General features: G+C 34.0%; 1 non-coding gene and 1 pseudogene across 1 annotated transcript; both read left to right on the top strand.

The window, feature by feature from the left end:
* The first annotated feature begins 64,294 nt into the window (after positions 1 to 64,294).
* Positions 64,295 to 124,968, top strand: LOC149539384 (serine carboxypeptidase-like; annotated as a pseudogene).
* On the top strand, positions 122,660 to 122,747 carry LOC149539385 (small nucleolar RNA Z103). Its single transcript, XR_016356583.1, has one exon. It is a non-coding gene; the product is annotated as a small nucleolar RNA Z103 (small nucleolar RNA).
* Positions 124,969 to 144,179: the final 19,211 nt, after the last annotated feature.

Below are 144,179 nucleotides of genomic sequence, written 5' to 3'. Positions count from 1 at the left end.
TTGTATCTATATATCGACAAACAATATTTAAAATGGATTGCACTAACCTTTTCTATTAAAAGAATATTAAAAAATTCTTCAAACCACGTATCCAATGATTGAATTCGGTGTTTGCTAGCTTCCAAAAGTGTTGAAATAGTGTCTGCTAGATGTTAAAACCCATGTTTTCTGTCGAAATAAAAAAGAGCATAACAGACCAAAAGTTAAAAATGGATGTTCAAATGGGCCCAAAGGTTAGTTTTTGACCCTTTTTTGGTGATTTGAGATAGTGCGTACGCACTATCTCAAAACACATCACTCCCCATCCTCCCTACTCTTTATCCTCCCTACTCTCTCTCCCATCCCCTCCCTCTCTCTCTTCATACTCTCTCTCATCCTTTACTCTCTCTCACCCTCCCTCTCCCACCACCTACTCTCTCTACCTCTCTCACCCCCTCTCCTCTCCCATCCCTGACTCTTTAGATCTCTCACACACACTCTTATCCCCCCTATCTCTCTCCCTCTCCCTCTCCTACCACCTAATTTCTCTCCCCCATCCCCTACTCTCTCTCTTCTCTCCCATCCCCTACTTTGTCTCTCTTACACACATTCCCATTCCCCCTCTCTCTCCCTCTCCTGCCACCTAATTTCTCTCCCCCATCATCGTACTCTCTCTACCACCCCCTACTCTCTCTCACACTCACACTACTACTACCTACTATCCCTCTCTCAAGTTCTCTCTCTCCCTCTCTACTCTCTCTCCCCCATCTTGTACAAGCTCTCTCTGCTTCTCCCACTCTCTCTCCCATCACCTACTTTGTCTCCCCCATCCCTTGCTCTCTCTCTCTTGTCTCTCATCCCCTACTCTCTCACACTCTCACACTCTCCCCCATCCCCTACTCTCTCACACTCTCACTCTCTCCCATCCCCTACTCTATCTCCTCTTACACATACACCCCCATCCCCCCCTCTCTCTATCCCTCTCCCACCACCTACTTTCTCTCCCCCATTTTTGTACTCTCTCTCTCTGCCACCCCCTACTCTCACACTCTCACACTCTATCCCATCCCTTTTTTTGTCTCTCTTACATACACATGCCCATCCCCCCTCTCTCTTTTTCTCTCCTACCATGTACTTTCTCTCCCTCGTCATTGTACTCTCTCTCTGCCACCCCCTAATTTCTTAAAACACATCACTCCCCATCCTCCCTACTCTCTCTCCCATCCCCTCCCTCTCTCTCTTCCTACTCTCTCCCATCCTTTACTCTGTCTCACCCTCCCTCTCCCACCACCTACTCTCTCTACCTCTCTCACCTCCTCTCCTCTCCCATCCTCGGCTCTTTAGATCTATCACACACACTCCTATCCCCCCTATCTCTCTCCCTCTCCCTCTCCTACACCCTAATTTCTCTCCCCCATCCCCTTCTCTCTCTCTTCTCTCCCATCCCCTACTTTTTCTCTCTTACACACATTCCCATTCCCCCTCTCTCTCCCTCTCCCATCACCTACTTTCTCTACCCCATCGTCGTACTCTCTCTACCACCCCCTACTCTCTCTCACACTCACACTACTACAACCTACTATCTCTCTCTCTCTCTCTCAAGTTCTCTCTCTCCTTCTCTACTCTCTCTCTCTCCCATCTTCTACAAGCTCTCTTTGCCTCTCCCACTCTCTCTCTACCATCGCCTACTTTCTCTCCCCCATCCCCTGCTCTCTCTCTCATCTCCCATCCCCTACTCTCTTAGACTCTCACACTCTCCCCCATCCCTTACTCTCTCTCTCTCTTCTCCCATCCCCTACTCTCTCACACTCTCACACTCTCCCCCATCCCTTACTCTCTCTCTCTTCTCCCATCCCCTACTCTCTCACACTCTCACTCTCTCCCATCCCCTACTCTATCTCTCTTACACATACACTCCCATCCCCCCATCTCTCTTTCCCTCACCCACCACCTACTTTCTCTCCCCCATCATCATACTCTCTCTCTCTCTCTGCCACCCCCTACTCTCACACTCTCACACTCTGTCCCATCCCTTGCTCTATCTCTCTTACACACACAATCCCATCCCCCCTCTCTCTTTTCCTCTCCCACTGCCTACTTTCTCTCCCCCATTGTTGTACTCTCTCTCTGCCATCCCCTACTTTCTCAAAACACATCACTCCCCATCCTCCCTACTCTTTATCCTCCCCACTCTCTCTCCCATCCCCTAGCTCTCTCTCTTCCTACTCTTTCCCATCCTTTACTCTCTCTCACTCTCCCTCCCACCACCTACTCTCTCTACCTCTCTCATCCCCTCTCCTCTCCCATCCCCGGCCCTTTATATCTCTCACACACACTCTTATCCCCCCTATCTCTCTCCCTCTCATACCACCTAATTTCTCTCCCCATCCCCTACTCTCTCTCTTCTCTTCCATCCCCTAATTTGTCACTCTTACACACATTCCCATTCCCCCTCTCTCTCCCTCTCCCACTACCTACTTTCTCTCCCCCATCGTTGTACTCTCTCTACCATCCCCTAATCTCTCTCACAATCACACTACTACTACCTACTATCCCTCTCTCTCAAGTTCTCTCTCTCCCTCTCTACTCTCTCTCTCTCTCCCATCTTGTACAAGCTCTCTCTACCTCTCCCACTCTCTCTCCCACTGCCTACTTTCTTTCCCCCATCCGTAGCTCTCTCTCTTGTCTCCCATCCCCTACTCTCTTACACTCTCACACTCTCCCCCATCCCCTACTCTCTCTCTCCTCTCCCATCCCCTACTCTCTCACACTATCACTCTCCCCCATCCCCTACTCTCTCTCTCCTCTCGTGCAATTCTTGGAAAATAGGAAAGACCTGAAAATAGAAACTACTTTACTATGTACACGTTATCACAATGAAAAAATTTAAACAAAGCCAATGAACCACTGGTTGAAGTAGCTATTGTTCTATTGGTGTGATTTTCCACAGTATAGAATTTTTCTGATGTCTGGGGTAAAAATAAATCAATTAGGTCTTTTAGTCTAGCAGATTAGGGATTTATTTTGTGAAATCCTGAAAAATGGTTAGATTACCCTAATTATGCCCTGTTATGTAAGTTGTATCTTCCTTTCAATTTCTCAGGGTTTGGCTCTAAAATTATACACAAAAAAGGCCCTAAGTGCGTGAAAAACCCTTATACCTTCGTTTTGTGATGCCTTAGTTTTCAAAATTTTCAAAAGGTTATTGTTTCAAAACAATTTTGGCGCGGTATTTTATCTTAAAGATTTGTTTGCATCAGAATACCTTTATTCCTTATTATAAACCTTTTATGCACTCTAATTGGATATTTTATTACAAAAAGGACACCAAGTTGAGATGTTTTGCAATACCATTGATTTTAAAGCAAGATCAACGGTTTCTGCATTCTCGAATTATCAAAGTGCTAGGTTTTTAAATAATGCAGGGAAGCAGATTAGTGACATGTAGCCCAGATGGTTTTTGAGATATAGTACGCCGCAAAAGGTCTGGTATATCAGCATGGGTCAGGACAATTCTGCAGTTTTGTCAGATTTTCCAGGACACGTTTTATTTTCTAGTATCGTCATTGATTGTCTAAGTTAATAAAGCTTCACCTTATAATTAATGTGCATCAACCATGGATCTAGTTCAGATCTACGATTCCCATATTCCTGCATTATTAAAATGTGTGATTTTAAATAATGTGGGAAAGTGGGCTTATGACATGTGGCAATGGTGACATCATGGGCCTACCTTTTGCAGAAAGGTAATTATAGTGTGTCCTCCATGGCATGTGTTAGATGACATGGAATGAAGACAAAACATTTCATTGATCCATTCAGTTTGAATGAATGCACAGTCATCACATGTTTCTGATCACCGTTGATTAAAGCAAGATCAACGGTTCCTGTATTCCCGCATTATCGAGATGTGTGATCTTTAAATAATGTGGGAAAGCAAGCATGGTGGGACCTGGACAAAGCTTTCAGAGTTATGCCAAGTCATGCCACATTAGAAAAGACTAAAAGAAATGGAACATGCCATTGGTGGCAAGAGATAGGTATGCCAAGTCGGAAATGGCAATGTCATGGGTGTGCAAACTTTAATTGTTGTCAGAAGCACATGGACAAAAGAGTAAGTTCTCATTGGTCAAGTTGATCTAGTGGGCCACCAAATAAAGAGATCTTAATTTGCCGATTGATCAGAGTAAAATTGACGATGCCCGCATTCTCGCATTATCAAGTTGCGAGGGTTTTAAATAATGTGGGCAAGCGAGTTTCCAACACGTGTCCGAGGATCCTAAATTTTTAAAAGGCTTCTTCTTTTCGAAATGAAGCCATTCGATGCATGGGAAATCAATAGGTAGAATTCAAATTCAATATACAACTTGAAAATAGTAGTTGCAGAAATAAATATGATACAGAGCTTCCTCCGTGTGACCTAAATACTTTGATATAGTAAACAAATTTTCTTTTGTTGAAGCACAGTTACAAATTTTTGTAGTACGAGAGGATTTCTAGAGCTAGGGCATAGAATGTTTCAAGGGTTTCAGCGTAATTCGCAAAAGACATTGTAGAAAAAGAAGGGAAAATCTGGCAGGTAAGTCATCTGTAACTAGTAGAAATAATAATTTGCTGTTATAAATTCTCTGAACTTTTAAAAATGCCTCCACGAAAGGATTTTTTTGGGCAAACTAAATATTCAAAAAGGGGTGTGCATGATGATTTTCTAGAACAATTTCCTTTGTCAGTACATGAGATAACTATAGGGAGTGAGTTAATTCCTAAAAACCCTAAAGTAGCCATAGCAGAGGGTTTTTATGACAAGGCCAATTGGGTATGAGATGCTTAGGTATCCATGGGAGGTTTAGAATTATTCAAAAAGTGGTTTTCAGAGCGAAAATTGGATAATCCTCTGAGCAATGTTTGGGAGTTTTATATTGGAAAGTTGACAGTCCCTACAATTTTCTTCGACTATGATTTATTAATGGATTTGGCCAAGAAGTATGACCCAATTATAGGGTGGACAAAGAATCATGCTGGAGTAAACCTCTTTAGGGTCTGCCTTGAACTGATTAGAAAAGTTTTCAATCTTAACCCTAACCATACTGTGCATGAAACCATTGACGTGGATAACCTACAAGCAAGGTATGATGCACAAAAAATCTACTTGAAAAGAGGGCCCTTGCAGGAGCATGCTGCTAAGGCTGGTAATTTGTCTGTAATTACTATTAGCACCCTAGAGCCACTATTAAAAAGACATTTTAACATTAGGCCTAAGGCATTATATGTTTCCCTATGTAAGATTTTTGGAATAGATGAGGTAGAAAAAATTCCAAGCTCAATTGTCCTCATCATGGCTCAAACTCTTCAATTTGGAATGAGCTCCATCCTAGATTTTGCTACATTTCTCGCAAAAGAAATTCACACTGGTCTAGTTGGGATAGCAAAAGGAAAAGTAAATAAACCATTCTGTTGGTATTCATTGTTTATGTATATGTGCTTGTACAAGGGATTTTCTTTTTTCTCCATAGGTATGGAATTGGAAACAAACAGGGAAGGGGAGAAGAATCTAGTACAGTTATGGAGTGAAGATATGACCTCCAAAGCCATAGGTGCCAATTATGTGAGGTTTGATAGGTATTTTGCATCAAAGCTTAGACTGCTTTTAAGAGGAGATAGCCCTAGAATCCCACAAGCATTGTTAGAATTGGTCATACCCAAGGACTATGCTAAAGGGCTACTTGTCAGTCATACCTAGGGGGATATAATTCCCTACAATGTTTCAACAGTAATAAGAGTGTATGGTTTTTTGGGAAAACCTCATGTGTTACCGTTTCATGTGCCATTGAAGATAGGAGTTGCTGAGTTGTTATGGCAAATAGGTACCATAAATGAGAGGGAGTTGACCAGGAAGGGCACATTTTTTCCAATTGTCACTGTGGCCCATGATTTTGTTTTTGTGAGGAAAGGTCGGAAACAGCTGAACTTGTTTTTAGACAAATATAACATGGCAGAATCTCATGACAGATTTATCAATCCTGAAGGTTTCTATGATATCTTCAGGGAGAGAATAAAAGCTTCTCGCATGGTCCAACAAATTTATTATCCTGAAGATGTGATTAGAAACATTTTCACCTTAAAAGAACAAGAATTGAGAAAAGAAAGGTGGATGGTGTTTAGCAAAACTCTTGAATCCATTAATGCTTTTGACCCTCACTATGAATGAAAAAAGGGCTACATATATTAAGGCATACCCAGATAAGGCTGCAGAAGTGCAGAAAAGGATTAATAATAAAAACATAGTAGCTCCTAGCCAATATACCTTGCAGAAAAGGGCAGACTATGTAATGATTCAGAGTGTGCAACAGGGTCCTTCTCATCAAGGAAAAAGACCAGGAATTCCATCTACAACCAGTGCTCCAAAAAGGTAGAAATTAGAACAGGGATCTTCTTCTTCCTTGCAAGAAAATTATTCCCCAAGACAATCCCCAATCAAGATAGATGATTAAGCATCTTTAGGGGAACAATTAAGACAAATTGGAGGAGAAGGGGACATAATTCTTACTTCCATAGCTCTGGAGATTGGGGAACCACAAGAACCCCCTGCACCTTCCTTGGACCTTATTGTTGCTGACTATAAAGGTAAGGAAATTGATCCTATAGTTGCCCAAGCCTCTGAGAGGTTCGTAAATGATGAAAATTTTGTGAAATCTAGAGCATTTGCACAATTTTTGTGGAGGCTAAATATAGGAAATTTTGAAAATACATGTAACAAAATAAAAGCAAAGCAACCAGATAAACTAGACCCTATTATCAAAGAAGAGGTAAAATCTAAATTTTTGAATGATTTTGCCCAATTTACACCTGAGACCGGGAGGCAATTAGTTAAATAGTCAGGAGTTCTTATCTTACTTGAATAGGATATTGTGAATGCTATGGTTTTTAGTTCAATAAGAAAACAAAGGGATGTCCAATTACAAGCTGAAGAAGAAATTTTATAGGTTCATAGAGGAGTTAAATTAGTCATAATCACCAAGAACTTGTAATTTGGTCAATTGAGGAAAGGGATAAAACTAAGATGTAGGAAATCTCTACTGCAGAACATACTGGTACATTGATAGTATACAGGGCTAGTGAAGTAAGCAGCAATCAAATAATGGGGATGGCCTCAGAAGTGCTGAAATTTGGTGGTGTTGTATCTGGAAAGGAACAAGATAGATTTACCCAACTCAATGCTAGATTTGAAGAAGTTTTAAAAGCATATGAGGAAAGGGGAATACATATACAGTCACTAGAAAACAAAATGTCTCAAATGGAGAAGATACTTGGGAAGAGAAAAGTAGGAGAATCCAATGCACCTAGGATGACCTACCATTTACAATCACTTGTTGGAGCAACCCCTATTGTTGAAATACCAGACACCCCTCAAAGGCATCAATTCTATACTACAGAGGACTTTGAAGAAGAAAAAACCAAACTACATGAGTTTTAGGTAGAATTAAAGAATCAATATGAAGGAAAATTGAAGCAGGGTGTGATGTATTTAAGGGATAAAATACAATGGTCAACTATCTTTGATCAGTTGACAAGAGTTACAGCTCTCATGGACGAGTTGAGCAGAGATGAGGTTAAATTAACTCGTCTGGAACAGAAGTGGAGGGAGAGAAACAATGATATTACATTCATGTGTATATCTGTTGTCCAAATGCCTTGTCATCAAGTAGAGAAAATTTAGATTTATTAAAAAAGCTAGGAGATTTTGGTGATAAGAGGGATTCTTTGCAAAAAAGAGTAACACATTTTTTTTCCAAATATATTGATGAAAAATTCATTTTATTTCCTTGTGCTTTAGAATCTGTTAACACAATAAAGGAAAAAGAAAAGTGGAAAAAGGAGTTAGACAAAATATTTCATGAAAGGATCAAGAATATCATGAATGAAACTGGTCACTAGTTTTGGGCAAGAAGAAACAAAGAGTTGGAAAAGATACAGTTATTCTATAATGTCATCAGAAAAGAGCTTGATGATTTAGAGGAATTGGCAAATTCTTTAGCGATTATACAAAGAGAGGCTCTAAATTTTAATTGGCCAGATGATGCTATTTAGAATGAGTGGAAAAATACTTTTTTAGTAAAAATTTCAGAAGATGATCAGGAAGAAGATGCAAAAGTAAAAGTTACCCTCATAATTTGTAATGAAGACATGGAAAATCCCCAGATCAAAGTAAGTTTGCAGTTAGTGGAAGATAATACATCACTTTTTAACCTTATGGCCACTTACTCTGAGGATGAAGAATAAATGAAGACATAGATCATATTCTTTTGTTTCAATAACTGAGAAGCATAACAGAAAGGGACCCACCAAGAAATGCTCGATGTATTAGCTTTTCTATTATTTGTTTTTGTCTTTTGTGGCAGACATTTGTCAGTATCTTTTAGAATACACATGTCACTTTCTCTTAGTCTGAAGCTTGTTGCATCTCACATTATTTAAGTGAGATTCCAAAGCTAAAGGATGGTCCAAATTCTATTTTTCTAAGTAGTATGCTTAGTTTGTCTTTGGTCCAAAATTTTGAAAGCAAATCCATGATGTATTTTCTCTGTCAATTCTTTGAGAATACATGAATATAGAATGAACACTGTCTCTTTCTGAAGGTCATTCTGAGTTTATTATAAATGATGTACCATTTTCAAAGAAAATGAATACAAATTGTGAACTGTCCCCATATCAATTCTTTCTGAATCTTGTCTCCTTCCAATTACATGGTTATCTTGATATTGTATAAGTAAAGGCTTGTGCAATTGAATGCAATCTAGTTAGGTTGTATATATATTTATCGCTGTTGTTAATTTAATGGATTAAATAAAAACTTTTATGAATGTGATGAGGTTTCTTTAGTAATGGAAAGGATTTTGAATGATGAATTCTGATAAGAATTGCTGATAGAATTTTTTGTAAGGCAACGAATTAGATCTAAGAATTTGCTATAGACTCTGAACCCCAATGGATTAGGCACTGATCAAATTGATTCACCTGAAGGAGAAGTATATCATAAATGGCTCTCAAAATGCAGCATCAAATCAAGTTTTACTTTTATTTTCTTGTAGATCTTCAAAGGCTGGCCAGTACTTGTTTGCATGGGATGTTCTAGCTTTAGTTAGCCAATATTGTTAAGAACACCTACAAATCTATAGAAGAAATTTTAGCCATATCTATTATATGGGATGTATTTAGCAAATTGTTACGAATTATGTATGTATTTGGGGATTTGAATGAGAATCAGAATGAAACTAAAATAATCCTCATATGGTCTTTCTTAGTTGTGAATCATCCCTGGGTATAGCCACCCTAGTTTTGCAGAGCCAAAAGAGTAGAAAACCATTTGTGGTTTTATTGAAGTTGGGTCCAAGTACTTTGCATATGCAATTTTTAATAAGAATTGGCTAGTCTTTAGATTGTGTATGTACTGTCATCCTAGTATTAAGCATTTTTTTGCTTATTAATCTTTGTGCATTCTAAAACACCAACAAAATGGTGACTCTGTTGGGGATTTGTCCAACACATTTGTGAGAAAGTACTGCAATTTCTTTGGTTCTATTGTGTACGTGTGTGTCATTTTATTTAAGTTTTGCCCATGGTTATAAGGCCAACGTATCTACAGGCCAACGTATCTAGCTTATCCAAGTGTCTTATCTAACAAGAAAGAGTTGTAGTCTTACGACATCAGTAATTGGTCTGTCTGTGCCAGATATTTTTTGTTTCTACTTGTGTGTTGTTTTCCTTGAGTCAGCAAAAAGTGTCATTACATATTTTTCCCGAAATAGGGTGGCAACTCAGTCAAGGTTTTGAAGCTAGTGCTTATTGTAATAGAAGGTGAACATGGCTGACAAGAGAAAGAACACAAGAGCTTACATGAGAGCCAATCCTGATGTATCAATGTATACTAATCTACCCCAAGGTCATAGAAAGAACCAAAATAAGAAAAAGACAGATCCAAATCCCACCTGGAAACCTAGGGGCAATGCATCCATTAATTCCCAGTATCAACCAGTATTAGGAAGAGACTCTTCTTCACTTAGTTTTGAATCCGAAACTACAAGACTCTTAGGAGGCATTTTTAGTACCCCATTACCTGATGAGAGAGTTTTTCAGGATAAGGATGTGTCTACTATAGGAATTGCTTCATCAAGGCCAAATCCTGTAGCAAATATGAATTACAAGCTAGGATTTAGGAGTTCACTTGATAATCCTCTTAATCCCAGAATAGCCCCATACATGGAACCAAACCTTATAGATCTGGACGATCTTGTTGATTCATAAGCTACTTCTACTGATCCTAAAGAAGTGCACTCTAAGGTAGGATTTTTGAAGAAATGGATTGTTGAGGAAGAAGCTAAACACGTTTGTCTTGAAAAGGAGAAGGAGCAAGCCACCTTGGATGCCATAATAGAAAGGGATGCTTTGCTAAGAAGGATGACTACTTTGAAGGAGCAAAATAAAAAGTTAGAAGAAAATACCACAACTCTCCATATGGATGTATTTGGAGATGTAGACAATCTGAGAGCTAAATTTCAAGAACAAGAAAAATGCCTGAATCAAAGGCAAGAACCAGTCATTGCTCAAGTCCAAGCCTATAAACCTGTTCAATTGGACCCTATAGAGCCCACTGCAAAAGCTCCAGATAAAGGGAAAGGCAAGGCTGTAGGAATCCAAATAAATGAGCCTCAAGCTATACCAAGAAAACCCGTACAACCGTCCATGTCAGAATTAGACTTAGATCTGGAGAAGGCTAGAAAAGAGAAGGAAGATCTTGCAAAAAAGCTTGAGAAGGTTGAGAATGAAGCTCAAGCTGCAAAAATTAGGAGAAAGATCCAATTCATAAAATCTAATTCTACATTGGCTTCGTGGCCTATTTTATCTACCCCACCTGCAATTCCTACACCAGCTAGTGGTCCAATAATCTCAACTCAGGCAGTACCCCAATCTGCTCCTAGCTCATCTTCCACTATTGGCACCCAAGTCCCATTTGTCCCACCTCAACAATCCCAAGCTGCTCCTCTGAGCCAAGCTAATATAGCTAGTACCTCAAATGTTCCTGGTTTCCAAAAGAAACCTGTATACCTATAAAATTATAAACAAATGTCATTTGCTGGTATTCCTGGTGCCCCACATCCCATATTGTTTGATTTAAGAGATAAAGTGGTTAAGTTCTCTGGGAATAATGTTGTTACTGGTGAAGAACATCTAAGAATTTTCATTGATATGTTGAATGATTATGAAGTTGAACATGAAGATATGGTAATGAAATTGTTTGTGCATTCACTAATAGAGGATGCAAGGGACTAGTTTAGGAGCTTGCCTAACGATAGTATTACTTCTTGGAATGATTTGGAGAATTTATTCAAGGAGCAATATGGAGACAACACTAATGTAGGATTCATGTTGAATGAGTTCAACAACATCAAGAAGAATCCAAATGAGTCCACATTTGATTTCAATGTAAGATTTCAGAAAGGTATGTACAGACTATTTCAAGTTATGAGGTCGAATGAAGATGTCTGTCTCACAACATATTTCAATGCTTTTGATAGCAAAATGGCTTATCAATTGAGGGATAAGGATCTTAAGACTTTAAGGGATGCCTATAAAATTGTAGTAAATATAGAGAATAATAGGAAGGCATGTGGCAAACTAGGTAGAAGGGATGATCCGAAGCTTTTCAATCCAAAGAACAATAACAAAAGAGAGGGTGATAAAACTCCTATAGGAAAGAAACCCAAAGAACCTACTATAGGCCAAGTTTTAGAAATTCTCAAAAATATGAATCCCACTAATTTTAATAAGCCAAATGTTGCTGAGAGAACCCCTATGAATAACAACTATTTCAATAGGCAGCCTAGAATGCAAAATTACCCCTACACCACTCAGTGGAAAGATGGTAAGCCAATTCCCAACCAGACCCAAAATGTGAAGGATAAGGTTACTCCAGATCCCTTGCAAAGGACTACTATGAATATGAATGATGATGTGCCATGGTGCATTATATGTCAATCACCTCATTCTGCTAATTACTATGTTGTTTCTCAATCATTTGCCTAGGCTCAAGGTGTGCAACTTGAAGAAGAAAGTGAAGAGAAAATCCATGATGATATAAGTTGCAATATGGTAAGCATGTGTGATGATTTGATAGATTCTGATATAAAAGAGCCTGAGAATGATATTACTATTCAGAGAATTGCTTATCATTTACATCATCAGCAAGTGCTTTCAGATGATGAAGGGTATGATACAGATAAGGTATGCAATACATTTTTTGATGTAGGTCTTACAAGCTTAAGAATGCCCTCCAAAGAGGAGATTGACAGAATTACATCATAAATGATTTCACAAGTCCATAGTAACTACAATTTGAGAAATAGAGTAGTAAATAATGATGTAAGAAAGCCATCCAGTGTATTCATCAAAGATATCACTTATAAGATGAATGATCAAGACAAGAAAGTCAATATAGATGTACCTAAGACCAAGGAAAACAAGGGTAAGAAGTGGGAACCAAAGAAGAAGGTTCAATTTCAAATAAGTGAAGCAACAAAACTAGTTGTGAAACCAAAGAAATTAGAACCTAATACTATCAAGCAAATAGTGGTGCCTGCTGCTCAAAAGATTCCAACTCCAGGTACTCTTGTAAAACCCACTACTTTTGAACCTATTGATATGATATCTATGTTATCTCAAATTACTGTAAAAGTTCCCTTGTCTGAACTTCTTAGAATTGAAGAGCATAAGAACAAGGTTTTGTCATGGTTGGATAGAATAGGAAATCATAATATTGTTATAGATCAAACCGCTACCCAACAAACCCCATTAGTAATGGAAGAAAGTGGTATCATATCCCAGATTCCCCAGATGTTTTTAGATGATTCCTCAGTGGCATTTATAGAAGATATTGACCCCTTTTTCCTTAGTCTGATAATAAACGGGAAGACCTTAAAAAATTGCATGATAGACTCAGGAGCTTCCAACACTCTAATGCCTTTCAAAGTAATGGAAGCGTTAGGTTTGAAGACCGATACCAAGTAGGGCAGATGCAAAGGAATGGATGCTAGGGAGGTCCCAGTCATAGGTACCATAAATGCCTTACCATTCAAATTGGGTGCATATCCTAAAGTAGAGTTAACCATGTCTGTCCTTGTGGTAGATATACTTCCACACTATGGAATGTTACTCTCCAAGAAATGGAGTGTTGCCATTGGGGGAAGTCTGCAATGTGATCTGACTTTTGCCACTTTCCACATAGGGGACAAAGCTATCAGGGTAAATTGAGAACCAAGGGTAAATCACATTTTAGGAGAAGAAATTGACAAAGATGCCACTTGTTTCTTAAATATTGGGATCAATTCTTTCAGGGCTGAATTAATTATTCAGGAAGTTGAAAATTTACCTGCTATCATTGAACATGAAGTTGAATGTTGCATGAACTCACCAAAATTATGGACAATGTTCTTTGATGGGGCTAGTTCTAAAGAGGGTGTAGGGGCAGGTGTAGTTTTTGTGTCCCCTAAAAATAACACTTTTAGGTATTCATTCACTTTGAAGTTTTCCTGCACTAATAATACTATAGAATATGAAGCATTTTTGCTATAAAAGTTGCCACACATCATAGAATTAAGAAATTATGTGTCATATGGGATTCTGAACTAATTATCTCTCAGATCAAAGGAACCTACTCATCCAAGAATAAGAGATTGAAACAGTAGAGAAATGCAGTTTGGGATCAGATAGAATTCTTTGATGCATTTGGGATCTCATGGAGAGATAGGACTCAAAATAAGATGGCTAATCTGTTAGTGAATGTAGCAATCAAACCAAAAGAAATATCATTTGTAGGAATCTCTCAGATTGAGGTGCAAAATAGACCTTCCATACCTGATAACATTGAAAATTGGCAAGTCTTTGAAGATGACAAAAATATTACAAATTTTTTGTTAAATGAAGACAAGTACCACAGTCAGGAAATGGATTGCAGTGGACTTATTGAAACCATAAATGGGAAGGAAACCATTTTTGGTCAAGAGATTATGCAATTGAAAACAAGTAAGGTGTCGAAGGGGTTAGTGGCCTTGGAAAATATTTTTGATAACCAAGACAGAGTAAAATTAGGAGTTAACAACCCCAAACCTCAGGAGTTAGAAGAGATAAAATTGGGCACTGAAGAAGTTCCCAAAAGGGTTTATATCGGCCAAAATCTGCCTGTTAAAATTAGGAAAACATTGATTGACCCACTTAGAAAATATAGACATGTTTTTGCTTGGTGATATGATGACCTTAAGGCTTATAGGGAGGATCTGTTCCAACATGTCATACCATTAAAAGACAATGTAAAACCTTTCAGGAAAAAATAGAGACTAGTGAATCCTACCCTTGCCCCAAAAATGCAAGAAGAGCTGACAAAACTAAGAGATGGTAGGATAATCAAACCAATTAGGCATTCCACTTGGGTTTCAAACTTGGTTCTTGTCAGGAAGAAGAATGGAGATATTAAGCTATGCGTGGATTTTAGAAACTTAAACATTGCATCTCTGAAAGATAATTATGGCTTACCTAATATGGAATCCATGTTGCAGCAAGTGAATGGCTCTGAATTAATGTCAATGATAGATGGTTTCTCTAGATATAATCAAGTTCTAGTAAAGAAAAGTGAATAGTTCAAGACAACCTTCACAACACCATGAGGAACATATGTATATGTGAGGATGCCTTTTGGCCTGATTAATGCAAGAGCTACCTTCCAAAGAGGCATGGATGTAGCATTTCATGATTATATTGATAAATTTATGGTTGTGTACCAGGACAATCTTACAACGTATTCTAATAAGGCTGAAGATCATTGCAAACATTTGAAAAAAATCTTTATCAAAGCTCTGGAGTATGGAGTATCTTTAAACCCAAAGAAATGCACATTCGGGGTCACAGAAGGCAAATTATTAGGACATATAGTGTCTAAGGATGGGGTGAAAATAGATCCTAAAAGAGTAGAAGCTATTGATAAAGTCCCCAAGCCAAAAAATGTGAAAGGAATTCAATCCTTCTTTGGCCAAGTCAATTTTCTTAGGAGATTTGTCACTAATTTTGCTGAAATCAGTATACCTATCTCAAAGATGCTCAAGAAGGGAGCTATTATAGATTGGAATTGTGAGCCTTCACAAGCATTCCAGGATATTAAAATTGCAATAAAAAATGTTCCAGTACTGAGAACCCCAGATTATACAAAACCCATGCATATTTTTTCTTTTGCATCTTTCCATACCGTAGCTGCAGTCTTATTGCAGAAAAATCAAGAAGGATATGAGCAGCCTATTGCCTTTTTCAGTAAGTCACTACAACCTGGTAAACTGAAGTATGAAATAAATGAAAAGCCAGCATGTGCTTTAGTAAAGGCTGTAAAAGCTTTCAGATGTTACCTGGTAGGTGCTACTGTTATCGCTTTTGTACCTAGTGCTGTAGTCAAGGATATATTTTCTCAATAGGAAGTATCAGGTAGGAGGTGTAGATGGATCAATAGAATCCAGGAATTCAACATTGATATACAGATAAAAAAGTTAGTAAGGGATCAAGGTTTGGCCAAGCTCATGGCTCAAACTAATCTAGAGGCTAATCAGATAAATCTGGTAAATGATGATCTTAGAGCTGACATATGTGACATGGACCAATGTGATTGGTACAACAATGTCATATATTACTTAAAACATTTGGAAGCTCCTCCCCATTTGCCTAAAAATGAAAAGAGGAATACTAAATTGCAAGCCATCAGGTATGTAATTATCCAAAGCAACCTATGGTGGAGAAATTTTGAGGGAGTATTGTTGAAGTGTGTTGATAAAGAAAAGGAAAAAGAGGTTTTGAAAGAAATGCATGTTGGGGTGTCTGGGGGACACTATATGGCCAAAACTACTATACATAAGATAATGAGGGCTGGATTTTGGTGGCCTTCCATTTTCAAGGATGCTTAAGTTATGGTTAGGAAGTGTGACCCTTGTCAGAGGTTTGCTGGAAAACTAAAATTCTTAGGAAATACCCCATTGAAGCTAGTGGAGATTCAAGCACCTTTTCAACAATGGGGTCTGGATTTCATGGGAGAGATTTTTTCGAAGTCTAACACTGGCTATTCTTGGATTCTAGTGGCTACTGACTACTTTACAAAGTGGGTAGAGGCTATCCCCACAAGAAATGCAACAAGAAAAGTTGTCAATAATTTCCTACTAAATAATATTATTTCTAGATTTGGCTATCCATAGAAAATTGTAACAGATAATGCTATGTGTTTTAGGTCTGAAGAATTCATTAAATTCTATGATAAATATGGAATAACAAGGTCGTCATCTACTCCATATCATCGACAAGGGAATGGACAAGCTAAGTCCACAAATAAGAGCATATTGAAAGTCATTAAGAGAACCTTGGATGATAATAAAAAGGCAAGGGATTCCAAGTTACAGTTGGCTATATGGGCTGACAGAGTAACTATAAAGAAAACCATTGTTATAACTCCATTTGATTTAGTGTATGGAATTCAAGCTAGAATGCCTTAGAACAACTTGATGGGACTCTACAATTACATCCAGTTGTATGATGAAGATACTACAGATGAAATGCAAGAAAGAATGGATGAATTGGTAGGATTGACAGAAAATAGAAGAGAAGCATCTCTAAAGAACCAAAAGTTGCAACTGCAAGTTAAGACACTCTATGATAAAAGAACCATAAGCAGAAAGTTTGAAGATGGAGATTTAGTCTTAATGTGGAATGCTAGAATTGAGGATAAAGGAAAACATGGAAAATTTGATCCTATTTGGATAGGCCCATATTTGATTGAAACTACTTGGGGTGAGGATTCCTATATACTCAAAGATTTATTGGACAATATTCTTGAACTGCCAGTTCATGGACAGTTCTTGAAGAGGTATTTTTCTTGAAAGATACTTATTTTTCTCCATGAATAGTAGTGTTAGGGTGTCCTAGTGTTTTGTACTTTCTATTTTTCTGTAAATCCTTGTAAATATCCTTGTGTAGTTTGTTTCCTTGTTTTTGTGTGTTGCTCAGTGCTCTCTGAAGAAGTTTTCATCTTTACCAATTATGTGGTCTGCTCTCTCAGAGATTCTAAGTTCTTGCATAAACTCAGGTTGTCTGTCATCCCCAGACAGACCCACTGTTGGTGTGATTTTCCACAGTATAGAATTTTTTTGATGTCTGCGGTAAAAAAAATTAGTTAGGTCTTTTAGTCTTGTAGATTAGGGTTTAATTTTGTGAAATCTTGAAAAATGGTTAGATTACCCTAATTATGCCTTGTTATGTAAGTTGTATCTAACTTTCAATTTTTGAGGGTTTGGCTCTAAAATTATCCACAAAAAAGGCCCTAAGTGCATGAAAAACCCTTATACTTTCGTTTTGTGATGCCCTAGTTTTCAAAGTTTTCAAAATTTTCAAAAGGTTATTGTTTCAAAACAATTTTGGCGCGGTATTTTATCTTAAAGATTTGTTTGCATTAGAATACCTTTATTCCTTATGATAGACCTTTTATGTGCTTTAATTGGATATTTTATTATAAAAAGGATGCCAAGTTGAAATGTTTTGCAATACCGTTGATTTTAAAGGAAGATTAACGATTTCCACATTCTCGCATTATCAAAGTGCTAGGTTTTTAAATAATGCAGGGAAGCAAATTAGTGACATGTAGCCCCAGATGGTTTTTGAGATATAGTGCACCGCAAAAGGTATAGTATGTTAGCATGGGTCAAGAAAATTTTGCAATTTTGTCAGATTTGCCAGGACACGTTTTATTTTCCTGTATCGTCATTGATTGTCTAAGTCAATAAAGCTTCACCTTATAACCAATGCGCATCAACCGTGGATCTAGTTCAGATCTACGATTCTTATATTCCTACATTATTAAAATGCGCGATCTTTAAATAATGCGGGGAAGCTGGGTCACAACGTGTGGCAATGGTGACATCATGGGCCCACATTTTGCAGAAAGGTAATTATGGTGTGTCCTCCATGGCATGTGTCAGATGACATGGAATGAAGAGAAAACATTTCATTGATCTATTTGAATTGAATGAATGCATAGTCATCACATGTTTCTAATCACCATTGATTAAAGCAAGATCAACGATTCTTGCATTATCAAGATGTGCGATCTTTAAATAATGTGGGCAAGCTGGCATGGTGGGACCTGGACAAAGCTTTAAGCATTACGTTGAGTCATGCCACGTTAGAAAAGACTAAAAGAAATGGAACATGCCATTGGTGGCGGGAGACAGGTATGCCAAGTCAGAAATGGCAATGTCATGGGCGTAGAAACTTTAATTTCTATCAAAAGAACATGGACAAAAGAGTAAGTTCTCATTGGTCAAGTTGATCTAGTGGGCCGAAAAATAAAGAAATCTTAATTCATCGATTAATCAGAGTAAAATTGATGGTGCTTGCATTCTCTCATTATCAAGTTGCAGGGGTTTTAAATAATGTGGGCAAGCGGGTCTCCAACACGTGTCCGAGGATCCTAAAGTTTTAAAAGGCTTCTTGTTTTTGAAATGAAGCCATCTCATGCATGGGAAATCAACAGGTAGAATTCAAATTCAAGATACAACTTGAAAATAGCAGTTGCAAAAATAAATATGATACAGAGCTTCCTTCGTGCGACCTAAATACTTTGATATAGTACATGAATTTGCTTTTGTTGAAGCACAGTTACAAATTTTTGTAGTACGAGAGGATTTTCAGAGCCAGGGCATAGAATTTTTAAAAGGTTTCAGCACAATTCGCAAAAGACATTGCAGAAAAAGAAGGGCAAATCTATCGAGTAAGTGATTTGGAACTAGTAGAAATAATAATTTGTTGTTATAAATTCTCTGAACTTTTAAAAATGCCTCCATGAAAGGATTTTTCAGGGCAAACTGAATATTCAAAAAGGGGTGTGCATGATGATTTTCTCGAATAATTTCCTTTGTCAGTACATGAGATAACTAAAGGGAGGGAGTTAATTCCTAAAAACCCTAGAGTAGCCATAGAAGAGGGTTCTTATGGCAGGGCCAATTGGGTACGAGATTCTCAAATATCCATGGGAGGTTTGGAATTATTAAAAAAGTGATTTTCAGAGTGAAAATTGGATAATCCTCTAAGAAATGTTTGGGAGTTTGATATTGGAAAGTTGACAATCCCTACAGCTTTCTTCGACAGTTATTTATTAATGGATTTGGCCAAGAAGTATGACCCAATTTCAAGGTGGATAAAGAATGATGCTGGAGTAAAACTCTTTAGGGTCTGCCCTAAACTAATTAGAGAAGTTTTCAATGTTAACCCTAACCATACTGTGCATGAAACCATTGACATGGATAACCTACAAGCAAGGTATGATGCACAAAAAATCTACTTGAAAAGAGGGCCGCTGCAGGAGCATGCTGCTAAGGTTGGTAATTTGTTTGTAATTACTATCAGCACCCCAGAGCCACTATTAAAAATATATTTTAACATTAGGGCTAAGGCATTATATGTTTTCTTGTGTAAGATTTTTGGAATAGATGAGGTAGAACAAATTTCAGGCTTAATTATTCTCATCATGGCTCAAACTCTTCAATTTCGATTGAGCTCCATCCTAGATTTTGCTTCATTTCTCACAAAAGAAATTCACACTGGTCTAGTTGGGATAGCAAAAGGAAAACTAAATAAACCATTCTATTGGTATTCATTTCTTATGTATATGTGCTTGTACAAGGGATTTGCTTTTCTCTCCACAGGTATGGAATTGGAAACAAACATGGAAGGGGAGAAGAATCCAGTACAGTTATGGAGTGTAGATATGACCTTTGAAGCCACAGGGCTAATTATGTGAGGTTTGATAGGTATTTTGCATCAAAGCATAGACTGCTTTTAAGAGGAGATAGCCCTAGAATCCACCCAAGGACTATGCTAAAGGGCTACTTGTTAGTCATAACTGGGGTGATATAATTCCCTACAATGTTTCAACAGTAATAAGAGTGTATGGTTTTTTGGGAAAACCTCATGTGCTACCATTTTATGTGCCGTTGAAAATAGGAGTTGCTAAGTTGTTATGGTAGATAGGTACCATAGATGAGAGGGAGTTGACCAGGAAGGGCACTTTTTTCCAATTGTCACTATGGCCCATGATTTTTTTTTTGTGAGGAAAGGTTGGAAACAACTGAACTCGTTTTTAGACAAATATAACATGGCAGAATCTCATGCCAGATTTATCGATCCTGAAGGTTTCTATGATATCTTCAGGGAGAGAATAAAAGCTTCTCGCATGGTCCAACAAGTTTATAATCCTGAAGATGAGATTAGAAACATTTTCACCTTACAAGAACAAGAATTGAGAAAAGAAAAGTCAATGGTGTTTAGTAAAACTCTTGAATTCATTAATGCTTTTGACCCTCACTATGACCCATTGAAAGAAAAGAAGTATTGGGGAGCCAAGATGCAGGCCCTGATGAATAATTTTGTTGAGATAACATAGGCTATGAATGAAAAAAGGGCTACATATATTAAGACATACCAAGATAAGGTTGCAGAAGTGCAGAAAAGGATTAATAATAAAAACATAGTAGCTCCTGGCCAATATACCTTGTAGAAAAGGGCAGGTTATGTAATGATTCAGAATATGCAAAAGGGTCCTTCTCATGAAGGAAAAGGAACAAGAAGTACATCTACAACTAGTGCTCCAAAAATGCAAAAATTAGAATAGTGATCTTCTTCTTCCTTGCCAGAACAGTATTCCCTGAGCCAATCCCTAATGAATATAGATGATGAAGCATCTTTAGGGGAAAAATTAAGACAAATTGGAGGAGAAGGGGATATAATTGTTACTTCCACAGATCTGGAGATTGGGGAACCACAAGAACCCCCTACACCTTCCTTGGAGCTTACTATTGCTGACTATAAAGGTAACAAAATTGATCCTATAGTTGCCCAAGCCTCTGAGAGGTTTGTAAATGATGAAAATTTTGTGAAGTCTAGAGCATTTGCACAATTTATGTGGAGGCTGAATATAGGAAATTTTGAAAATACTTGTAACAAAATAAAAGTAGAGCAACCAAATAAACCAGACTTTGTTATCAAAGAAGAGGTAAAATCTAAATTTTTGATTGATTTTTTCCAATTTAAACCTAAGGTCAAGATGCAATTAGTTAAATAGTTAGGAGTTCTTATCTTACCTGAATGGGATATTGTGAATGCTATGGTTTTTGATTCAATAGGAAAACAAAAGGATGCCCAGTTACAAACTGAAGAAGAAATTTTATAGGCTCATATAGGAGTTAAATCTAGTGGTGATCACCAAACACTTGTAATTTGGTCAATTCAGGAAATGGATAAAACTAGAATGCAGGAAATCTCTATTGCAGAACATATTGGTACATTGATAGTATACAGGGCTAGTGAAGTAAGCAGCAATCAAATAATGGGGATGGCCTCAGAAGCGCTGAAATTTGGTGGTGTTGTATCTAGCAAGGAACAGGATAGATTTACCCAACTCAATGCTAGATTTGAAGAAATTTTAAAAGCATATGAGGAAAGGGGAATATAGATACAATCACTAGAAAACAAAATGTCTCAAATGGAGAATATACTTCGGAAAGAGAAAAGTAGGAGAATCCAATGCACCTAAGATGACCTACCCTTCACAATCACTTGTTGGAGCAACCCCTATTGTTGAAATATTGGACACCCCTTAAAGGACTCAATTCTATACTACAGAGGACTTTGAAGAAGAAAAAACCATACTACATGAGTTGCAGGTAGAATTAAAGAATCAATATGAAGGAAAAGTGAAGCAGGGTGTGATGTATTTAAAAGATAAAATACAATGGTCAACTTTCTTTGATCAGTTAACAAGAGTTACAGCTCTCATGGATGAGTTGAGCAGAGATGAGGTTAAATTAACTCCTCTAGCATAGAAGTGGAGGGAGAGAAACAATGATATCCCATTCATGTGTATATCTTCTATCCAAATGCCTTGTCATCAAGTAGAGAAATTTTTTGATTTGTTAAACAAGCTAGGATATTTTGATGATTAGAGGGATTCTTTGCAAAAAAGAGTAACACATTGTTTTTCCAAGTATATTGCTGAAAATTTCATTTAATTTCATTGTCCTTTAGAATTTGTTGACACAATAAAGGAAAAAGAAAAGTGGAAAAAGGAGTTAGATGAAATATTTCATGAAAGGATCAAGAATATCATGAATGAAACTGGGCACTAGTTTTGGGCAAGAACAAACCAAGAGTTAGTAAAGATACAATTATTCTATAATGCCATTAGAAAAGAGCTTGATGATTTAGAGGAATTGGCAAATTGTTTAGCGATTATACAAAGAGAGGTTCTAAATTTTAATTGGCCAGATGATGCTATTTATAATGAGTGGAAAAATAAGTTTTTAGTACAAATGTCAAAAGATGATGAGGAAGAAGATGCAAAAGTAAAAGTTACCCTCATAATTAGTAATGAAGACATGGAAAATCCCCATATCAAAGTAATTTTGTAGGTAGTGAAAGATGATACATAATTTTTTAACCTTATGGCGACTTACTTTGAGGATGAAGAATAAATGAAGAATCAGATCATATTCTTTTGTTTTAACAACTGAGAAGCATAACAGAAAGGGACCCACCAAGGAATGTTCGATGTATTAGCTTTTCTATTGTTTGTTTTTGTCTTTTGTGGCAGACATTTGTCTGTATCTTTTAAAAGACACATGTCATTTTCTTTTAGTCTAAAGCTTGTCGCATCTGACATTATTTAAGCGAGATTCCAAGGCTAAAGGATGGTCTAAATTCTATTTTTCTAAGTAGTATTCTTAGTTTGTCTTTGGTCCAAAATTTTGAAAGCAAATCCATGATGTATTTTCTCTATCCATTCTGTAAGAATACATGAATATAGAATGAACTGTGTCTCTTTCTGAAGGTCATTTTGAATTTATTGTAAATGATGTACCACTTTCAAAGAAAATGAATACAAATTGTGAACTATCCCCATATCAGTTCTGTCTAAATCTTGTCTCCTTCCAATTGCATGGTTATCTTGATATTTTATAAGTAAAGGCTTGTGCAATTGAATGCAACCTAGTTAGGTTGTATATCTATTTATTACTGTTGTTAATTCAATGGATTAAATAAAAGCTTTCATGGATGTGATGAGGTTTATTTAGTAATGGAAAGGATTTTGAATGATGAATTCTTATAAGAATTGTTGATAGAATTTGTTGTAAGGCAATGAATTAGATCTAAGAATTTGCTATAGACTCTGAACCCCAATGGATTAGGCACTGATCAAATTGATTCAACAGAAGGAGAAGTATATCATAAATGGTTCTTAAAATGTAGCATCAAATAAAATTTTACTTTTATTTTCTTGTAGATCTTCAAAGGCTGGCTTGTCCTTATCTGCATGGGATGTTCTAGCTTCAGTTAGCCAATATTGTTAAGAACACCTGGAGATCTATAGAAGAAATTTTGGCCATATCTGTTATATGGGATGTATTTAGCAAATTGTTATGAATTATGTATGTATTTGGGGATTTGAGATGAGAATCAAAATGAAACTAAAATAATCCTCACATGGTCTTTCTTAGTTGTGAATCATCCCTATGTATACACACCCTGGTTTTGCAAAGCCAAAAGAGTAGAAAACCATCTATGGTTTTGTTGAAGTTGGGTCCAAGTAGTTTGCATATGCAATTTTTAATAAGAATTGGCTAGTCTTTAGATTGTGTATGTACTGTCATCCTGGTATTAAGCATTTTGTTGCTTAGTAGTTTTTGTGCATTCTAAAACACCAACATGTTCCTCACGAGCTGATTTCTTGTTCCATGCCTAAGGGTAGTTGAAAAGACTAGCAAGCATGATAAACACACTACTGCATGGAACATCTTCCTCCCAATGCTGAAAAAAATGAAGCTTTCTAGTACTGGGGTATTACCTTGTGGAGCAAAACATACTTTCTCCACTTTTTGATCTTCTTCCTCATGCCCTAGAATGAGCATGACCAAGGGAAATTTGATGATTTTTTTGCAGAGCTAGATGTCTAATAGGGCATCCTCTTTATGGTTTTAGGTCTAAGTAATCAGCCTTGACCTTGTCACTATGCTCTGCAATGATAGTATTCTCTTGAACATCAGGGATTGGCTCTGATGATATGGTTGGTAGTGTGTTTTCTTCTTATTATAGTTGTAAGATGAATTCCTCCTCAAGCCAATACGAATCCTTGAAAAAAAGGGGTTGCACTTCCTACACTTATATAGGATCTTGTGATGTGGGAGAGAAGTATGGTTGTATCTCTTCTACCTCTGATTTAACACTCATCATGCTTATCAGCCTCTCTTGTAGCTCCTTCTCACATTGTTCCTTTTTTGTAGCCAACTCCCTTGCAAGAGTTGCTTCATGCTCTTATTGTTGGGCTTCTAGCCTCTTTGTAACTTCTACCTCAAGCTATACTCATTGTGCTTGTAGCTTTTGCAACAAGGTTTCTCCCTCTAGAGTGTGTGGTGGTTCATGAGAAGAAATTGATACCTCTTAAACTTGGGGTAGTAAAGGCAAGACTTCCTCCTTATGATGGGAGACCTCCTACTACAACACATTGTCTATCTTTTCTTATTTTTTCAATAGGCCCTCACATTCCATCCTAGGCTCAAAAACCAAATTTTGTTCCTCAAGAATAGAAATAACCTCATTGTCTTCTTCTTCCTCAACAAAGGAGGGAAGCTCATCAAGTAAGAGGATTGGATCCTCTTCCTACTTCTTAACAACAACCTCTTTTCCCTCCTCAACAGGTTGTAACTCCTCCCTTTGTATCTTGGTGGGCTTTGTTCCACTCTCCCAAAACTCCATCTTTGGACCATCAGGAGTTGATACCATTGGTTGATCCAAAAATAGTGAAATAGTGATAGGGCTGAGTGGTTCATGACTAGTCCAACCCTCTTTTATAGGGGGTTGAGGGGATACAACAATAGGATCTTGTGATGGAGGTGACTTCTTAAAGCTTGGGATGGCATATTTGGGAGAAGGGGGGGTATATGCTTCCTTGGCATGAAAATGAGCTACATAGGGCCTCATTTCCTCCTCTCTTTCTGTAGCAACTTGTCTTGCAAGATTCTCCTCAAAATCTCTCTCTCTCTCTCTCTCTCTCTCTCTCTCTCTCTCTCTCTCTCTCTCTCTCTCTCTCTCTCTCTCTCTGCTTCATTCTACTACATTCTAATTGGAACATGATGAGCCAACCTGAAACTATCAGGAACTTTAGATACCATGCTAAAAACAAGAGGGTCATCTTCCCATGTTTCCTTGTCATCTTGCAACTTATCATTTCAAACACTCATGATGAGCTTAATGTGAGAAAAATCCCTATAACTTGTATTTGGGTATGGATTTTCAATATAGCTAAAAATTCTTCCACGTTTAGCAAACTTGAAAACCAAACTATGTAAGTGGTCATAGAGTAATCTTGCCTTTGATATGTGAACACCATGAGGTTCCAAGGGAGACTAGGTAGGTTGATGTAGGGAGTGAGAGGGATAGGGCATAGCCTCTTCATGATATGGCGCAAAGTGGGAAGGATCTCTATGAAAATAATCCATGATAAAGCATTCAATTAACTAATCTCATAGAAAATCTTAAAAACATAAAAGATCAGAGATGATCTTTACACATACTAGCACTTGGTTTAAATGAAGCCAAAAAATGCATAGAGTGGCCATGGTGTTGAATGAATGCCTCCAAAGGCTAATTACATTGAGAATAACACACAAATTCTTAATGGCTAAAGATTGCAATTGGTTAACTAGTGGACTTATGAAGCTGAATCTGTGTCCCACTAGGTAGGCCAAAAACTATTGTCACAAAATTTTTCACCCTTGTCCAAAAATTTTACCTAAGGACAACCTTGTGAAACATGGAAATGATCTCCAAGTTTGGGACTTGCACTTTGAGGTCAAATCTCTAGAGAAGGCCAGCTTCCTTTGATGTTAGGATGCACCTAACTGTGCTTGAGAGGAAGAGGGAGAAGGAGATGCAAGAAAAAAAATCTACCCAATCTATTCTAAGGAGGTGATGAACCAAAATAGAGTGTTCAAACCAATCTCTACCCATACATGCACTATTAAGCCATCATGAAACCAAAAGACATACAAATCTAGAATTGTTTTATTCTAACAACCACATGGAGATCAGAAAACCCAGATAAATGATGCAAGGAAAATGAGATTCACTTATCTATCATCATGCAAGATTGAAAATATCCACAATACACCAACGAGAGGCAAATATTTCTTGCACTACACATCAATGGCTGAAGGAGATAAGGCAAAATGTCATATAGTTCAAAGGAAAAGGAGATTTGCAGTGGCAAGCTAGAGTAATGCCAAAGAAATGGAGAGGGTTCGACCTTTAACAAAATTTACAAAATTTTCCTTTATAGATCAAGCATAACTATGATATTTTCTGCCGTAAACCTAAACACAACCACCACCATTTGAGATTGTAGAGGACAATACTGCACATTTGAAAGAAAATCTGATCATGGAACATCTCTGGATGTAAAAGTAAGAATAAGAAGCCAAAATCAATGGATCTAGTTGTAAGAAAATCAAATCCAAAAGATCTATTCATTGCAGTAATTAATGAGGCATGGGGATGCATTAACATTGTGGAACAAGCCCCAAAATGTTAGTTGAACATTAAAGATCAATCCTAGTGATGTACCATGGCTGCAACAAACAAATCTACACTGTTTTCAAAGAAAATGCAAGATGGGATAACACACACATTAACTCACCATGAAAATAAAGTGTTGACTCGCATGGAATCAATTTGATCCACCCAAAAAAGATGTGATCCATTGATATATATTTTTATTTGATTATAGACAGATCATATGCTACAACAAATATCTCAAACACTGAATAAAACCCAACCATAGATGCATATCTTATTCATTTTCCAATTGACGGTTGAGATACACTCATAATATCCAAAGAAGCCCCAAGATCTAACAACCATCATATCTTCACAAGATCAAAAGGAAACAATGTAAAAATATGACCGCTATCCAATTAAAAGCAACCCAACATCAAAAGGATCCACCACATGGCATGCAACATTTGGTTGGCACATTTCTTAAATTTTTAGTTGAAGAGATAGAAATGATTTCATGATTTTGGAAAGAGTATATAAGTTACTCTTTGAATTGAAGAAAATGGTTAACATGAAATGTCAACCCCAAAAAAAAATGTGTGTTGACCTGTAACTTGGCACATGAAGAGGAAATGAGGCTACTCGACACCTGAAGATATTGAACTAGCTTGGCACATGAAGGAACCAAGCCAACTCAACACATGAAGTAACTATGTTAACACAAGATTTTAATCGACAACTCAGTAGATGAAGGAATTGTGCTAGCTCAACATATGAAGAACCTGAGTTAACATAATATGTTAACCTGATTAAGAAGTGTGTTAAAACACATCAAAGAATCCAACCCATTGAAGATCTCTCAGATCAATTAATAATGATGGGATGAATGGGGGGAAAAATTGACTGATAGTTACCAACTATAGAAGCTAAATGCATTGACAAAGAAGACTTCAAGAAATGAGGCATTAGTCCAACATTGTTGTTGACTAAGCTAGATTAATCCCTTTTCAAAGAGGGCGAGAATGGTGCAGAGAACCCTAGGGTTTTAATCCAAGCCCTAGTTCATTTCATACATTTGATCAAGGAGCAAATCTCATTAAATAAAGGGCCATCAAATAAGCCACTAGAGACTTCAACATTTCATTCATTTGACATTCGCAAGGTCACAACTAGTTAGACAAAATAATCCCATAACCATGTGAATTAGCAAGATAGTCAAAATGTAATCTTATTGCATGATCACAACTTGAAATAACTAACATCAAATGAAACCAGCAAAGTTGTGAAGGAAGGAAAGATAGTGGATTGCATCATTGTAACTGCTAGTGGTTAAGGCAACATAACCATAGAAAAGTAGCAATGAACAACAAAGCAGACCATTTCACATTGTCACAACCAGAAGATGTTTTAGAAAAGAAACAAAAAAACTACAATCAAAGGAAATGAAGGTTGGTGGATGGTCACAATTATCAATGACTAATGATGGAGTAAGCCAGTGAAGGTGTGACTAAAGGAAAAATAGAAAGTTTCTCTTCATCCTGAACAGAAGATGTTAAGTCAGAAAACCAACAGCAAAGTGGTGTCCAATGGAAATGAAACAATTTTGCAAGGTCACAACCTAAGAAAACCATCATTTGCAAGGTCATAGGAGTCAAGAAAAAGTTAAGGAGAATAACTATTAATTCACACAAGTATATTTTTGCATGTTCATAAGGTAGAGTAAGCAATTAGGAAAAGAGGTGTGAAGCTATGACTAGTGTTCATAGTGTCACAACGATGAAGCAAACAATTAGAGGATAAGTCATGAAGCTATAACTAGTGTTAGTAGCATTGTAGAAATGAAGAAGATAGTTAGAAGATAAGCTACGAATTTTTTAAAGTGTTAAGAAGATGGCTAGGTGCAACGTTGTAACTTGGAACATAGTTAAGAAAGAAATAAGTGTGAAGAGGGGAGAAAGACTTGTTCGCAATGTCACAATTGGAAAAGTCAATAAGAGAAATAATACATTTAGAAAGGAAAATTACACATCAACCAATAAATAGTTGCAAATGAAGAAAGAAGTTGCAAAGTTGAAGAAGGTGGTTGAAAGCCAAATCTTGATGATTTGTTGAACAATTTGGTAGGGGGATAAAAGTTGAAGGTTTTTGGATGACACAAAAAAAGGGAGAGAAAGTTAGAGAGTTATGGAATTAGTATTGGAGAAGTTAGCAGAGAGTTATTTTCTAGTAGATATAGTTTTCTTGAATGTAATGTGATTTTATAAATTCAATAAAGATAGTTCAAGTGTGTTAATTAGCTTCAGTCTATAATTTATCTTCTGTGGGTAGAGTTTAGTAGAGTAGAATTGTATTGCATAGGAGTAGCTTAATAAATAGATTCTTCTTGATCTCTATGTTCAATCAAATGGAATTCTAGAGTCAAGAATAATCCTCTATAAATATGTTCTTTTCTTTTTTGTATGTGTGTGAGGTAGAGCTAGCTCAAAATTCAAACAAGATATAGGCAAGAAAGGCATGTCTTGGTTAGGGAACTTGCAGGGAGAGAGAAGAAGTGAGAGTAGAGTGCATGATTGATTTTTATCATTCATGAGAAGTGGTGGTTTGATAGTCTTTTTGATGGGTAGGAGTCCTTGAGAAGGGAAAGAGATTAGTTCCTCTAGCACTAGGGTAATTTAATAATCCTAGGGGCTCAATAGTGAGCCTAAGAAGTTTTAGAAGAGAGTAAAAATTAGGGTAGAAGGTGAACATCCCATCAATCTCCATCTTAATCATCTGTTCAATCTTCTTGCTGGTCCTTGTCATCTTCAGATCATCATTCCTTGTTTCTCCAAGGGCATGTTCCTATAACACATGGAAAATTCCCATCCATATCTCCTGATCAATTTTCTATCCATCTACATTATGAAAAGTTGGAACTCCATGATCTGTTAGTAGATTCTCAATAACTTAAATTTATCTTTAAATTCCTAGGTGTATACATTTTGAATTTGGATCAATTTTTTTTACTATCAAATATATTCATCCTCTGCAATTTCATTCTTCTCTTTAACAAAATTTCTATATATTTCATTATGCTAGATAGCCAAGGGCTTGTATCCATTACGTAAGTCCAAACTTACCCTAACTTTCTCAACAACATTTTGAAATGAGTTTTCAATATAGAGAAAGATATTTCCCTCCTTACCAAAGATATATCCTTGAGCATTTTATTCTCCTCCTATAGTCTCTTCAAATCAATCTTTGAGGCATCATCAAGAAGACTTAATCATAGGCTGCATCTATGGCCTTCCTATTTTCAATTGGCCCTCATACTTCTTTCCAATTATCTAATTCAAATTTCACCTATTTTGTTGGTACTTGATTAAATAGGGGAATAACCACATGCATGGTAGATATTTCATTAGGATTTGTTGCCTCCACTTTCAATGTCATCAAGTTCCCAAAGGCTCAATAAATATCAATAATTTAAGTCCTCTTATGTGGAGGATAGAGGGCCCATAATAGAGTAGACTTCTTATCTTCTAAAAATATGGAACCAATAATCACATCTTCTACACCTTGCATATCCAATTTCATGTATTTCTTTCCACATTTTATTATGCTATCAAATTTATAGGGTAGACTCAGACCCCATCTAGGTAAATACATGATTCCTACTTCATTAAGATATTGTCTCCCTCTTGCTAGAGTCATATTCTCAACTTATTTCTTGATATCCTCTTTCAAGTTAGCCATCAACTCCTTTCCATTTTTTGGAGTGATATGGTGAACATTATGTCTTAATATCTTGCCTCTATAATTGTATAGAAAATGCAATAAATTCTTTTGATTTAACAAAATCATCATCACTAACAAATTTGTTAGACTCAAGGATCCTTTCGTCCTTCTCAACATCTACTTTGTCAACCACCTAGATATTATATTCCAATTCTTTAATTTCTAGCTTTCCTAGAGTTCTAGTCACTAGAACAAGGGAGTCTGGAGGATTCCCTAAATCATTTATAAATTTTTCCAACTCTTTCTACCTCTTCTCCTCTAGCTCTCTATTCTACTCATGCAACACTTGTTAAATCTCTAGCCATTCCATGTTCTTGAATTTTTCTTCATTCTCAACATTGTGATGGACTTAGTCACCCAATTTCTGTGACTTTCTACAAGCATGGATGTACCCTTTAAGATCACAATGAGTCCATGTATCTATATTATACATATGATATTCAATGTACAAATTTTCTCCAATTTTATTATTTGATTTAGTTGCACAAATTGTAAAATCACCAAAAGATAAAATGGTGGGGAAGAAAAATTTCTTCCTTTTTTCCCCTCTAAAAGGTTGCTTGCTAGATTCTGACATTTTCCTAACAATATCCAAGTAAGCAATACTATCAGGTAATGAAATTGGAAATCTACATGGCATGCCTTCAAATATAAATACTCTAAAACATATAAAATAATCATATGAATTCTAGTCACCCCAATTGTGATTGATCTTTCCCCCGATCCATTATCCTTTGGTCTTAAAAATATCTTTATGTCATGACTAATGGAGGAGAAGGCTTAATACCCAAACAAAGTATATATGAGTTGGACAAAATAATTCTCAAAAGTAAGGTAATAAGATACACTATATTTGTACTCACATATGGAAGTCCACATTTAAACTAGCTTTTTCTTCACCATTTCTTTCCCACACATTTAGTTTCAAATTTTTATGCCATAGATTTCTCAATTGACCATAATATAAAATCACATCCATGAGTAGAGAATAATTTTTAGAAGTAGGACAATTAGCATCATTGAAATTAACAAAACAAGAATGAATATTAATAATAACAAACTCAACAGTGTCATAGGGCCTAGACTCCAACATTTGAACATCATATGCCAATAACATGCATCAAATTTCCACTAGATTTAGAACTTCTACTCCTCCAAATTTCCCATAAGACTGATATGTCACATCAAGATATGTGTTGAACATCTTAAATTAAAATGATGATTCATATGCCTCAGTCAATAGTTCCATGATAGGCTTATGGAGTATTAGCTTCCATTGCATATAATATTTATTTGACATCTTGTACTCATTCTCCAACTTAGTAAATGACAACCTCTTTGTGAGGTCGTCTGTCAATTTGAATCAATTGAAATTTTCATAAATTTCTCCCTTGCACTAACATAGATACACCTATCATCAACATTATACTCTCTGATGATAACCTTCAACAACTCTACATTCACAAATATGTTAAAGACACGGTTAGTATTTCCAAATTCATCTCCCATGGATGAAAAATATGCACTTTGTATTTTCTTCTAACAAAATGGTGTAGGAAAATTTCATAACCCCTCATCCTTGTCCAAATGCCTCTTACTTCACTATATTTATCTTTTAGCCTATCACCCAAAAAAAATTTATTCCTTTTGGATTTAGGCCTAGTAAAATCCATTTATTTAGTCAAGTCCTCTTTCAAATTTCTAGGACAAACTTCATTTTCTATTCTCTACTACTTCTTAGTTTTTCCCTTATTTTCTTTCTCATTCTTATACTTTTGTGTTGAGCAAGAACTTTCCATGCTTCTTCAAAAGTCCTTTCTAAATCAAATTGTTATAAGCTCTATACACTAATAGGAAACTTTACAACTTTTATGAAATTCTCCAAGTTTGAAATTTCAAAATGATCACCCTTTTAGCATAGTGCACCTTATCTTCTCATGCATTTATTTTCTTGCATGAATCTATGTCATAAATATTTTGATCATTATAATACAACATAGATTGTCAACAGTCATTTTCGATCATTACTTCCCTGATCCATAAAATATCTTCAAATATTTGATCTCTACAACTCCTGGAAAAAAATACTTACACATGTTTGATCACTATGCCTCATTCTGTAAATGGAGATCTATTTTACTTTTCACACTTACCTCTATAAAAATAATGATAACCCTATCACTCATCACTATATAGGAATTCTTCTTTCTACAAAATTTAATAGGTTTTTTCACTATAGAGTATAGCAATCAAAATTTTCAATTTTTGTTTATAGTTCTCATCACTATAATACAAGATCTTATCACTATAATACATAGTGATATGCAAATTCCCATCACTCATTACTATTTCCATTATTCTCCAAATATGATATGTGATCAACTTTGATCCATTGCTATAGGCAATAGTGACCCCTTTTTAAAACCAAAATGCTTTATTACTATAACACATGGTGATCATTTGATCTTATTGCTAATCATTGCAACACAAACTTCCTTTCTTTGATCACTAAAAACACTTATCACCATATCATATAGTGATACACTCCACTTCATCTCCAATCGCCAAAACAAAATAGCTCAATTACAACTAATGATAGTGTCATCACCCATTGTTGTAACCAAAATCTCATCTCCTTGCTCCCAATGATCGTTGAAGGTTATAGTGATACACCTTTCTTTATCACTCATCACAATATTGACAATATGTCTTCTGTGCATAGAGATAAACTTGATCTCTATATTTTTCACATGACTTTAATGATGATCCTACTGCTATCACCATAGCATACATTGATACTTGATGGTTCATCATTGTAGCTATAGAGATATATGATTTAATCATATATCATAGAGTTTCAAGAAAACCATTATGAGGATCCATATAGAGGGAATGCCATGTAATGAGTAATCCCTAGGAACGTATTTTGAGTTAGGAGCATTTGGTTTGGATGGAAAAACATTATTTTTTTATAAACAAAAGGATATATAGTAAGTAATTCTTTTATTTCATCACAACCATATAATCAACTTATGCTATGAAGAATATACTTGAAATGATAAATAATGTATGTGCAGCATGAAAATTTGTCTAGATGTTTATCTTTAGGTGTATTTTTTTAAACCTTCTATATTCATTAGACTTTCTATTGATCTAGATCAAAACCTAACAAAGTTTAGACAAAATTTTCACCAAACATGGTCAAACTTTTGATCAATGCACTAACAAGGTCAACATCATGGGTTTGGCATCCTGGTCAGATGGGCCACACTTTTCGACCAACATTGGTGGAAGGTTCAAAATCACATATAGAAAAACATTGGTGCTAATTTCTCAAACTTAACCAAGGCTTGTAAAAATATCGACCAACCTTTATTGTAATCTCAACAAAATGACTAATAAGGATACTATTGTCAGTTTGTCATAGTGGTTAGATGATCCACTCATTTCAACCAATAGCCAAATGTTGGTGCTCATTTCAATAAGGACTTGCATCAAAATTTTGACTTAAAAAAGGATTAATTGAAATTGTGATGAGAAAACTACCAATAAGGCCATTTGTGGATCATTTGACCAACTTGGGTAAAAAATTTGACCTATTTTCATAAAAGATAGAGGCCAAATCTACTAGTGAGGTAATATAGGTAAGTCTATGGTTTCTAGATATTTTGGTTGATATGTGAACCTAACAATGAAAATTTACAATATTTTTTTATACTTATAGGATTAAGTGACATGCATTCATTTTGAAGGTCAAATGAAGTGTCAATAGCTATTCACACTAGAAATCTTGCATGTTTTTTCTCTTCTTGTATGCATCATTTATGGGAAGAATGTTAATCAAAAAAATCAGTTAACTAGTGGTCTTGTAGATCTTTTCATCCAATTGATTCATAAAAACTTTCTACAACACTACAACTCAACTGGATTGAAGCATCAATAGATTTTGAAAATGTATATGACCTAGTTGAACTAGGTACTAAGTTATCAATTTAATACTTGGTCAAAATAGATTACTTTCAATTTTGGTATTAACATATCCTTCTATATAATGTAGGCCATGTGTATGTATTTATTACATATAACAATAATGATGAAGAAATAGACTACTTTATATGTCAGTGTATTAAGCCCAAAAAGAAACTGATAGCTATGAACATTGATGTTGAGGATATTGAGTACCAAATAGGATTCATTTTTGTGACAAGAACATGGTTTAGAAGGTACCCTATCAAGAATTCTACCATGTGGTTATTTGAGAATTTTGAGGCACAAACAAATTCTTCATTACTCTAACCTTATTGTTACAAACAAAATTCAATTGATATTGTATCGTAGTACACCTCTTAACAAGAAGATATGGAAAGTATGTGAATTTGTTCATGAGGAAATACTTGATACAATAAGGGTTAGAGCTGATCTAGAAGGTTCCCTTGATTGGTTGTGCTATATAGCTGAATCATTCTACATATAGTAGAAAAAAATTGAAAACTATGTATATATGTTATGCAAAATTTTGCAACTTTGCAGTAATCTGCATATGTAGATGCCAAAATTTGTATATAAAAAAGAGAAGACATGTAACATGTGCATATCTATATGCCATATTTTGTATAAAAATCTGATAAGAGATGTCACATATGCATATTTAAATGCCAACTTTTGTATATAAAACTGATAAGAGATGTAAATAATGTACATTATTCTTATAAATTTTCCTCTTGAAGTCTTTTTTGTGGGTTTTTTGATATGCTTAAAAAAATATTCAATTATCTTCATCATATATAGATTTAAATGGCTATCCTCTTTCATTTTATCCTAAATCTCCCAAAACATCAGGAAAATAAATTATAGATTTCGATACCCATTTGGCTTCAATTCAACATATACAAATCTTGGATATGATAGTTTTGGACTATGTCCTTTCTGTCACACTATGGCACCCATTTTTAGGCTTAGAATAATCCTCTCATTGGCACAAGGTATGATAATGACATCATCATGAGGTCAATAGGGTGTAGGAAGAGTTAGGGTGAGTTTTCTACCATGGATAAGGTTTTTGGTTAAGTTTGAGAAGATAAGAAGGTTATTTGACCAAATTGGTGAAAAGTTGCAAACTTTTGTAAATGTTGCATTGTGCAACTTTCAAAAGTTTCCTGAGTAACTTTTGGCAAGAAATTTGCAAAGCATTGAAGAGGAGACCTAATGGGTGAATAACCACCCAACCACCTTACATAAAGAATGAGAAGACCTATGAGAAAGGATGGAAGTCATATGGATTATGTGTTTTTGTAATCAACATCTTGAAACATTTTATGAGTAATATCACTATTTTGAATGATAGTAGCTAGTTAGGAGTTAAAGATCCATAGTGTCACTTGTGCACCATTTTTTTCTCATGTTTTATTTTGAATCTATATGTTGGTTCATAGAAATCACAGAACAAGCCCAAAACAAGATTGTTTGCTGAAGCAACCAGTTGGTGCAGGAGCATAAGGTACTCAAGGGGTTTAGTTAGTGGAATCATAAATTTTTTTGTGTAATAAACTCTAAGGGAATGAAACCTTGGTAGGTTGATCCTAGAGACCTTTTTGGTAAATTTTGATAGGTTGGTGAACGCATTTGGAGACCAAAAGATCACCTAGTGTATGTTTGTCTAGGTTGTTCTAGGTTGGTAAAACATAGTCAACATTTGGACAAAGGTAGCATCAAGGTTGGATTTGATCACTTTTGGTCATATTTAGTCTTTAGACATTAATTTTTATTGTTTTATACCTAGTTGGAGTCAAATTTCATAATAGTGCAAAAAATAATTAAAAAGTTGCAAAGTACAAATTTCCCAAGAGTGCAAATTTTGCTAAAGTGTAATTTTCGCAATTTTTTGCAAAAGCTGGTTGGGAAATAATCAAATGAACTCGAGGACTATATAAATGTTGGAGATCACCAAATTTTTGGGTTGGAATTAAGAAGACAAGTTTTGGAGCAATTTTGTGTGCCTTCTAGAGTGTTGATCCATACTCTTCCAAGATTTTTTTTGGTTTTGTGTGATGAGCTAATTGAATCCAGTCCTTGGATTTATTTTACATGTTCAAGGCATTCATTTCAATCAGTATAGTAGATTAGAACAATCGATTGCATTAATTTTTCTTCATTTTTTTCTTCCCTAGTAACCAATATTTTGAAGCTTCTAATGCATTCCTAGGCTAGGACTAACCTAGTTTCAGCTACAACATCCCTCTAATGGTATCGACCATAATGAGTAGAAGTTTCCCTAAAGTTCTATAACCACCATTTGGTTGTGATCTTTGATCGTACATTTCTCTGACATCATGTAAGCTATTGAAAAACTAGCATGTGCTACAAGATCACATTGTCTAGGCCTACAACAACTTATCTTAGTTTTTAGAGTTTCAAATTTGTTTGGATTTGGCATTTGTATCTCACCTATTTTCAAAAGTTGCAATGTTGCTTACTTAAAATGAGAAACTACTCTTGAATCATCTAATTTTTTAGCTTTAGCTGGTTAGGTATAAGCTAGGACCAATCTTGTTTCAGCCACAATGTTCCATCAACGGTATCAACCACGCTAAACAAAAGAGTTTGTAAGGGTCTCTAAGTACCATTGGGGTGTTATCTTTGATCAAGAATTTCTTCAAGCTCTTGTAGCTTATTGATTAAATGCTAGGTGCTACAAGATCTCATTGTCTAGGCCTACAAAAACCTGTCTCAATTTTTTGAGATTTAACTTTATTTGGATTTGGCATCTATATCTTACCTATTGCCAAAAGTTGCAATGTTGCTCAACTCAAATGAGAAAGGTTATGTATATTTAAAACCATTCTTCCTAGGATTGGTTCATCTACTCTGTTAGCTTTGGTTGGTCAGGTTTAGTCTAGGACCAACCTCATTTCAGCCATGTCCCTTTGACAATAATAACCACAGTGAATGAAAGTGTTCCTAAGAGTCTCTAAGCACTATCAGGCTGGGATCTTTGACACAAATACATAATTTGTGGCATATTTTTACTTTTCATTTCATATTACATCAAAATAAGTGACATATGAGTATGATTACATGTTATAATGAATTTGATAAAAATGTTCCATTTTCTATATAAAATAATGAACATTCATGTGTTTGATCAATTGCAAGAAAGTGAGATGAAATACAAGTTTGTATACATATACTATACAAGTTGGACGTAAATATGAATTTAATGTATATCAAAATGAACAATATATTATGTCATATGAATCATATAGTTACAAAAGGATGTTATATGTCTCATCAATATAATACAAAAGTTGAATACCTGACAAATGTTGAATGTGTACAATAGAAGTATTAAATGTATAGAATAAAAATCTTGAATATATACAATATGAAAGTTGAATATATTTTAATGTCATGTGATGACCACAACTACATATGTATATCACTATCAATATCTATGATTGTGGAGGATTATCAAAATTGATCCTCTTTGATGCATTATGTTTCTCACTATGTGTTTGTAGAAGAAAAATTAAAATTCACTATCAAATATCTTATCTATATCTAATATGAAAATAGCTATAAATGGGGTTCTAAATTATAGATAGTTGAATTATTCATTACCTCATCCCTTTCTCCCATAGTTGGACTGAATGATAATGGTAATGAGATCCTTCATCAATGGGGGACTCCTAAAAAAATGATGAGATAGAGTGACGATGGGAGACACAACTACTGATGAATCAATGCTCATGGGAGGCACAACCACTGATGAATTAGTGCTAGTATGAAGCACATTTTGTATGGTAAGTGATAGAATGTTAGAACTATAGAGTGGCATTAGGGATTCAAAATCGAATAAATAAATAAATAATGTACAATAGCCTGAGTTAGATCTCCACAAATTTCATGTGATGATCACAACTACATATTTATATCACTATCAATATCTATGATTGTGTAGGATTATCAAAATTAATCCTCTTTGATGCATTATGTGGCTTACTATGTGTTTGCAGAAGAATAATTAAAATACACTATCAAATATCTTATTTATAAGTAATATGAAAATAGCTAGAAATTGGGTTCTAAATTGTAGATAGTTGAATTATTCATTACCTCGTCCCTTTGTCCCATAGTTGGATTGAATGATAATGGTAATGGATTCCTTCGTCAAAGTGGGGACTCCTAAAATAATGATGAGGTAGAGTGATGATGGGAGACACAACTACTAATGAATTAGTGCTTATAGTCCACCACTGATGAATCAGTGCTAGTGGGATGTACAACCACTAATGAATCAGTGCTGGTATGAGGCACAACATTTATGGTAAGCGATAAAATGTTTGCATTATAGAGTGGCATTATGGATTCAAAATAGAATAAAAAATTAAAAAGTATTATAGCTTGAGCTAGATCTTCCATGTTACTAAGAAGTACCACTAATGAATCAGTGCTAATATTAGGAATAACCTCTATGGTAAGTGATGAAATGTTAGCATTATAGAGTAGAATTAAAGATTCCAAATAAAGTAAAAATACAAAAAATATATTATTGCCTGACCTAGATCTCTTGTGATATTAGTAGGTGCAACCATTGATGAATTAGTTCTAGTATGAGGTACAATATGTAAGCACTATAAAGTGGCATTAGGTATCTCTATCACACACACAAGAAATCCAAATTGAGATCACAAGAGGGCTTCAACTAAGAATATACCTACATAACTCTGGCCTCTATTGTGTTTGACCCTGTCTTTGGCACTCAAGACTCATAACAAAATGGAATGGGAAAGAATTTTCAAAAGTCTCAAAGAGTGTTTTAATAGGTAAAAGATAAATAACACGTGTTATTAAGAAAAATTGTTCATAATTACTATAAAACTTATAAAAACATTTACTCATTTGTAAATGCAATTTTTTAATATGTATATAGAAAAAATGTATACTATAACCTTAAATTTATGAAAAGAAAAATGTAAAAATTTACCTCTTCCATGGCCTCAACATCAACAGTCTTAGGTGCATTCATAAACTCTACAAAAATCAATTTCTTCAACACATATTCAACAAACAAGTCATCACATATTCTATCAGGAATATAAGAGGAGTGATTGAGAGGGGAGGGGTGAATAAATTACCACAAAAATAAATCCCAGTCCCTTATGATGTCACTACGGAAAAAAAGAAAAAAACTGCTAAAACTAAAATATTGTTGTAACTTGGTTAGCATTGAAACACTTAGTTCACACAATAACTCAATTTAAACTAAGAATGATTATCACTGGGTAAACACGTGGTTGATATTGAATATAAGAACTATTACTTTTTTAACACCAAACATTCATATCTTATGATATTAAGTGTAATTAACCTTAATTAACATAGTTGTAGAATCATAAAGAAAATAAAATGAACATAAGAGATACCAAGATTTAACGTGGAAATCCAATTTGGGAAAAAACACCAATTGCAACTAGTTACTATTTGTGACTCTTTTGAAGTGAGAGCTATTAGGATCCATCCCTAATAAAGGTTACAAAACAAAATGTTAGGGGCTACCATGTTAGAGGATTTAGAACACATTGTTAGGAGTGACCTTTCTAGAGGTCTTTAGACACTTCAATCTAGAAATGTCATCTTGTTGGAGGATTTGACAAATAGCTATTAAAATAATTCCATTAGGAAATTTGATTCATTTCTACAATTAATAGAGAGTAAAAATGATATGACTCGGTTCTTGACGAAATTGTTAGATCTTTGTTCTAGCTTGAATACTTGATCCTTCTTGATCAAAATATTCTTTGCAGCTCAGTCAACTCCTAATTTTCTTCCTTGATTGATATTTTCAATATAATTCTTCTTCTTCAATTCAATCTTGAACTTGACCTTATACTTATATTTTTTACCTTGTCAAGTCATCTTGAATACAATTTCAAATAAATGAAATTCATCCAATGAGTCAACTAGAACTAACCAATAAAAATGATATAGGAGAATCCTTCATTAGCTAACCCAACCTAGTCAACACTAACTTAGAAATAAATTTCCTCCAAACTTCCTTTGGTAACCGAGTGATCTCAATTAACACTCATTCCATGCCAACTTTTCTTTAGTAACCAAGTGAGCTTGGTAGACACTATCTTCCTACAAATGCCCTTTGGTAACCAAGTGAGCTCAGTTAACACTGGCACTGAACTTGGTTAACATTGAAACATTCATCATATACTACAACTTCCTTTGACTCTTGAGTAAGCTCTGTATATACTAATTTCCCAATATATACATGACATTTGATTAACAGATCAAAGACAACATACAGTTGAATGATTATATCCAACAATATCCCTCTTTGGCATTGATGGAAATACAACATGTCATTATACATAGAAAATTTAGAGAAAAATAGAAGTAAGGATAATATCCTTATTTTTATTCTAATTCTCAACCATGAGAGCTCCTATCAATGTGAATTCCCTTTGTAATAAATATCTTATTGTAATGACTGAAATAGAAAAATCTCCCTCTTTGATATGACAAATTCTCCATTTTTGCAATCACAAATAAATAAATTAATCTTTGATATATTATAGAAAAATCTCCCTCTTTGACATCTTATGCCAAAGACCAATCAATGTAGTTTCCATGAACCTTATGTACAGATTCATATGCAATTTTCTCTGACAATGTTGTATCAACTTGTCTGATCTTCAACATGCTTGGTTGATCCATCACTAAAATATGATCAATAACCTTCAAATATGGGTACATATGAACCCTAGCTACCTCTTATATACAAAATTGTATCCTTAGGCAATGAATTAGTGAATATTTCTAATTTCACAAACATTGTCTTGCACCAATTCTCTAAAGAAATGATATTTTATTGCAATGTGTTTGGTCTTGGTATACATCACTAGATTCTTGGATATGTTTATTGTATTGGTGTTATCGAAGAAGATAATAACTTGGTCCTTGATCTCCTCCTTCATACTTGACAAAAGTTTCTTGAACAACATAATGTTGGAATAATTGGTTGTTGCAACAACATATTCTACATCTTTTGTAAACTAAGATATACAATTCTACTTCTTGCTTGTCCAAGGTACTAGCCACTGTCCCAGAAAAAGTGTTGCACCACTAGTGCTCTTTCTATCATCAACGCTTCCCACCCAATTTGCATCAGTGAATGACTTCAATTCAAGGTTTCCTCCTTTCTTATACCACAAACCATAATCTTTAGTATCTTTCTAATACGTCATGCTTCTTTTGATTTCCTTCATATGATTTTCTTTAGGATTATCATAGAATCTAGCCACCATACCAACTGCTAATGTTATATCAAGTCTTGTGTGCACCACATACCAATATTTTCCAATCATTTATCTACATGTAGTATAATATACCTCCTTGGAATCATCATTTTTGAAAGCTTATGTCCAACTGACATAAGTGTTCGAACTAGTCTAGAATCATCCATTCCAAATTTCTTTAGTATGTCCTTGATGTATTTTGATTGAGTAATGTAGATACCATCCTTCATCTATATAATTTTTAAGAAAACAAATAATTTGATCCCTCCAAACATTAACATTTCAAATTCCTTACTCATTTCCATAGAAAAGGATTTTCACAAATCATCATTTCCAGTAAATAGTCTATCATCCACAAAAAAATTTGCCAACACTTCTTTCTGGTCCTTCATTGATGTGTAGGTTGTTCTTATCATTATTTCTTTGAAAACCAATCTTTATGAGATAATTATGTAACCTTTCATACCAAGCTCTAGGGGCTTGTTTGAGACCATACACAGCTTTGTGTTGTTCGTAAACCAGGTCCCTTTTGTTAGGATAAATGAAACCTTCTGGTTACTCAATGTTGAATTCCTCTTCTAAGATTCCATTCAAGAATGTTAATTTCACATCCATCTAATATGCTTTGAATCCTTCATGTGTTATATATGCAAGGAGTGTCATAACAACTTCTAGTCTAGCAATAGGAGAAAATTTTTCTCCATAGACAATACCTTCCCCTTCAGCATAACCCTTGCAAACTAACCTTTCCTTGTTTCTTAAAAATTCTCCATTATCATTCATCTTATTTCTAAATACCTATTTTGTGCCAATTTAATTATTGTCCTTAGGTCTAAGAACAAGAGTTCAAGTTTTACTCCTTTCAATCTGATTAATCTCTTTATTCATTGTCTCTATCCAGCTTTCATTTTCTAATGCATATTTGACAGGTCTAGGTTCAAACTCAATAAGAAAACATGTACCTTTTAATTTTTTCCTTGTCATTTTACCATCTGACTGATCTCTAATGATTTTCTCGGGTGCATGATGTATTTTGACATTTCCAACAAGTAGAGGATCCTTCTTTTAGAATTTACTAGGTTCACCATGATCTTCTAAATCATGCTTGGGTCCTACTATCTATGACTTAGATCCATTAGATGAGTCAATTTTCTCTTGCTAAAACATGGGTCCTTCTGAGTGTGACTCTTGTCCTTCAGCTTGTGACTCGAGTTGCACTAGCTACAACTCAGGTTGAACTGCGGATTTTGGGGACTTGGATAGTGAAGACTACTAACTTCCATTTGCTTAAACTTCAAGTAAAGTGTCAATCTCATAGTAAAAAAAGTTTATATACTCTTTAGGTTCTTTATTACTTTGTTCTTCACACTCTTTTGTAAACCCATCAATCTTTGCATGTGCACTTTCTATAACTTTATGAGTAGATAGATTCATACATTTGTATGCTTCGCTCTCAGGGAGCATCCCAGGAATATGCCTTCATCACTTTTCACATCTGATTTTCCTTTTTTTGACTCCTTCAAAATATAACATTTTCTTCCAAATAATTTGAAATAACACACATTAGGTTTATAGCCATACCATAATTCAAAATATGTTCGATTTGAGTCCTTCTTCAACTGAAATCAGTTCAAGGTATGAACTAGACTACTGATTGCTTTCTTCTAGTATTTGATAGAAACATTCTTCTCTATCATTAGTGTCCTTATACAATCCATCATCTATCTATTCCTTCTTTCAAAACTACCATTATGCTTAGGTGTATCAGGTGCAGATACTTGTTTTTTTATTCCTCTTTCATTGCAAAATTCATTGAATTCATTTGAGATGAATTCACCTCCTCTATTTGATCATAAACATTTCAATTTCTTTCTTGTTTCATTCTCAACTCTAGCTTGATACCATTTGAATTTTTTAAAAGCTTCTAATTTATCCTTTAATTACATTACTATCATCATCCTAGAATAATCATCAACCAAAAAAATAAAGTACTTATCTCTATTGTAGCTTTGTATGCCAATGGGTCTATAAAGGTCTGTATGGACAAGCTCCAAGACTTCTTCAAAATGATTGTTCTTGCTTTAAAAAAATTTCTTTCGTATCTTTCCAATTCTTGTACATTCCCATATAAGGTTTCTTTAGGCTTGGAATGGCTCTAACCCTTTTTTTCTTGCTTATGTTGATCAAATTATCAAAGTTCACTTGACACAACATTTTATACCATAACCAACTTTCTTCTACATGAGCTATGAAACATGAATTTACATTTGGATCTAGGTAGAATAGATTACCTCTTTTTTTATTACCAGTCCCAACTAGATTTCCATTTTCATCAAGCATCTTGGCTTTCTTATTCATGAATTCCACCTTGAATCCAATGTTAGTGTAATGCAATCTTTTCCCTTCATATAACAATGTTTTTCATTTCCAAATATGATACTCCCACCATCATAATGTTTCGAGTGCTAAAATTTGGATTTATCACCAGTCATGTGGTGAGAACAACCACTATCAATAATTGTCATGACCAAACTTATAGAGCAAAACACAACTACAATTTTTTTTTTTTAATAAAATTTTGACAACATTTAAATATACAATAGATATTTTCCATTAACAATGAAAATCTGTTAAGGAGTTATACTCGCATTAGGTTAGGTTAAGGAGTTATACTAGCATAAGGTTGGCAACAATGGTTGCAATACTAAGTTATAAGGATATTTTGATTATAACCCCTTTCATCTCCTATGCTCATAATTAAGACACTCCACAAAAATGAGTGGAATTCCATTTTTGGATTAGTGTACATGGAATGGTTCTAAGGCTTGTGAACATGGTGATGCTTGATAAAAGCCTAACTGTTATGAATACAATTAACCCACTACATACATGCCTATCCCATTTTCTTTTCTTTTTTTCATTTAATGACCTAGATATATGTCCTTAATGAACTATTTATCTATTTTCCTTTTCCACTTGACCATTTTAGTAGTTTACAAATTAAGTGTTACTAACTAAAGTACAACTATTAATTAATAAATTGATTTTTTATTTTAAGCTATTTTATTATTCTTTCATTCTAAATTGTTTATTTATTTATTAAATTATTATTATCTCTTCACTTTACTTAATTACACCTTAAACAATTCTACTAACCTTTTTAATAATGATTTACCTTTAAACACCGCAACAAAGTAAGAATAATAAATTTCATCATTCATTATCCATAACTCAGTTTAAAATCTAATCATCATTATTATATTGTTATTATATATAATAATAATAATAATAATAATTATTATTATTATTACTTTTAAAATATCCTATACCTACCATTCTTAATATATATCTTTTATTTCAATCATTTATCATTATGATAATTTATTAATATATCAAAAATGATTGTATTCACTAATAACATATAATTGATTATTTGATAATGCTATCATATAGTCTTATATGTTCCTTTCCTATAAAACATCTCATCTTACTCGTAACACATATCTTCATTTTACCATTATAAAGTGATGGTTATTTAAAATAAACCAAATAGATGGTTACCACGAAATACTTAATGCCTATATAGAATAGAATGCATCCTTGCCACCCACTAATTCTTAGTTGCATAATCTAATATCACAAAAAAAATTCAAAGCTTAAATACAAATCAATACATTAACATAATTTGTTAATTTAAATGTGATTAAAAATTCTAAATTTCTTTAATAAATAATTTTAACTAAATACTACCTTGTGATCTCCTACCTAATGCAACATGATTATTAATAAACACCTAAATCTATTAACACTACCTACTAACTCCTACAACCCTTACTCTTTTACCCATTGCCCCTAACCAATTCTTTAAATCAATTTTATATGGAAGTCCCATAAATGTTATTAACTATGCATAAATGTTATCATCTATGTGCTTCCCAAATCAGAATTAATCATGCTAAAATCTCCACTAGTATAATGGCACAAGGAACCAATTCCAAGTAGTCAAAACTCCCAAATTAAATCATGAATTTAGTAATAAAATATGTTCTGAAGATTTTACCAAGAAATGTCTACTTACATTGATAATATGCAGCCCACTATTGGCTGCTATAAACGACGATTAAAATCAGAAATTTCAATCAATACAACCGAATTGGGTAATATGCAGCCCACTATTGGCTGCTATAAACCACGATTAAAATCAGAAATTTCAATCAATACAACCGAATTCCAAGTACTTTCGCTCATGAACACATACCATTATTATTATTTTATTTTTGGGTTTTGAGCAGGTTTGAACATTGTTATTTGAATTGTCATAGGCAATATATTATTGCATTCAGTTTCCTAAAACTAAATTAGTTTCCACCAATGATAAAAACTTCTTTTTTCTCTAATTGACATATTTCTAAAGTTTTAATATTTATTGATATAATTTGTATATTATAAAATATATTCCTTCGAAATATGATTGGTTAAATTGGTTGGGTCTTGACCCCTTTTTACTGAAGCTATTTCCATACCACATTTTTTAGCCACGATTTTTGGAATGCACATTATAACCAAACCTAAACATAATGAATTAAGAAGATTATTAATTTTTAAATCTTAGTTCTAATTCTTTCATTTCGAAACTTAATTTAATACTAAATTACTATTTTTAGATTTTGTTGATTTAGTTTTGAAATTTCATTTATTAATATTCACTTTTCTTATATATCTTTTATTACTATTTAATTTTGTAGTTTTAATATTAATTTTTACTTAAAATTTGTGATATTAAAATATATATTTTAAAATCATTATACAAAAGTGTTAATTATTTTAAAAAATTACTATTTAATTTTGTACTTTTAATATTAATTTTTAATTAAAATTTATGATATTAAAATAAATTTTTAATATCATTATACAAAATTGTTAATTATATAAAAAATGGTCTAAAAAAGAATAGAAAAGTTTAGATTTTAGATTTTGTTGATTTAGTTTTGAAATTTCATTTATTAATATTCACTTTTCTTACATATCTTTTATTACTATTTAATTTTGTAGTTTTAATATTAATTTTTAATTAAAATTTGTGATATTAAAATAAATTTTTAATATCATTATACAAAAGTATTAATTATTAAAAAAAATATCTAGAAAATAATAGAAAAGTTTAGAAAATTATATTATATATAAGCCTTGAGTAATGTAGTTTTTTATTTTCTTTTTTAATTGGTTGAAGAGAACAATTATAAGAATGGAGAATTAAATAGTTTTTAATTTTAAAACTATATAATTAAATATATTATGGTTTATATTTAATGTACATATTTGATAACTATTGTTCTTTAACAGATAGCATTATTAATGTTAAATGTTTTTAATCTTAATTAGTATTATTATTGTTCTTTAACACAAATTAAAATTTTAATATTCTAATTATTTATAATATTGAATTAAAAAGAAAAAAATTGTATAATAAATAATTTCTAAACTATTACGGCTATTACACTCCACTATGTGGCACTTGTTTAATTATTGTTTGGACGGAACAAGTTGTGAGGTTTTATATATATCCATTAATTGCAAAGAAAGTCTATACTCCTTTCTCTAGGCGACATGACCCATCCTTAGGCATTTCCAAGATGGGACGTTTCTTCCATGTCCCCAAGTTTGGCCCCAATGATATAGAGAAGCCTGACTCTATTTCAGAATTAAATGGGTATGTAGAAAGCTAACTTGTCTTACCCATGCAAGGTGAAACCTCTCTTCATGCATTTATAGGGTGGCACCTACATCAAGTTTTGGGGAGGTGCACCAATTAAATGATTTTCTGACTTTTGTCAGCATGCACCCCTTCAAACATATGCCAAGACAAGGGGATTTCATTAGGGAAGATGCCATAGGAGGTGTGGGGTCCATTCCCACTAATATGTGAAAATTTAATGTTGAACTCGTCAACTTGAAGTGATGGACGCCCACATTGATGTTCAGGTCCTATTTAAAAATATTGATAATTTATTGGGGCTGATTTTTATATTAGACTGTATTTGAGGTCCGGCCTTTTTGGTGTTACGATACATTTTCAAGAATGATAAATAAGCAGCTACAGGCTGAATTTTAATTTTTTTGGTTTAACTATTATCCTCTCCCTTTATATGTTATCTTACCATTATCAAGTCTGTATGTTTATTTAACTTTGTATATGCTTAGAATAGGCCACAACTTGTATTTGAATTATAGCCGATAGGGTTTAAGATCAACATTAAAGCTGACTTCGTATCACAGAGTAGTGGTTGAATACTCATTAAGAAAAAATTGTATAACATATATATAGATATATATGTCAAGCATTTAAATTCTATTTCATTATTGTATCCCAATACATGATGGCTATTGTCGTGCCCTAATTTTTACAAGGCAAAAATGCACCTTGAATTTTTTTTTAAAATACTTAGCAATACAACATGGATATAACGAATTGTTATTGAATATACATTAGCTAAATATACAATGGTTGCATTATATAAGTTCCACACACCTAGTCGAGTTTTCTGTCATGTTTCCATCCACTAAATCAACTAAGCTCTATGTGTCACTAATAAATATAGTTTTAGGATCTGATGTTTATACGACATGTTAAGGTTTCATATATATGTTGCAATTATAGATGGAGTAACTGAGGGGTCTTGTGGGGGGGGGGGGGGGGGGTGGTGAATCAGTTACCACAAAAACAAATCCATAGATCCCTTAAATGTCTTATATAACTAGTTACTACTGTATAGGTGCACTTTCAATACACCGTTTTTGAACTTTAAAATTTGCCTCTTGTGGAAATAAATTCCCTTAAGGTGTTCCCTAATTTTACTAATTTGTTCTCAAGAAGTTGAATTGATTTGGAAGATCCAAAATTTAAAATTCCAAATTCTTTATGTTTGAGGAGTTCAGTAGTTCAGTGGTCATGTTAAAACTATCTACGCTAGTGAAAGCATCAATAAAAGTACAACAATGTGCAAGGAGGGAGGTCTAGACAGAGTTGCAAGTTCAGAATGATCAAAGAGATGTTTTACCAAGAGATGTCATACTTTTACTGCTAGCAAAAACATACATAAGTATTATACTCTCAGCTCTGTGAAATGAAGTTCACCAAATACATTTGAGAAAGACAGTAATTGGGATCTCAGCAAGATGCACCAAGGAAATGTTAGATGAATGGAGATTATTGGTGACAAAGCATGTGAAATAGAGGTAACAGCTTGGATGAAGAATCTTACAGTAAATATTATGATCGAGAGCGAATGTGGATTGGATTCTAAGAGAGGAAAATATATATTTCAAAATATGAACTCTGTGGAAGGTTTGATCATTGAATCATTTCGATACTTATGGATTCCTGGTGCCAAATTCCTTCCAATAGCTACAAATTGAGAAATTTGGAAAGGGTATGTCCAGGATCATGGTGTACCAAACTATGGCCTTAAGTGGCAGTGAAAAATTAGCAAATCAAGGTTATGTCAACTTGACACATAATTTTGAAGTGGTTCTGGACTTTATATCAAAAAGTTGTAAGAAAATAATCTGTAGGAAATTGAATCTAGTTTCTAAAATACAAGGCCTTATCTGGAGAAAAAATTATTTGATTGGTCAAAAGTTTGGATTTTAATATAGTGCTACAAAAATTTCAGGGCAAAAATAAAAAGTAGGTGTATGTCTGACCACCTTAATCATAATCAAATGATAATATTTTTAAATATAATTTTAGATATAAAAAGTAGACTCATGCCTGGATGTGACACATATTTTTGGCAATTTTTATTCAAAATAAATAATTAATTATGAATTTTCTACTATACTATTTTCAGAATTAAAAAACTCCCTTGTCTGACCACCTTAACTAGTTCAAAAAAAATCAAAATTGAGTTTTTTTTTTTTTTTTTCTTATACTAGTCAAAGCATAGAATGTGATGCATCTTTTGGATTTCAAAAATCTTATATGGTTTGAAAGTTATAGCTATTTTTCAACCAGTATGTCAATCAACACTTTGTAGCTAACTCCATTAGAAAAAAGTAATAATTACTTACTGAACTCGTAATTTGACAAAACTTACATTTATGAAAAGCTAAGAACATTCTTAAGAAACCCTTTTCATTACATCAAATTTTGGTTTAAAAAAAGTCGTTAGCTACATGCTTGAAGTAAAAAACACATAAGAACATGCCAAAAGCACATTTTTAGGATGTTTTAAAGATGACCATATAAGGTTGTTATTGAAAGATATAGTAGGAATTATAAAGGTATTAATTGTTTTCATTTAGTATCAAGATGGGTGGGAAAAAAGTGGGAATAGATTTTGAAATTCTTTGAGGCATTTCAGAACTACATATTTTTCAGATCGCCACTTTTTGGCACACCATGATCCTGCACATACTCGAAATGTAATAGGAGGATGAAACATAACAAAAAAATCATGATTCAGGAATGACTAAAGACAGCTAATGGATGAGAGCAAAACATTGTTTTTAGCTGGGAAGGAGAACACAAGTACTCTAATATGTTGGGCACTACTATTGTTAGTACTCAATACCTATTGCCAAGACAAAGCTTGACAAGAAGCCAAAGACATTTGTGGAACCCAAGATCCCTCTGGAGAGTCTGTAAAAGACCTCAAAATTATTGGAATGATATTGAAAGAGATGCTTCATTTGTATTGTACTGCACTAGGAATAATTAAGCAGACATTCACAAACTTGAAGGTAGGAGAAGATGGCTTGGTGATTCCTAAGGGTGTCAATGTGATTGTTGATGTATTGACAGTCCACAGGGATTCAAAATTATCGGGTAGTTATTGATAAAGGTGGTATCATAGTAAATTTGGTCCATATGACCAAATGGCAAAAAACTTGATCATCCAAAAGCCATGGAGGCAATTTCAATAATGATCATATCTCATATTCTTCCTTTTCTATTTTGGAGTGTTCTATATGTATTGGGTAGGAGAAACATTATATCTTTTGGCGCATGTGAAATTCAACAAAATGTTTGCTACATAATGGAATATGAATAGAGGCAGTGTCCAAATTGAAAAATAAGAACACATGTGAATTTTTCCATGCCTAAATTGAGTTCCCTTCCATAATATGTGCTTCAACATATGGAGAAAGTTGCAGGTTATTTGCAGAGTATGTAACATCCATACTACAGATCTGACAATTCCAAGGGAATCCAAATTTATGGTTCATCCAAAAGGAAACCCCATGTTTGAACATAGTAATATTAGTTAAGCCATCAAATCAATTCCTCTAGAATATTAATAATTTGTTTAGATGAAGCTCAGGGATACGAGGAAGTCATGGGAGCTAGTGTTTAAGAGAACAAAATTTTTTCAAGGTGTAATGCCCAAAGAGATGTTAGAAAGAAATAATGTTGTAGACCAGAAAGCATAGGCAGTATGGAAGCCACGGGTCCTTGTGGAAATATGAAGGAATCACCACAATCTTACACCCAAAAAAACCTTTGTGTTTGTGTGATCAGTTGAACACGAGTAAATTAGAAAAGTAAGCCTTGACACTCGAGAGCAAATCTCATGCAAGGATGATATCAAAGTGATAAGAATTTGGAGAAGTACTGAAGGTGCAAGCTATTCATAAAAATGATACTGGTCATGTAGGACATATGCAGGTGAATGGTCAGATTACAGACCTGTGAACTATGTCTTGCAATAGCAATTCTTTGTCAAAATATTGACTAAGCTCTGAGGGAATTCCTTTGGCAATGGAGATTCCATCTTCTTAGTTTCAAGGAGTTCACCAAGCATCACAATCATGGAACTATTTTTTGAGAGTTATAATGAAGTAAATAGATGTGAGTATTTTCAACCAGTATTGCTAGCATTTTTTGAAGTTCTCCATCCTAGTTTTAATGCATATATTTCTACTGAAAGTAATAGTATCAATAGATGTAATTATGTTCCAGCAGTGCATTTAGAATCACTTGAATATTCTGCCAGTTTGGATTTGAATATTGATATCTTCATTATAAGTGAAAAGGTTGAGGAGAATAAATGCAAGTATGATTCAGTGATGTTTCCAGAGTTTAGTGAATTTTCTTCTTCTTCACAAAACACGATAGAGCATGTGAAAGACAATATGCAAGTAAGTATAGAGGAAACAAAAGTACTTGATGAGGCCTAGCTGTTTGGCAAGGTTCTATGGGTCACTATGTTGTAGATAGCTTTTGGATTCGATTTTGACAATGAAGGAGTATCTAAGGGTCACCAATGTTGTTTCAGATTAATGGAGCATCTTCCTCTATTTAGGAAAGGTTCATACTTCTCTATTCTAGTCAATGGCCATGTATGATTCCTTCATTGTTCTCTATTTTTTTGGTGAGGTCTCCTCACCTGTAGTAGTTAGGTTTTGCTTCCCAATTTTGGGTTTGTTTAGTGTAACCTCTTCCTCTTGGAGTAGTATAGTCTTCCCCTGCTTTTTTTGTTTTTGTCTTTGTGTTTTGGTAGCTTCAGTTTTTCTTTCTCTCCTTCACTCTGCTAGCAAGAAACTCTTCATTTACCCTCTTCCTGGCTTGACTCTATATCCTAATGGATAAGGCCGATTCTGCGAAACCTAAGCTTTTGGATTCTTTACGTTCTTTGCAGCACATAATACCTAGTCAGAGCAAGCTGTACGTGCACTTTTAGTACATCATTTTTGAACTCTAAAATTTGCCTCCTGTGGAACTAAATTCTCTTAAGGTGTTCCCTAATTTTAATCATGTGTTCTTAGGAAGTTGAATTGATTTGAAAGATCCAAAATGTAAAATTCCAAAATCTTTATGTTTGACAAGTTTAGAAGTTTAGCAGTCATGCTAAAACTATCTGAGCTAGTTAAAGCATCAATAAAAGTACAACAATGTGCAAGGAGGGAGGTGTAGACAGAGTTGCAAGTTTAGATTGATCAGAGAGATGTTTTACCAGGAGATGTCATAATTTTACTGCTGGCAAAAACATACATAAGTATTATACTCTCTGTTATATGAAAATGAAGTTCACCACATACATTTGAGAAAGGTAGTAATTGGGATCTTAGCAAGATACACCAAGGAAATGTTGGATGAATGGGGATGTATTGATGAAAAAGCATGTGAAATAGAGGTAACAACATGGATGAACAATCTTACCATAAATATTATCATCGAGAGCCAATATAGATTGGATTCTAAGAGAGGAAAAGATATATTTTAAAATATGAACTCTCTGGAAGGTTTTATCATTGAATCATTTTGATAATTATGGATTCTTGCTGGCAAATTCCTTCCAATAGCTACAAATTGAGAAATTTGGAAATGTAACAAGAGGATGAAACAAAAAATTAAATTCATGATTCAGGAATGACTAAAGATAGCTGATGGATGAGAGCAAAAAATTCTTTTTAGCTAAGAAGGAGAACACAAGTACTCTGATATGTTGGGCAGTACTATTGTTAGTACTCAATCCCTATTTCCAAGACAAAGATCGACAAGACAAAACTGGACAAGAAGCCAAAGACATTATTGGAACCCAAGATCCCACTAGAGAGTCTGTAAAAGACTTCAAAATTATTGGACTGATATTGAAAGAGATGCTTCATCTATATTGTCCAGTACCAGGAATAATGAAGCAGACATTCACAGACTTGAAGGTAGTAGAAGATGGCTTGGTGATTCATAAGGGTGTCAATGTGATTGTTGACGTATTGCCATTCCACAGGGATCCAAAATTATGGGATAGTTATTGCTGAAGGTGCTATCATAGTAAAGTTGGTCCATATGAACAAATGGTAGAAAGCTTGATCATCCAAAAGCCATTGAGGCAATTTGAATAATGATCTTATCTCATATTCTTCCTTTTCTATTTTGGGATGTTCTATATGTATTGGGTAGGAGCAGCATTATATCTTTTGGCACAGGTGGAATTCAACAAAATGGCCACTACGTAATGGAATATGAACAGAGGTAGTGTCCAAATTGAAAAATAAGAACACATGTGAATTTTGCCATGCCTAAATCAAGTTCCCTTCAATAATATGTGCTTCAACATACAGAGAAAGTTGCAGGTTATTTGCAGAGTATGTAACATCCATACTACAAATCTGACAATTCCAAGGGAATCCGAATTTATGGTTCATCCAAAAGGAAAACCTATTTTTGAACATAGTAATATTAGTTAAGCCATTAAATTGATTCCTCTAGATTATTAATAATTTGTTTAGATGAAGCTCGTGGCTGTGAGGAAGTGATGGGAGCTAGTGTTTAAGAGAACACATTTTTTTCAAGTAAGATGCAATGCCCAAAGAGATGTTAGAAAGAAATAATGTTCTAGACCAGCAAGCATAGGTAGTATAGAAGAGGCAAGTCCTATGGAAATATGAAGGAATCACCACAATCTTATGCCCAAAAAAACCTTTGTGCTTGCGTGATTAGTTGAACACCAGCAAATTAGAAAAGTAAGCCTCGACACTCGAGAGAAAATCTCGTGCAAGGATGATGTCAAAGTGATCGGCATTTGGAGAAGTGCTGAAGGGTCAAGCTATTCATCAAAACGAAACTAGTCATGTAGGACATATGCAGGTGAATGGTCAGATTACAAACCTGTGAACTATCTCTTGCAATAGCAATTCTTTGTTAGAATATTGACTAAGCTCTAATGAAATTCCTTTGGCAATGGAGATTCATCTTCTCAGTTTCATGGAGTTCGCCACGCATCACTGTCATGGAACTATTTGCTGTCGAATGTAATCATAGCTATCTTCAAGGCCATTATATGTGACTAATATGATTTAGAAGGAGTCTACATCAAAGTTTCCAAAATTACTAAAAAGTATACTAGCCGCGGCCATCAGATTCTAGTTAATCAAAGGAAATGTTTTTTCTCAAAAGATCACTATCTTTCCCATTGCACGACTGCATTGATTGGCATACATAGGCAAAAAATGAATTTCAATCGATCTTCACTATTAGAGCATCGACAATATGCATGAGTAGTTTGATTAGATGTCGATAATCTAGATGAGAAAAGAGTGAATTTCACATTGTTCAAAATCGATCACGATTCTTATCATAAACTTGAGACATGTGGAATTAAGACATGCATATCTGAAGGCAACCATAGCTCGATGATTAATGGAGATTTCAGTTCAGTTGCAAATCATCATATTTGATCATTGTATTGCCAAGAAAGGGAAATAATATTAAAAGTGGAATTAGAAAGAAGCAGTATATATCGAATGCATGAGTTTTATTGAACATCTTCATGAGTAATGATTCATGATTGATTTGTAATCTCATTAGAGCCTTTAGAGATTGATCTTCTTTGAAACAGAGACATTTGAAAAGATTGGTTGCAATCAGTTCTTTGGTATTCTTGAGCAATGTGCAGGCTGTTATATTTGAATGCATCATTCATTTGTTTCTATGGAGATTTTATTTGATGGCACAGAACATCATTGGAGGCAATGATACTCTTCATCTATTCTAGCATCTCCAAGTTATGTTAAGTAGCAAGGGGCTATTCACTTCATGTTCTCAAAGATAAATAATGTGAAGAGACATAGTCTCTATTTCCTTTTTTTTGTTTGTATTTTCAAGAGTGTTAGTTATCAATTTCCTCAAATTATGGAAGCTGAAGAACTTCATATTCTAATGAAGGCTTATGTTGGTGTGTTCTATATAAACTATTATAACCAGAGATTCAGGGTTCGGCCTTTTCTAGATACAGTCAGAGAGCTAGAGTAGGAGGGGAAAAAATTGTTGATGTATTAGACTTAACATTGTAGAGCCAATAAACAGGATTTTATGTCAATGGTTTTCTATTCCATTTAATTAGTCATCGCTTCTATGTGTCTTTCTTTCTCCAAATTACAAAAGTAGAGAAAAGATGTTTTATTCTTTTGTCATTAGGATATGAATTAACCATAGTAAGAAGTGCTTTTGGGTATTCAAAGAAATATTCATTAGAAGTTTTTAATCATCTCATTAATTTTTCTATTAGCATTTTTTGTAGGTTAATTAAATGCTGAGTATATGGATTCATAAGAATTGTGAGTTCTATTGCTTGGTTTATAGATTAGAAAGTTTTTCTTGCCCGGATTAAGTCTTGTTTAGGCTTAATTCAGTTAGCCTCTTCTGCTCTCATGTTAAGAGCATACCCATGTTAGTTTAGGAGAGAAACATAAATCCTTGAACATTATTCACATAGGGATCTGTACCTTAATTCAGAGGGAAACTAGTTATTCTTAGAAACAGTTTCCCAACTATTGCGTAAAGTTGTTCTTCATTACAAATTGGGCATATTAAAAGGAGAATCAAAAGAAGAATGATCCATTTACCAAAAAAATTTTGGCAACTCTACTAGGGAGTTGGACAAGAAGATTAGTGCTAGATTTTTTTTTTAGTTTATTATTGTTATCTCTGCTTGAGATTGGCCACTCTGTGTCTTTAAAAGAACATATTATATATCAGAGTTTGAAAGATTTGAAAGTTCTTATCATTCAAGTTCCCAACTCATGTTTTTGGTGATTAAGAGGAAGAATACTTTGGTTTTTCAAGCTACAATATTCATTTTCTCTGCTACTCAAAGATTGGTGACTCTGTTGTTTAAAAAAGGATCATGCCTATTAGAACAGATTTTTGGAGAACTTGCTGGAAAATTGGTTGCTCATCATCAAGGTAACATCATTATCTTTCCATAAATTTGATTCAAATTTCTATTACTCTATTGTACAAATAATATAAAGAAATGTATCATGCTTAGATTCCTCCAAGAAATGATTTAACATATAAAAAGAGACTTTTGCCATCTGTTGAAGAGATTGTGGTTGATGATGATCCTATGCTTCAACAAATTTTGAGTAAATTTAAAGAGAGTGTCACCTATGCCACAAGAAAAAACTTGAGTATAGCTCAAGACCATCAGTCTAGAGAATCATGGAAGCTGATTGAAAAGAGATTCTATGTTCTCCAAGAGTTCAGACATAAAAGCATTGATACGAGTTCTAAAAAGGATGCTTTGTCTTCTTCCATCTTCCCTACTTTAAGAGAACATTAATTTTCCTCATCCTCAGTATTACCACGGATGAGCCATCAGCATGAAGAAGGTAATCAGCATGAAAAGCATTTCCAGCCTAAACCACCACATAAAGAAGAAAAGTTTGTTATTATTCCTTGCTTCTCAACAGTATTTGCTATGGAGTCATTACTTACACCTTTAGATCCATCATTTAAGGTTGGAAATGAGACTTTTTCTCCTAATACTAAGCCTAATGTAGTAAGTATGAATCTAGAACCACTCTTAGCACTGGAAAAAAAAGAATTAGTTTTGGTCCAGCTTGCTCAAATCATTGAAGTTGCAGAAAGCATTCCTAAGGTGGATAGAATCAATGAGAAAAATGAAGAGATCATATCAACCAATGGTTTTAGTTCTGAACAGCAAGAGAAGCCTTGTTTTAAGGAAGCACAACTTAAATCAAATGAAGACAACCTTCTCAATGATGAAGAATTGGTAAGAATTGTTGACAAAGAATTTTCTTTCATACCTTCATTTCCCTCTGGTTTTAAAAGTTTCAGATTTGAAGAAAATAAGGATAAACCTTTGCATGAAGTCTCCAATGAGAATAATCAGATAGTTAATGCAAAACATGAAGAGTTGAATTCCATTGAAATTTTTTGTGAAATAGATTTTCAAGTTGCAAAGGTTTGTGATAATACTATATTAGAATCTATGTGTCTTGAAGAAAAGGTGGAAAAATGTTTTGTCAAATCTAAAAATATGATTGAAGAAATGATCAAAAAAATTGAAAGAGAAATTAATGGGGATTATATTTTAAATTTTTGTCTTCCTAAAAACTATCATAAAACAAACATGCTAGCTACATTATGCTTTAGTGGTCACCATACTGAATCTTAAGATGTAGCAATAACAAATGTTGAAAAGGAAGGAATTGCAAAAAATAATGAGGCATTGCAGCATTATGAAGAAGGTAGTGAATCTGATTATAATCCTCTCGATTTGGAATACTCTTCCATAATTAATCCAAATATTGAAGTCGTGAATTCATATGAACATCTTGTTGTAGCAAATGAAGAAGATGTCTCAGCCTGGATGGATGTTGTAGCAAATAAGGAATCCTTCAATTTCAACACCATTTTGAAATCTGAAGTTGCTAATGATAAAGCATGTGATTGGTATGATGCTATTTCACTTCCAGAAGATTTTCATTTTTTTGATTATGTTCGTTCTAATTTGAAAGATGATATCTTTGCTGAGAGTTATAATGAAGTAAACGAACATGAGTATTTTCAAGAAGTATTGGCCAAATTTTTTGAAGTTTTCCATCCTAGTTTTAATGCAGATATTTCTACTAAAAGTAATAGCATCAATAGATGTAATTATGTTTCAGCAGTGCATTTAGAATCACTTGAATATTCTGCCAGTCTGGATTTGAATATTGATATCTTCATTATAAGTGACAAGGTTGAGGAGAACAGATGCAAGTATGATTCAGTGATGTTTCTAGAGTTCAATGAATTTTCTTCTTTTTCACAAAACATGATAGAGCATGTGAAAGATAGTATGTAGGTAAGTACTAAGGAAACAAAAGTACTTGATGAGGCTTGGCTATTTGGCAAGGTTCTATCGGTCACTATGTTGTAGATAGCTTTTCGATTCAAGTTTGACAATGAAGGAGTATCTAGAGGTCACCAATGTTGTTTCAGATTAATGGAGCATCTTCCTCTATTTAGGAAAGGTTCATACTTCTCTATTCTAGTCAATGGCCATGTATGATTCCTTTCTTGTTCTATGTTTTTTGGTTATGTCTCCTTACCTGTAGTAGTTAGGTTTTTCTTTCCAATTTTGGGTGTGTTTAGTGTAGCCTCATACTATTGGACTAGTATAGTCTTCCCCTACTTTTGTTGTTGGTGTCTTCATGTTTTGGTAGCTTCAGTTTTCCTTGCTCTCCTTTTCTCTCCCAGCAAGAAGCTCTTTGTTTACCCTCTTCTTGGCTCAACTCTATAGCTCAATGGATAAGGTCGATTTTGCAAAACCTAAGATTCTTGATTCTTTACGTGCTTTGCAGCACATAATCCCAAGTCAGAGCCAGCTGTAGGTGCACTTCTAGTACACTATTTTTGAACTTTAAAATTTGCCTCCCATGGAAATAAATTCCCTTAAGGTGTTCCCTAATTTTACTAAAGTCTTCTCAAGAAGTTGAATTGATTTAAAAGATCCAAAGTGTAAAATTCCAAATTCTTTATGTTTGAGGAGTTTAGAAGTTCAGTGGTCATGCTAAAACTATCTGAGCTAGTTAAAGCATCAATAAAAGTACAACAATGTGCAAGGAGGTAGGTCTAGATAGAGTTGCAAGTTCAAATTGATCAGAGAGATGTTTTGCCAGGAGATGTCATAATTTTACTGCTGGCAAAAACATACATAAGTATTATACTCTCTACTCTGTGAAAATGAAGTTCACCACATACATTTGAGAAAGGCAGCAATTGGGATCTCAGCAAGATGCACCAAGGAAATGTTGGATGAATGGAGATTTATTGATGACAAAGCATGTGAAATAGAGGTAACAACTTGGATCAAGAATCCTAGACTAAATATTATGATCAAGAACCAATATGGATTGGATTCTAAGAGAGAAAAATATTTTTTTCGAAATATGAGCTCTTTGGAAGGTTTGATCATTGAATCATTTTGATACTTATGGATTCTTGGTGGCAAATTCCTTCCAACAGCTACAAATTGAGAAATTTGGAAATGTAATAGGATGACGAAATGGAACATTAAATTCATGATTCAGGAATCACTAAAGATAGCTAATGGATGAGAGAAAAACATTCTTTTTAGTTAGGAAGGAGAACACAAGTACTCTAATATGTTGGGCACTACTATTGTTAGTAATCAATCCCTATTGCCAAGACAAAGCTTGACAAGAAGCCAAAGACATTTGTGCAACCCAAGATCCCACTAGAGAGTTTGTAAAAGACCTCAAAATTATTGTAATGATATTGAAAGAGATGCTTCATCTGTATTGTCTAGCACCAAGAATAATTAAGCAGACATTCACAGACTTGAAGGTAGGAGAAGATGGCTTGGTGATTCCTAAGGGTCTCAATGTGATTGTTGACATATTGACAATCCATAGGGATCCAAAATTATGGGGTAGTTATTGTTGAAGGTGGTATCATAGAAAAGTTGGTCCATATTACCAAATGGAAGAAAGCTTGATCATCCAAAAGCCATTGAGGCAATTTGAATAATGATCATATCTCATATTCTTCCTTTTCTATTTTGGGGTGTTCTATATGTATTGGGTATGAGCAGCATTATATCTTTTAGTGTAGGTGGAATTCAGCAAAATGGCTACTACATAATGGAATATGAATAGAGGCAGTGTCCAAATTGAAAAATAAGAAAACATGTGAATTCTGCCATGCCTAAATTGAGTTCCCTTCCATAATATGTGCTTCAACATACGAAGAAAGCTACAGGTTATTTGTAGAGTATGTAACACCCATACTACAGATTTGACAATTCCAAGGGAATCCGAATTTATTGTTCATGCAAAAGGAAAACCCATTTTTGAACATAGTAATATTAGTTAAGCCATTAAATCGATACCTCTAGAATATTAATAATTTTTTTAGATGAAGCTCGGGGCTGCGAGGAAGTCATGGGAGGTAGTGTTTAAGAGAACACATTTTTTCAAGTAAGGTGCAATGCCCGAAGAGATGTTAGAAAGAAATAATGTTGCAGACCAACAAGAATGGGCATTATGGAAGTTGAGGGTCGCATGGAAATATGAAGGAATCACCACAATCTTATGCCCAAACAAACCTTTGTGCTTGCATGATCAGTTGAACACCAACAAATTAGAGAAGTAAGCCTCAGCACTCAAAAGCAAATCCCGTGGAAGGATGATATCAAAGTGATTGTCATTTGGAGAAGTATTGAAGGTGCAAGCTATTCATCAAATTGAAACCGGTCATGTAGGACATATGCAGGTGAATGGATGGATTACAGACACATGAACTATCTCTTGCAATAGCAATTCTTTGTCAGAATATTGACTAAGCTCTGAGGAAATTCCTTTGGCAATGGAGATTTCATCTTCTCAATTTCATGGAGTTTGCCATGCATCGCGGTCATGGAACTATTTGCAGTCGAATGTAATCATAGCTATCTTTAAGGCCATTATATGTGACTAACATGATTTAGAAGGAGTCTACATCAAAGTTTCCAAAATTGCTAAAAGGGAGACTGATAGCAGAAATAAGATTCTAGTTAATTAAAGGAAATGGGTTTTCTCAAAAGGTCACTATTTTTACCATTCCACGACTGCATTGATCAGCTTACATGGGCAAAAAGTGAATTTCAATTGATCTTCACTATTAGAGCACCGACAATATGCATGAGTAGTTTGATTAGATGTCAATAATCTAGATGAGAAAAGAGTGAATTCCACAATGTTCAGAATCAATCATGATTCTTATCATAAACTTGAGACCGATGAAATTAAGACATGCATATCTGAAGGCAACAATACCTTGATGATTAATGGAGATTTCAATTAAATTGCAAATCATCATATTTGATCATTGTATTGCCAAGAAAGGGAAATAATATTAAAAGTGGAATTAGAAAGAAGCAGTATATATTGAATGCATGAGTTTTATTGAACAACTTCATGAGCAATGATTCATGATTGATTTGTAATCTCATTAGAGCCTTTAGAGATCGATCTTCTTTGAAACAGAGACATTTGAAAAGATTGGTTGCAATCAGTTCTTTGGTATTCTTGAGCAATGTGCAGGCTGTTATATTTGAATGCATCATTCATTTGTTTCTATGGAGATTTTCTTTGATGGCACAGAACATGGTTGGAGGCAATGATACTCTTCATCTATTTTAGCATCTCCAAGTTATGTTGAGTAGCAAGGGGCTATTCACTTCATGTTCTCAAAGATAAATAATGTGAAGAGACATAGTCTCTATTTCCTTTTTTTTTTTTGTATTTTCAAGAGTGTTAGTTATCAATTTCCTCAAATTATGGAAGCTGAAGCACTTCATAATGCATGAAGGCTTATGCGTGTGTGTTCTATATAAACTATTATAACCAGAGATTAAGGCTTTGGCCTTTTATAGATATAGTTAGAGAGCTAGAGTAGTAGGGGGAAAAAATTGTTGATGTATCAGACTTAATATTGCAGAGCCAATAAAGAGGATTTTATGTCAATAGTTTTCTGTTCCATTTGATTAGTCATTGCTTCTATGTGCCTTTCTTTCTCCAAATTACAGAAGGAGAGAAAAGATGTTTTATTCTTTTGTCATGAGGATATGAATTAACCACAGTAAGAAGTGCTTTGGGGTATTCAGAGAAAGATTCATTAGAAGTCTTTAATCATCTCATTTGTTTTTTTGTTAGTATTTGTTGTAGGTTAATTAAATGTTGAGTATATGGATTCATAAGAATTGTGAGTACTATTGTTTGGTTTATAGATTAGAACATTCTTCTTATCTGGATTAAGTCCTATTTAGGCTTAATTTGGTTTGCCTCTTCTACTATCAGGTTAAGAGCATACCCCGTGTTAGTTTAGGAGAGAAACATAATTCCTTGAACATTATTCACATAGGGAGTTGTACCTTAATTCAGAGGGAAACTAGTTATTCTCAGAAACAGTTTCCCAACTATTGTGTAAAGTTGTTCTTCATTACAAATTGGGAAAATCAAATGGAGAATCAAAAGAAGAAAAATATGTTTACCAAAAAATTTTTTGCAACTCTACTGGGGAGTTGGACAAGAAGATCAGTGCTAGATATATATTTTTTAGTGTATTATTGTTATCTCTGCTTGACATTGGCGACTCTGTGCCTTTAAAAGAACCTATTATATATTAGAGTTTCAAAGATTTGAAAGTTCTTATCATTCAGGTTGCCGGCTCATTTTTTTGTGACTAAGAGGAAGAATAATTTGGTTTTTTAAGCTACAATATTCATTTTCTCTGCTACTCAGAGATTGGTGACTTTGTTGTTTAAACAAGGATCATGCCTATTAGAACAAATTTTGGGAGAACTTTTTGGAACATTGGTTGCTCATGATCGAGTAACATCATTATCTTTCCATAAATTTGATTCAAATTTTTGTTACCCTATTGTACAAATAATATCAAGAAATGTATCAAGGTCAGATTCCTCTGAAAAAATGATTTAAAGTATAAAAGGAGACTTTCACAATCTATTGAAGAGATTTTGATTGATGATGATCCTACGCTTCAACAACTCTGGAGTAAATTTAAAGAGAGTGTTAGCTATGTGACAACAAACAAATTGAGTATAGCTCAAGACCATTGGTCTAGAGAGTCATGGTAGCTGATTGAAAAGAGATTCTATGTTCTCTAGGAGTTCAAATAGAAAAGCACTGATACAAGTTCTAAAAAGGATGCTTTGTCTTCTCCAATCTTCCCTGCTTTGAGAGAACCTAAATTTTCTTCATCCTTAGTATTACCATGGATGAGCCGTCGACATGAAGAAGGTAATCAACATGAAAAGCATTTCTAGCCTGAACCACCACAAAAAGAAGAAATGTTTGTTATTATTCCTTGCTTCTCAACAATATTTCCTATGGAGTCATTAGTTACACCTTTAGATCCATAATTTAATGTTTGAAATGAGACTTGTTCTCCTAATATTAAGCCTTTTTCAGTAAGTATGAATCTAGAACCACTCTCAGAACTACAAACAAAAGAATCAGTTTTGGTCCACCATGCTGAAATCATTGAATTTGTAAAAAGCATTCCTAAGGTTGATAGAATCAATGAGAAAAATGAAGAGATCATATCAACCAATGGTTTTAGTTCTGAATAGCAAGAGAAGCCTTGTTTTCTAGAAGCACAACTTTTAGCAAATGAAGACAACCTTCTCAATGATGAAGAGTTGGTAAGAACAGTTGACAAAGAATTTTCTTTCATACATTCATTTACCTCTAATTTTTAAAGTTTCAGATTTGATGAAAATAAGGATAAACCTTTGCATGAAGTCTCCAATGAGAATAATCAGATAGTTAATGCAAAACATGAAGAGTTGAATTCCATTGAAATTTTTTATGAAATTGATTTTCAAGTTGTAAAGATTTGTGATGATACTATATTAGAATCTATGTGTCTTGAAGAAAAGGTGGAAAAATGTTTTGTCAAATCTGAAAACATAATTGAAGAAATGATCAGCAAAATTGGAAGAGAAATTAATTGGGATTATATTTTAAATTGTTGTCTTCCTAAAAAGTATCATAAAACAAACATTCTAGCTACATTATGCTTTAGTGGTCACCATACTAAATCTGAAGATGTAGCAATAACAAATGTTGAAAAGGAAGGAATTGCAAAAAATAATGAGGCATTGCAGCATTATGAAGAAGGTAGTGAATCCAATTATAATCCTCCCGATCTAGAATACTCATCCATAATTAATCTAGATATTGAAGTTGTGAATTTAGATGAACATCTTTTTGTAGAAAATGAAGAAGATGTCTCAGCCTAGATGGACACTGTAGAAAATAAGGAATCTTCGAATTTCAACTCTATTTTGAAATTTGAAGTTGCTAATGATAAAGCCTATGATTGGTATGATGTTATTTCACTTCTAGAAGCTTTTCAATTTTTTGATTATGTTTGTTCTGATTTGAAAGATGATATCTTTGCTGAGAGTTATAATGAAGTAAATGGATTTGAGTATTTTCAAGCAGTACTGCCAAAATTTTTTGAAGTTCTCCGTCCCAGTTTTAGTGCAGATATTTCTACTGAAAGTAATAGTATCAATAGATGTGATTATGTTCTAGCAGTGCATTTAGAATCACTTGACTATTCCACTAGTCTAGATTTGAATATTGATATCTTTGTTATAAGTCACAAGGTTGAGGAGAATAGATACAAGTATGATTTATTGATGTTTCAAGAGTTCACTAAATTTTCTTCTTCTTCAAAAAATATGATAGAGCATGTGAAAGACAATATGTAGGTAAGTATAGAGGAAACAAAAGTACTTGATGAGGCTTGGCTATTTGCTAAGGTTCTATGGCTCACTATGTTGCACATAGCTTTTGGTTTCAAATTTGACAATGAAGGAGTATCTAGAGGTCACCAATATTGTTTCAGATTAATGGAGCATCTTCCTCTATTTAGCAAAGGTTCATACTTCTCTATTCTAGTCAATGGCCATGTATGATTCCTTCCTTGTTCTCTATTTTGTTGGTGAGGTCTCCTCACTTGTAGTAGTTAGGTTTTGCTTTCAAATTTTGGGTGTCTTTAGTGTAGCCTCTTCCTCTTTGAGTAGTATAGTCTTCCCCTACTTTTGTTGTTTTATTCTTCATGTTTTGGTAGCTTCAATTTTCCTTGCTCTCCTCCACTCTCCTAGTAAGAAGCTCATTGTTTACCCTCTTCCTAGCTTGACTCTATAGCCAAATGGATAAGGCCAGTTCTGCAAAACCTAAGATTTTGGATTCTTTACATGCTTTGCAGCACATAATCCCTAGTCATAGCCAGATGTAGGTGCACTTTCAGTACACTATTTTTGAGCTTTAAAATTTGCTTCCCATGGAAATAAATTCCCTTAAGGTTTCCCCTAATTTTACTAAAGTGTTCTCAGGAATTTGAATTGATTTGAAAAATCCAAAATATAAAATTCCAAATTCTTTATGTTTGAGGAGTTCAGAAGTTCAGTGGTCATGCTAAAACTATCTGGGCTAGTCAAAGCATCAGTAAAAGTACAACAATGTGCAAGGAGGGAGGTCTAGAGAGAGTTGCAAGTTGAGATTGATCAGGGAGATGTTTTACTAGGAGATGTCATAATTTTACTGCTGGAAAAAAAATACATAAGTATTATACTCTCTGCTCTATGAAATTGAAGTTCACCACATACATTTGAGAAAGGCAGTAATTGGGATCTCAGCAAGATGCACCAAGTAAATTTTGGATGAATGGAAATTTATTGATGACAAAGCATGTGAAATAGAGGTAACATCTTAGATGAAGAACCATACAGTAAATATTATGATCAAGAGCTAATATGGATTGGATCATTGAATCATTTCGATAATTATGGATTCCTGGTTTTAAATTCCTTCCAATAGCTACAAATTGAGAAATTTGGAAATGTAATAGGAGGATGAAACAGAACATTAAATTCATGATTCAGGAATGACTAAAGACAACTGATGGATGAGAGAAAAACATTCTTTTTAGCTGGGAAGGAGAACACAAATACTCTAATATGTTGGGCACTACTATTGTTAGTACACAATCCCTATTTCCAAGACAAAGCTCGACAAGAATCCAAAGAAATTTGCGGAATCAAAGATCCCACTGGAGAGTCTGTAAAGACCTCAAAATTATTCAAATGATATTGAAAGAGATGCTTCATCTATATTGTCTAGGACTAGGAATAATTAAGTAGACATTCATAGACTTGAAGGTAGGAGAAGATGGCTTTGTGATTCCTAAGGATGTCATTATGATTATTGATGTATTGACAATCCACAAGGATCCAAAATTATGGGGTAGTTATTGCTGAAGGTGGTATAATAGTAAAGTTGGTCCATATGACCAAATGGTAGAAAGCTTGATCATTCAAAAGCCATTGAAGTAATTTGAATAATGATCATATCTCGTATTCTTCCTTTTCTATTTTGGGGTGTTTTATATGTATTGGGTAGGAGCAGCATTATATCTTTTGGCACAGGTGGAATGCAACAAAATGTCTGCTACATAATGGAATATGAACAGAGGTAGTGTCCAAATTTAAAAATAAGAACGCATGTGAATTCTGCCATGCCTAAATCCAGTTCCCTTCCATAATATGTGCTTCAACATACAAAGAAAGCTATAGGTTATTTGCAGAGTATGTAACATACATACTAGAGATCTGACAATTCCAAGGGAATTTGAATTTATGGTTCATCCAAAAGGAAAACCATGTTTGAACATAGTAATATTAGTTAAGCCATTAAATTGATTCCTCTAGAATATTAATAATTTGTTTAGATGAAGCTCAAGTCTACGAGGAAGTCATGGGAGCTAGTGTTTAAGAGAACACATTTTTTTCAAGTAAGGTGCAATGCTCGAAGAGATGTTAGAAAGAAATTTCTTTGGCAATGGAGATTTTGTCTTCTCAGTTTCATGGAGTTCACCACGCATCATGTTCATGGAACTATTTGTTGTCAAATGTAATCATAGCTATCTTCAAGGTCATTATATGTGACTAATATGATTTAGAAGGAGTCTACATCAAGGTTTCTAAAATTACTAAAAGGGAGACTGATAGCAGCCATCGGATTCTAGTTAGTCAAAGTAGATGGTTTTTCTCAAAAGATCATTGTCTTTCCCATTCCACGACTTCATTGATCGACATACATGGGCAAAAAGTGAATTTCAATCGATCTTCACTATTAGAGCAATGACAAATTGCATGAACAGTTTGATTAGATGTCGATAATCTAGATGAGAAAAGAGTGAATTTCACAATGTTTAGAATCGATCATCATTCTTATCATAAAATCGAGACCAATGGAATTAAGACACGCATATCTTATGGCAGCCATAGCTAAATGATTAATGGAGATTTCAGTTAAGTTGCAAATCATCATATTTCATCATTGTATTGCCAAGAAAGGGACATTATATTAATAGGGGACTTAGAAAGAAACAGTATATATTGAATGCATGAGTTTTATTGAACATTTTCATGAGTAACGATTCATGATTAATTTTTAATCTCATTATAGCCTTTGGAGGTCGATCTTCTTTGAAACAGAGACATTTGAAAAGATTGGTTGTAATCAGTTCTTCAGTATTCTTGAGCATTGTGCAGGCTATTATATTTGAATGCATCATTCATTTGTTGCTATTGGGATTGTCTTTGATGGCACTGAACATGGGTGGAGGCAATGATACTCTTCATCTATTCTAGCATCTCCAAGTTATGTTGAGTAGCGAGAGTCTATTCACTTCATGTTCTCAGAGATAAATAATGTAAAGAGACATAGTCTCTATTTCCTTTTTTTTGTTTATATTTTCAAGATTGTTAGTTTTCAATTTCCTCAAATTATGGAAGTTGAAGCACTTCATATTCTCATGAAGGCTTATGTTGGTGTGTTCTATATAAACTATTATAACCATGGATTCAAGGTTTGGCCTTTTCTAGATATAGTCAAAGAGCTAGAGTAGGAGGGGGAAAAAGTTGTTGATGTATCAGACTTAATATTACAGAGCCAATAAAGGGGATTTTAAGTCAATGGTTTTCTATTTCATTTAATTAGTCATTTCTTCTATTTGTCTTTCATTCTCCAAATTACAGAACGAGAGAAAAGATGTTTTATTCTTTTGTCATGAGGATATGAATTAACGACAGTAAGAAGTGCTTTGGGGTATTCAAAGAAAGATTCATTAGAATTCTTTAATCGTGTCATTTTTTTTTTGTTAGCATTTTCTATAGGTTAATTAAATATTGAGTATATGGATTCATAAGAATTGTGAGTTCTATTGCTTGGTTTATGGATTAGAAATTTTTTCTTTCTTGGATTAAGTCCTATTTAGGCTTAATTTGGTTTTCCTCTTCTGCTCTCGGGTTAAGAGCATACCCCATGTTAGTTTAGGAGAGAAACATAATTCCTTGAACATTATTCATATAGGGAGCTATACCTTAATTCAGAGGGAAACTAGTGATTCTCAGAAACAGTTTCTCAACTATTGTGTAAAGTTGTTCTTCATTACAAATTGGGAAAATTAAAAGGAGAATTAGAAGAAGAACAATCTATTTACCTACATGTTGATACTCAGTAAACACTGTAAAAATGTTGTAACTCGATAGATTAACTTGTTACTAATCATCTAGAATTTATAATTATTAACATGCATGCAAAAGTAAATAAAATGAACAAGAGGCACCAGATTTAATGTGGAAACCCAATATGGGAAAAACCACGAAGTAACTAGCTACCAATTTTCACTCTTCTAAAGTGAGCCCTATTAGAAGCCAACCCTATCAAAGGTTACAATACACACTGTTAGGTGTGACCCTATTAGAGGATTTAATCACCCTGTTAGGAGTGGCCTTACTAGAGGTCTTTAGAACAATTCAACTAAAATATCACCTTGCTAGAGGATTTACAAAAATGGCTATTAAACCAACTCTATTAAGAGATTTTGAAACCACTGCTACAATGGTTAGAAAGTAACAATGAATTGACCTAAATATGATGCAACTGAATTTTTTGATTGCAGATCTCTATTCTCTACCAATAGATCCTCCTTGACCCAATATAGCTTTGTTGCTCCTCAATGATCTCTAATCATCCTTGAAAATTTGATTTCATAATAATCAGTTCTTCTTCACATTTATTTCACACCAAAATCATCATACACTTAGAATTTGCAGCTGGACCTCTTATATATACTATTCAAATTATCAAGTCAGCTCATTCACAAGCTACATTTACCAATAAACCATACATCAGTTAGCTAAAAATATTACATTAAACAAATATAGTTTATTTATTAAAACATTGAAATCCTTCATTGGTTGACTATACTCGGTAAGCACTGCTCTAGGAACAATTTCCTAAGTTAACCAACTCAACTCGGTTAACACTACAAAATCTACAAAATCCTTTGGCTACAAAGTGAACTCGGTAAGAATTGAATTTCCTTCGCTGACTGAGATCTTGGTAAGAACTATTTTCTACACTATTTTCCTTTGATGACTGAGTGTGCTTGGTAACAACTATCTGCACAAGGTAAAGTCTAAGAATGCTTGGTAGACACTATAAAACTTCTTTGCTAACCTTCTGAGCTTGGTAGACTTTGTCTTTTTCCTTGCTAACCAACTAAGTTTTGTAGACTCTATTTGATAACTAATATGAAATTTGTGTAGCATCAAAGACACCACACAATTGAACAATTGTATCCAACAATCTCCCTCTTTTGCATTGATGGCAGCACAACATGTCATAGTAGAATGCAATTTGAAAACAAGTTTCCATTGACAGAATGCTTTGCCTTCTTTCATTTCAATCCACAAAACTTTTTAAATACAGTAATCTCCCTCCTTCATGGTAATCTCTCCCTCTTACATAAACTCTCTCTTTTTGCAAATTTTAGAAAGATATGATAGTAAAATCTCCCTCTTTGACAACACATGCCAAAGACAACATAACTTCAAACTTAAATGAAATTCAATGTACCTTAAGTACTAATTCATATGTAATGTGTTCATTTCTTTGCTATATCAATTGATAGATCTTCAATTCTATTCTTGTTGATGCATCACTACAACTATATTTTAGTGAGCTTCAAATAGGGTAATGACTCATAACTTACCTCTTAGATACAAGAATGCATCCTTATATGTCAGAAATTTGTTCCTTTGTATGGACATATTCCAATCTGATTTCCTTTTCTTGTACCAATTCTCTAACAAAGTGATATTTTATAGCAATATGCTTGGTTTTTGAATGCTTCACTAGACTCTTGGTTATGTTAATTGTACTTGTGTTGTCACAAAACATAACAATAGGCTCTTTTATTTCTTGCTTCATACCTTCCAATAATTGTTTGAACCACACAATGTTTGAGTAGTTTATTGCTACTGCAACATATTCAACGTCTTCTATGGACTGGGATGTACAATTCTAATTTTTACTTGTCCAAGAAACCAACCTCTTTCCAAGAAAGAAAGCTCCTCCACTTGAATTTTTTTTGTCATCAATATTTCCTACCCAATCTGCATTAGCGAACACTTTTAAATCTAGATTTCTTTTTGAGTTTATACCATAATCTATAATCTTCAGTTCCTTTTAAATATCTCATGATCCTTTTGATTTCTATTATGTGATTTTTTTTTGGTTTTGTTGAGAATCTTTCTATAATTCCTACTACAAGGGAAATGTCTGGTCTTGTGTGCACTACATACTGCAACTTTCCAATCATAGATCTATACAATGTCAGATCCACTTCCTTTGATACATCATCCTTGGTAAGTTTCAATCTAGTACACATACGAGTTCCAACTGGTTTGCAGTCTTGCATACCAAACTTTTTCAATATCTCCTTGATGCATTTAGATTGAGTGATGTAGATACAATTCTTACTCTGATGAATTTGAAGACCAACAAAGAATTTGATTTCTTCAAACATTGACATTTCAAATTCCTTGTTCATGTGTTCTAAGAATTCTTTGCAAAGATCATCATTTCCTATGAACAAAGTGTCATCTACGAGTATGTCTTCCAAAACAATCTTATTATCTGGTCCTTCCTTTATATACAAACCATTGTTATCATTAGTTCTTTGAAAACCAATATGAATAATATAGTTATGCAATCTTTCATACCATGCTCTAGGGGCTTGTTTCAGACCATACAATGCTTTATGCAATTTGTAGACCATGTTCTTCTTGTCTGGATCAACAAAACCTTCAAGTTGTTCAATGTAAACCTCTTCATCCAATATGCCATTGGGAAATGTTGACTTGACATCCATCTGATAAACTTTGAATCCTTTGTATGTAGCATATGTAAGTAAGGTTCTGACACCTTCCAATCTTGCAATAGGAGCAAAAGTCTCTCCATAGTCTACACCTTCTTCTTCAGAGTATCCTTTGCATACCAGTCTAGCTTTGTTCCTTGATAGCTTATCATCTTCATTTTAATTTTTTTTGAATACCCACTTAGTTCTTATCACATTTTTGTCTTTAGGTCTAGGTACAAGAGTCCATGTTTTATTTTTCTCTATCTGTTCTATCTCTTCATTCGTAACTTCAATCCAACTTTCATTTTCTAATGCATCTTTGACATTTCTAGGTCAAAAATTAGCAAGTAAACAAGTGCCTTTCAACTTACTTCTTGTAATTGTTCCTTCTGATTTATCTCCAATGATCTAATTTGGTGCATGATGCTTCCTGACATACTTGGCTAACACATGCTCCTTGCCTTTGACTTGCATTATTATCCTTTTGTGCTTTATCTTCTAGTTCTAGTTTTGGTTGCTCAGGCTCGATAGGTGTTGTTTTAGTAACTTTTGTTTGCAACTCAGTAGGTATTAGCTCAGTTTGAACTTCCTGTGACTCAGTTACTAAAGACTTAAGAGTTGAAGATTCCTGACTGACAAGTGTATATGGCAATATATTAGGTTCAATGTAAAAAAATTTGCTATAGTCTTCAGGTTCCCTTTTTCTCTCTTCTTCAGTTCTTTCTGCAACTCATCAATTTTCACATGTGCACTTTCTATGACTTTGTCAATAGACAAATTCAAACATCTATATGCTTTACTTTTTTAAGAATATCTCAAAAATATTCCTTCATCATCTTTTACATCAAATTTACTTTTTCTAGATTCTTTTAAAATGTAACATTTGCTCCCAAATACTTTTAGGTAACTTACATTGGGTTTGTAGCCATACCATAACTCATAGGGGGTTTTGAGTGAGTCCTTTTTCAGCTATACTTAGTTCAAGGTATGAACTGTAGTGCTAATAGCTTCCTTCTAGTATTTGATAGAAATGCTCTTATCAATCATTAAGGTTCTTGCATAGTCCATGATAGATTCGTTCCTTCTTTCAGCTATTCTATTTTGTTCAGGAGTTCGAGGTGCTAAAACATGTATTTTGATTCCCCTTTCAATGCAAAATTTATTGAACTCATGTGAAATGAATTCACCACCTCTGTCAAACGTTAAACATTTCAATCTTTTGCATGTTTCATTTTTTACTCTGGCCAAAAACCATTTGAACTTTTCAAATGCTTCTAATTTTTCTCTTAGGTACATGGCAGTCATCATTCTTGAATAATCATCAACAAAAATAATGAATTTTTTTTCACCAGTATAACTTTCAATGCCAATACATCCACACAAATCAATATGCACAATTTCTAAAATTTCTTCAGATTGATAGTTCTTACTTTTAGAGCTAGTCTTTCCCATTTTGCCAATTTGACAATACTTGCATAGACCAACCTCAGGTTTCTTTATGGTAGGAATGCCTCTTACTTTCCTGAATTTACTTATTTTTACCAAGTTGTCAAAGTTTACATGACATAACCTCCTATTCCATAACCAACTTTCTTCAACTTGAGCAATAAAACATGAACATTCACCAAGTTCAAGACAAAACAAGTTACATTTTGTTTGAGTGCCTAATCCAATTAGTTTTCCTTTCCCATCTAGCAGTCATGCTTTTCCATGCATGAATTCCACTTTGAATCCATTATTGAATAGCTATGCCACACTCAATAGATTATGCTTTAGTCCTTCTATCTAATATGCATTATCACATAAAAGTTCCTTGGTTAGTGAGATTCTTCCTTTGCCTTTTATACAACAAGGTTCATTGTTACCAAATCTTATACTGCCATCATCATAGTCTTCAAAATGTTCAAAATTAGTTTTATCACTAGTCATGTGATGAGAACAACTACTATCTATAATCCATGTATCATTTCTTCTCACATGAGAAATGAGTGCCATTTCTTCATCATTATTAGATTCATCCTTTACAACTATGTAAACAATTTCATCTTCTTCTTAATCATCAGAATCATTAGAATCTTTAGCCATGAAACATGTTTTCTTACCTTTATCCTTGAATGATTTGAAGTCTTTCTTGCCATTGCACTTGTGACCTTTCTTCTCATCCTTGTTCTACTTATTTGGGCACCTAGCAGCAATATGTCCAATTTCTTCACAAGAAAAATAGATTAGAGGAACCTTACCTTTGTATTTCCCTTTGCCTCTTGAATATATCCTTGCTAGCAAAGCTTCAACCACCTCAAGATCACTATATGAACTTTGTTCTAATTCTTCATCACTATCTAACTGAGGATCCTTTATCTTCTTGCATTTTTCTTTGAGTGAAAGCTTGGCTTTGAATGTTGATTCAATGTTCTTGGTAGCTGGAACATAATTATCATAGTTGTCTAGCTCAAATGTAGTCAATCTTCCAATTATGGCCTCTAAATTTATCTTATGACTTGCTTCACATCTTCTTTCTTGAATTGTAGAGACTCTGATTGCATAAATAGGAGGTAGATTTCTAAGAACTTTACTTATAATTGTCTCCTCCTTGATATCTCCTCCAGATCCTTTGATTGCACTAACACATGCTTTAACTCTTTCAACATATTTTGCAATATTTTCATCCTCTCTCATCCTCATTTGATCAAATTGTCCTCTCAAACTTTTTGCTTTTCCTCTTCTCACATTATCATCTCCTCCATGGATCTCTTTCAACTTGTTCCACATTTCAAAAGAATTTTTACAATCCTTGATGTCATCAAATTCTTCATAACTCAGAGAAGATACTATATCTATCATCATGTTGTTGTGAGTCTTCTTTTCAACAATATCATTCACAAATAATGTTCCAGCAACTTTTGCATATTTTTCATCAAGGTACTTTAGTCTCGAATCACCAATAGAAGCTAGATGAAGTCTCATCAATCCCTACCATGCTGAGAAGTTGTCCTTGTTAAGTCTTGGAATTTCCCTCTTGTAAGACATCCTAACCTTTAGCTTAGATCCTTGAAATCTTTTCCTGAAAGCACCAAGAGTTCTGATACCAATTGTTGGAATTATAGATGGAGTAACTGAGAGGGTGGTGGGGTGAATCAGTTACCACAAAAAAAAATCCACAAATCTCTTAAATGTCTTCAATAACTAGTTACTACTAATACAAGGTAAACACTATAAAAATGTTGTAACTCGGTAGATTAACTTGTTACTGATCATCTAGCATTTATTATTATTAACATGCATGCAAAAGTAAATAAAATGAACACGAGAGACACTAGATTTAATGTGGAAACCCAATATGGGAAAAACCACCAAGTAACGAGCTACCAATTTTCACTATTCTGAAGTGAGCCCTATTAAGAGCCAACACTATTGAAGGTTGCAATACACATTATTAGGTGTGACCCTATTAGAGGATTTAATCACCCTATTTGGATTGGCCTTGCTAGAAGTCTTTAGAACAATTCAACTGAACCATCACCTTGTAAGAGGATTTACAAAAATAGTTGTTAAACCAACTCTGTTAAGAGATTTTGAAATCATTATTTCAAAGGTTAGAAAGTAACAATGAATTGACCTAAATATGATGCAACTAAATTTGTTGACTACAGATCTCTATTCTCCACCAATAGATCCTCCTTGATCAAATATAGCTTTGCTGCTCCTTAATGATTTATGATCATCCTTCAAAATTTTCTTTCACAATAATTAGTCCTTCTTCACATTTATTTCACACAAAAATCATCACACACTTAGAATTCACAACTTGATAGCTTATATATACCATTCAGACTATCAAGTCGGCTCATTCACAAGTTACATTTACCAATAAACCATACATCAATTGGTTACAAATATTATATTAAAAATATATACTTTATTTCTCAAAATAATGAAATCCTTCTTTGGTTGACCCTGCTCGGTAAGCACTAATCCAAAAACAATTTCCTAAGTTAACCAACTCAACTCGGTTAACACTACAAAATCTGAAAAATCCTTAGGCTGCCTAATGAAATCGATAAGAATTGAATTTCATTCGCTGACCATGAGAGCTCAGTAAGAACTATTTTCTGAACTATTTTCCTTTGATGACTGAGTGTGCTTAGTAAGAACTGTCTGCACAACGTAAAGTGTGAGAATGCTCGGTAGACACTATAAAGCTTCTTTGCTAACCTTCTGAGCTTGATAGACTTTGTCTTTTACCTTGCTGACCAACTGAGCTTAGTAGACTCTATCTGATAGCTGAAATGACATTTTTGTAACATCAAAGACAACACACAATTGAACAATTGTATCCAACAATATATCTCCTAGTTAGTCAAAATATAGTTAGATGCAAGGTGCAACCCTAATAGTGGAAGGTTTATGTATGATGTCACTCACCAATGCTTAATTCCATTAGAGGACAAGGTAGTACATTCCTATAAATTTCTAAGTGGAGTATATCATATATATTATGAATATATCAACCTTGATCTTCTTGATCTATATAAAACATGTTTGTACCCAGTATGTGTAATACGTAGACCTAAATATCACACTACTATTTACAGTTACATTATATAATTATTCATGAAGTATCAACCATCACATATGATATAGTAAATATTATACATTCATCATTCACTCATTAATTAAGTCAATAATGGACTTCAATACTCCCTACATGAAATGATTGTTACTCAAATTATAGGAAGAATTAATTATGAAAGCTTTCTATGCATATATATACCTATTTGAATAGCATGATCCATACATACATTTTATTCTTTATATGTAACTTGTCATTAATCAATTGCATGTGTTTATATACTTTCAATCTCACTACTAGCTATTCCTTATTAACCATTAGAATCTCGTTCCCATTTAATTGACATCCTCCATGTATAAGATTGAGTACCATACAAAGTTCTTGTATCAATTAATTATACTCTTATGTATTAACTAAAAATCACCTTTATTATTGTTATTATTATTTATTTTTCCTCTAATATTGCATGAAAACCCTAATATATATTGATGTAATCATTTTAAATTGCTTATGAGTCCATTTGTTAAATTGAGAAAATTACATTACCTTCTTAAAGATCTCTAAAGACCCAAGTATCCAACTCAAGAAACTACTTAAACATAAGAATACCTTTTAATTTACTTTTACATTTATTATATATATTTACCATGATCTTTATATTTTTTACAAGATGAACTCTAGGACATACAATGCTTATATCATAGCCCTTTAATATTTACTTATTTATTTGTATCTACAATATTTAATGCCTACATTACCAACTAATCCAACTTTTATTAACACAACCAAGACCCCTCTTCCTAAATCCCTTTATGCTCATTACATCCTAACACAATAATAAATCTAAGATTCACCTCCTAGATCGATTACTACCCAAACCCTTGCTAGGTGACCATTATGGGGAAACAGGTGTATTTCCCAAATGGACGCCATCATCATAACCCCAAAGCATGAGATAAGAGGAAGGTCTAACAAAAGTCACATCATGGAAAGCCTTATCCCACCAATGTCTAGGATTCTTAAGGCACCAAGTCAAGGATCTTATCAGCCTAAAAGCCTATGCCGAACTTCTTCAAACTCGATGGTGGAATGATGGGGTGGGGACCAGTCAAGTTTGAAGCCCCACCACATTTTTTTTGCTTCCCTCAATCTCAAAGAAGATGATCGCTACACAAGAGAAAAAAGGGATCAGATGTTGTCAGAATTTAAGTCTTCATGTACATTATTACATGCCTAAGGTGTGTTTGAGGCAAGTAATGTCACCTAGGTAAGATTAAAGTATTATATATATATATATATATATATATATATATTCAATTTTATTTTCTTAGTTGCTTTGTTTAATACCATTGAAGGATGGTTCTATAATTCTCACAGGATTGTTTCAAGGAAGAGTGTTATATTTTATATACATATATATATGTATATATGTATAGATGTATATATATATATGTATATATATGTATATATGTATATATATATATATATATGTATATGTATATACATATGTATATGTATATATATATACATATGTATATGTATATGTATATACATATGTATATGTATATATATATACATATATATATATATATGTATATGTATATATATATATATATGTATATATATATATATGTATATATATATATATATGTATATATATGTATATATATATATATATGTATATATATATATATATATATATATATATATATATATATATATGTATATATATATACATATATATGTACGTATGTATGTATGTATTATTGCTTTTGTTTCTCATTCTCAAGGTGATTAGACATCTACGTTTCATAGGCTATTTCTTGTCTAGTCTCATAGGTAGGGATGTCCATTTAAATAGAGTCCTACGTATGTCCTATTTAATAATATAATACTTTGTAATTTAGAGGGAGGTATTTTTCTTACTTTCCTTACAAATTCTAGAGTGATAAAATGAGCTCCTACAACAAGTTATTGCTCATGCTCTATACATTCTATATTTTCTAATTGTTTTTTCTTGTTCTACAGTCTAGGATACCCACAATAGATTATTGCAATGATACATTAGGAGTTACTTGATATGTTATGATAGTCTAAACCAATGGACTTATAGATTCATTTGGGAAATAATCACAATACAAAAACTCATATAGAAAGCATGACAAAAGTCTTTAACTAATTAAATCTAATCAATGAGTAATGAAGTTTGGTAAACCATTTGCTAGAGATCTAACATAGTATTCACATGCAAGGAACCAATTCAATGTTACTTATACAATTATTATTCAAGAGAGTTGAAGTGATAATTATCACTCCAATAATAGTCCATGATCTATCCCTCCTAATATTACAATTATTCCATGATAATTAGATTCATTCTTACAATCAACATAAAGTGAAGGAGTACAATATTGTAAAGAAACAAAATAACTTATCTTCCCACACACAATACATACTCCCTCCATTAATTCTTACATTGCATGAAAATTTGGTGAAATCTTCATTATATGTTAACACAATGGAAGTGTTATTCACTAAAAATGAATTTTTCACAAGTCTCCTTGTCAATGAGAAGCAAACATTGCTCTTGCAATGTAATTAAATGAACACAACAGGGTGGATTTTGCTCATAGCCTAAACTCAAATACAACAAAGAAAGGTCTTCATCTCCTATGTACATGAAAAGAAAATAAGAGATCCAAGTTTTGAAGATCATAGAAAGAACGTCCTACAAATGAGACATAAAAATGGTGAACCATGGAAGCTCACCTCCCAACCTAGGTTTCTATGAAGCTACCCACCAAGCAGGGGAAGCAAGAACCAACTAGGGTTTCATTCCAGTCTTGTGAAGGCATGAACATCACATTTCAACTCTTAACAATCCCATCCCAAGGTATTTCACAAAGGTCCACCATTGGAACCTTGAACATAAGGTGAAGATGTGTTTTCAAGGAGGTTTTCCATATCATATCATATCTACCATAAACAACTTTCATGCCCTTTCAAGGCTTCACAACTCAAAAAATATCATGCCCTTTTAGAGCTTCACAAATCAACAAATGTCATGCCCTTTCGAGGCTTCATAAACATCATCCACCACACACTACCAACAAATTTAGCTTCCTTCAAACCCATACTTCATTTACTTCCTTTCTTCACCATTTTTCCCTTATCACCCCCAAGGCAGAATTTGAATGAAAATGGCATACAATGGAGGCCATACTCCAAGGTCCTCAATCATGCAAGCCCAACTTATGCCCTTCACCCTGGACTTCTCTTCCCTTCCCACAAGGATGAGTGAAGCCCTCACATACATGATCACATTCAAATTCCTATCCAAACAAGAAAACTAAACCAAGAAGAAAAACCCAAAAATCTTCAAGAACACAACACATTCTCACAATGCCACAACACAATATTAACAACCATAATGTGACAAGATTACAACACATCCTCACAATGTCACAACAAATTATCAACAACCATAATGCAAAAAGATCACAACAAATCCTCACAATGCCACAACACAATATCTAAATCCATAATGAAAGATTTCCACTACAATGCATACTCCATTAACACATTCCTAATACTTGCAGATCTACTTTACAATACTCAAGAATGAAAATGAAGCATAGTTTGAAACACCAAACTTGGTCCAAGCTAGGGTAATGATAGTTGTAGTAGAGCTCCCTTTTCCCTTCCAAAATCTAACTATCCCTAAACATAGAGAGTGGGTGCACACTCACTAGTTCATCCCAGACCCTCTAATAAGGCCTTCCCACTAACTATTTTAGCAAAAACACTAAGCCACTTCCTCTTACAAACTTGTCTCCTCTAAATTTTCTATTTTTGATTTAGTGGTAACATGGGGGAAGACAGATATGACAACTCCAAATTCGAATTGATGGAAGAATGCATGGGCAAAGGGGCTCCCTAGGCCATCTAGGCACTCACATGATCAAAATTAGGATCCTAACTTGATATACTATCATATGGCTAACTTATTTTAACATAAAGGACACCTTGGGACCACCTAATGATCCCTCAAAACTCTAGTCAAGTCCAAGTTCAAATTTCTTATGATTGACACCCATCCTTCCCTTGTCAAGTGGGTTTAATTACTTATTAATAGGGTAATTAGTTTTAGGGTAAATTCCCACCATGGTCCAACCCAAAATGACATGTCAATCACACATAAAATTCACAAGTGTCAAGTGACACATAAAACCACATTCACCTTACCATGACATTCACCTAATGCATCTTTATGATTAAACATTTCCTCATGCAAACAAATTTACATTACAAAATAAAACACTGTCACAATGAGGCTTTTGAATCTTCCAAAGATTCAGCTTGGTTAAACTGTGTTCACATAGGTTTGGAACTTGTTTCCCCCCAAAATCTCCATGGTTCCACTTCCTGCACATTACTTTCAAGCATCAGTAGTCCAATGAAATATTATAGAAATACATACAAGTAAGTGCAGAAGGATTCAATATCACATAATTCACATTAACATATACAATTAATTTTCATCTAATCATTTTCGTAAAATATTCAAAAAATTGAAATATCAAAATATGTATAACACTAATCCTTCTAATCATAACAAAATTACCATTCTAAATACCATCACAATAACCATACTAATCCTTTTTATCTCATTACGAGGTGTGTGTGCCCCTAGGGTTAATTTCTCATGCCATTGAATGTTTCCAAATCATGTCATCATATTTTAAAACCAATATTCTAGTGAAATCATACTGTTTGTTATCATATGATCTATATTCATGGTTATTTCTTATGAGAGTGAATGTTAACTCATCTCCCCTAATAGTCTAGTAAATCATACCTTGAATTTTGTGACTAGGTTCTTACATTGAACATGTTGAGTCTTATTTTCACATGATCAAATATTATTGAACAGATTTTACACTTATAATACCCCAAACCTACATTAGTCTCTAATGGGATCTCATAATCATTATTAGTAACAGAATGTCATACTTACCCTAATTGACTCCTAATCACATTCATTTCATCAAATCTATAACAGGGTATTAGTGTGGGTCTTATCGCTATTCAATCTAAAATAATAGAAATAATTCTACAATTACCTCCTATACTTTGTTTAAATTTGAATATATCTATACATCTATTATGCAATGAAGTGGAAATAACACCAATGTTCATTGAAAGTAGTCTTTCTTCATTTACAAATTCTACCATGATATTAATTTTATTTGACAAACCTACATAAATATGAAAGTCAACAAGAAAATTTAAACATGATATCCTGTCCTCCAACACCAACACATTCTCCCTACAATAACTCTCAGGAGTCAGAATACACAAAAGGGTTGGTGAAATCACCATAACAGGGTTACAAAAATGGAAACACCTTTTATCATACACAAATATTTCTCAATCCCCCCCCACCTGCCCATTGTCAAATGAATATGGTAAACCCCATGCTTCTAAAATCACAATATAACTCTCATCAAGATGGAGTTATATCTCCATTATTAATCCATTGACACAGGTATTTCCTCCTCTTATGCAAGGAAGTCCACATAACTTTCAAGTATCCAAGTGCATCATAGACCTGCAAAAATCAAAGTAATATAGAATCATCGAGACTCACATCCCAACCTAGGCCTTAAGGAGGCCACCTCTACGCTAGGGGAAACAAGGCTCAACTGGGATACATTTGATCAACATCTCAATAATAAGAACTAACATGAACACCATAGTTTAACATCACATTTCCAAACCCCAACCAACTCTAGCACAATGATTCATAGATGGAATCATAAACATTGGGTGAAGGTGGGCTCTTCAAAGATGAGATATCATAACAAGATATATACAACATAGTGTCGTTATATTTTTCCTTCTCAAGGCCTTCAAAACAAACATCTCCTCCTCCTTCACATAAATCTACTTGTACCTCCCAAAATAATAACAAAATATACACAACATATTTCCATTGTGTTTTGCCTCATCAAGGCCTTCAAAACAAAACATCACCTCCCCATTCATGTAAACCTCCTTGTACCTCCCAAAATAACAAGATTAATTGCCTTAATGGAGCCCATACTCCATGATATAAAAAAATCCTCATCATGAGGTATTTTCTCAACTACAATGATGAGCCCAACTTATGCCCTTCACCCAAGGCTTCTCTTCCCTCCCAAGGGTGAGTGAAGCCTTCACACCCAACATAACATTCAGTCCACCACAACAAAAAAATCAAGGAACAAAAATCAAATGCAAGTAAATCAAACATGCTCATTTACATACACAACAACTACTGCGTAAACCAAATGCAAACACATACATCTTACAAGAACATTCTACCAATTTCCATTCTTCAACTTCCATGAGATGAGAGAAAACATGGCATGAAGCACTAACCTCCTTCAAAGCTAGGGTTATGAAAATAGTAATGAAGACCTTCCTTTCTTTGCTTCCAAGTTTCTTCCACCAACCCTAAGTGTCTCTACCATTAGAGAGTGGGTGAACAACCACTAAGTTTGGCACAAGCTCCCTAAAAAGACCTCAACTTCCATTCCCACCTACCCTTCTTACACCCTTGTACGTTTCTACCAATAGGAACTTAACCAAGTGGTGGGGTGAGGAAAGATTTCATGTGACACTCTAATTTTTGAATTGGCTTGAAAATGACTAGTTTGGAGGGTCTTCTAAGTCCCTTAGGCCAACTTATGGCTATATTTAGACCCCCAACCTATACTACTACCATGTGGGTGACTTATTTTCACCAAAATAACACTAGGGAACCACTTTAAGTCTCTCTAAAGTTCCTATCAAATTTTAATTTGAATTCCATCATGAAAGTGACTCATCCTAACACTCTCCAAGGTGGGTTAACTTAATTTAATAATGAGGATTAAATTTAGGTTAAGTGACTTCATGCCAAAGAATCCTATATGACATGTGATTTACACATAAACAACACAAGTGTCAAATAACACACACTCATTAAAACACTTTACACATCACGATGACATGTCTCTAATTAATCATGATCTCTAACTAGAACACTCATGCACAATCACATTAGGAAATAACACAATACAACAAGGTTTTTAATCTTCCAAAGATTCACCTTGGCTTTACCGTGTTCACATAGATTGAACCTTGTTTCCCCAAATAATCTCCATGGTTCAACTTTCCTACACACTCAACTTAATGTAAGCAGCCCACTAAAATAATATAGAAATAAATGCAGATAAGTGTAGAATAATCTACTATCACATAATTTCATTAACATATTTAGTTAACTTCCAACTAATTATTTCCATAAAATATTCAAAACATAGAAATATCAAGATAGGTATAACATTAATCTTTCTAATCATAACAAAATTACCATTCTAAACTCTATCACAATCCTTATCTATCATCACAATGAAACATCAAAGTCATATCATATGAACATGTAAAAAAATTGATCTTAGTATATATGTCATAACTGAAAATCACTATTGTGCAGACTTGTTAACTATTATCCTTTCAAATTAACTGATCGAGGTAATATTTCTAAAAATGTCCTTTTTATCTCATTATGAGGTGTGGGTGCCGCTAGGGTCAACTTCCCATGCCATTGAATGTTTCCAAATTATGTCATCATATTTTAAAACCAATCTATGTGTGCAAACATTTATGTTTGTTGTTGTTATAATCTACATCCTTTGTTGTCTCTTAAAAGAGAAAATGTTAATTCATCTTTCCTAATTTTCTAGTGGATTATACTATAAATCCTTTGATTGAGTCCCTAGTTTGAACATATAGAGTTTCATTTTCAAGTGATCTTAGTTATTCCACCTAAAGTTATTTAATGGGTATTACACTTATAATAAACAAACTTTGCTTAGTCTCTAATAGGATCTCATAAATCATTATTAGTAACAAAAAATGTCAATCATAACCTATTTAACTACTAAACACATTCATTTCTTTAGATCTATAATAGGGTACTAATGTGGGCCTTACAATAATCCATGTATCATTATTACTGACACAAGAAATAAGGGTCACGTTTTTGTGCTCATCATCTGATTCATCCTTAACAACATTGTAAATCATTTCATCTTCTTGATTAATTTTAGAATCTTTATCCATGTAACAAGATTTCTTAAATTTTTCCTTGTAGTCTTTGTAGCTTTTGAAACTTCTCTCCTTTGTACTTTTCATGCTTTTTTTCTTTTTTTCCTTCTCTATTTGGAGATTTTGTAGTATTGTGACCAACTTCTTCACAAGAAAATCAGATCAAAGGAATTTTTCCTTTTTATATTCCTTTTCCTTTGGAAAATATTCCTACAAACAATGCTTCAATGACTTCAAGATCATCATCAAAACCATCTTCACCTTCACTCATAGACTTCTTTCTTTTATATTTTCCATCTTTTTTATAGAGTGATAGCTTGGCTTGGAATGCAAACTGAAGCTTACTAGAGTTAGGAATATAATTATCAAAATTATCTAACTTAAATGTTGTCAACCTTCCCACTAGTGCATCTATGGTTATATCATTCTTAGGATCACTTCTTTTTTCTTGAATAGATGGCACTTTGATTGTCTAAATAGGAAGAAGCATTCTGAGTACCTTTCTTACCATTATTACAGCATCAATTTTCCTACCTAATGCTTTGATTGCACACACAATGGCTTTGATTCTCTCATTGTACTATGCAATGTTCTCATCTTCTTTCATCTTCATCTGATTAAAATAACCTCTTAGAATTTCCATCTTAGCTCTCCTTACATTGTCATCACCTCCATAAATAGCTTTCAATTTGATCCACATCTCATAAGCAGTAAAACAATCTTTTACCTCATCAAATTCCACATTATTGAGATTGGAAGCAATGTCCATCATCATAATGTTATGATTCTTTTTTTTTATAATTTCTTCCATAGTCATAGTTCTAGTAGGTACCACATACTTGGTGTTCAGATATATTTCAAGCCTAAGTCTCCAATTATTTCGAAATGAAGCTTCATGTGTTCCTTCCATGCTTGGAAGTTATCTTTGTTTAGCTTAGGAATATCCCTTCTATAATACATCTTGATCTTTAGCTTAGGTTCTTGAAACGTTCTCTACAAGCACTAAAAGCCCTAATGTGAATTATTGGAAATGTAAGAGGATTAACTGAGATGGGAGGGGTGAATCAGTTACCAAAAAAACAAATCCTAGTCCCTTAAGATGTTAATAAAACACAAAACCAAACTCTATTGAAACTGAAATATTGTTGTTACTTGGTTGGCATTGAAACACTCGGTTAATATAGTAACTCAATTTAGACTAAAAATGACTTTCACTCGGTAAACACTCGGTTGATAATGAATATATGCACTATAACCTTATTAGCACTAAACATGTAGATCTTATGACATGAAGTGTGATTAGCCTTAATTAACTTAGTTGCAGAATCATAAAGAAAATGGCATGCACACAAGAGGCACCAGGATTTAACGTGGAAACCTAACTTGAGAAAATCACCAATTGCAACTAATTTATATTTTTCACTCTTCTAAAATGAGCCCCTTTATGATCCAACCATGTTATTTTTACAAAACACACTGTTAGGTGTGACCCTATTAGAGGATTTAGATCACCCTATTAGGAATGGCCTTATTAAAGTTCTTTAGACACTTTAATCTAGAAATGCCACCTTGTTAGGGCATTTGGAAAATAGTTATTAAGCTAACTCTATTAGGAGATTTTATTCACTACTACTCTTATATGACCTGATTGATGATGCAACTATATTTCTTGATTTTATATCTCTATTCTAGCTTAAATAATTGATTTTTCTTGATCATAATGTTCTTCGCAACTCAGTTAACTCATAATTTACTTTCTTGATTTATCTTTTCAATCTCATGCTTCTTCTTCAATTCAATCCTCAACTTGAACTTATGCTTATATGTTTTATTTTCTCAAGTAAATTTGAATACACTTTCAAATAAATGAAATTTGTCCCATGAGTTGGCTAGAACTAACCAACAAAATTGATATAGGGAAATCCTTCATTAGACAGCCTGACTCAATCAACACTAACTCAAAAGTGAATTTCCTTTAGACTTCCTTTGGTAATTGAGTGAGCTCAGTTAACACTCATTCCATGTCAACTTTTCTTTAGTAATTGAGTGAGCTCAGTAGACACTGTCTTCCTACAAACTTCCTTTGGTAACTGTGTGAGCTTGGTTAACATTGAAATGTTTGTCATACACTACAACTTCATTTGAGTTCTAAGTAATCTCGGCATGCATTCATTACTCATTATATACTTGACATTTGTGTTACATCATATACAACATACAATTGAATAATTGCATCCAACTTTATTCATCAACATTTAGTACATTTATATACATTCATTCATAATAAATTTGAAATTATAAACTTGAATTGTATTTAATACCTTTTCTGTTTCCATGTTCTTGTTGATTTCCTTCCCTTTCCTATAGACCTCAAGCTATGTGGAGTATTGTAAAGAAGAAATAAATATAAAAAAACTAGAATCAATAAGACACATGATGAGTTCAAATCAAATCATAAACTTGATAGATGTTCAAGCTATGATATTTCATAGTTGTCAAGGCCAAAGATAAGGGTAGAAAGTGTGGCATCATCAATTTGAGAAATTTCAGCCCCTAAAATGCCCTATAAAATAGTAAAGAATATTTTTATAAATATAAGATAATGTTGTAAATGGAAATAAGAAAGAATGATGACAAGAAGATCGTAAGAGGAAAAGAAGACACGAGAAGGACTTGAAGGATGATATTGGAAGGATAGTTGAAAGATAGGAAAATTTGGCGCTCAAAAAGGCTATAAGGCCTAAATTAAAATAAAGATACTAGGAATGAACTGAGAGACACAAATGAACAAGGGATGTGAATGAAAAAGAGTTTTTAGGTATTCTAGGAGGAAGATATGTGGATGGGAATTGGATGGATTTTATGAATTTGGGAGGCTTTCAATGATGGTAGGAGATGGAAGAGGATCTATAAGCAGATTGGATGAAGATGGATGATACTTATGGGACATGGAAAAGGATTAATGAGTGCAAGAGATGGAAAGGCTTTAGTGTGCTAGCAACTTCACATGATGTAATTAGATGAGATGTCCTCTTCAACTTATCTTGGACATGGATATTCTATTGGCTTAGTTGTAAGACTTCTTAGAGATTGGGTGTTCATTGTAAAACAATTAAGAAAAAACATTTATAGATCATTGTTTTTATTAGTGTCATACCAATTAATAAAAACTATTTCAAAGCTAATGTATTATTGTACTTTTAAGAATATTTTACATTTTTTAATCTTGGGTGTTCTATATTTTATATTTTACATACCTCTAGTAGAATGAGTACTATGTGGTGCTCTTGTACCACTTGTTGCACCCTAAATTGGACATTCTTCACATACCAATCTACAGTTCTCTATAAAATAAAAACCTATTTACTTTTACAACATTTAGGTGATTAAATAATATCATGTCAAAACTCATGAGGTTCATTAGATGGGGTTTGGCTAATGCTAGGAGCAAGAGATGTGGATGGGAATTGAATAGATTTGATGAATGAGAGGGTTTCAATGATGGTTCGAGATCGAAGAGGATTTATAAGAGGGGTTTAAATAATGGTAGGAGATGGAAGAAGATCTATAAGAGGGTTGGATGAAAGAGGGATGATAGTTATGGGACATGTAAGAGGAAAGATGAGTGCAAGAGATGGATTTTTTTTATCTTGATAGGAACTTTACATGATGTAATTAGATGAGATGTCATTGTGAACTTAAATTTAACATGGATATTCTATTGGCTCCCTGATAAAACTTCTTACAGACTGGGTGTTTCTTATAAAATAATTAAGAAACAATAATTAGGGAACTTTGTGTTGCTAGTGGCATACCAATTAAGAAACATTATTTTAAAGCCAATGTATTATTGTACTTTTAAGAATATTTTAAAAACTTTACCTCAGGTTTTCTTACTCCTAGCCTTGCACCTCTAGCAAAATGAGTAATCTGTGGTGTTCTCATACTACTTTTTGCACCCTTCATTGCATATTTTTCACATATCAATCTAGATTGATCTATAATTTTTTTGAATTTTTTTTTGTGATATTAGGTGATTAAATAATATCATGTAGAAAATCAAAAAAAAAATTCCCTATCTCCTATCCACTAAATACCATCACTATCAAATCATGTGTGAGTGTGAAATCCCCACCTTAGTATGAATAATGAGTACACCCACAATGTACAAATGGATGAAATGACATTCTATCCTCAAACACCTCAATATCCATCCCATCACACATGCACTAAATACTAAAACAAAAATTTTGATTTGACCCCAAAGACTATAATGATGTATGTGATGAAGATTAAGTTGGCACAAAGGAGGATAACACTAGTGGTTTAGGTGACATAAGCATAGATGACATTGGTGATGCAAGTAGCTGGTGATGCTAATGGAGTTGTCATAGGCTATGATGAAAGTAGTGCCATAGGTGATGGTGATGGAGTTTTCACATGTTGTGATGACCCTAAAGGTACATCTAATTATGGTCAAGGTGTCATAGGTGAAGGAAAACCACTTACCTTTAAGCCATGCTCAATGATGACATTTGTCAATGATGTAGCTGCATCAAGAGTTTGTAAGTCAATAAACTCTATTACAATTGATGAGAGCACAACATGAGGCATGGGTTTTTGTTATTTAAATCTCCTCTCATATTGTGGTACTACCCTACAAACCCCAGGTCTATCCTATGTAGAGTCTCGCCCTCCCTAGAATTCGCAAATGTCAAGGTAATTTGGCTTCTCGCCAAAGATGAACTCACAATATAGCTTTCTCAAAAGCTATAGAGGGACCTTATAATTATTACATGTTGGTAGATAAAATAACATATACCACCTATCCAAAAATCATAATCTCATCCTAATATGAGTGAACCAATAAATAGGAAAAGTTTTGGTTGTGTGTAATAGGGAGTTGCTAGATATAGGATCGATTAAAAGAGGACATATAGTACCTTTATTTAGGTCTTTATCTTTCACTTTCTAATAGTAGAACCCATTGGAATAAAATCCATAACACCTATCCCTCCATGTACCCCATTATTTAATCTCACTAGACACCTCATTCACATTTTGGGTCATTTCTTCAAGTGTATTCACTAGGGTTGAGTAGTGAGATGATGTAACTAATGGTCTTGCTCCTACCCTAGCTTCTTTTAGAGTCTCCTTAGGTCTTTCTCTTCACCTAATTTTGTTTTAGTTGCCCTACTCTAATGAGGATCCTATCCATGATATCCTAGTCTATTCAACTAGTGCACACCAATTAGGTAGAACAACAATTCCTCCAATACTTTCTAGGCTTGTTAGCCCTTCTTGCTTTCTTGATAACAACTCAAAATCATAACCAATTTTGATCATCAATCACCACATGAATAGGAATACATATTCTTGGAGGTCAGAATCCCTTCCAAGATCCAAAACCACTTTGGGGATTGGAAATATAATCGACTTCACAAAACACAATATTTTCTCCCAAAATTGCCAAACAAGACTTCAAGAAATTAGCCCTCCTAATGAGGAAAAATTAGAATAACTTTGAAAAGTCCTTAAAAAGTGGGTAACCTAATCACTAATTCAGAAACCCTTTTTGAATATCTAAAGGATTCTTGGGGTCTCAGTCTCCCAAGACATTCATATATTATGACCTACAATAGTGCCTAAAAATTAGGGTTTGTATTGAATTTGGACTAGTATGAGAAGTATTTAAATTTACCCTTTACAAAACCTTCACCAATGCCTCCCACTTTAGTCGGGGCTTCAAAAAAAATTTCTTTGTCACATTCCAAGTTTTGATTGAAGCATTCTAAGCATGCAATACCTCGTAACACCTATGTATTCAACTGTGATCCCTAGCCATGCATCTTTGGCTCACCTAGGGCATAACCACAAAAAAATTTCCCTTGATTTATAGGTCCTCTCCTTAACTTTAAAATATGAAAAAGGAGTCATATTCCTAATCCAAAATTCGTGTGCTAGTTTGACAGTGGGAAGAGTGGCTATGACACCATTTTGCTCAATGGCCTGATTTAGAATAGTAGGCAGGCAAGAAACAAAAAAATTTATCAAACCAATTAAAACCATAAAATATCAAAAATTAATGTGATAAATAATCTTAAATTAAAATCCTCTTATAATCCAAACACACCATATCCAAATTCAATCCATGAAAATGTCAAAAATCTTAGAAAACATAAACTATAATTGTATTCTTCTTATTAGGATGTGCACATCAAAATGACAAAATATTCCAACCCTTTCAAGAGGTCAAGGGTGGAATTAAATATACATCCCAAGTTTAATCCTAACTATTTTAGATAGTTAGACATCGCCAACTACAAATTTTCTCAAATGCAACAAAAAGTGACATTTTTTTAGCTACCTTTACATCTTTTGGAGTTTGGCCCTCAAACTTGTTCCAAAGGTTACCAAACTTTACCAAAAGCCTTAAATTTACTTTAAAACTATAAAAAGCACCTCAAAACACTTATTTGTCCATTCCGTCATCCAAAACACAAAAAATCCATATTATCCTAATCATGCAACTAGGAGCAACTACAACCTAATGAGGCTTTCCACACCTAACCTATCCCACCCTAAGACTAGATTAATCCCATTATTATCCTAGTGGTGTTACTAACACCACTACAAGAAAAAATAACCAAGGATCCCTACGTCTTTCATGAACCCTACCTAGGTGGCCCTGAACCATATTGGTGCAGAGCACTCTAGTTTCAAAGAAAAGTCTCAAAGCATCCAAGAGACTTAATCAAGTCATTGAGTACTAAAATTTCCCTTTTCTGATTTTATATGATATTTCAAACTTCTAATCAGATTTTCAAGATCAAACAACTAATATCACAAAGATCCACCAATTTTTCAATAAACCCCAAATCGGGTATACCAAAAATAGTGCCAAAAGCTTCATAGCTTCACCTATTATTAATAAATCTAAAAGTGGAAATATTTACAGAAATTTGAGCAGCATAAAAGCCTATAAAATGAGATTTCCAGATTTGTATAACATGCACACAATAGCTCCCAAACGGAGGACAAAAACAATGCTCATCGAGCTCCTGAAAATAGCACAAAATAGCCCGGAATCACCACAAAAACTTAATAATCTATCACATAAGTATAATCATATCCAAAAACATATTTTCAACTCTATTTTAACATTTAAAATTCTGATATATAGCAGAAACCCAAACTGATATGAAATACTCAACTAGAAACACCAAACTCTTACAAAATATACACTCGAAAACCCACAAATCTGCACTGTTCAGCACAAAGGCAAACTCTGCATGAGCGTGCACATGGAATGGCTTCAAACTCCCATCCTTAGCCTTCTTGGAAACTTGCAAACTCCCATTCTTGGGTCTCCTTGGAAACCTCCAAACTCTCGTTCTTGAGTCTCCTTCTCCACAGGTTTGGCAGCCTCTGAAGAAAAACAAAGAAATGAGCAAAATCAAGTTATGGAATGAGCCCGAAATTCCTCCAAAACCCTTAAAAGAGGGAATAATCCTAACTCACATCCAACAGGGGTTAATGAAACATATTTTAATAATAATTTTCATTTATTAGTCCATTAGCTTCCAAAGATTATCCCCTTTTTCTGAAACTTCACTTTTTTTGGGCCTGCCTGCCTTAGAAAAGATTATTATTTTTAATTATTTGAAAAGGGGACATGACAAGTCCTCCCCTCCCAAATATTGCTTGTCCTCAAGCAATGGCTGAACAATAAACCAATCAATCCACCTGGATATCAAATGTAGTCATGAACTATACTACTTCCAATTAACATAGGCCCCTGCAATATCCTCTGCAATATGACCAAGAGGAATCCATAATCAAACTGACAATTATAGCTCAACCAAACTCCAAAATCACCACTGCCACAGTCAGAAACCCACAAGACACAAACTCTTAGAACATTAGAACCCAAGTAAAGTAGACAAATCAAATTGCCAACATAGTAAATACCATCAACGCATCCCACTGGCCTATATGGAATGTACAATCCAACTCTACAACAATGGTGAATGCTCTCACTTGAAACTATACCAAGTATGGAGAATCCACACACTGTACAACTCCTGCAGTCAACACAACTTTGCAAATCACTAGCCACTATCTCATAAACATAACTCCCATGCACCCTTGATGGTGAAAAGCCATCACAAGATAAGCAGCAAGAAATGGAACCCAAACCAAGTTTATCTGCCATCAACTCCTCAACACAAGGATCAAATTCTAACTGATGTACATACCCTACTGAAGCATCACTCAAAAAATCCTGCTCTAAGTCATCTATTATCAAGCTGTCAACTGTAGGACCTATCGCCATGTCGTGCCCATCACAACTCTCATCTCGAGTCATAGAACTATCCCATAACTGATGATAAGCACTAGGAACCAACATACATCTCTGTATCATCATCTCATCAACATGGTCATCAAAGGTAAATTGATGAGCATAACTCACAATGTAATGTTGATAGAATGCACTAATCTCAATCAGTGGCTTAGACTGCAATGCCAGATGTAACTAACTGCAATTGATCACTAACCAAGTTAGAACTGACTACTACCTCTAAAGACATCGCCAAGGGAGTAGTATTACTAGTAGGAACCATGCCAACTGTCAACTCACCAACATCACACATGGTCTTTGATACAACATCTCTAGTCTTCGTGCCATTAGTGCTAGAGGTCACCACCATGTCAAGCATACCACAACAATCTGCTGCAGCACCCAACTCAACTAAACTTGACTCTAGTGGGGATGAACTCGATATGCCAATGCTAGTATCAAGGATAGATGCATCCCCAGCTCCACTATCTTTGACAATCTTGACCATGAACATCCTCAAATCATCAGACAACACAGCTTGTGACTATATAGAATCTAGTAAAGACTATAGTTGCTCTAACTGCATGGTCACCTTAGCCAAATGAAACTGTGACTCCTTGAAATCCGATTGTGTACTCTCAAGAATCTTAGAATTCACCTCAAACTGCTCAGTAAGCTCACTCACATCATCTTCCTTGGCCAACAATGCATCATATGATGTACTGTCCCACTCCATAAGATAATCTTTGTCAGCTACCAATTGCATATAATCCTATCTCAGAATCTGGATAGCCTCCCATAAAGAGTGGAACTTTGTCAATGAAAGATAAATGCCTCCCTACTCATGACTAGTAGGAGAACCCCATCCATAAACTGCTAACAATTGACTAGCAGCATCGAAATGTTGGCAAGCGATAGAAATTTCTCACTCACTAACTCTCAATTGATTAGACACATGATGGCACTGGCCTGACTATCTCCTACAAACCTCCTCTGATGCACTGTCTAAAGGAGTATCCTCAAAGTTACTAGTCTCTAGAGTATTACCATCCATATCCTATGAATCAACTCTAAAGCTCATATCAATAAACAGAGTATCAAAAACTATAGCACTGCTGTCCAACTCCTTTGTACCCAAGGAAACTAAGTCTTCAAAACTTCCCACTACATCCTCCTGAATGTCATCAATACCAATATGATCCTGGGACACATTTGTACACACTGCCAAATATGAAAGATCATCAACACATTCCAGCAAGTATGGTCGACTGGATATATGAACAAAGCCCAACACCGATGTATAAAAACTAATACCAACATCGGATAAGCTGCTAGCACAAGAAAAGACAACACCATGCAATCTGCTAATCAAATCCATGATAGCACCCAAACAAACACTGCTACCAAAATGTGTTAAAGATCTCTAGTCAACTGAATCCCAAATGCCAATATAACAATCTCAAGTCCATATCTATAAACTAGAATCAGCTGGTAACTCAAGGAAAATCCTCACTTGAGTTATATGACCAATACCAACTAACTCCACATACCTTTCATGATGAGATAATGTAGTCACAATACTATCTTCACTCACCTTCAGCTGGCAAGATAAATCATGTGAAGTACTACTAGCCTCAACCTCATGTGACAAAGCATCTAACTGTGCCTGGTACTCTCTCTCAAAAAAGTCATGAATGCTCAATGTTTGCTCATCTCTACCAGGTATCTCACCATCATGCACAACAACATCCTCATAATCATCATCCTTGAGGTCAAATCTATCTATCACTCTTTGACTAAAATCATCAAATGTAGTTACCTGATCATGACCTTGAGTAGTCATTCCATGATACCACCAATCATAGGCTACATCTTCTAAGTGTAGACTTGCAATTTGAATAGCATCACTCTCCTTCATGGGGTTAAGTGTGAAGAAGGTCTATAATTTTTGTAGCCATGCTCTAGCTGACATTTTATTTGTTCCATCAAAAGTAGGTGCTATAAACTTGCTTATTTTATTTTTGAGCTCTCTTCCACTTATGTCATGCTCCCTTTTGTACTCTTTCTTGGGCATCAAAGTGTTCATTATATCCACATATTCTCTAAAAGGAACTAAACTATGAAAGTCATCATCTAAACCATTGTAAGTAGCTCTTAATGCAATCAAGTTACCTGTAACCTCTTTCATGTGATTAAGGGTTGGATTTGGCACTGGTGGCTCATCTGCATGCAGAAAAATAGTTTTTGTTGATAGAGAGGGTGTGAGTTTCAGATTTCTTGACTCCTTTGAAGTGCTCCCTTTCTCATTAATAGATGCAACTCCTTGTAACTTTTCTTTCAATATTCACAAAGCCTCTCTAGTTTCTGCCAAACTATCCATTGTTTGCTTATGAGTATTTTGGATGTCTTGGAAGAATTTCTTTGCCATCTCATCTAGATTAGCCATTCTTTTTCCTTCCTTGGATTTTGTACTTTTACTTTCAACTGGAGGTTTGACCAAAATTTATTTATTCTTTTCTCACTGTAAATATCTCTTTTCTCTTTCACTTAGTTGCATGCAACCATAAATTTTGACATGTAGCTGATTAGAAGCAACATGCAACCACCAAATTCACCAAGAACTAACATGAAAATGATTAGAAGTAGAATGCAACCATAAATTTTGACATCCAGCTGATTGGAAGCAACATGCAACGATAAATTATGACATGCAAGATTTGGGTAGTTATCAAAACTGACATGCAAGATCTGGGTAGTTGTCAAAACCGACATGCAAGATCTGGGTAGTTGTCAAAACTGACATGCAAGATTTGGGTAGTTGTCAAAACTGACATGCAAGATTTGGGTAGTTGTCAAAACTGACATGCAAACTTCTACAAACCCTCAGGCTGGCAAGATCATGGCTCTGATACCATTGAAATATCCCTTTTCTAATTTTATATGATATTTCCAACCTTTAATAGGATTTTCAAGATCAAACAACTAATATCACAAAGATCCACCAATTTCTCAATAAACCCCAAATCAAGTATGCTAGAAATAGTGCCAAAAGTTTCATAGCTTCACCTATTATTAATAAATCTGAAAGTGGACATCTTTAAAAAAATTTGAGCAGCATAACAGCCTATAAAATGAGATTTCCAGATCTTTATAACATGCAAACAATAGCTCCCAAATGAAGGACAAAAACAATGCTCATCGGGCTCCCGAAAATAGCAGAAAATAGCCTGGAATCACCACAAAAACTTAATAATCTATCACAGAAGTATAATCATATCCAAATACATATTTTTACCTCTATTTTAACATTTAAAAGTCTGATATACAGAAGCAACCCAAACTGATATGAAATACTCAACTGGAAACACCAAACTCTTACAAAATATACACCCGAAAACCCACAAATCTACACTGTTCAGCACAAAGGAAAACTCTGCATGAGCGTGCACATGGAATGGCTTCAAACTCCCATCCTTAGCCTTCTTGGAAACCTTCAAACTCCCATTCATGGGTCTCCCTGGAAACCTGCAAACTCCCGTTCTTGGGTCTCCTTCTCCACAGGTTTGGCAGCCTCTGAAGAATAACAAAGAAATGAGCAAAATCAAGTTCTGGAATGAGCCCAAAATGCCTCCAAACCCCTTAAAAGAGGGCATAATCCTAACTCGCGTCCAAGAGGGGTTAATGAAACATATTTTAATAATAATTTTCATTTATTAGTCCATTAGTTTCCAAAGATTATCCTATTTTTCTGAAACTTCACTTTTTTTGGGCCTGCCTACCCTAGAAAAGATTATTATTTTTAATTACTTGAAAAGGGGACATGACAAGGACATTCAAAAATGCATCCTATAAGGCATTTATTAAGCTTTCCATTGTTTAGCATGGCACTATACTTATTTCATTTTGTTTCAAAGTTTCAAACATGGCTCAAGATGGAGCTCATTGCAATAAAGGTGTTATAATAGTTTAGAGTTATTAAAAGTCCATTTGTAAAGGCTCAAGGTTTATTTGGTGTTTCTATAAACCATTAATCCTTAGAGACCTATAAGGGCTAAATAGGATTAGAATAAGGAATATACTCTAAAATGGTTGAAAATACCTTAGAATAGGTTTATATAGTTCTTAGGAAGGTTTGAGAGTCTTAGGACTTCAATATGTTCAAAATTGTAGAGTGCAAAAAAAAGTTGCTATGCAACTTTGCAACTTTTTGCTAAAAGTTGTCAATTAGGCTAATGAGGGAGTTTAAACTGATAAAAATTGATTCATGGGTACTTGATTGATTATTCATGAGTAAAAATGTCTAAGACAATCTTCCCAAAAGACTAGTTTATCAGATGTATGGAAATTTCAAACATTAATAAAAGTTCTATGTGTTTTTTTGGCTTTTATTCTCTATTCTTTATATCAGACACATGTGGTATAGACTATGAAGGAGGGTTTGATGTTGTGAAGAGTTAATTTGGTAATCCATCTGTCATATGCACTTTTCTTGATCCAATTTGGTAACTCCAAACCAAAGTTTCTAGCTTTTCTTTCTGGTTAACTAGTAAACCCTAGGCAAAGGAGGGTTTTGGGAAAATGGCGATATAGATCATGACTATACCACCAAAATTGCATGAAACAAAATGAATATGAAGGATTTAGAATAAAATTTGAGATTTTAGAAGTAGGATTTGAAAAACAAAGGGAACTGATTATGCTCGCAAGCCCTAGGCCAAATCTAAGGGATGATTTGGTCCTATTTTATAGGAAATTGGAAAAATAAGAAGTTTCACTATAAGAATCTAACCAAGTGCAAGTGGATTTGGTGTTCAAATAGTCCCTAGAAGAGATCCTAAGCCCTGTATTTGGTTCATCTACACATTATTTTGGTCTTCCTTTGAAAACCAAGCCTATTAGGGCCTTGTTATGTTTGTGTACATTGGTGGATCCTTAGAGTGTTGGAGTGAATCAAACCTTGGTTTCAGGATATGTTATAAGGCTCATCAAAACTCATCAAAATTCATTATCCTTGTAGAGGTTGTGTATTTTTTTGGAGTTAAAACCTTGAAATTTCAAATTTTGGCCTTGTAGCCCTATTTTGGAAAATTGTTGTTAGATCTTTGTTCTAAGTTGAAAATTGTGTTGTAAGGACTTGTTTGAGGTACTTGGCTTTTTTTAGAAATCATAGCAACCATTTCCAAGTGTTGGTACTCTTTGGGAGTCTTTTGGGTGAGTGTTGGTGTTTTGGAGCCTAGTTGGTTAAGGGCTAAGAGTTTCAATCCTTCCACTATGCCACTCTGCATCACATATTGCCCCACAAAAGAAAACTATGTCACTCCTATGTATAATAGGTCTTGAGGGATGCCTTCTTTGTGGAAGTATTCATCAAAAAATCAATTTTCTTCAAAGTATGGCTTGTGTCTCCACTTGATGAAGTGTTCCATGTACACCTTTTATGTCGTTTCCTTCTTAACTCTAGATTTTAATACCCTTCTAGCTTCCAAATTTCTTGTTGAAGGTACTATTATAGGCTTGCATGTTGTGAGCACCTTGAGGTATTGTACCTTTGAATTCAACTAGATATTGCACATTGAAAATTGGAGAGATGCTCAAATTTGATGGAGATCAATTTTATAAGCATTGGCTCCATATCTACCTATGAATTTTCAAGGACACACTTTCTTCATTTGTATCTTATTTGGCACACTCTTCTACAACCTAGACTTGTTCAAATGCACTGTGACATAATATTTAATAGAAAAATAAATTTCTTTCTTCCTTTCATCCACCTTGGCTTTCAACTTTTCGGTGCTATCTTGGATAGTTTTCTATACTTTCTCTTGGATTTCTATTACATTTTTTGAAGATTCCTCAACTTGGATACACCCCTTAGATGCATCCCATATACAATTTTAAAAGGGCTTCTACATGTGGTCCTATTCTTACTATCATTGTAAGCATACTCTTCTTGGGGAATGATCAAATCCCATGTTTTCCCATACTCCTTAGTTAGGCCCCTCAAGAGGCTACCCAATACCCTATTAATCACCTCAATATAGGCATTAGTTTGAGGATGGAATGCTAAACCAAATGAAAGGTTTGCACCAAGTCTAATCCACAAAGTCTTCCAAAAGTGACTCATGAATTCTACATATCTATCTAAAGCTATGCTGAAGGGAAGTCCATGAATCCTTACAACCTCCTTAAAGAATAAGTGTGCAATGTAACTAGTATCATTTGTAGTATTAAATGGAATGAAGTGCCCCATCTTACTAAATCTATCAACCCCTACATAGATATTTTCATACCAATGTTTTTTCTTGGGAAGACCTTTTATGAAGTCCATGCTCACACATTCCCATGACATATTTGGGACTACTAAGGGCTGATAGAGACCTACATTACTCATTCCACCCTTGCCTTTCACACACATGATGCATTATTCAACATAATTAGTCACATCCCTAACTAGTTTTGGCCAATAATAGAATCTTTGAACTAATTATATTTTTTTGCTCACACCGAAAGTGACCACTTAGCCTCAGTTATGTGTAAAATCATGGTGTGCAAAAAAATGGCGATCTGAAAAATCTGTAGTTCTAAAATATCTCAAACCATTTCAAAATATATTCCAACCTTTTTCCCACCCACCCTAATACCAAATGAAAATAATTAATATATTTATAAGGTCTACTATATATTTTGATACCAAACCAATATGGTTAACTTTAAAAACATCCTAAAAATGTGTTTTTGGCTTGTTTTTATGTGATTTTTACTTGAAACATGTAGTTGACGACTTTTTCTTCACCAAAATTTGATTAAATGAAAAGGGTTTCTTAAGAATGTTCTTATCTTTCCATAAATGTAAGGTTTGTCAAATTATGAGTTTAGTAAGTAATTATTGCTTATTTTCTAAGGAGAAATCCAAAAGCTGCATCACATTCTATGTTTCTTCTACTATAAGGGAAAAAATAAAAAAATGAATTTTGTAGAGTTTTTGAATTAGTTAAGGTGTTCAGACATGAGATTTTTTTAATTCCAAAAATACTAAAGTCAATAATTAATTATTAGTTATTTATTTAGAATAAAAATACCCAAAAATATGTGTCACATCTAGGCATGAGTCTACTACTTATATCTAGAATATTATAAAAAAATATTAACATTTGATTTTGATTAAGGTGGTCAAAGATACATCTACTTCTTTTTTTTGTTCTAAAATTTTTGTAATATTGCATTAAAATTCAAATTTTTGACCAATCAATTTTTGTATTTTTGAGATAAGTCCTAGTAGTTTAGAAACTAGATTCAATTTTCTATAGATTCCTTTCTCTCAAATTTTTGATATAAAGTTAATGATAAGTAGAAAATTGCACGTCAAGTTGACATAACCCTGATTTTTAAATTTTTTTTTGCCACTTCAGAGAAGAGTTTGGTTGACCATGATCCTGCACATACCCAATCCCATTATGATTTTTATAAATTGAGTTCTCCTTTATTGATCCCCTTGGTACTCACAATTTTCCTTCAATAGCAACCCATTCTGCAAGCTAAATCTAGAGAACCTGCTATAGAAATGGTTTCTCAAAGTTAGAAAATACCTTACATGCCTCCATAAAGTCTTCATCTTCATCATGAAGCTCTCTACCCTAATTCTATGCAATTGAACCTCTTTGACAATTAAAAATATCTTTCTCAATGCATCATCCACTTTGTTCATCTACCCTTTCATATTCTTAATTATGAAAGTGAAAGCCTGCAGGTACTCCATCCATTTCAAGTGCATGTTGCTCAACCTTTCTTGAGTGTTAATATAGCTAAGAGCTTGATTATCAATCAATACAAGGAATTCCTTGGGCAATATGTAATGTCTCCACTTCCTAAGAGATTGAAGTAGGCATAAAGTTATAGATCATAAGAAGAATACTTCCTTTTGGATTCATTTAACTTTTCACTAAAGAAGGCTATTGGTCTACCTTCCTAACTTCAAACTCCTCCTACTGCTAGGCCACTAGCATCACACACTATGGTGATTTTTTTTTGAAAACTAGGCAATTTCAAAATAGGTTGGGTTGCTAATTGTTTCTTTAGCATCTCAAAGGATTTCTTTGCTTCTAGAGACCACTTGAACTTAGACTTGAATCCAACCTTAATAGTATCTAGCAAAGTTGTACATATGCCACTAAAACTACTAATGAATTTTCTATAAAATTGAGCTAGACCATAAAAAATTCTTACCATAGTAGATGTAGTAAGTGGTGGCTAGTTGAGGATAGCTGCAAATTTCTCTTGATCCATCTTCAAGGACCTCTTTGACACCACACATCCTAGATACAAAAGCTCTTATTTGAAGAAGTCACACTTTTCAAGGTTTATAGCAAGATTGTCCTCATGAAGTCTTTAGAATACTGCTTCTACATGTTTAATATTCTCTTCCTTTGTCTTGTTGAAGATTAGTATATATCATCTAGATATACAACCACAAATATTCCACTGAAGTCTTTAAGAACTTCCCTCATGAGCCTCATGAATGTGCTAGGCACATTTGAGAGGCCAAATGGCGTCACAAGCCATTCATATAACCTATATGTTGTCTTCCATTCATCTCCATCTTTAATCTTGATAAGTTAATACCTACTCTTCAAGTCCAACTTTTTGAAGTATATTTCCCCTCTTAGACAATCCATGAAATCCTCAATCCTAGGTATGAGAAACATATACCTGATTGTAATCCTATTTATATCCCTTAAATCGGTACATAGTCTCCATTTTCCTCCCTTCTTGGATGCTAGCACAACAAGGACTTCATATGGGCTTTTTCTTTTCTTGAATAGATCTTGATCCAAAATTTCTTTCACTTGTCTTGCTAATTCCATGTTTTAATCAGGGGTAAGCTTATAAGATTCTTTGTTTAGAAGAGCTACAATAGGAACAAAGTCTATATAGTGGCTTATCACTCTTTTAGGAGGTAGAGTGGTAGGAGTTCCATCACTCACAATGTCATTATACTTCTCAAGTAATGTGTACCTCTGTAGGCAATGGTTCCTTAACTATCTTGTCTTCTCTTTTGGACTTCAGCACAACTACATAAATTTGGCTCTCATCATCCTTGAGATCATTAACAAATTCTTTTTCACTACATTGAAACACACTAGGCAGCTTGGACTATCATTCTCCTCCTTCCAACATAGATTGAATTTTAAAAATTTTGCCTCCTTTCTTGAATTATATGGAGTTTTCCTTCCCATCATATACTAGCTCTCTATTATACTACTAGGGCCTACCTAACATTAGATGGGAAGCATGCATGGGTAAGACATCACGCAATAAACTATCCTTGTACCCTACTATGGATAAATCAACCCAACTTTTTTGATTCATTGGTATAATTTGATACTTGTGAGCTAAGTCACCTAATATGGATTCACATGGAGTATCTTGGTCAACTTGATTTTTTTTTACTACCTCCTCATATATTATGTTATCAATAAATCCTGAATCTGTTACTACCTTGCAGACCTTCCCAAGAATCTTACACCTAATCCTAAACAAATCTCTCCTATGGTTAGGTTCATCGGGAGTTTTTTTCTTGATCAATAGCCTTCTAAACATAAGGTTCTCACCCATTTGTGATTCTATGTGATCCACTTCATTTTCCTTTCCACTAGAGTATCCTCTTGAGCATATGCCACCCTTTTATCATGGTTTGAAGAAGAAGGTTTCTTAGGGCATCTTTTGTGCTATATAACCTAGTTGACCACAATTATAACAATTCATGCTAGCAAAGTAAGTGTTACTTTTTCTTGATCCTCTACCTCCACTATAAGCTCCTTGGATACCTCTTCCTCTACTATAACCTCATCTAGGAGTGCTTTTATTGGCTTGATCAGTGAGCTTGTTCTCACCTTGGTTTATCTGCTCATTACCTCTACCTTGATATCCTCCTCTTTGTCCCTTCTAATTTATCCCCTTGCCTCTATCCTTGAATTTATTATCCTCCTTCTTCTTAGTCTTGTCTTCTACCTTTAGGGCTAGTTGATGACACCTTTGAATAGTAGTAGGTGTCCACAGGCTTAGATCCTCTTGGATATCCCACTATAAACCACCCAAATACCTAGCCACTTTTATTGGCTCTTCTTCTTTCTTCTTGGACCTAAGACATGACCTCCAAAAATTCTCTATATAAGAGACCACATCTAGATCTCTTTGTTTGACTCCTTGTCTCCTCTTGTGAATTTGATTTTCAAAATCCTCTGGTGGGAAATTCTATGGAGTGTTTTGTTACCATGGCATTTCAATTGGCTACATGCTTCTCGCCCATCCTAACCCTTTCATCTTGGACATACTTCCACCATGTCAATGTTGAACCTCTAATTCTTTACTTGGCTACATTAATATATTGTGCTTCTGACACCCTTTATATTTAAAATTATTCTCCATCCCATCTAACTAAACCATCACTACATCTATTTCCATCTTCACACTAAATAAGTACACACCTTCCAAAGCCTTCCCTCCTATTGATTCTATGGATTTCAAGAATGGCTCTTCATTAGAGATAGGGTCTGGCTCAAGGAAAACATCTTCTTAGGCTATCTCCTTACCCTTAACATTTCTTTCTTCTTCCTTTTTCTTGGTTGCATTAGCAATTGCATCCAACTTTATCTTCACCTCTTTTAATGAATTTTCAAGGACTCTATTCTTCTCCTTTTTCTCATCAACCTCTTTGGCTATGTCTTCATTTGTCTTCATTCTTGACTCACCCACTGACTCTCTAGTTGCTGCAAACATACACTTCCTTCCCAAGTCCTCAACTTGCTTTGATACCATTTTGATGTAACCACTATTCTTGATCCTACTCTATCTTATTCTAGGTTATCCTTATGTATTTCCCTTGACCTAATAGAGTTTTTAGTTACCCTGCTCTCCTTAGGATCCTATCCATGAGATCCTAGTCTATTCAACTAGTGTACACCAATTAGGTAAAACAACAACTCTTCCACTACTTCCTAGGCATGTTAGTGCTTCTTGCTTTCTTGACAACAAATCCAAATAATATGCCCTTTTGATCAACAATCACCCATGAATAGGAATAGGTATTTTTGTAGGTCATTTTAATCCCTTCCAAGATCCAAAACCACTTTGGGGATTTAAACCCTAATCGACCTCACAAAAATATAAAATTTTCTCCCAAAACAGCTAAATAGGGCTACAAGCAATTCACCCTCCTAATGACAAAAAATTGGAATAACTTGAAAAATTCCTTAACAAGGGGGTAACCTAATCACTAATTCAAACACCCTTTTCAAAGACCTATAGGATTCTTAAGGTTACCACCTCCCAAGACATATGTAAAGTACAACCTACAATATTGCCTAAAAATCAGGGTTTGCATAGAACTTGGACCAGTTTGATAATAATTGAACTTTTCCTTCCATAAAACCTTCACCAATTCCTCCCACTTCAGTTTGGACTTCAACACACATTTTTCTATCACATTCCAAGGTTTGATCAAGAATCATTCCAAGCATTCAATCCCTCGTAACACCTCTGCATTCAATTGTGATCCCTGGCCATGCATTTCTTGTTCACCTAGGACATCACCACAAAAAAATTCCCTTTCTTTATAGGGAACATCCTTCACTATTAAATATTTAAAAGGAGTCATCTTTCTAATCGTAAAGTCTTGTGCTAGTTCCATGATGGTAAGAGGAGCTATGACTTCATTTTCCTCAGTGGCCTGATTTAGAACAACAGACGGATAAGAAACAAAAAAATATTCAACCAATAAAAAACCTACGAAATCATAAACTAATGTTATAAAAAATATTAAACTAAACTCCTCTAATACATTCAAACACTATAGATCCAAATTCAATCCATGAAAATGTAAAAAATCCTCATAAAACAAAAACTATAACTATATCCTTGCTATTAGTTTGTACACATCAAAATAAAAAAAGTTCCAACACTTTAAAAAGGTTGAGGGTGGCCTTAAATACATATCCCAAGTTCAATCCCAAATTTTTTAAACAGTTACCCAACCCCAACTATAAATTTTCTCCAATGCAAGAAAAAGTTGTCGATGTTGTCAATGACAACATTGAAAATTTTTGAGCAACTTTTGCAATTTTTGGAGTTTGGATGTCAAACTTGTTCCAAAGATTACAAAAATTTACCAAAAGCCTTAAATTGTCTTAAAACATGTAAAAAAGTACCTTGAAACAATTATTTTTCCATTGCACCCTCCAAAACACAAAATGCCCTATTGCCTAATCATTAAACTAGAAGTAACTAAGGCCTAATGAGGCTTTCCACACTTAACCTACCTTAAATTAGGACTAGATTAGTCCCACTATTATCCTAGTGGTGTGGCTAGCATCACTATAGGTGAAAGTAACAAAGGAGCCCTAGGTCTATCATGAGCCTTACCTAGGTGCCCCTACCCCATGAGAAAGTGTATATGACTGCAACCTATTGACCATTTGGGTAATGTTAGCACTATTCTGTGTAAGGTTATTTATGAGGTCCTCTTGTGTAGTAGTTAAATAATGTAATGACATGCATGGAAGGTTTATAGGAGGCACTAGTTGTTGAATGGGAACATTGAGTGGAGGGTTTAGTGGCTATATCACTACAAGTAGAGGGTTTTGTGTTTATGTCAAAACGGGTGACTGTTTCGTGGTTGTGTCATGATGCTTTGAGGTTTTGATTGTGTTGGAGGTGGAATTTTGCCTCTTCCTCATTTTATTGGATTCATTGATGCATCTATATTAAAAAAAATTAAAATCAATTACAAATTATGAAAAAAACAACAAAACTTATAAATTACAAAACCACATTGCAAAAGTTGATGGAATAATACATAAATGATGAAAAGAATGAAGACATACCTCATTTATGGGGTTCCCTAGATGAAAATGCAAGAAAAAACCTCTTTTCCTGATTTTCACTATTTTAGCCATGGGGTTTTATCCTTCTCCTTTGCACTCCACACTGCTACTATCTTTTGAGGGTATAAAAATGTGCTCAAATGCAGGCAATGGGAAAATATTTATGCTTCTTAAAACCTGATTGGTTTTAAAGAAATTTGATCGAGTTTTAAGAAGTATAATTTTAAATAACTCGATCGGGTTTTGTTAAACAGGATTAGGTTATACTAAAACTAATTAGGTTTTTCAATTTATAATGGCTAGGCTTTGATACCAACCCTATCCCATATTTCACTTTTAAATAAACTGATTAGGTTGTTGAGATATTTTTTTTGTGAGTGTCCACTTTTTTGTACACCAACTTGGTGCACTCAGCTAGAAATGAAAATTTAAAAAAATATTGAACTAGTGAAACTACGAGGCTACCTTCAAAATTTAGTTATGGTGGAACCAAAAGTCTAGATAGAAATCAAAATAAACTTTAAAAAAATATTAAAATGAAAAAGCTATATTGCCACATAAATCAATTCCTCTCCAAATCATGTTATTTCATCTTTGCACATATAAAAATAAAGAATATCCCAAATGCATATAAAACTTCCAAGATATTCCATATTATGAGATTATAATTATCAATCGTATTCCATACTCTATTGTTGGGATTGAATCTTTAAGCCCCAAATTTTTCTAAATCTATGATGTGTAAGACTCCTCCAATATAACACCTAAAATCCTCCAAATTGGATTTGGCATCATTGGAAGAAACTCCCATCTATCTTCCTCTATCTTGTGAATTGTTGAGATCTTATAAATTCTCTTCCATATGCTACAACGTAACCAGTTCCTTCAATAGAGGTACAAAATTACAATTGATCAAATGAAGACACACAAGTGGCATTTCCTTTCCTACATGTCAATGGGTAGAAGAAAAATCATAGGTACTAGTATGCATCCAGTGTCTAGCTCATCACCTATGAAACCAAACAAGATGAGTTTTCTTTTCCAACAAACCAAATGTCAAAATTTTGCACATCTACTAATAGTGGGAAATGGGGGAAACATTTGTGAAAATATGTCTATATAGGGTCATACATTATTATATCATCTTTACAAAGAGAACATATGAAGTTTTCAAACAATCCAAAGTGTATTCTAGAATCGTAGAATTTTTTGTTTTGAACTTCATCCCTCCAAGAATTGCATGCCATAATAGCTCAGTGGTAGGGTTGAGCATAGATGGGTTTCTATAAGAGCCAAATAGTGAAGTAGGCCCCTCACTAAAGCCCTCATTTGACTGGTAGTTGGGACATTGTAATGGTTAAACTAGGAAAAAGGTTGATTAGCTTTTTAGAACTTGCATTCAAAAGAAAAGTAAGGGAAATGTTGATGGATGTTTGATTTGAAACTATAGTTGAAATTGTGCATAATAGAATTAAGTGGATAAAAGTGTAGGTTTATAACATGTGTCATTATCAAAAAAGAAAAATTCTATATCATAAAATCTATTTTAGATGAAATCAAATTATAGAGCTCCTTCTAAAAAAATAACATTCAAATGGATTAAAGACATTAAAAATTAATACATATAACTATAAATACTCTATGTCATCTTCTTAATCAACAAGTTTGAATACGTAGAAGGTAAAATGCTATAATTAATAAGCACCAATAATTTTCATGAATTGAAGAAATTGAATAGTTTAAAGTGTACTATTTTAAAAAGTGTGTGTAAAATTACCTTCAAATACTTGTTATAAAATTTAGATTGCATGAAAATTATTCCACAAGTTTAGTTACAATCCAAAGAACTCAACATTCTTTTCCCAGAGGACCTAAACTATTGTGACCGCTAGATTAGAATAGGGGAGACATGAAGGTAAGACCAATGCATCATAAGTTACTCTAATACCAAAATGTTAGTACTAATAAATTCTTAGGGTATGTGCAGGATCACGTTAAAGAAAACTATGCTCTCAAGTGGCAATAAAAATTTAGCAACTTAGGGTTAAGTCAACTTGACATGCAATTTTTCTACTTATTATAAACTTTATATCAAAAACTTGAAAGAAAAGAATCTATAGGAAATTGAATTTACATTCTCAACTACTAAGCCTTATAAAAAAAATTATTGGTCAAATTTTTGAATTTTAATGCAATAGTACAAAAATTTCAAGATAAAAATTAGTAGACATATGTGTGACCACCTTAGTCAAAATCAAATGATAATGTTTTTTAATAATATTCTAGATATAAGAAGTAGACTCATGCCTAGATGTGACACATATTTTTGGGTATTTTTATTCTAAGAAAATAAATTATTAATATTCTACTTTAGTATTTTTAGAATCAAAAAACTCTCGTGTTGACGAACTTAACTAATTTAAAAATCTACAATTTTTTTTTCCTTATAGTAGAAGAAACATAGAATGTGACAAGTCTTTTGGATTTAAAAAATGTTGTACCATTTTCAAGTTATAGTTGTTTTTCAAGTAGTGTGTCAGTTAGCACTTTATACGTAACTCCATTAGAAAATAAGTAAACATTACTTACTAAACTCATAATTTGACAAACCTTACATTTATGAAAAGACAAGAACATTCTTAAGAAACCCTTTTCATTTCATCAAATTTTGGTGGGAAAAAAGTTGTCAGCTACATGTTTTAAGTAAAAATCACATAAAAACAAGCCAAAATCACATTTTTAGGATGTTTTTAAAGTTGAACATTTAGGTTTGGAATCAAAAGATATAGTAGACCTTATAAATATATTAATTGTTTTCATTTAGTATCAATGTGGGTGGGAAAAAAGCTAGAATAGATTTTGAAATGGTTTGAGATATTTCAGAACTACAGATTTTTTAGATCGCCACTTTTTGGCACACCATGATCGTGCACATACCCATGTAGGAAACCTAATATGCACATAGATAAGTCTCATCACATGAACCAACTCTAAAGTTACCTTGACAGTCTCTCTGGACTCTACCCCCCTAGTGACTCTATGTGGCATCGATATCCTCTCTTACAAACAAGGCATACTAACGAGGGAACGTTGCAAACCAAGAATCCTCTCTACTCCCATCTTAGCCTATACTAGCACTTGAGGTAGGGTGAGCTAAAACTGTTAGAATCTGAAAAGATTAATAACCCAGAAAACTAGTGCAAAGAGTAAATATCTAAACTATGAATGCAAATGATACAAAATCAAAATAGCATCATAGAGTTAGTCTCCAAGAGAGTAATGCAAATGCTAGAAGCAAAATAGCATTAAGAGGAAGCAAAAACAAGAGATGCAAATACAAGCCAGGTAGCATGCTTATATAGGCTAGGAAGAGGGAGGAGGTGGCAACACCAACCAATGAGGAGCAACCATCTATCAGACTAAAGATAGAAAAGTATCTTCCCAAGATAGCTAATGGATGCTCACATGTAGGAAGGTGACACCTCACAACCATTCACCTAATAAGACATGCTTTATTAACCTAAGCGAGATTATTAAAAGTGTAGTAAAAACCTAGCAAAATAGGAAAAATAAAAAACTACACTAACACCCCCCCATAAGAGAAGCTTAGGTGGATGTAGAAATGGGTCCCGGCAAGTCAAGCCTGATGAGGTACCCATGTACATAAAATTCCCCCAAAAGAGAGAGAAAAGAGACTCCCCAAAGAAAATTAGGACTCCAAGTGAGAGGAAGAGGCCCCCCCAAAAGATGTAGCATCCCGCACCTCCAGCAAAGCTTGCAAATTTTGTCCGGTAGATCCACTTGCATCGAACAAGTTTTCTTCCCTTAGGAAAAAGGACAAGATCCCAAGTGTGGTTCCTCATCAAGGAACTATACTCTTCCTGCATAGCTGTATCCCACTCAAAAATACTGGAAGCCTCATGAAAGGACTGTGGGTTTGAGGCAGTAGCAATGAAGATATGTAGAGCATCCTGGAATTGTGAACGAGTTTGCTTGGTGTCTGATGGATCCCCAACCCAATCACTTGCAAACTGCAAGGTCTGTCTAGCCCAAAGTGGACTAGAAGATGGAGAATCTAGAGGAGAATCATCAACCTGTGAATGATGACTAGGAGAGGAAGGAGGTGAGTCCTCTGAATCACTCTCTACATCAAAAGTGGAGGTAGAAGACTGCTCAAGTGAATCTGACCCATCAGAAGATCTATCATGTATTCCAAGTGACTCCAATGTCAAAGTAGAAGGCAACCCTGTGACCATGCTCTGCTGGTTAAGCTGATGCAAGTAGTGGAAGTTAAGATGGCCAAACTTCTCATGCCATAATCTGCTCACATCATTAGAGTGAGTGAGAAAAATAGTCAAAGGAGGATCAGGAACAAGGTGAGAAAACATATAGAGTCTTGACTGATGATCTGCTCTCCCAACTGTAATTGTAGAATCATTGAGCAACTCACGTATCTCCACTGAATCAGGAGTGAACTCAACCCGCTTGCCTAAACCTGTGTGAGTGATCTGGTGTATCGATAGGAGATTAGTTGACAATGAGGGTACATAAGGAACATCATGGAATGTGCCATCCCTCACATCAACAGACCCTCTCCCACACACCTCAATAGGAGTGTTGTCACCCATCAACATAGAAGGCATAGTACATTGCTCCAAGGATGCAATTTCTTCCTTAGATGAAGCCATGTGGCATGAAGCACCTGAATCAAGAACCCAAGTGGATGGTGAGGAAGCAACTGCAAAAAGGGCCTTGCCCTTTCCTTTCCCCTTCCTGTTTTCTTTTTCTTTGTTAGACCCTTCATTAGAACTTTGTTTGATAGACTCAGGAACACTGATATTATTCTTCTCAAGAATGTATGTCAAGTGATCAAGTTGTTTCTGCAAACATTTATGTTCATCATGACCAGGTCTTTTACAATAAGCACATTTGACCTTTTCTTTCTTAGGCTTATCGCCCTTGGAAGATGGTGTATCAATAGTTGAAGAAATCGACGTCTGATCCTTCTTCTCCTCGCTATTCTTTTGTTTCTTGTCCTTACTATTTTTGTTACTACTTTGTCCTTGTTGTTCTTTTGTGCCTTGGTTAGCAGCCAAGGCATGTGACTTAAAGGACTTAAGAATGCCCATCTGGATTAGCTTGTCCTGTTCTCGAGTGAGATTGACAGCAAAATCATCTAAAGATGGCATGGTGAATTGAGTACCAAGTGCACCCTTAGTAGCATAGAAGGTAGAAACAAACACAGAATATTCTGAACTTAGCTTAGAGAGAATACTAAGAATCAGTTGTTCATCTTTCTTTTCAATTCCACATTGTTTTAACTGCAGCCTTAGTGATTTCAATTTGGTGAAGAAATCTTGAATTGTGTTGAAATTGCCTGGACTCAAACTAATTAATTCATTTTCCAACATATGACCCCTCATTGAATCTTGTGTGCCAAATAGTGTCTCTAGCTTTGTCCATACTTCATTTGGTGTATCCAAAGACTCAATGTGAAATAGAAAGTCAGGAGAAACAGACAAACACAATGTTCCATATGCCTCATCACATTTGTTAAACCACTTAGGCTTGTCTTCATCTTTAGTAGGTTCAGTTTCAAGTCCCATAGTTATCCTATTTAATCCAACTTTCTTTAAGTGAATTGTCATGCGTGATTTCCACTCAAAGTAATTGTATGGAGTTAGGATGGGCATATTTTTTTGATCCATGATGAAGAAATGCAGAGAAGAAATGCTAAAAAGAAGAGAACCCAGCCACGACAATGCCCCCCACTCTTTACTCAATCAAAGAACCCCCCCTCAAATAAATATGATTTGGCACTTTATTTTAGTGCATTTACAACTACCACTAGAAAGAATTACTTAGTGGTCTTGATTTCAATGCATTACAAACCCTCATGAAGAGCATATGCTAGAAGTGAAACTTGGGCACAATAATCAAGGAAACAAATAGCACCAATGTGATCTACTCAAAAAATCATGCACTTTCAAAAAAAGAATCACCTCGATACGAGGTCGTATGAGAAAGTTATGATCCTCCGAAGTTTCCAAAACGAGAACTGTGCACAGTCATGACTAAGAATCTGCAATTTCTAAAAAATTCATGCATGAAAATCAAAAAACAACTCCACTAGTGGATAGAGCACAAAAAAATAGCCAAGTTCATAACAAGAATCATCAAAATTGGAGTCTGTATGAGCAAGAACGAGACATTTGAAAACTGCATTCAAATCTGCGACTGCCAACGGAGAGGGGTATGGCTGTAGCTTTGCATGCTCGATTTTGAAAAATATACAGCTTGCATGCAAAATCCAAAAGATACCCAGATGGTTTTTCGGGGCTGCGAACAAAACCTAGAAAGCGTTTTTCTTGCTGATGTACAGAAGATGTTGCTGTAGTGTAAATCAGACACCTTTAACAGTAAAAAACGGCTCCAAAAATTAAAAAATGACCCCAGCAACCAAAATATGACATGCAAATGCTGGATCAGCTTCTTAAGTCCATCAATGGCATGCTGGAACCTGCAAAACTGATTGAAAACTCCAAATATGCAAGTTGGTTGTCAGATTTGAGATTGAAACCCCAGAGAAAAACTGTTTTTGTCAAAACTTTTCTGATTCTCAAGATCATCCAAAGATGCAAGAGAAGAGCATACTTCGTTTTTCAAAAAACTACAATAAAATTTATTTGCCCCCCCCAAATCTCTCAAATAAGGAAACTAAAATCTACTCTTGCACATAGAAAAGGTCTGATACCATGTTAGAATCTGAAAAGATTAATAACCCAGAAAACTAGTGCAAAGATTAAATATCTAAACTATGAATGCAAATGATACAAAATCAAAATAGCATCATAGAGTTAGTCTCCAAGAGAGTAATGCAAATGCTAGAAGCAAAATAGCATTAAGAGGAAGCAAAAACAAGAGATGCAAATACAAGCCAGGTAGCATGCTTATATAGGCTAGGAAGAGGGAGGAGGTGGCAACACCAACCAATGAGGAGCAACCATCTATCAGACTAAAGATAGAAAAGTATCTTCCCAAGATAGCTAATGGATGCTCACATGTAGGAAGGTGACACCTCACAACCATTCACCTAATAAGACATGCTTTATTAACCTAAGCGAGATTATTAAAAGTGTAGGAAAAACCTAGAAAAATAGGAAAAATAAAAAACTACACTAACAAAAACAAGAACTCTTTTTAATTCATTTTAACCCATTTAATGAAATGTTGTCACTTATTAATATATCATAGAATAGGTTACTTGGGAATCCTCTTTAGGGCTTTGACCTCCATTGCATGCCACTTTCTAGTATACACATAGATAACCTACCCTAAGCTCATAAAAATTATATCTCATAAAATCACAATATTCACCTCAATCCTATACAAGCAACTAGAAAGCACCAATAGATAATTGATCAAAAACTCATAGGTTACACTAAGAAAATCAAATATTCACCTCAGTCCTATACAAGAAATTAGAAAGCACTAATAAATAATTGATCAAAAACCTCATCCTAGAAATTTTTGCATGTGTCACAATAGTTGGGAATAAAAAGGACCATGACCAAAGAACATTACATAACAAAATCATAAATCAATCACTTCACAAGCCTCTGCTAAACATAGCAAACTAGTCAAACTATGTTTATCCTAGAACCCAAATTGAAATAAAAGATAACATCTCATCATGTAGTTAAAAAATATATAATTATTTAGCTACTCCTATTTTCTATAATAATTCTCTAAAGTTTCGATTTGGGTAACACTGGAGTTTTTTGTTTGCCAAAGTTCTCAGTTAATATAATTCTCCATTTTAGTTTGATAAAAATGAGAGTTCCATTTTCATAGTTAAAACCATATTTTCCTAATAACCACACATTATCCTCTCAGATTGATTATCGAATATCTTAATTATGAAACATTCCTTTTCGAAAAAAGATCAAATATACAAAGAACTATTATTTATTTATTAAATCATGGGGCAAAGCTTCATGCTTGTCAAAATCTACTATAGCATCTCTAAATCTTTTTTATAATAAAATCTATGGATTTGTAGGTAAAAATTGATGGTAATGTCATTGATGACCACAATTTTTAAAAGTTTTTTTTTGTATGCCTTAAATTTCAGTCTTACAAGAAATATTGCCATATTAAAATTTAGTCTGTTGCATAAAGAAATTAGGCAAAACCTACTTCCTCTAGAGTTTGGATATCCTTGAACCTCAAAAAACTTTTCAAAATGTTACATCTACATGCATCCATGTACTAAGATTTTAAAAAATGTTAAATCATTTAGGCAAAAGGACATGTGAAAAGAGAAGTTCTTTCATTTTAAAATTTATAAAGAGACAAGTTCACGGTGTCATGAAAAAAGAAAGAGTTGTGGGAAAGCTTCCTCAAAACAAAGATCTTTTTTCATCTAGTTAAGAAGAAATTCATAACAAAACTAGTATAAAAATATTAATACATAAATAGTTACCATAACTTTAATTAATTAATCATAACAAAAACATATATATAAGATAAACATCTAATCTATAGTTATTAACTATATTATTAGTCGGTAGAATATTGTATAGAAAAATTCAAGTGGATAATGTAATGTCTCACTTGGCCAATAAACTAGCACTTGCACATTTGAAAAGTGCAAGGGTTACATTGATAGTCATTTATACTTTTGATGATGCTCTTGCCTCTAGATTATATAGATATAGTAAGTATGTCATAAAATTTTGTAGAAAACAATGCCCTTACAAAGTAGTTGTAAATAGTTATTTGTCTTTGCTTCTCCTCTTCCAACATGACCCATATATTTACAATGGTGACCCATACATAGTCAACAAATAAAAAATTATCTTTGGCTACTTTTTCAAAATGGTCCATATAGTTACAATGGTGAGTAAGATGCAAAAGCTCAATAGGAAAAAACACATTTTAATGACCTATAGAAATTATCTTTCCTACTATTAGACAAGTAGTTCAACCATCTCTTCTACTATGATCTTCCCCAAATGTGAAAAGTTTATGATGATTTGATTTACCAGATCCAACTCATTCATAGATCAATAATCTCCTCTTCAACAAATTGTCATTCCAATTATTAGACAAGCAGTTCAATCATCTCTTATACTATGATCCTCCCTAAAATTGAAAAGTTGAAGACCATTTGATTTACCAGATCTAACTTATTCATAGATAAATAAACTCCTCTTCTTCTTATAATGTTTCTTTTTTTCTCTATCCTTGATCTTATCCTCAAAAATATTTCATTTATCTAGTAATTTCTTCAATTGAAAAGCTCATTATAGGGCAGCAAGTTTTTGTTTGACATTAACAAACAATAACTAATTTTTGTATTAAATAGTTTATGAATGAACTATGTATATCTACTAAAAATATCACTTGCAAAAGATGTGAATAAATGAATAAATTAACACATGTAATTTTTTAATTCTTTTTTATAATATTAATCTTTAAATAGAAATTAAAAATACTAATACAATAAAAAGCTAAAAATTGCTAATATTTTTAAATTTATTTACATTTAATATATTATATTATGTTAACATATAATATAACTTACATTTATATTATGTTAACATATAATATAGCTTACATTTATATTAACAGTTATTATTACTATTTATAAAATTCATAAAATTATGATGCACAGTCGTCAAAGCATATTTCTTTTCAATCTTAATTCTTGTATAACAACTCTTGCCATACATTACTTCTCATTCTAGATTCATAATTATTATCTTTAGATCATAATTATTATCTTTGGATCATATTATTATTATAGTTTGAAAAAATATTATTAAATCAATTTTTATTATTTTATTGAAAAGAAAACTATATTTTTGGAGAGTTTAGAATTTAATTATTTTTTCATATAGAGGAAATGATGAACTATCATTTTAAAGAGATAATGTATGGGTAAAAGCATAAACTTGTGTCACCCTTTTGTAAAGGATAAGGCTAACAAAAGTATAACTATTCACCTTCCATGCCACAAAACTGGTATTATTATTTAGAATTTGAAAATGAAGTAAACTAATGAAATGTGTAGAAATGGATGAAGTTTAGGATTATAGTTTTTAATAACTATTTGGAATAAGAATTGATATAATTTCCTAATTTTTATAGATAATTTTTGAGCTACTGAAAAATGTTGAAAATTAGGGGTGTAGTTCCCACCATAAAATTATATGGAAATAAACTAATTTCTCTTTGATCTTAGACTATGTTATAGATAACATATATAGCTAGAATCAAAAAAAAAAATTGGCTTTACACATATTTTCTCTTTTATAATGATTGAAAATTCAACTCACCCAAAATCAATAGTTTTCATCTCCCACCACATCTTTTGAAATAAAATTATTGTAACCAGAAAAAATAAATACATTCTAGAAGAGGACTCTCTCCTCTAGAATGTTAGATAATTTTAAATTTTTTTGGATATGATTTAATATTTTTTCTCTCTCAAAATTGACACCAATTTGAGTGTTAAAATACATGCTTGTAGAATTATTTAACTAGAATATTCTATATCTAATTAAAACACAATAAATTCTATATGAGAATTTTCTTAACTTTGAGCTCTATAAAATGGTGTTTATATCTTATTTAAAAGATATCATAAAAAATAGCAAGAGTTATTAAAGCATCAATTTTCTAAAAAAAAATTATTTCTTTATTAATTGGATACAAACTTGTATAAAACATGCATTTAATAGATATTTCCAAATGGAAAAGTGTTAGATGATAAATAACTTAGCTACAATGAATTTATCTAGATCATATGTTTGAAAAAGAAATAAAAATTAGATAGAAATACTCAAATTTAGTCATTTTGATAAATCAACTTGATAGGTGACACATCTTTGTACTTTTACCCATATATGTACTTAAGTCAACTATGCTAAATTTCAAAATGAGTCTAATCATACTAGAAATATCTCTAGTACAATTTCTCCAATATTGTCCCAACTATTGTTTATGTGAAATTCATGCCTTTCGAGCATATTTAATTCATTAAGTATCATAGTATAGAATGGCTCCATTCACGAGAGAATTTCCCATTCACATGCACCTAACACATCATCCATATCTTGATTACCGTCATGTTCTTCTTCATTATCATCTTCTTCCTTAGAGTTGTTCCCAACATCATTGGTATAACCTACATGTCACATAATGTAACTTGTAGTATTTATTTGATACCAATTTTTTACTAATTTTTCTTTTCTGAGTCTTATATATTATTAAAATTCTTATATAAGAGTAACTCACTCCAACATAATGTATCAAAATGTTTGGATTCGATATGTGGTATTTTATAAAAGTTTGGATAAGCATTGACAATACCTATCTTTTCTCGTGCTTTCCATTTGCATCCTTTTCGATTTGCAACATATAAATAAGATCTTGTGGATTGAATTCAACTCAATGTTTCAATTTCAAGAGGGTGATTTATGTAGGAATGTAGGTAACTAGGTTAAATTTGAGTATTTCTTGGCTCTTTTATTATTCGATAAAGCACTTTGTCCAACATTTAATGCTATAAAATCTTGACTAGAAACAATAAGTTGTAGTTTTTGTAACATATGACATGTTTCTTGTGACAATAACTTCAGATAAGATTTTATGATATGCGAACATGGCTGAGTCATCTAACTTTTTTGGTATAGATATTCTTCTGAGCATTTTCGTACATGTCTCAGATCGTTTTTCCACCTTTACTACATATTTGGTAATATATTTCAAGATGAGGATTCGTGAAAGGATAGGTTTGCAATCTATGTTCACTCTCCAAATTGATAGAATCATTGCATCATGTATATTTAACATATCATCATTTCTTGTAGGTTCATATTTTACGTTTCCAGTTTCATTGCATGATAATGTGGATACATATTTCTCTTTCCAAGGGGCTTTATATCTATAGGAGACTTTGCTTCCTTTTATGCGTAGACAATGCATTTTGTGTATCTTTGAATTTAGGATACTAGTTCTTTGTAATCATCTTAAATATTTATAAAAAAGATCTTAGTTTTGTTCAAAAGATATGGATCATCTGATGGAGAACGATATACCATATTATTGCAAAGGCATGCATCTTGCAGATTCTAGGTAGTAACACACATATCAAAAAAATTCTAGCACGTTCAACTTCAATGTTGTTTTTCCAATCTAATGTATCCATTTTTGGTGCATTTGGTATCCAAATAAATCTATGTATGTGCCAGTTCCTCAATGTTGCCATTCAGTTCTGTAACATCAATCTATTGCACCCAAGAGATTTTCAATCACTTCGTCTCAAAATATTGTGAACCTTTGATGTAGGTATATCACAACAATGTGTGGATTATTAATGACATTGTTTGATCATTGTTTATTTTTTTGCATACCTATACTTATGTTGTCCAAACTAGTCATTTCATAGCTACAACACTCAATGTAAAGAACAAGGTAGGTGGTCCAAGTTGGTTGATCATATTTGCAAGGTTTTCACAACATTTTTTCGGAATGGTTAATGGGCATAGTGCAGGTGCTAAACTAGATAAATAAGAGAATTATCATTTCCTAATATCTTAATTTTCCTCTTTTCTTAGAAATGTTTGATGTTTAATGGTTTAAGTTGGTATGGTATTTTCATTTATCACAAAGTAATGTTTTTGCCTAATATCTTATATCTTCTGCAATCAATATGTATTAATAATTATATTGTTATCTCTATAGATACTACTTCAAAAAAGATGAATAATCTTTTCACTTCAATGCGTTAGAACTGATTCATGATTCTGTTGCTATTACATGTCATAACTTAGGAAGAGGCAATTCACTCTAGAAATTATCTCCCTAGAGTACTTTCTATTCCTTTTGGTGTCATTACTTTCTCCTACTGAATATGCCAATTAAATAACATAGGGAGAGAACAATGGATTGTCTTATCTATTCATCTGGTGATTCTCCTATGTGTGTTGAAGAATACAATCCTTTGCGCTATGAATTGATTTGACTAAACTATATTCTAAGAGTTTTGATCTCTGTAAAATTGTTTTATTCAATCCCCAATAGAATGAGATCAGTTATCATGTTATATTGTGCCAATGAAAGGTTACATTGATTTTTTTTGAAAGATGCAACATTGTTATTCACCTCTGTTTGATACATTGACATTCTTGGTAGTTAGTGGTGATTACTATATTTGACAATGTAGTTCGTACAAGGAAGGTATGTAAATAAAGATCTATCTATTTATTTATCATTATCCATGTATCACCTCATATATCTTTATGGTTCTCTCTTTTGATCTCCCCCCTCTCTTCCTATTTCTCTCCCTCCCCACTGTCATCCTTTTTGTCTCTCCCTTCATGACTATTGATAAGAACTTGTGATCAAAATGTGAGATGAAAATTTATTTGTTATTATTCTTTAATGAGTTTTATTTCATTCATCTATCTACCAACATAGCTACCTAACCACTCTATCACATCATATACCCCCCCTCTACTCTTTGTCGCCCTCTCTCATCTTACTCCTTCTCTTCCTCCTTTTCCTTTTTTATTTCTCCTTTCATAACTATCCTCCACTTTGATATTTTATTTTGATCCATCTATTATTGATATTTTTACTTCTCTAGGTCACTCTTCTATATTCTCATTATTCATACCACTCACTTCTTCTCCAATCTATCTCCTCTTATCTCTCTCTGTATGGGTATATGTAGAATCATGGTCAACCAAACTATGCTCTTAAGTGGCAATAAAAAAATCAGAAGATCAGGGTTACGTCAACTTGGCTTGTAATTTTCTACTTGTTATTAACTTTATATCAAAAATTTGATAGAAAAGAATCTCTAGAAATTTGAATCTAGTTTCTAAACTAGTAGGACTTATTTCAAAAAAATAAAAATTGATTTGTCAAAATTTTGAATTTTAATGCAATATTACAAAAATTTCAGAACAAAAAATAAGAAAGAGATGTATGTCTAATCACCTTAATCAATATTAAATGATAATATTTTTTAATAATATCCAATATATAAGTAGTAGACTTATGCCTGGATGTGACACATTTTTTTTGGTATTTTATTCTAAATAAATAATAAATAATTAATTTTTGACTTTACTATTTTTGGAATTAAAAAACTCTCATGTCTGACCACCTTAACTTATTCAAAACTTTGTAAAATTCAATTTTTCATTTTTTTCCTTATAGAAGAAGAAACATAGAATGTGATGCATCTTTTGGATTTAAAAAATGTTGTACCATTTGAAAGTTATAGTCATTTTTCAAGTAGTGTGTCAGTTAGCACTTTATATGTAACTCCATTAGAAAATAAGTAATAATTGCTTATTAAACTCATAATTTGAAAACCCTTAAATTTATAGAAAGATAAGAACATTCTTAAGAAACCTTTTTCATTTCATCAATTTTTGGTGAAAAAGAGTCATCGGCTACATATTTGAAGTAAAAATCACATAAAAATAGGCCAAAAGCACATTTTTAGGATGTTTTTAAAGTTGGCCATATAGGTTTGGTATCAAAAGATATAGTAGACTTTATAAAGATATTAATTGTTTTCATTTAGTATCAAGGTGGGTGGGTGGGTGGGAAAAAAGTTGGAATAGATTTTGAAATGGTTTGAGATATTTCAGATCTACAGATCAGATCGCCACTTTTTGGCACACCATGATCCTACACATACCCATATATCTTTATCGCTTTAAAGTTATCATTTCCTAGATTAAGTGGACAATGCTGCATTTTGAATTAATTACTTAAAATTATCTCTATCACATCATCTTATTATATATATCACTATAGCTCTTTATCTTTTCCTATCCATATATACTTTTATCTTTTCTTATCCATCTATCTTCAATCTTCACATGTCTCAAAATAGATGTAAGATTACATTTTAATGGTTATAGGGTTTTTCAAATATTAAATCAAATCATTTTTTGTTTACATTACAAATCTAAAATTACTAAAATTAGAACGAATCAATATAATTTAATATATATAATCATAACTTTTGCAATAAAAATACATATAATTATCTTGTTATGGATGCATCATATTTATTTTCATTTAGATTATCACAATGTATAAGTCATAAACCAAATTAATCGAATATTGAAAAAGTGATATGAGCCATATTTGTACTATATTTTTTTACAAGTTAATATTATTTAGTACATATTCCACTTCATTTTCAAATATTGTATAATGCATTCCATGATTGAAAAATTTATAGAAAGTTTGTTATTTTTTATATATTGTACAATTTTTGGTTTAGTAATCTTTATGAAAATAAATATAATACATTTGTAAGAAATGATTTTTTGAACTATGTAATTAATTGTTCTTCTCTATCTATTTCTCAAGTGCAAAGGTCATGAAAGAGACATTGAAGGTTGTCAAACTGGAAGAACGTCTCAGAAACAATTGATAATTAACTGGTATATTTCCATCCTTTTCTACTCACAAAATAACACAAGTACTACAAGAAACATATAATTTAGATTTAGTTTCAAAAATGAGAACTAAAGTAGTGAATAAATAAAAGGAGATTAGGATAAATTTTTTTATAAGTTGAAAATTGTACTATCACATGTCAGTGAATTAAAATGCATTTATAATTTGTGGTTTCTCAAATATTTGCAATGCATTTATATTCCTTGAATTAAACCAAAACTTGATCAATTTAATGTAGATTTCCTCTTTTCTCTTATCATCTTTGTTCTTGCCCTCATCATTATTTTCCCCATCTTTTCTCTTTTCCATCTTTTGTTGGTCACTATTTCTCTTTTTGTTCTCATAGTTCTTTTCTTTAGCATTATGTTTACCCTTCTTATCGTCTTCCTTTTTTTTGTCTTTCTCCTTATTCTTGTCTTCCTTTTGCTTGCTGATTGTTTTTCCCTTTTTAGCATCCTTGTCCTTTTCCGTCTGTCACTTATCCTTATCCACAGTCTTATCCTTTTTAGCGTCCTTCTCCTTTTTCTCATCTTGCTTTTCCTTATCCACAACCTAATTTTGTGTTTGATGCATTGTATTTATTTTTATTTAGATTATCACAATGTATAAGTCATAAACTAAATTAATTAAATATATTTTTTTAATATTATAAATATAATATATATTAGACAATTAAAAATTAAAAAATGAAATAAAGTATGATATAGGTTGAATAAAGTCAAATGCAAGATCAATACCTTCAAGGTAAAACTAAAATCATATTTTTGAGATATTGTTATCCTTTAGAAAGAGTTGTTAGATGCACAAAAGAAAATAAGATACTAATTTGCTTAACTTGCTTTCAATCTCCAATCTCATAAACTATAATGGCTTTGATTTCTTCTACAAAGCCCAACAATTCCCTTTGTTTCAAAACTTATATCTTTAGCAGTCACTAGTCATATGCCAAGAAAAATATATTTAGTCAATGTGGAAATATAAGAACCTTAAAATAAACATCTAAAAAAAATGATTGTGAACAATGTATAGAAGAAACACAACCTATTGTTACTTATCATTCTTCATAATGTTAAAATATATTTAAATTCTGAATTTGACTTTTGAACATATCAACACCATTGTTTAACCTTTAGATGCAAAGTGTATTATAGTTGAGTTTAGAATTATACAGACATTTGAAATGCCTTCTGATTTATTAAAGTTAATTGACTAAAAATGAATTAAATTAGAATTGAATCAAGACAAATAAGGTGGACATCATAGTTATTCCCTTCAGTCTTTATTAATTATACTATTTTAAGGTAAAGCATATTTAACGCTGCCTGCTTGGTACAATTCTACAATATGAAAACCCTGAAATGGTTTATGACTCCCACTAATGCTTCAATGCAGAATTAGTTTAGTTTATTTATTTTTTCAGCACATTCAATTCTACTCCGGAACCTGTGCTATGCTTATTTAATGACACCAATTTTGGCCTTTTCAGGCGTGACCAAATTTTATTAGCTGATAAGCTTTCACTTGGGTGATAGCCCACCAGGAAATCCTCATGTTGCTGCCTGCATTGCTGCTTGTTACAGGTGCGGACATTTGAAGTTTTGCTACCACTGCCGGGATGCCCATGGCAGAGTTGTCATTGCAGCTGTGTCGACAGACAGCTACTTCCAAGAGGGATAGAGGGTTCATAGGTGTCACCATAGACATTCGATCTGTCGACTGATGGAGGCCACGAGTCTACGGTTAGGGCATCGTCGGCTCTACAGATATGCCATATACCACCACAATTCGACCGCCCAAGTTTCCTATAAATTCGGGATGTTAGGGGTTTGTGTAAGGGAACACTGGTAAATTTTCATCTTTCTTATAGATGTCTATTTTTTGCTTTCATTGGAAAATAATTTCTTCCTTTTTTTTTGGTTGTTATGCTTTTAAATAAATTGCTTGGCTATTTTTCCTGTATGGATGGAAATGAGGATTCTTTTGCCGAACGATCGAGAATGATTTAACTATGCGCGTTCTCTTTGGAGATAAGCCAGATTGCCTAATCCATCACTTTGTAATCGTTCTTCTTTCTGATTTATTTTTTTGACATTTTTTATTGGCCAAAGCCTTAGGGTTATGTTTGTTTCAGCCATTAATATAGGGCTTTCAATTTTTCTGTTTCTTTCCCTCCATTAATTTAGGGCTTCATACTTTTGGTATTTGTTCAGCCATAGATTAATGGTTTCATAGCAGAAGATCCTCCTTTGCTTCATTGTGAGAAATAAAATTATCTCAGATAAATTTATCATTGCTTTGTTTCTTTCATTAACTGAGATAAAATTAATCATTCATTATTTGTACCTTCGATGTTGAGATTTCATTATCTTTCCTTGTCTGTACCATCATTACCATCGTTTTTGAGATTTTATTATTTTGAATTGTTTGTCCCATCGTTTTTGAAATTTCATCATCGTTCATGAACTGTACCATCGGTTCGAGAAGAAATATGTTTTCCACTTTCGTTATCTGTACTAGAATTGTGTGTGTTACACATCTTTTGATTAGGGTTTTATGGATTTATGAATGAATGCATTGTTTTGCATTACTATTTTGTTGACAGGTAGAATGATATGGTTGAGATTTTTTCTGAAAAGTCTCATGTTATTTAGGTTCTCCAATGTTTGTAGGCTGAAGTTTATTTCATGGTTGGCATATTTTCATATTATATTTTCTTTAAATTTAGTATTTATATAGTTGTAATTAATTAGGTTTGTATTTTATTTTATTTTCATTTTTCATTACTCATGATTTGTTTCTTCTGTGCTTTCAGGGGCGACGAGAAGAATCTACTCATCACTGAAAGCGAAGTGAACATGTTGGCAGACAGAAAGCAAAAGCCATAGCAAGATTATAGGTGTTGCTCAGCATTATCATCAATTTAGATATCAAACATTTTATCCATCTTCTTTAAAATTCCACCGAACTACTTATTATCTATAAAATATAGATTAATGAGTTTGACAAAGAATTATAATCATAATTTTTGTCAAGAATGTGTCAGCATAGTTTGTAGATTTATTAGCTCTGATTTAAGATATTGTAACTACCTAATGAATTAGATAATGAATCTAATTGGTTATTGAAACCACTGCAAAAGAAGTTTTGTGATGTAGCATCTTTTGAAGTCTTCAACTAATAAATTTATAATTGAAAGGAAAACCAGAAATAGTACCGACAGCTTGTTTTAAATTTTTTGCTGACTATATTCGTGGAAATTTGAGAAATATTGTGCACTTCAGATCTCTAGTTTCTTTTTAATTAAATTTTCTTTTCTATTTTTATCCATGGCTAGATGGTGAGAGCTACGCAATGCCAATATCTGCATGACCGTGATATTTGCTACTAGGAGCTGACTGACGATTATACATTGTATTTAAAGGATGTTTGTGCTTCATCTCATTTTAGGGTTTTCAATTTAGGTTCATAATGTGGACTATCATTATATTATCATCATAGCTAATATGATGTCTTGCCAAGTACCAAGGAGACTGTTACTTGTTTCGCATCATATTTGATTTGCACGTCAATTTTCAACTCCAGTATGTCAATAGCCGAGGATATCAATGTGAGAAATTATCTCTTTTATCTCTTAAACTTGAGAAATTATCTCTTTTATCTCTGTTAGGGATGCTCTGGGAGTTGGTGATAGAACAGTTGTCTCCTTTAGCAGTATTGTTTATGAAGCTATGGTTACAGACTGGATGCGAAATCTGGAAGTAAGCATTCTTGCTCTCATAGAGGATGGAGTCAAGCTGTTAGTATACGCAGGGGAATATGATCTTATTTGCAGTTGGCTTGGTAATGATGCTCCAAATAACATGCCATGTCTATTTTATTCAGTTGAAATTTGTTAGTGTGAAAATTTAAAGTTAATCTTTTCAATACTTTCTTTTAGGTAACTCAAGATGGTTGAATTCCATGGAGCCTTCCTTGTTGATGACAAAGAAGCAGGTTTAATAACCAGTCACGAATCCCTTAGTTTCCTCAAGGTAAAATGCACTCTGTAGTTAACAATTGTTTTCCATATATAATTGTCTTATTTTTAATTCATGGAATTTCTGTTTTTGTGTCCTAGCTAGGTTCATGATGCAGGTGATATGGTCCCAATGGATCAGCCAAAGGTAGCATTAGAGATGCTAAGACGCTGGATAAAAGGAAATACTCTTGATGGTAGCTATGAGATGCTAGAAATAGTTACAAAAACCGCAGAGGAAACTTCTTTACAGTAGTTTCTCGATAAAACCCACAAAATATTGAAAATCATTTTCAACAATACAAGCTCTTATGTAAATATTTTCATAATTTAGCGCTATGGACACCCACACTCTGGTATATCTGTAGGATCGTGAACAAATCTAGTGCTGAAATCATCTAAAATCATCTATTCTTCAGCTTGTGTTATAATAACCATATTAATTGCTATCGGGATGACATGATATACTATGTTATTGCCCACAAAGCTTATGACTGTATTCCGAATGCATGCTCAGCTAAAGCTTGTACAGGAAATGTAAGGTTCTTCAGTGGCGCTGTTTTCCAACATATTATGATGTTTTATAGGTTATGTATGCATATAAATTTCATATACCTATGCATATCCCCGATGGAGCCTGGAATTTCTCCTGTGAATCTATTCATAGAAATATCCAACGATATCAGAGCCTTGAGGACTCCCAACTCCTGTGGAATCTTGCCTGTTAACTATTTATCTGATAAATCAATAACAGCAAAGATGGAGAGGATTTTCAGATACTGCATTTGTTGGCCTTTGTTAAACAAGTCTATCACATTCCCAAAGAATAAATTGGCAATATAGTAATTGTATCGTATCGAATAGGAATGGGTGCCCTGGTTTATCATTGTCTGCAAGCCAGAGAAGTTGGTAGGAAGTTTGCCGATTAGATTGTTCTTCGAAAGATCAAGGATCTGAAGATTTCGGAGCTGCAGTATCTTTGAAGGCATCATTCCTTTAAGCTTATTGGACCTTAAATTGAAAATACGCAACTGTTCAAATTGAAAATACGCAACTGTTGGAGTTCTTTAATCCAGTCAGGGATGTACCCTTCAATCCTGTTGTTTCCCAAATCTAAAATTTTCAACTCCTTGCAATATCCGAGGGAGGATGGAAGGGATCCCCTGATATTGTTGTTACTCGTGTGGAGGATTCCCAAGGCAGTGATGTTTCCTACGTCTTTAGGAATTTCTCCATCTTTCTCATTGCTTGTAATGTTGAGAATTTCCAGAGAAGAGCAATTTGAAACACTTGAAGGCAGGCTCCCTGATAGCTTGTTGCTGGTCAAATCAAGCAAACTTATGTATGGGTTGCAGATGGAAGATGAGAAAGCTCCGCTGAAATTGTTTCCTGAATAAATTAAGCTTGTGAACCTGATGCCTATCAATGGTTGAATGGAACCGTTGAAGTGTTTGTTGAAGCAAAATCTTGCATACAAATTGGAAACAACCTGTATCCATTGCACATTGCAACAGCAATGCCTATCGGCTGTACTCTTGGACCCTGCCAGGGTACAAGTGCTAGTTTTATGTCGTGACAAGAATTTATTTTACGGTGTCCGACACCATCGGACACTCGAAATATTCTGACTAAAGTCCCATGGGGAGAAAGCCTATCGGCTTAATGAAAATTGGTAAGAAAAGTTGTTGAAAATTAAAGAAACGGTGTCAGAATCCTTTTTTTATGAATCGTGTGCATTTTGTGCCAACACAGCATAGAGTGCTGACGAGAGAGAGTCGGATCGAAAGAGGCGACGACAAAAGATGTATCGACTAGCAGTGCGGCGAGAGGGATGAACATGCGTCTATGAAAAATGTATATATAGTTTTTATTATATTAATTAATGTCTTCTCAATCATTACAGGCAATGCTAAATTTTAAAATCTCCATGTCGACGAATAATCTCTTGTCATATGTGGAGCTCATTGTTAAGCTGATTTCTTCCTCAAGATATCTCATAACATGGCTAATCGATTGTTCGCTTGCATAGAGCTCGTCATCTTAAATTTTATCTAAAGATTCCATGTCTTCGAGTAAATGGAAGAGATGACATGAAATTTTTGGTTCCGACCCTATTGAACCCACCAAACCCTTATCTTCATGGCCCCGTTTCTTCAGAGTCAATTGTAATGTATACTGATAATATTGCAATTTGATTTAGAACAGAGGTTTTCTTAAAACTAATGGTAAATGTAATATATATATTCGAGAATAAGTCATATAGTTGTTTCCTAAAAAGCCACTGTGATGAAGATGCGTCCAAGTTGGAAGTGATGTAATCCCGTGTGATCCTCCCCTTTACTATTATCTACACCGATTTGCATTTATATTTGTGATATTTGAAAAAATATATCTAAGTATTCTTTATAAATTTTTAAATAAATATTTGTTTAAGTTCTTCTAATTAAAATAGATATGCTATTGACTATGTTTTACTTTTAATTATTAAATATATTCTATCTTAAAAAGTGATATTATTTAATTAAAATTTGATTAAAATTTGAAAAATAGCTCTGCTTCAAAGAGCCAAAAAATAGCAAAAAAGGAGGAGTGGCATTTTTTTTAGAATATTCATGATCTTTCCTACTTCTTATTATGAATAAATTTTATATTCTATAGTAGATATCTATGGAAGATCTAGCCCTAAAATATGATAGCATTCACAATCATATTTTAGACAATGACAAAATTCTTCCTCTAGCAAATCTAGCCTCTAGGATTTATCCGCTCAAACCTCAAGTAAGTAGAAGTTAAGAATGGAAGACTTTCATTCCATCCATAAAAAACAAAAAGAATCCAAAATCTCTACAAAATTTGAAATCTAGGGTTTGCAAGCAGATTTAGACTATCAATCAAAGAAATCACCATCCTTCCTTCTCTGCTTTGGTCAAATCACATAGCATCAAAGATTAATTTTTTTTGAAATCTAGGGTTTGCAAGCAGATTTAGACTATCAATCAAAGAAATTACCATCCTTCCTTCTCTGCTTTGGTCAAATCACATAGCATCAATGATAAAGAACTTGATGAAGTGGTAGCTCCAACATCTTATGGGTTGACACAACCAAAGGGGAGATGGATTCAAGTATAAAGTCATTGTGAGCCCTCGCCCTAACCGATCCTAGCTCCGATGATACATTGTTATTTTGATACTCATGCTTGTTATGTCAGAACATTATTGGATACGTTGAACATGGTTAAGCTATTTTTACGATGTGTGATGTTTACTTCAGTTATTTGATTTTGTCATTTAATGCTTATAAATATGCATAACAATGAAGAAAATTTATGCAACAGTAACACATTTGGTTATGCAAGTTGAAAGGTTAGAAATATGAGTAGAATTAGATAAACAATTATTTATAGAGAAATGGATGCTTTAATTTATATAATTCCTCTAATATGTAATTCACATTATGCATGTGGTTTTGGACCTTCTGATGTGTGCAATGAGTGTGCAGGAAAATTAGCTGAGACAACTCAACGGAAAAGCGGAGCTAAACTACTTGTTAATTTTGTGCTAACCTTATATTGTAATTCTTTAAAGGTTGTAATTTGATCTTACTATTCTCCTAACTTTTAATTGTTCCTAATAAGCCTTTAAAGGCATAGAAACATTAAATTTAAGTACCCCTATGGGTAAGGGTATGGGTGGGGGTACTTTCCAACCCTTTAGCCTCCTAGGTTGACTCTTAGGGTTTCTTAAAAACCTTATTATAGGATGATTTCGAAAATGGGGTTGCTCTTTACTTGGGTCAGTGAAACCAAACCTCCAGCTTGAGTTACTTGAAGCTTAGTGGAGTCAAGGACCATACTTAGAGGCATTTTTGGGGGAGTTTAGTTTTGTCACCCAGTCCTCTAGTTTTGGAAGAAGTCTTGAAGATTGAAGGAAGAAAGGGAAGCTCTTGTCAAACCACCATTGCCATAACTCTTTTATGAAGGTAGGAGTTCTTCACTCCATGAATGGTTCTTTATGTGTGTTCATGTTTGAATCTTGCTTGAATCATGTTGGAAACATTGTGTAGTTATGCATTTCTTGCTTGAGTGTTGAGGGTGGATTTGGGAGGGATTTTATCTTGTTTCTTTTGATGTTATTCATATGCCTTCTTGGTGTGTTGATTGTTTTGGAGAAATTTTCATGGGGATGTTTCTGGCAACACTTACCCTTGGGTAGGGAAGAAGTGGCCATGCTTGGGGAAAGGGCATTAGTTGGACCTCAATAGTGTAGAGTCTCCTCTCATGGAGAGATGAGGGAGAAAGGGTAGGGTGTATGGGCCCCTACTTGTCATTCCATACCTTTTTGTTATTGAGAATTCTTGAATATGGAAAAAAATGAAAAAAATCGTTGTGGATATAGCCTCGAAAGGGCCTTGTGAAAGAATGGAAGTTCTTGTAGTTTTAGCCCCGAAAGGGCTAAGTGAAGGTATGGTGATTGACTTCTCCTATTGAGAAAATCCACCTTTCCCCTATATTGGTTCATTGTTGGACCTATTGTGCAACCGGGTGGGAATGCATGTTCAATTTGCTCATCTCCTTGTGTTGTTATCTCCATGTTGGTTCTTGTCTCTTTCATGTATTTTCCTTGATACAATGAAGACATTTGATAAAAGTTCTCTTGTGCAAGCCTTGAAGAAACTAATGAATTGTAATATTATGTAAGTTGTAATTGAATTTGATGTAGTGGCAAAGACATCAGGTTTTCTTACTGGTTCTTTCCCGATGGAGCCTTGAACTAGGATGAATAATAGAGAAAGAAAATGATCATGAATACCTCCTTGTATTGATCTTGTGTGATTTCAAATTTTGCATATGTTGTGAGAAATTAGATTGATGGATAATGTCATTTAATTATAAAGTCCCAAGTTTTTTTTTTTCAATTATGTTAATGAAATGAAATTTGATATGATGAAGTTTTCAATTGTATGGTTTAAGCATTTAGATGATGAAGAAATCTTATATTGTGATCCAAGTTATTTTTCTCCTCGTTGAGTTTCATAATTGCCAAAAGTCAATGGGACTAAGAACTATGCGTTACCTTGAATTCTAGATAAATGGAACATTAACCTTGTTACATGTAGATTGTTGAGGACTGAACTATAGAAGAAAAGAATAATTTCATACACATCTTTATAATAGTAAGTTTGGATAAGGAAATCAAGGTTGTCAATAGATAGATACCATTCTTAGGGTAACACAAAAAAATGAAAGTATTAGAGATCAACACTTAAGAATGGAATTCAAAAAAAAATTGCATCTCCAGGCTTAAAAGACCTCTCTGGAAAATGTATGGAAAATATTTTAATTCCCCCCCAAGGTCACAGAGAATATTCTCTGCATTATTCTTATAGACTGCAACTAAAATTAATATTAAATCTATAATAGGGATATGAGTTGAATGCATTTTAAAGTTAAAATAATTAAATAAGCACTTTGTAGACCTTTCTCAACAATAATACTTAGTGCATTAAAAGCTTACATTGACAAACAAGCATATATAATTCGCCTCACCAAGGGTCTGAGATAGCACATGGGTTGATTGAAGTTGGAAGGCCAAAAACAAATTAAAGTTTGACAAGAATTCGAATCATTCCTTAGCCACCTTGGATCTTGTGCTCCTATGTCATGTCAGTTGAGAAGGAATGGAATTAAAGCATGGTAGGTTTTTTTTTTTAAAGGTTCCTCCCCACCCATCTCTTACTTTCATCTCCTTCCAAGACTAGGCATGGACTTCTTCCCAACTGCCTATCAGCAAGAGAGCACATAACATCTATGACATGTCATGTCATCAAGTGGATGGAGGGGGGGAAAAGTAAGTTCTTTCATTAATTTCCTTACCTTGCAAACTATCTACTCCATTCTCCTGCTAGCGCTTTCCTCCTTGCTATAGGATCACACAATGAGGAGAGGGGGCGGAAACCAAGTCTGCACTAGGCAGACATTGGATAGTGCGACACCTTGGGAAGTGGCCCACGCATGAGGCGAGCCACTTGGCTGTAGGATGTGGGGTAGTTTGGATAGGATGTTGGTTGGTGGGTAGGTGCCACGTAGGATGGGGTTAGTGCGAAGTTAGTATAGGTAATTATGTTTTAGTATAGTAAGTTAGTTTTGTTTTTTTTCAAAGTTGTTAGTTAGTGTTAGTTTAGTAAGTTTAGATGTTAAGATTAGTTTAGAAAGACTTGTTTTAATTAAAATGTTAGCTACTCTTGTGTTAGTATTGTTTGTTATCTTTTAAAATTTATTATATAAAAAAGAAAGAAAGAAAAGAAAGGATGGGTAAAATTTCAACATGTACTTGTAATCATGAATTCATATAGTTAGTTAATGCTAATATAGTCTAGATTAGTTTTAAGTTTATGTGATGGTTGTTTCATATTAAATATAGTTTAGTTTATTTTATTTTATTCTGATTTGATTTAAATTAGTTTAGATTTATTATATCATTAGTACATTATATCATAGGTTGTAAGATTATATAGATTGAACATTGTATTGGTATCAATAATATGGATTTAGATTTATAATAGTGTTATATAAAGTTTAGTATCACTTATTAATTTAATTGAAATAAATCTAGTTTCAAATTTTATTTGAAATTGATAGATTAGTAAACAAGAATGTTATAAGTATGTTAGAAAAGTTATAAAAGTTAGTGTTAACTTGGGAAGTAAGGTTTCTTTTTAAATAGAAATAAAATAAATAAAGCACAAAATAAAAATATTGTTAGCATGCGTGGACTAATGGGATTTTTAATTGATCTTCTAATGTAACGAATTCTCTTAGTGTTAAATGTTTAAAAAATTGTAGTAACACTTGAGTTATCAAGTAGGCGGAAGGAAGTAGTTAACTAGTTTTTAGATCATAATTCTTTGATGCTAGACAAGATATGAAATGAAGAGTTTTATGGCCCTTCTGTTGGTAGGTCATTTTGATGTAACGAATAAAATGTGGAGACCTACCCATCGTCATCCTTAGGGGGTAATACTTTAAAAAAGTATTAAAGTTAATTGATGGATTAGGTCTTTAGTTAAATGGATTAGTCGTTGATTTAATTAATTGACTTATTAAGAAATTTTCAGTTCACCCTGATGACCCCACTAACGAAATGTCCAAACTAAGTTGTATCTTTCTTTATATCATTGGGAACTTGCATCTAAAATCTTTTACGACCTTAATATCATTCTATTTTAAAACAAAAAAAAAATGTGCATTTTTGGCCTTATGTTTTGGACATGAAATTTTGGTATCAGAGCACGTGTTTCAACACTAGGAACCTAAAACCATTATGCTTCTGAACTTAACTAAAAAATGTAATTGTGTAGGATGCCTCCTATTACACGGAGCAACCGATGAGGTAGAGGTCGTAGGGTGAGAGGTGGCAGAGCAGGACAGGAGGATGGACCTCCACCTCCACCACCACTGAACCCAAACTAGGACATTATAGATGCAGTTCAGACTTTGATCGGTGTAGTTCAGCAGAGAGTAGTACCTGTAGTTCAGCCAAGTCAGCAGATTCTAGTTGTGGAAGCAGAGGGACCCGGAGGAGGCAGACCCAGAGTCTGAGAGAGGACTAGGAGTCCCCCACTGAGACAGTTGGAGGGATAGGGTGAGCACAAGGAAGAGTCCATACATCAGAGAGGACCCCCACATGACAGACCTCCTAAACATATAGGAGATGATATCAGGGAATTGATTCGACTCGGACCACCTTTATTTACTGGTTCGATTGAGGGGACAATAGCAGAGGCATGGTTACAGAGCCTATAGCGGTGCTTTGGATTATGTCCGTATGGGAGTAATCTAAAGGCATGACTAGCAATTCATCAGTTGAGAGGAGATGCCTCCAATTGGTGGCATCAGGAGGAGACCATTGGAGGAGTTAGCATGGATACCCTCACTTGGGAGTCATTCCTAGAGAGGTTCAGGGAGAGGTACCTGTCTGAGCACTTCAAGCAAAAGTAGATAGAGGAATTTCATTCACTACATCAGAGGGGTCTCACCATAGCTCAATATGAGAGAAGGTTTCTTGAGCTCCTTCCTTATGTCGAGTACATGAAGGACGAGAAACTGGGAGTGCATCGATTTATCATGGGCCTGAATTTCTCACTTCAGGGTCTAGTCTGCATGACCTTTCCTACCACCTTCAGACAGGTTGTTGAGATGGCACTAGTGGCAGAGGACACTCGAGGTAGACAGGAGTCATGGGATCGGTCTCAGAACCAAAACTCTACCCTGCAGAAACCTCCTTGGAAAGTGAATTAGAACTACACAGCAGGGTCCCATAAGGGCCAATAGTCTTAGCAGCAGAAACCCTCACAGGGTTATCAAGGCTCCAAGCCCAAGCAGTGGTATTCATAGGGTTTGAAGCAGGATCAGAAAGTACAGGCCCCACAGTCACAGCTAGCAAAGACTCAGCAGTCTTCTAGGGGTGGATTCAGTGGATCTAGCAGGTCAGGAGGCCCACAGTAGTCTGGATCACAGGGTGCCCGATCCTATACATGAGGTCCATGTTACACTTGTGGTGGCATGGGGCATATTGCTAGAGAGTGTTCTCAGGGAAAATCCTCTAGTGGTCAGAGAGGGGAATTTTTAGAGCCAACAGTTGGCGACGTTGGTAGATCTCATAGAGTTTTTGCAACGATTGACAGCCGCCAGGCCGAGCATCAGGCCACAGTTATTGAGGCTACAGGTAGTATATGAGGTAGCATGGTTACTATTTTATTTGATTCTAGAGCTACTGATTTATTTATATCTCCTTTCATCATGGAGCATTGCGGGCTTGTGGCAATTAGTCAGGATGTCAGCTGGGAGGTAGAGTTCACCTCAGGAGCTAGAGTGTCAATTAGTTTCATGGTGCATGGTTGCTTGATTTAGATTGGAGACATGTCCACGATGTTTCATCTACGTATTACCCCTTTAGGTTCTTATGATGTTGTTCTTGGAATGGATTGGCTGTATGCCCACAATGCCAAGATGGATTGTTGACAAAAGAGAGTGGAATGTGTGGATGAGTATGGTATCTCTAGAGTGATCCTTGGGGTTTAGAGACCCATATCCCTCCGTATGATTTCTGCTATGCATCTTAGATGGTGCATGCGGAAGGGATGTCAGTTGTTCGCTATCAGCATCAGCAATAGGGAGGAAGATCCAAAAGGGGAGCCATCCCTTGATGATTTTCCTATTTTGTAAGAGTTTGTAGATGTTTTTCCCTTAGAGCTTCTTGGTAGGCCTCCACCTAGAGCAGTGGATTTTCATATTGATCTTGTGCCAGGAGCAGAGCCAGTGTCGAGAGCACCGTACATGATGACTACTCATGAGCTTAGTGAACTTAAGATTCAGTTGGAGAAACTTTTAGAGAAGGGGCATATTCGACCTAGTGTGTGACCTTGGGGTGTACCAGTGATCTTCGTTAAGAAGAAGGATGGATCACTTAGGTTGTGTATTGACTATCGGTAATTGAACAAAGTAACCATCAAGAACTGATACCCTCTTCCTAGGATTGATGACCTCTTTGACCAATTTTAGGGCACTTGAGTATTTTCAAAGATTGATCTCAAGTCAGGTTATCATCAATTGAGGATTGTGGATAGTGATATTCCTAAGACTACATTTCGTACTAGGTATGGTCACTACGAGTTCACTGTGGTACCATTTGGCCTCATGAATGGTCCAGCTATATTCATGAGCCTCATGAATGGAGTATTTCATACCTTTTTGGATAAGTTTGTGGTTGTTTTCTTGGATGAAATCTTGGTATATTCTCGCGATGAGAAGGAGCATGAAGAGCACTTGAGACAGGTATTGCAAAAATTGAGGGAGAACTAGTTGTTTGGCAGCTTGTCGAAGTGTGCTTTCTTTAGACCTGAGATACATTATTTGGGTCATGTCATGTATCAGGTGATGGTGTCTTAGGAGACCCATCGAAGATTAGGGCCATCATGGATTGGCCGGCACCCACCAGTGTCACTGAAGTGAGGAGCTTTATGGGACTAGCAGGGTATTATCGATGCTTCATTTCAGGATTCTCTAGATTGGCACATCCCATCACATCTCTTCAAAGGAAGGGAAAGAAGTATGAGTGGACAGAGAAGTGTGATAGAGCTTTTCAAGAGCTTAAGAGAGCCCTCATGAGTGCACCGATTCTTGCAGTACCAAATCCATCTGCGAACTTCGTGGTGTGCACTGATGCATCTTTGGATGGTATAGGGACAATTCTTATGTAGGATGGCTGACCTATTTCCTTCGAGTCTAGGAAGTTGAAGACTCATGAACTCAACTACCCTACTCATGACCTAGGGCTTGTGGTGGTAGTTTATGCCTTAGTGAGGTGGCGACACTTTCTACTAGGTCATAGATTTGAGCTACATTCTAACCACCAGAGCTTACAGTACATATTCACACAGGCGAACCTTAATGCTAGGCAGAGAAGGTGGATGGAGTTCCTTTGTGAGTAAGATTTTGATGTTCATTACATTAAGGGGAAAGAGAATGTAGTTGTAGATGCCTTAAGTAGAAGGTGCCATGAGCTATCATCTATGACTACTTACATACTGATTTGAAGGAAAGGATTCTTCAACACTTGCTAGCGGATGAGCTTTATTCAGAGGTTAGTCAGGTGGTGCGTTCTCAGAGACCCTTAGAAGGGAAGTATTTAGATGATTCCTTGGAGTCCGACAAACTCTTGTGCCATAAAGGATGTATGTATGTACCTTCCACTGGGGAATTGCGTGAGTTCATTATACTTGAGGCTCACAGAGCACCTTATGCAGCACACCCCGGTGTTAAGAAGTTACATGCAAATCTGAGATTGTTATATCACTGGCCAGGCATGAGATTGCAGATTGCTAACATAGTTGCGAGATGCCTCGAGTGTTAGAGGGTGAAGGTGGAGCATCGGCATCCAGGTGGGCTCCTTCAGCCTCACGAGATCACTGAGTGGAAGTGGGATGTTATATCTATGGACTTTATTGTTCATCTCCCCTTGTCGTCTAATTGCCATGATGCCATTTTGGTGATAGTTGACACATTGACCAAGGTTGCCCACTTCTCTCCCGTGCGTACTACATATATAGCACAAAACATAGTGCAAGTGTTTTTACGGGATATTGTTAGACTTCATGGCGTTCCCCTTAAGATCATCTCCGACAGGGACTCTTTGTTCACCTCGTCTTTTTGGAGAGAGTTGCAGTTGGCATTGGGCACTAAGCTCAATTTTAGTACAGTGTACCATCCTTAGACCGATGGGCAGACCGAGCGAGTGAATCAAGTTTAGGAGGACATGTTGCGTATGTACGTGATGGACCATCAAGTCAAGTGGGAGGAATGCCTACATCTTGTCGAGTTTTCCTATAACAATGGGCACCATTCTTCCATAGGTATGCTGCCTTATGAGGCCTTGTATGGAAGACCTTGCAGGACCTCGTTGAGTTGGGATAGGATCGAGGACCGAGTATCTATTGGCCCTCAGTTGGTTAAGGAGATGGAGCAGCAAGTGACTCTGATTAGAAAATGCCTGAGAGAGGCACAGGATCGATAGAAGAAGTATGCAGATGTGAAGAGGATAGATTAGGAATATTAGGTTGGCGATAGAGTTTTCTTGAGGGTGCGGCCACATAAGAGTTTGATTTATTTTGAAAAGTTCTCTAAGTTGGCGCCCCAGTTCGTTGAACCGTTCGAGATCTTAGAGAGGATAGGACTAGTTGCCTACCGTTTAGCCCTACCACCTAGCCTGTCACACATCCACAATGTGTTTCAAATTTCCATACTTAGAGCATACATTTATGATGAGTCTCATATTATGGATTGGGATGCTTTATAGGTGGAGTCGGATGGCCAGTTAGCACTACAACACATCCGTATTATTGCCCCACGGATCGTAGCACTTCGAGGTCGAAAGCTGGACCAGGTTAGAGTCCAATGGGATTGCTACGATGAGGTTACAGCTTCTTGGGAGGATGTAGCGTAGATGCAAGCACAGTATCCTTATCTTTTTGATGAACTCTAGGATGAAGTTCATGCCTAGTGGGGGAGGATGTGAGGCCTCACCCCGACCCATCCTAGCACCGATGATACATTGTTATTTTGATACTCATGCTTGTTATGTCAGAACATTATAGGATACATTGAACATGGTTAAGCTATTTTTACGATGTGTGATGTTTACTTCAGTTATTTGATTTTGTCATTTAATGCTTATAAATATTCATAATGATGAAGAAAATGTATGCAACACTAACACATTTGGTTATGCAAGTCGAAAGGTTAGAAATATGAGTAGAATTAGATAAACAACTATTTATTGAGAAATGGATTCTTTAATTTATATAATTCCTCTAATATGTAATTCACATTATGCATGTGGTTTTGGACCTACTGATGTGTGCAATGAGTGTGCAAGAAAATTAGCCAAGACAACTCAACGAAAAAGTGGAGCTAAACTACTTGTTAATTTTGTGCTAACGTTATATTGTAATTCTTTAAAGGTTGTAATTTGATCTTACTATTCTCCTAACTTTTAATTGTTCCTAATAAGCCTTTAAAGGCTTAGAAACATTAAATTTAAGTACCCCTATGGGTAAGGGTATGGGTGGGGGTACTTTCCAACCCTTTAGCCTCCTAGGTTGACTCTTACGGTCTCTTAAAAACCCTATTAGAGGCTGATTTCGAAAATGGGGTTGCTCTTTACTTGGGTTAGTGAAACCAAACCTCCATCTTGAGTTAGTTGAAGCTTAGTGGAGTCAAGGAGCATACTTAGAGGCATTTTTGAGGCAGTTTAGTTCTGTCACCCAATCCTCTAGTTTTGGAGGAAGTCTTGAAGATTTAAGGAAGAAAGGGAAGCTCTTCTCAAACCACCATTGCCATAACTCTTTTATGATGGTAGGAGTTCTTCACTCCATGAATGGTTCTTTATGTGTGTTCATGTTTGAATCTTGCTTGAATCAAGTTGGAGACATTGTGTATTTATGCATTTCTTGCTTGAGTGTTGGGGGTTGATTTGGGAGGGATTTTATCTTTTTTCTTTTGATGTTATTCATATGCCTTCTTGGTCTGTTGATTGTTTTTGAGAGGTTTTCATGGGGATGTTTCTGGCAACACTCACCCTTGGGTAGGGAAGAAGTGGCCATGCTTGGGGAAAGGCCATTAGTTGGACCTCAATAGTGTAGAGTCTCCTCTCATGGAGAGAGGAGGGAGAAAGGGTAGGGTTTATGGGCCCCTACTTGTCATCCCAAACCTTCTTGTTATTGAGAATTCTTGAATGTGGGAAAGAATGAAAAAAATCCTTGTGGATATAGCCTCTAAAGGGCCTTGTGAAAGAATGGAAGTTCTTGTAGTTTTAGCCCCGAAAGGGCTAAGTGAAGGTATTGTGATTGACTTCTCCTATTGAGAAAATCCACCTTTCCCCTATATTGGTTCATTGTTGGACCTATTGTGCAACCGGGTGGGAATGCATGTTCAATTTGCTCATCTCCTTGTGTTGTTATCTCCATGTTGGTTCTTGTCTCTTGCATGTTTTTTCCTTGATACAATGAAGACATTTGATAACAGTTCTCTTGCGCAAGCCTTGAAGAAACTCAATGAATTGTAATATTATGTAACTTGTAATTGAATTTGATGTAGTGGCGAAGACATCAGGTTTTCTTACTGGTTCTTTCCTGATGGAGCCTTGAACTAGGATGAATAATAGAGAAAGAAAATGATCATGAATACCTCCTTGTATTGATCTTGTGTTATTTCAAATTTTGCATATGTTGTGATAAAATAGATTGATGGATAATATCATTTAATTATAAAGTCCCAAGTTTTTTTTTCCAATATGTTAATGAAATGAAATTTGATATGATGAAGTTTTCAATTATATGGTTCAAGCATTTAGATGATGAAGAAATCTTATATTGTTATCCGAGTTATTTTTCTCCTCGTTGAGTTTCATAATTTCCAAAAGTCAATGGGACTAAGAACTATGCATTACCTTGAATTTTGGAACTTAAGAATGGAATTCAAAAAATTTGCATCTCCAGGCTTAAAAGACCTCTCTAGAAAATGTATGGAAAATATTTTAATTCCCCCCCCAAGGTCACAGCGAATATTCTCTGCATTATTCTTATAGACTGCAACTAAAATTAATATTAAATCTATAATAGGGATATGAGTTGAATGCATTTTAAAGTTAAAATAATTAAATAAGCACTTTGTAGACCTTTCTCAACAACAATACTTAGTGCATTAAAAGCTTACCTAGACAAACAAGCATATATAATTTGCATCACCAAGGGTCTGAGATAGCACATGGGTTGATTGAAGTTGGTAGGCCAAAAAAAATTAAAGTTTGACAAGAATTTGAATCATTCCTTAGCCACCTTGGATCTCGTGCTCCTATGTCATGTCAGTTGAGAAAGAATGGAATTAAAGCATGGTAGGTTTTTTTTTTTAAAGGTTCCTCCCCGCCCATCTCTTACTTTTATCTCCTTCCAAGACTAGGCGTGGACTTCTTCCCAACTGCCTGCCAACAAGAGAGAACATAACATCTATGACATGTCATGTCATCAAGTGGATGGAGGGGGGGCAAAGTAAGTTCTTTCATTAATTTCCTTACCTTGCAAACTGTCTACTCCATTCTCCTACTAGCGCTTGCCTCCTTACTGTAGGATCACGCAATGAGGAGAGGGGTTGGAAACCAGGTCTGGACTGCATAGACATTGGATAGTGTGATGCCTTGGGAAGTGGCCCACTCATGAGGCAAGCCACTTGGACATAGGATGTGGGGTAGGTGCCATGTAGGATGGGGTTACTGGGAAGTTAGTATAGGCAATTATGTTTTAGGATAGTAAGCTAGTTTTGGTTTTTTTTCAAAGTTGTTAGTTAGTGTTAGTTTAGTAAGTTTAGATGTTAAGGTTAGTTTAGAAAGACTTGTTTTAATTAAAATGTTAGCTACTCTTGTGTTAGTATTGTTTGTTGTCTTTTAAAATTTAGTATATAAAAAAAAGAAAAAAGAAAAAAGAAAGGATGGGTAAAATTTCAACATGTACTTGTAATCATGAATTCATATAGTTAGTTAATGCTAATATAGTCTAGATTAGTTTTAAGTTTATGTGATGGTTGTTTCATATTAAATATAGTTTAGTTTATTTTAATTTATTCTGATTTGATTTAAATTAGTTTAGATTTATTATATCATTAGTACATTATCTCATAGGTTGTAAGATTAGATAGATTGAACATTGTATTGGTATCAATAATATGGATTTAGATTTATAATAGTGTTATATAAAGTTTAGTTTCACTTATGGATTTAATTGAAATAAATCTAGTCTCCAATTTTATTTGAAATTGATAGATTAGTAAACAAGAATGTTATAAGTATGTTAGAAAAGTTATAAACGTTAGTGTAAACTTGGGAAGTAAGGTTTCTTTTTAAATAGAAATAAAATAAATAAAACACAAAATAAAAATATTATTAGCATGCGTGGACTAATGGGATTTTAAATTGATCTTCTAATGTAACGAATTCTCTTAGTGTTAAATGTTTAAAAATTTTAGTAACACTTGAGTTATCAAGTAGGTGGAAGGAACTAGTTAACTAGTTTTTAGATCATAATTCTTTGATGCTAGACAAGATATGAAATGAAGAGTTTTATGGCCCTTCTTTTGGTAGGTCATTTTGATGTAACAAATAAAATGTGGAGACCTACCCATCATCATCCTTAGGGGGTAATATTTTAAGAAACTATTAAAGTTAATTGATGGAGTAGGTCTTTAGTTAAATGGATTAGTCGTTGATTTAATTAATTGACTTATTAAGAAATTTTCAGTTCACCCTGATGACCTGACTAGCGAAATGTCCAAACTAAGTTGTATCTTTCTTTATATCGTTGGGAACTTGCATCTAAAATCTTTTATGACCTTAATATCATTCTATTTTTAAAAAAAAAAATTATGTGCATTTTTGTCCTTATATTTTGGTCATGACAGTCATAAAAAATTCCAAGATCAAGGTTGAAATTTAAGACCCGCTCAAAGTTGTCATGTCCATTGATTTGGTAAACAAAATGAGATGTTTTCATTAGCCAAATACACTATCAACCCTAGATCTACCATGAATTCAAATAAGTCAATCCTTTCCTTAATAGATCATTCAAGCTTATCTAAGCCTTCAAAGGTTTCCAAAGCTAATAGTATCCTGATTGGCCCCAAGATGCCCTCTTTGTTTCCTTCCAACCCCTCAAACTTTGTCTCCCTATCTAGATGTACTTAAACTTATGTTCCTCCTCATAGGAAACCCAATCTCTTACAAACTTCTCTCAGAGTTATTAGTTCATCCCCGATGAACCCTATATGCAATTCATATAAAAATTCCTCTGAGCCAGAGTATATGGAATTCAAAGATGTCATGATCATTAGCAATGAGGATATACAAGATAGATGGAGGGAATCCCAAGAATTATGCATATTTGCAATTTAGAATTGTCCTCAAAACATATAATCATAATTTTATTAAATGGTTAAGGAATAACTATGAAGAATAGGTAAGTATCTCCATCCATTCCAATAATGTATTGTATTTGCATTGTCAAAATTCAAAAATTAGAAATGATTTAATTGTGTTCCCATGTTTACTTTATAAATGAAATTCGGTTAAATCTTTAGCTTGGGAAAAAAATTTTAATGATCAAAATTTGAGAAAATCTATAGTCCCCTCTTGGTATGAATTCATTAACATACTACCTGAATTAAATAATAGTCAGATTTTCTATAGAATTAGTTGACAACTGGGTGAATTTATAGGCTTAGGAATTGGTCATTGTCCAACCAATAGCATTAGTTTTCTCATTAACATGGAATTTGGATGTAACAAACCCAAGAAAATATTATGACCAATAGATCTATATAGGCTCACTTTCAATTGGTACAAGGGGAGAATCAATAAGATCTTGAGTTTCCAACCTACTAGGTTGTTAGATCACATAAAAATGACATCTACTTTTATTAATTTCTTAAAGAAGGCATACATATCTATTTTGATAGATAGAAAAAAATCTAAGATTAATGAAACTAGGAGGGAAGGCACAAATAGTTCAAATCAACACCATGATAGAAACATCAACACCAAGATAGAAACATTGAGATAGGGAAGTTAAGGGTACCAAATGTCCCCAAAAAATTGTTAGCAAAAACCTCAACCCATATTAATACATCACTGTTGGAGAATTCAGAGATATTAAAATAAGGCAAGCTCATTAAGAATAAAGAGGAAACAACCAGGTTTCTATACACCTTGAATCAATGTTACCAATGTTAGATCAATAAGATTTTCATCCTCACCTTGAACTCCAATCGGAAATGCTATTGTAAACTACAACATCATATACTTCTAACTCAAAATGATATATATGATCAAATATCTCTTAGAAATGAGGATCATAGGGCACATCAAATCCAACAACAAGGTTCAATGGTGGAATAAATCTTCAGTAAAAGGACTCAAGGCTCACATTAATTAGTAGAATATTAGAAGGCAAGTGATTTTTACATTTAAGATCAAACTAATAGATTCATAGAAAATCTTAAAGTGAATGTTATCTCAAACACAAACATGGAGAATAATATTATGCAATCCACACTAAAGAAACATTTTAGACAAGATAGAAGAAGTGAAAATATAGAGTCTAACAAGGATTAAATGGAAGGCCAAAATCTTACAACTGGGAATTTGGATACTTTTGATAAGATCCAACCACAAAATCAATCTCCACATTGTAGAAAAGATGGTCTACATGCATCTTTAAATATGCCCATCATATACAACAAAGAAATGGAATAATATAACCATTTAGAAGAAAAGATAAGAAAATATCACTCACATTTTGGCAAACACTAGAGAATGGAAAAAATCCTTTTGAAGATCTAGAGTTGGGCAATAACTAGGAAAAGGATTGCAAGAAGGGTGATGATAATCTTAATATATCTGTAGAAGTTGAATCAATATTAAACAAGATAAATTCAAAAGAAACAAAGAAAAAAACAAGAAACATAAATTCATTAGTATAAGAAGAAGAGCATGATTTAGAAAATAGGCATAGCTGGGAAGAATTTGGATTGTTAGAAGCCTTAGGATGATAATCAGAGGATGATGGTATCAATGAAATTATGAATCATTGGTCATAAAAAAATATACCAGAAGCCTTTGAAATAGAGGTGGAAGAAAAAATATATCAAGAATGAGAAGAGGAAGAAAAAAGGATGGGACAATAAATTTCTCCTTCAATTAATGGAAATACTAATGAGAATATAAATATATTGGGTATTTTGATGAATCGACGTGGTCTTAAAGTCCCAATCTATGGAAAAATAGAAAATGAAAAGGGGTAGAAAGTCTTTAAAAGAACTAAGAAATGCAATAGGGAAAGCTAAAATAAAATAAAATGATAAAGAAAATCCTAAATGCAAGGAAGGGAAAGTGTGTTCCCATAGAGCAATTCATGGAATAGTAGGGGTCTCCACACCTCTAGAAATAAACATTTATTAAAGTGTAATCTAACCTTATTTGAATCTGAATTAATACTAATTGAAGAGACCAAACTAAATAAAGAAGAATGAACAAAGTTGGAAAAGAAAGTAAGAAATTGGAAAGAAGATTTTACTAAATCAGTCAATGCATTAGGAGAACTTGGTATTTTTTGGAACCTAAGGAAAATTGAATTCTGTATAATAACTTCAAGTAGGAATTGGATGGGAGGAAAAATTAAAAATTATAGACATAATATCTAGTTTACACTTATCAATGTATGGGTCCTACAAGCACCATAGACAAAAAAGAAGTATTGTAAAAAAATTGTAGATTTACAAAAGGTATACGAAAATGAAACATTTTATTAGGAGGAGACTGTAGACACTTAAAATTGTCCTAAATGCTATATTAATTTATTTAATATTCCCTTTGACATTATAAATAATTATTTATTAATTATTTATATTTTTTCATATTCTTCTACTTATTTAATTAAATTTATTTAATTAAATAGGTTCATTTCCTAATGTATTTAAAGTTAACTTAAATACTCCCTCCCCTACTATATTAAATTTATTTAATGCATAGTGCTCCATAAATCCCCTTTTAAATAAATTCCATTTCTTTAATTCTCTCCATTCTATTAAATTCTCTAATCCTATGATTAAATTAAATCCTATTTAACTTAGTCTTCAACCTATCCTAAAACCTAGTCTACACCCATCACTCTCATCCTTCTAAGCCTACCCACTACTTTATCCCACTTATCTACCTTAAACACCTTGCTAAACATATTTTAGCCCCTAAGTGTTTGCTCACACATGTGTGAGAAGTTCTTGATCCAATAAACCTTCCACTTCATTTATACCTCTTACACCTTTGTCCCCCACGCCTTCCCCCAAGGTTGCTCACACATGTGTGAGCAAA

The sequence above is a fragment of the Cupressus sempervirens genome, chromosome 9 (genome assembly GCF_028749045.1).
Source record: "Cupressus sempervirens isolate cs-2001-9-10 chromosome 9, ASM2874904v1, whole genome shotgun sequence".
Lineage (NCBI taxonomy): Eukaryota > Viridiplantae > Streptophyta > Pinopsida > Cupressales > Cupressaceae > Cupressus > Cupressus sempervirens.
Note: the sequence above shows the minus strand (reverse complement) of the source record. Positions and strands in the feature narration are given on the sequence as shown.